Source organism: Strigops habroptila, assembly GCF_004027225.2.
Source record: "Strigops habroptila isolate Jane chromosome 13 unlocalized genomic scaffold, bStrHab1.2.pri S16, whole genome shotgun sequence".
NCBI lineage: Eukaryota > Metazoa > Chordata > Aves > Psittaciformes > Psittacidae > Strigops > Strigops habroptila.
Window position 1 is genome coordinate 7,148,978 of NW_022651054.1, and position 144,179 is coordinate 7,293,156.

At 45.4% G+C, this 144,179-nt stretch overlaps 1 protein-coding gene across 4 annotated transcripts; it reads right to left on the reverse strand.

Moving 5' to 3' along the window:
• Window positions 1–336: 336 nt before the first annotated feature.
• CALN1 (calneuron 1) lies at window positions 337–118,591 on the reverse strand. Of its 4 annotated transcripts, XR_003989564.1 has the most exons (7): window positions 116,586–117,663; window positions 103,915–104,039; window positions 66,299–66,442; window positions 52,938–53,050; window positions 13,504–13,657; window positions 5,600–7,328; window positions 581–3,316 (listed from the first exon to the last, which is right to left on the reverse strand). XR_003989564.1 is itself a non-coding variant. In XM_030472715.1 (6 exons), the coding sequence occupies exons 2-6, from the start codon at window positions 104,030–104,032 to the stop codon at window positions 7,201–7,203; spliced, it is 657 nt and encodes a 218-aa protein (XP_030328575.1). In that variant the 5' UTR covers window positions 104,033–104,039; window positions 116,586–117,663; the 3' UTR covers window positions 337–7,200. The 4 variants fall into 4 exon arrangements, 3 of the variants coding, with proteins under 3 accessions (XP_030328575.1, XP_030328576.1, XP_030328577.1); XM_030472715.1 differs by having other exon boundaries at window positions 337–7,328; XM_030472716.1 differs by lacking the exon at window positions 116,586–117,663 and adding an exon at window positions 118,233–118,591 and having other exon boundaries at window positions 339–7,328.
• Window positions 118,592–144,179: the final 25,588 nt, after the last annotated feature.

The window sequence follows — 144,179 nt, forward strand, 5'->3', positions numbered from 1 at the left end:
TTTGACTTCCCCTTCCAGAGAGTAAGTTCAATTCCTCTCTTTGGCATGCTAACAAGTCCTGTATATCCATGTTGCTCTCACAGTGCTGATCCTAGCTCTGAACAGCCAAAGCAACTATTCAGCTGGGAGCTCTTCCTGTAGTAATACACTTTAAAATATGTAAATCTATTTTCAAAAGAAAATAACCCCCCAAATGTTCATATATCCCTCAGAAGGAAGAAAGAAAGCGTTTCTGTCCTAATATTCTATGCAAATCTAACTTTTGCTCTTGTACTTGGGCATGAATAAATATCAATGACTTCTTCAAAATGAGGAAAAAAGAGACTTCATCCCTCATCAAAAGAAAAAAAAACTTTATTTCTATTGCATAAATAATGGTAAAATTAAAATATTTTTATACAGATTATATATTTACAGTAGTGTTTGGTTAGAGGAAACAGCCGATACATATGGCATTCGGTTTTCCTTTATACACATCTTTATACACTTAGGTAACTTGCAGTAACAGGATTTAGTTAAGTTGCATGCCAAGTTAATTTATATTAATATTTACAGTATTTTGTACAAAGTTTTTTGTTTCTTTTTTTTTTTTTACCATTATGCTGCTGACTTTGTGAATTGTCTTTAATTAAAATGCCATGTCTTTTTTTAACAAGCGAAAAATGGTCATTTTAGTAATGAACAGTAAATGGCTTGAAAACAGCGAGGGATGAAATTATAACAAAAAGGAGATGCATGTATTAGTGAATAACTTTCCAGAATCAGGAGGCATCGATTACTTCGATCCTAGTATGGATTAAATGGCAACAGGCTGGATTTTGGGTTTATTCCAGTTTAAGCCAAATAATAACTCTAATGAGTTACTTCTGATTTAACCTGGAGTCCACAAGGAACTTCATCTCTCTTCTATCCCCCAACCCAGTTAAAATCTAAGACAACAATAGCTGCTGCATGAAGCTGAAATAACTTTGGCTCCTCTGAAAGAGATGGTAGTCAATGTAATGCTGTTCGTAGGCTGGTGCAATGTGAATATAGAAGCACATATTTGAAGACTGATGTCAAATGGCAATGCCAGGGGCCCGATGCTGCAAACACATTGGTTTGGGTTTAGCAGGACAGCTCACAAAAGAGGTAAGACATGCCTGACTGCTGGCAAGACCAGAGGGGTAGCTACTAGAGCAAGCTCAACAGCTTCAAATGGGATGGTCAAATGTCTACTTGTGGCTGATGAAGACAGAAGACCAGCTGTTAAAGGAAAGTTGTAATATGGATCTCATATCAAGCTTTGTACAAATAGCAGTGTTTGAACCTGCTTATTCATGATACTGGCAAAGACTGGCCATAAACAGCTGTAGAAAATAATTGATTGGAAAATGGCAATTTCATTTAGTGCTCCTCAAGGCTACAAAAAAAAATTCGTGTCTGTCTTGACAGAAAATAAAAAACTACATTATTTTCATCAACAAACTGTCAAGTGCCGATCTTTAGATCCAGAGGATTTCCTTTTTCTGCTTTCTCCCTCCTTTCCTTGCATCTGGGGCTGAATTTCTTTCCTAGTGAAGATGCCAAATTGAGGCAGTTTTCCAGACTTTTGCCTCTGGAGAGGTAGGAGCAAAGTACTCTTCCAATTAAAATGTTTTTGTCAGATTTCCTGTCCATCTTGCTCTTGGTGATGCTTCTACTGTTCCCAGAGCTACCTTAAACATCGTACTTGAACTGGAGAAAAGCAAGATCCAGTCCTGATAACAACTGACAACATATAGAGATGAAAATGTTGTAAGCCTTTTCTGTATTAAATTCCTGGAGAAGTAATAGGTTTTAAGTCATGCCAGGGAAATGTAATTGCACTGTGAGATCACAGTACAGTAAAATAATAGATTGAAACCCAGCAAGTTCTGTACATCTTCATCTGTGGAATGTAAGCATGATTCAGAGCCAAGGAAAAAAGATACTTCATCAGATCCTCATTTTAAAGAGTTGGTTTTTCTTCTTTCAAATAGTCATCCATAAAACAGAAACTAAATAATTTATTACACGGGTGGATAAAATAGGGAACTTCATTCTTAGTGATCTTAATGTATTCCTCCTACTGCTTCTCTCCTCGCAGATATAAGTCTGACTTGGGACTGTGCACCTTTTGTGCGATGGCAGCTCTTTGCAGCACTGCTTGCTCCGTGCACGTGTGCGCGATGGAGGGAGGGAGTCTTCTTGTACCAAGCACCCTGCAAAGCGGTGTGTCATCTTGGGCAGAGCCAGCACTGGACATCAGATGGCCATTGCAGTCCTCTGGGCATCCCAGGAGATGTTTTGGTCTTCTGCAGCAGGCAGAAAGATGCAGCGTGGGGTTGTTTTTGTGTAAGAATATCCCTACGCTTTCCATGGTTTGTCAGTAGGTACTTTGCTCATACAAGTCTGTCAGACTTCAGCCATCCAGAGTAGCATCCTTGGGAATGCTTTCTGTCTTGTCTTGATTTGCTTGCTTGCTATCCTATTTCTTACAGGCAAAGGACTAAAAATACCCCATTGGCATGGCCCCAGCTTAAAAAGGTGGTATGTATCTTTTCTTCTACAAAATTGCTGGAAGTCTTCCATGTAAAGCAAGCAACATCCGTCCCTACCGGTGCCATATCCAGCATGTGAGCTCCCAGTAACCACTGAATAGTATGTATGAAATATCTTCAGATCACTAGATGATACCCAGATATGCAGCAGCTGGGAGCAGGTGCAGGTAGCTGGGTCTTCTACCACCTTCCATGCTTCTGCTCACAGGAGATCCTTGTCCTGTGCCTGCTAACAGTAACTGGCATATTTGTGGGTATCTATCAAACATGAAAATAATTATTTTCTCTTTGTCAAGGTTCTTTTATCCTACATGACCTCCAACAGCACAAGGACCAAATTCTCCCTAACAAAGCCAGTTTTTCCCAGTTGCCCATCCTGTTTAATTCTCTAAATTACTGGTGATGCTGCTTCCGATGATTATTAGAAACTACTTCTCAGTGGTGGACTCGTTGAGAGGGTCAGATCCTAATGAAGTCCTTGGGTTGCACAGCCTGTCATGGGCAGGAGCCTGCTCCCCAGGGCCACTGCCACCAACATGATGCACTTGTCCTGCCTGGGAACTCTGCAGGAAAATCACCTGTGATTTTCTTCATGGCTGACCTTATGGTATGGCTTTGGACCTGACAGGTAAGCAATGTTCCTTCTGCAGCTCTTGCTGAAATTTCTTTCTCCGTGGCCTCCAAAGAATTTCAGTATGCCACATGCCTGCAGTTCCCTCTGTCATCTTCTCCAGCAGCAGAATATCAGAATATGCCTTCAAAGTTAAAGCCAATGGTTATCAATGGTTAAAGCCAACAGCTATCAGCAATGCGGCCCTGTTCTTTACAGGAGCCATAACCCAAATCCTTCCCATCAGAGATCAATCCCTACATGAAGGACCTGCTAAAAGTGTCCTCAACAAGCACAGCACAGCACAGTGCTTACGCTGCATTGATTTCACTTGCTCCCAAACAAAACTAAAGCCTCCCTCAAGCTACAATCGTCACGTCCATCTCTAAGCCCTCCCCAAACATCAATCTGTTTAATTGCACACTTTTTTTGTGGCTAAGACAACAGAGTTGTCTTTGGGGTGCTCACAATTTGCTAACCCATGAGCTGAAACACTGTCCTGAGCTGCTGTTTGTCCGTCCTCGGAATTGCTGCGTGTTGCTACGACACAGTGGCACGCATGTCACGAACAGCCAGGGTTGCCATAGCAATATCCTTTTCATACCGAATTGCAGTGCTGAAAAGACACTTAAATTCTCATGTAACTGGCAAGAGCATAAGTTTAGTGCTTTTTCTGACAGCTCTACCTAGCACTGCTGCAGTCTGGGTATTTTTTAAAGTATGTTAATTAGCACTTAAATAGTTTTGGGATTTTTTTAAAGGATGGATGTGGGGTTTTTTATTTTCATTTCTTTGATTCTTCTACCTTCTTCCCCCTAAGCTTCAGGTTCCAATCAAAATTTTACTGCTCTATTTTTACCTACTGTCTGTAAAAGCCACAAAAAGCCCTTTTTTTGCCTTCTTGTGTAGAGAAGAAAAAGAAGAAAGTAAATGGATGTTACATAAATGGAGCTAGGGAGGTAGGTTAGAGACGCAGGTCCAGTGCTGCTGGCTAGGAAGGATGGGAAGGTGTTGGTAGAAATGTTGTAGGGAGAGGAAAGGATGAAATGGCTTGGCCTGATCCATCCTGCATTGCCACCAGCTACCAGGAGAGCCTGACTGATTAAAGAAGGGATCTCTTCAAGATGCCTTTAGATGGAGAAAGGCTGCTCTAGGAAGAAAAAGCAGACCTCTGGCAAGACATGACACTGATTCATAATGGATAAATCAGGTTCCCTACAGAAAAAGCAAACCCCAAAACCCCCCAAATCCTGTACCCAGTAAAATCAGTTGGGAGTTTTGCAATGAACTCTACTGACACCAGGCTATGGCTTTTACCAATATATTAATTATAGATTTGGTTTTACAAATGATGCTTCAAGGTGAAGAATTATACTGAAAAATGACTGTATTTACAAAGGTTTTGATGGAGCATGCATGTAGAAATTATGGAATCATCCAGAAAGCTCAAAGAAATGCAAACCCTCATCTCCTCCATAAGGTAGCTCTTATAATTGGGAGTCTGATTGGAATGAGCCGTCAGATGAATGACAAGAATGTGGAGAAATGCCTGGCCTATATGTTTTAGCCTGTGTTTCTGGGCTCTGTGAAGAGGTACCACTCTGTCCCGTGTTCCTGCTGCCACTGCGTGGGGCTGTGGTTGGTGCCCACCTCTCTGCTCCATCTGCAGCCTGTGATCACTCCAGCACGGTCCCAAGGAAAAAATAAGTATTACTCAGCGGCAAGTAACATTTAGGCTTTTTCCACTGTGCCACCTTTTCACATGCCCCTGGAACCTAAAAATGTTCTCAAAGCTCATTATCTGCAATGTCCAGCGCAGTGAGCGCTGGGATTGTGCCTTGAATCCCCAGCAATGAACATCCCACCCTCAGAGCTTACCTATGATTTTTCCACTGTTTGTTTCGGAGTCTGCTGGTGCCCTATAGCAAACATAAGTACCATCTCCATCTTTTGGGAGACATAACTAATTTTTGCTGAATATTTTGTAGTTGACCTGCCTTAGTCACAGCAGAAAAGAAATACAGAAGTGTGTGTTTGTGAAAGGCAGGAAAAAATAACTCAACTGCTTTGGAAAAGACAGATGTCATCTTTGGTGGCGGAGGGGAGGCACCAGGAAAATGGCAACCATGTGAAGGTGGGCAACTGAAACACACACCTAAAGGCAAAATCCAAAGCGGTGACATGAGTTTAAAGGGGTGATGGGAGACAGAACGATGAGAAGCAGATTTTTAAATTAGACTAGTAAAAAGTACAGGTTAAATGTTATCAATTGAACTTGCAATCAAAGACATGACATGAGTCTTTGGGATGGATCCAGGCTTAAGCCAATGGCTGCTGTGTAGTATGAGGGAAGCTGGTGGTTTGCAATCCCTTGGGGAGCCATCCTGCCCCCTCTCGTGACAGGAAAGAGTAGGAAAGAGCCACCTACATTTACAGGAGCAAGATCTTGCTGTTCCTTGGGGTTTCTGGAGCTCACCCAGCCAGCGCCATGAAGACATCACAACTCCAATGTCCAGGTGCCTCCATGGACTGCCCTGGGAGCACTTCCCATTCCAGCTCCATAAGCACCGGCTGGGAAACCCTTCCCATGAGAACAAGGCAACCAGATCTTTCCTGGGGTGACACACAGGTGCACAGTTCATCCAAAGGTAAACGCAAGGATTTGTGTCAAGTTTAAAAGGAAAAATGCTTTCTGATGTAATCCTGGCTCCAGGCTCACCCAGTCCTTGCACTTTCCATGGGACGTGTTATCTCTAGTCTTCATGACTCCATCTTCTCCTTGCTGCTCCCTATAATCTCATCCAGGAAAAATAACTAACGCAGGATCTGAAAGTCAGTCACACTACATAACATATGGTGGTAGACTCTAGTTTGATTCCTTCTCCTCTTGCTGCAGTCTGCTTTTCAGCTTTGGAACTTGCCCATGGGATGGTGGTGGTGGGATGGCTCCTGGGAGGGACTGGAGGAGCGAGCTGGTCAAAATCACACAATAGGTAGGTGCAAATATAAACTCTCCACAAGAAGGTGTCTGACATGGAGGTTTCACTGCAGATTGCAACCAGGACATAGGAAATAAGAGAAATTGCACAGGTGAGGAAAAGGGAGGACATCTCTTTCTGAGCTTTCCTCGTGATTCTAATCTCAGGTAAGGTTATTGAAGACCAATATAGAAGAAGGGCAAAACTGCTGGAAAGCAAATGTTGGATGTGTAGACAGGACCAAATAGAGGGAATTTTAACTGGTGCTGGTTGTTGCAGAGTCGGTTGGAAGACTGTGCACAAATCTCAGAAATGCCCATGTGTGAAAATGGGTGGTGCTTCTCAAGCCCTGATTCACGATTGGAAAAAAAATGGCAAAGGGACTCGTGCTACCCCATAGTCTTGTGTCAAAGGCAGCGTTTATGAAGCAAAAATAGAGATTTTGTATGATGCTGGCAAATTCTCCTCTTTTTTTACTCTGAAAATACTGTACAAGGATGCTCTAGCTCCCCTCTAATGCCGTGAACTCAAAGGCATGGTCATAAGGGAAAAACAAGGTGAAGCTGGAGTACATAAAACAAAACAAACAGAACTTGCTTGTGGCAATGCTACGATCAACTTCCTGGGAATGTGGGCCCAGCGGAGAGCTACGTGGAATAGTCAGTCGGCCCCTAGGTTAAAAGACAGCCCTGCTGCAGTAAGTCATGAGGCTGTGCCTCCTTAAAACTGCCAAACAGGCTGCTGGATGTAAGTCTCTTCCAAGTTACCATTGCTGTTTTGAAGCAATAAGTTGGGACTCCTGTATATTATTTTTTTTTATTGCATTAGGAAACAAAACCTTTAAAGCATTAAGACAGCCCTTTTATGTCCCTGCCAAAAGGATGTAGTTGATTCACAAGACACATTACGCTGCTGGCCTCAGGCTCCTTGTCGAATGGTGCTTTATCTGCCTGCCTCTGTCTCTTTGCCGTGTGAGAGTCGGTTCGGGGGAAGCTCACCCGGTGGCATGCGCATGCATGGTCAGTTTGGTTCACAGTGTCATGGCGAGAGGCTACTCCATGCCGCTCCGCAGGATCTGGTTGGCCGCGATCAGCATCACGCTTATAATAAAGGCCATGGCAAATGCGCAGATAAGGCTCTTCCGTACACAGGTCTGTCTGTTCTGCTTCTGGGCGTGCACTGCAAGGGAAGACATGGGAAAGATGAGATGTTGCGCCAAGGTTTTGCTTTCCACCAGGATCAGCTGAGCACAGAAATCCGCCTTTGCCTCTGATTATTATTACCTTGGCGTAATCCTCTAGTCCACACCCCAGAGGTCCCCTACACCAGCCAAGTCTTACCTCTCCCTCCTGGGGCATTTCCAAATAATCCACCTTACCTTTCATTACTTCCAAACCAACTTTCCTAATAGATCACTCTCTCGTACTGCAGGAAGTCCTTTCTCTCTCATCTTAGCTTTTAAACCCTCCAAATGTTTGTAGGTGTGTTTTGATTTCTCTGTGTATTTCTTTTAAAGCTCTTTATGAAGTTCTCTCTAAAGTTCTTTAATAGGAAATACTGGTCTTCCATGAATCCCTTAGTCTCATCCAGGCCAACTGGGAATGAGCAGAGATTCAAGATTTGCTCCCCAACAACACTTAAAAAAGACAGTATGAGTATGCACAGTATGTTAGTCATTTTTCCAAACTGTCTTTAGGTTTTCTGTGCCTAAGCAAATTCAGATTCATTAACAACCCTTTCAAATGAATGTTTCCAGAATAATTGCCAAAAAAGGTGAGCATAATTCGTAGCAGTTAAAATGAGACAGAGTTGGGATTTTTAGCATTTGAAGGATTCATGCTGTGACTTGCTAAAGCCAGTTCTCAGCTGTGTTAGCCTCCCTACCTATGCATATCAGAACAATATGTGGTATGGGAGTAATGTGAATATTAATCTGTTTGAAAAGGCCTTGAAGGTCCTGGAGATAATCACAGAGGATCCCCACACATGGGATGGATAGCGATGCCCTGTCACTATGGGCAATAACATACGGTCTTGTTTGGGCCTGAGAAGGGATGTACCCATTGTGTTCTTCTTATGTATGAACTTGTGATGGTGGGAGGCTTTCAGGTGGCTGGCAACAAGCTCAGAATTACAACATACCTCCAGGCCCCATGTTTACAAAAGTCTAGACTATTTTTAGAATATATGAGGAAAAAAACTTTTTTCTGATCCAGGCTTAAACCTCATTGCGCAGAGAACAGAGAGCACTGGATGCTGCAGTTTGAACACTTGCTTCATCCCCCATCACCTCCTCTGGCCAGGATTTAGCAGTGCCTATGTCCTAATCCCAGCTCCCATGCGATCCCCCAGCATCACTCAGCGCCGGAGGCACAAGAAGCCCTCGTTAGGGAGCACTTTGAGTCAGGCTGCCCAGGGCACTACCAGCGCTCCATGGGACTTGCTGTATTCTGTGCAGACAATGAAATCCCCCTTACAGCAGCTCTTTTAAATTACTTGCTTTCTGCTTGCACTGCTCTACTTCTTGATTCCTTTGCTTGCTTTCATAATACGCTCAGAATCCATACTGTGGTTCCTTGGTTTTGTGCAGGATGCTCCGGCACATTGGAAAGCTTGTTAAATCACAGCTTTAGTTATTTCTTTCTTTACTTTTCTATTCTTTCTGTACCTTGAAAATACTCCCAGCCAGCAGAAAGAAACAGTGACACAAGCCATCACAGTCAGCATTGACATTCAGTGTGGGGCTCCGGTGCTGATTATGGTGACTGGGAGCAGCAGTTAAAGAGGGGCCAAGGCTTTTTGTGGTGGCAACTTTCCTATTCAAAGGGAAAGAGTAAAGCATGTTCAGTGTTTCTTGCAGAAGTGTTCCCGACTTGAACAATTTCTTCAGGCTGTTGTTATAGCATCAAGTAAAAATAGAGCTTTAAGGCAGCAGGATCCAGGTAAATCATCATTATTGTTCTTTACTGACTGAAGGTACACCGAATAGCCAAATAACCTACCAAATAACTCCAGAAGAAAGGGGAAAGGTCTGTGCTGAAATTTAGAGGTGTTGCAAACCCAGAGAGACCCTCTTGTTGCTGGCTGGGGCTCAGCAGGAGTTATTCCAGCAAGATGATGAGTATTACAGTTCCTCTGTCCTCTAGCAATCCACAGGGAGACAAAGAGGCTGAAATTACCGACTTTCTTTGCTGTGAACACAAGTACATGCTGCCCTGTGAATTGCCCTATGAAGAACCACTTGCCCTCCCTGCTAACTGGTGAGTTTTTGTCCTCACTTTTCTCCTTTCTCCAAATTCATAGATCCTTTGTGTTTTTTCCAGCTCATTTCCATTGCTGTCATTGCTGGATGCTCAATCTCTTTTGCATTTGTTTGCCAGCAGGATTTTTAATGACCATGGGACGTGCTGGGGTTTGGACTTGAGCTGCTTCCTTAAAAATGGTCAGAGCCTGAAGCTCCTCTGGAGATGTCCTGGCCCCTTCTTAGCAGGGAAAGCAACTCACAGGCTCTCATGTAAATGAGATCTCAAGAAGCAAAGGCAAATTGAGGCTGGGTCATCCTTCATCTTCTCAAAATGCAAAGGACAGGCTGGCGAGGAGAACTCACCATGATGTCACTGGTGGCAGAGGCAAAGCTACCATCACTATAACTTCTTCACCAGGACATGAGGTTAAAGGGTCCATCCCATTTCAGGGTGCACCAGTCCACTGGCTGCGGCTGCTGGGCTGCTCACAATGCCCATGGTGGGTTTGAAATGGTCAAGGATAAGCGCTAACAGCCTTCTTACCCGCAGAAAAAGGCTTGCTAACATGAACAGCTACAGTGTATTTATAGTGGCTTCTGTCATAACCCTGCCAAAGGTGAGTGATGTTTGCTTTCTCTGGCTGCCTGGAGTTGTTTTCATTTTAAGAGGGCAGTTTTTCATTCCCAAGCCCTTAGCTGAGGAGCAGATGCTGCTAGTGCGTGTCTGGGAGAGCAGGGTGGGGAGCTGTGGCAGCAGCTCTTGTACATCCAGTTAATCTGAGTGTCAGGGCTGAGGATGAAATACCCATAGCAGACAGCGTGGGTCACTGTAACCAGCCGGCACTCCTGATTGCCACCGGCTTAATGTCATGAGTGTTTGGATAAAGGGAACTGCCAGACAAATTATTTTTGTACTAGGAATTTTTGGTTGTAAATGTCGCTGCAAACCCTTGTCCTTTTCTTATGCCTCTTCTCTTAAAAACATACACTCTTCTTGGCTCTCAACTTCATTCTCCTGCCCTAAAAACTAGATGATCTTAAGGTCCTTTCCAACCCAAACCATCCTATGATTCTATGATCTATAGCAGGCGAAGTTGTAATGTAAGCCTAGACTCTATGTCTTGAAAATTAATGTTTAGAGTGAACTGAACAAAATCCTGCCCTTGTCCCTGGCCATAATATAAATGTTGTATTTTGGTTAAAGCGTGTGTGTGGCTGTGCGTATATATGAGAGTGGGAGAGAGATATAAGGTGTTATCATCCAATTTGATATAGGAAGGACATTATGTATTGTAAAGACCTTATGACAAGAAGCCAAAATGGCAAATTTGTGAGAATGACAGAAATCTGCTCATGCAGGGCTCAACCAGCTAACCCCAGGTGTGGAGAAGGGGGGATATCTTTGTCCCCAGGATAGAGAAGGGTTTGGCGGCTTCTCTTTGATGGCAAGAACATGCCCAGAGCTGACAGTGAGTGGAGATCCCCCATTTCAGCACAGTACTACTGAATATATCATCTGCTCAGTCTCTTCCCTTAGGAGTCATTCCCAAATCTCAGTGAAAAACATCGGGGCTCATCCTGGTTTCATTCCTACCCATAGTTAAAGGTGCTTCGGTGGGATGTGTGAAATGTACATTAAGTATAGATGTGAGCCTTTAAACTGGTCCCTTTAGGCTACATTTAGAATTGAAAGAAATAGGTGCTTTTTAAGGTGCAATTCATCTTATCCCAAGGTAGCACCTAAAATAAGCTCAAGGAATTATACCCAAAAAGCATCTTTTTCACTCCACTAATTAAGCAGTGAGTAAAGAGTGACTGACTTACAGGGAGACAGTTCTATACAGCCATTTAAAGCGAGACTGAGATGCTGTCCAACCTTCATGACAGCTCTCCCTTGGTGCCATTGATCTATGCCATGAGGTGCTATAATTTCTGCTTTTGAGCCCTATAGGGATCTTAGTCTTTGCGAAATGGGAAGGCTCAAGGCACAAGTGTGTCATTCTGGTAATGGCATGTCCAGCCTGGAGAGCTGCAGGGAGAGAACCTGGTCTCAGCCTGCCTTGCCTGGGAGAAATGCTCATGTCAGAGCTGCCATGGACCAGAACTGTCCCCTTCTTCTGGGACCTGAAGCAAAACTTTGCATCTTTGTTGGCAGTGTTCAGTTGATCTTTATTCTCTGGTGGATTTGTGTGTGTGCGTGTGTGTGTATTTCTAACATCTAAAAAAAGGGTCTGTTTTGCTTCTAGGTTCTGCCTAGCACCAGCAATGCCAACATCCCACGAGAAAAGCTGTTCTTGCTGTACTTTTGGAAGCTGGGACTTCCAGAATGAGATTCTGAGCATTTAGGTTTTCGGACCCATTTTTTCTTTTGCGACTGGAATAATAGTTCACCCAAGTAGTGAAGCTGAAAGAAGCCTGCTTGCCTGTTGCTGTGGTGACAGCTGCCTCATGCCTTCACTGAATCAGGGGGTCAGTGGGGACTAACAACTCCATTCATGTAAGTAAAGCCTCTCTTCCTCCCTGCTGCTCTCCAGGAGGAACAAAAACCCAGTGCTGCTTGGCTGGATTCAGAAAGCGATGCTGCTTGCCTCCCTCCTGCAGGCTTTTTAACATTCAGCTCTGCTCTTCTACCTCTTCTCTGCAGTATTTAGCAGAGGGTGAGTGTGCTGGATAGAGCTGCTGAATCCCATTGATTAGCCAAGCTAAGAATTGCACTGTTTATCCTTTGTTTTAACAACACTTCAGTGTCTCTGCCTGGTGCCCTTTCAGAGGCTAGTTGATCCCTCAGAGTATCAGAATTTCCCCTGAAACGGCCTATACAAAGTGGCATTGCTGTGGGGGGGAAAGCACAGAAGCTGTCCCAAGGCAATGTGCAGAAACCCTGAAGTTCCGTGTTACATATCTCCTTGGACTTTTCACAGAATCCCAGACTGGTTTGGGTTAGAAGAGACCTTAAAGCTCATCCAGTTCCAACCCCCTGCCATGGACAGGACACCTTCCACTAGACCAGGTTGCTCCAAGCCCCATCCAACCTGGCCTTGACCACTGCCAGGGATGGGACATGCATCCCTGATTCTCCTGAGCCTTCCCTCCTTGAGGCTAAATAAAGCCAAATCCTTCATATTTTTTTCCACACCAACTCTCCGACCTTCTAATCATAGAATGGTTTGGATTGGAAGGGACGACTTGAGAGGATTTGTATGTTTAGTTGATCAAACCAGCAATGATTTGGAGCAGCACAAATTCCTCTGGCCAAGAAAATGCTTCTTCTGAAGCGGCTGAAAATGGGGAATGTTCTTGCCAGTGTTAACTCCATTCAGAGTGCAAAATCCACTGTAAAAGTTGAGGCTGTGTCTGATCACAGTTGCTGATTACTTAGTGGGTCTTGTTGCACTGCTGAGAGGATGCTGTGTAAAGCAGTCAAAGCAAACGTTTTCCTTTCTCTAGCTACTTCTGAGGGTTGCTTAGACCTTGATCTTGCAGACACTCTCAGACGCATTGAGATGAGCTGTCCTGGGGTGTACCTGTGTAGCATATTGCAGCTCCACACCAGTGGCCTCAACAGTGCCAAACAAGAGGTGCCAGGGCAGCAGGGTGCAGATGCACTATCTCTGCTCACGGCTGGTGTTACAGTGCAGAGAGGACTCTCCCCAGCTATTCCCTGGGACCCAAGAGCAGAAAATCTTTTCTGTTCATGGGAAGACAACGCAAAATGGGTGGAGCCTAACACAGCTTGCTAGGGCAGGACCCAGTGCCAATAAAATCTTTCCACGATGGGCTGAGATATGTGTATTTCTGTAGTGAAATTCAGTCTGTTTCAGATACTCACGTCAGCGTGGGCTGCACATCCCTCTGCCTGAATCCCATCAGAGGAAGGAGAGCCATAAGGCACCCAATAGTTCATCCTCCTGCCTGAAACAGGATCAGCTTTACTCAGACCACATGGAAGAAGGCTAAGGGCAGCTCTTGAGCTGTCTAAGTGTGTCATTGCTACTTACTCTAAATGATAACTCCATGAATCCCTGCCCATTGCTGGTCACAAATCAGAGTGAGGTTTACAGGTGAAGCAGAAAGAGAATTGAACAGAAACACAGAAACTTTCCCTCTCACCTTCAAACTCTGTTTGGCAGTTGCCAGAGTTTTCATTTAAACTCTCCTCCTCATTGATAATGATGTTCTCGATGTCCTTCATTGTTAAGTGGTCCCGGAAGGCGTGGTAGAGAATATGTTTCAGCTCTTCCAGTGTTATCCTCTGCATGTCAAACTGTGGGAAGAACAGAGTTAGACTCAGCCACCGCAGGGATGGTACTTGGAGGAAGAGACATGTGGGCTTGTTGCAGCTCCCTGCTCATGGGTTTTTTTCAAACTCATTTCAACACCTCAATATAACTTTGCAAATTTTGCTCTTTTGGGTTCATTTAACACTAACAGTGTGACTGCTGGAAATGGATGTTGCTAGAGCTCTTGCCAGCTTACTTAATGCTGGTAGAGCAGTAGAGAAACAGAGCCCTATGCCAGGACTGGTTTTCCAGGCTGGAGGTGCAGCAATCTGGTACCAGTCCTGGCCATCCCAACACAGATAAAACCCTGAGACATTCCCCTGATAGCTCTTACACCTTGCCTTGAGCCACAACCTTGTCTCTGCCCCTTTTTTTACCTTCTAACTCTCCAATTGGGCCTGGGTGGTGAGCACAAGCAGAAAACATTTCCCTCTTAGCTGACTTCTGCTGCAGATCATATAGGTAAATGTTATTCTTACACACACCAGATATTAAAACCAGATGGTTCCTGCAGAATATTTAGAAATGAGCATTTTGCAGCAGAGGAACTTTACACATGTGCAAAGGTTGTGGTATTAATATCTGCTCAAAGGTACAGAAGAGAGGGCATTCACTGGTGAACTTGCAGCACCAGGTGAGGAGATGAGTCTCCCTGAGCCTCCGGTGCAGTAAGTAAAGAAGGATGGTAACGCTCCAAGTCACCTCGAGTCTCCCGCTGTGCTGCAGATGATCCTCCTCTAACAGCACCTTAAACTCTCAGCCCTTACAGCCCAAACCACAGGCTTGCCTACAGCAAACAGTGAGCACCAGGACCTGTATGCTCTCTTCTTAAACAACCCACTTTCAAGAAACCCCAAAAGGCCAAACACCCCTGGCTTAATACTGCAGTGAAGGAAAGGTGATGCAAGCTTGTGCCCACTTCTACAACCAAGAGCATGAGGTCAGATTGCACAGCCAGCATTTTGGAAATAATGCAGCAAGAAATTCCCACTCTTTTCCCCCCAGCCTCATGACAACAGGACAAACCTTATCAGTTCTGAGCTGCTTGGTGTGTAATCTAAGGTTGTCTTCCCTCACCACTGCTGCGCATTGCATAGATGCAAAATCATTAATCCTCAAAATGGTTAACTAGGAAAATTAAGTGCACTTCGATTAAATCTGGACCCTGAAATATTTATGCGTATGTGTGTGCACAGGCAGATTTGCACACATTCATATATATTTATCCATTTATAGCACTGATTTCTACAGTTCTATGTGTTTATCTCCTGCAGCAAGCAAAAACCCAGTGCAGAAAACGTGTAGGAAAGTGGATGGCAGGGGCAAAAGACAGAATTCCTGTCTTTGCCCCAAATGAGTTCTTTGAAAAGCAAGCCTGGTGGGTTTGGTGGTTTTGCTGCTGTCCCTGTTCCTCAGGGATTCAGTGTTCACACTGCCCAGCTAAAAATAGTGAGTGCACAATTGTCACCAGTGGCTCCTTCTTGCACAGTTCACAGCTGGATTGCAAATCCCCGGTATTTAGTCACAGATTTCCAGCCTGCTTTGTTGTGCATGAGGAAATCTCACCACCCATATTCTGCTTGCTTTAATGCTAAAAGAGCAAATAAAAACCGAGCAGCTGTGTACTTCACAACCTGCATCATTATGAAAAGTGTTTCTCTTGGCAACTAGAGGTGTGGAAATGGGGGTTAATGCATATAGTTGCTTCACAGCAGTGTTGGAAGGTGTTGTTAGTGGAAGTTTACAGACTGCCTTGAGGCTGCCCAGGGTTTGCATCCTTACAAGTCTGCTTCCTGCAGTACTGATCGCACACCGGCACCATGGAGGTAAAAGCAACGATGTCTCACCTACCACCCAATCCTGCACTCCATTGGTGTCTTTGTCTTGGAGAAACTCAAACCTGAACTTGAGACCCAGCATCTTCCTGAGTCCGTCCATATGCCAAACCCATAATTTCATCCTAGAGGTTACATTGTAGTAACAGGAGCAGCCTGTCTGCATGTAGTTACCCCATACTAATCTCATCAGGATGTGATGTTCAACCTGTGTTGGAGTTTACTTCCTGTTCTTGGCTCAGGGACAGTTCTCTGAGGCCAATACAGACTTTTTTTGCTGTAGTTTATGAGTTAGCTTTCTCCCCCTTCAGGGAACAGTCTTTCTAGAAGCTGTTCAAAACCTGTGTTCACCCATCACCAGCTGGATGTTCACCCTTGTGAGTGGTTCACAGCCCAGAGCATTGTCCCCAAGACCTGCTCTTTACTTGCATCCTTTTTAGAGGATACCTGCAGGTATGTGTGAGCCTCCTTAAGACTTAATTAGTAGAAGTGCTCACAGACTTTATGTGGGCAGTGATCTGAGGACAAGGGACCTCTGATATGGTGCATGTGTCCTGTCGTTACGGAGAGTAAAAGACAGTTGACTTCTTCAGTATCTGCCTCCCTATGTCCCAAGATGACTGTGTTGGAAGAACAACATCTCCAGATCAGCTTCCTCCTCCTTCGTGCCAGCCTCCAGAGCTACAGGTGTGAAAGCTCACCTCGGTACATACCATTGCCAGTGCTGACATATGCTGCTTCTTTGCTCTCCCTCTCAGAAGTCTTTCCTAGTCTTCCTCTATACCAGTATTGACACTAACAAGCTTTTTCAGAGTCTTCTGTGATGCTACTTGTTGCTTTGCTTCAAGCTATCTGGATTACAAACACAACCATGCTTATCGTCTGATTTTAACAATGTGGAAACAGTAATGACTTGTGGGGGTTTGGGTCTTCCTGCACCAGTTAATCTACCTAGTTGGAAATAATTGTTCCCTTGACAAATATGCATCTGCTGCTGCATCTCCAACTCTTGCTTTTAACCTTTATGCTAATATAGGGAGAAATTATTGATTTATAGTTCCACTGTAATTTTGCCTTTTAGGAAGAGGAACCGTCTCAGATGGGGTTCAAAATCACCTTTGCTGGCTCATCCACTGAGTGCTTGACCCGTTGGCAAGCATATGCTCATTGCTCCTGCTTTGCTCTATGCTCTGGTATTTTCACACAGGAGATGTGTCCTCTGTTAGATATGTACCAGCACAGGAGTGTGTTCAGAATGGGCTCCAGCTCTGTGCAGTCAGTGACAAGACTTTGCATTGGGCTTGGGCTCTCACGTAGTTTCTTCTATTATCATTGCTCCTCAGTCTGACAGTTTCCCTGATTCACTTTTCAATTACATTGGCTTTTTATTCCTGTGATGACAGTAACCTGGGAGCAACTCTTCACATTTATTGGCTCCACTGAGAGCAAAACTGGGACTGTTGCAAGCTTAAAACTTTCTATAGGATTTATAATTAGAAGAAATCAATGATGCTACTTCTGAACCAGTGCTCTTGCAATACGCTAGATATAGAAACATAGTGTGATATAGAAACAAAGTGTGATATAGAAACAAAGTGTGCCTAATGCTGATGCTCAAATGCTCGAAGTGATACAGTGAGCGTCCTGAATGAAAACCTGTACTGGTACAGGTATGTTTTGTTTCTATGGAGAGCACCAGGAATTGTCCACTGCAGTTTCTGTGGACCTCAGTAACTGCCTCCAGCAGAAATATCTCCTGGAGTTGGAGGATGTTGTCCCAGGAGATATCTGGAAGGGAAAGTGGACCTGATCTGATCCAGCCTGTAGCTTCCTGACTTCTCCTTGATTTAAATTTCCTCCTTGGAATGAAAGCAGAGTCACAGAATCACAGAATCATTAGGTTTGGAAGGGACCTCTGGAGATCATCCAGTCCAAACCCATGCCAATGCAGGGACACGTTGAGCAGGTCACACAGGAACATATCCAGGCAGTTTGAATGTCTTCAGAGAGGGAGACCCCACAGCCCCCCTGCGCAGCCTGTTTCAGGGCTCTGCCACCCTCAACGTAGAGAAGTTCTTCCTCATGTTGAGGTGAAATTCCTCCTGTTTTAGTTTATGGCCATTGCTCCTCATCCTGTCACCACTGAAAAGAGTCTGGCACCATCCTCCTGGCACGCGCCTTTGAGATATTGATCTGTATTGATGAGATCCCCTCTCAGTCTGCTCTTCTATAGACTAACCAGGCCCAGCTCCTGCAATCTCTCCTCTTAAGAGATGCTCCAGACCCCTGACCATCCTTGTGGCCCTCCTTCAGTCTCCCTACCCCCAATTTCCAAAATTTGCAGCGTATTGACAGCTGCCATGCCTGAAGAGCACTAGTTTCACTGCTAGCAGCTTCTTCAGATACTTCTGTGTCCTACCCAGCATGCTCTCCTTCTGCTCTATGCAGGGAAATGACCTTATGGGAAGAGCTTGCTTCTTCAAAGAGTTAAATGCTGAAATATTATGTATGATAATTTCCTTTAATATCAGCTCTGTTTTTAAAAACAGAGTGGGAGGCTTCTCTCTTGAATCCTAAGTTGGCCTCGCTACTGTGCAGATGGGGTGATGCCAGGTTGGGACCCTGCAGCAATGTGAGTGGGGTGACTGTGACCTGCAAGATCTTTGAAGCCACACAGTAAAAATAGTCTCCTCAACAAGAGGCAGGACTGGCTCCTCTGGCAGTGGTGGTTTTAGCCAGGAGAGCACTTGTATATTTATTTTTTCTCAGTCTATTTGGCACAGTTTCCCAGGTAAGCCATCTGAAAAGGTCATCTTGGGCTGTTGAAGGCTCCAAGTGGAGACTGAGACAGCAGCGTGAGAGTAGGCTTGTGCCAGGTGCTTTTGAAAATCGGGTCTGCAAAAACTAAAGCTTCTAGAATCACTGAATCATTTAGGTTGGAAAAATCATAGAGCCCAACCATTGGCATAACACTGCCAATTCCACCACTAAACCCTGAGCACCACGTCTACATTTCATAGATTTCTAGCATGGGGCAGCCCTTGATAATCTCTGAATGACGAGATACACCTTTGTTTTGCTCTCAGACTGTCAGCCCTGTGTCTGGAATGCCTGCGAGGCAATTGCAGCCTGGCTCTGCCACAACAGGAGACATGACATGGCCCAAAAAATACTGGGACTAACTCTTTGCAGAGCAGCTGGGCTTTGTGCTGTGCTAACCACAGGCACGTCATTCCTGAACACAGGCTCTAAGCACAGGCAGCTCTGTGAGTGCTCACAGCAGAATGTACAGCTGTTCTTTGAGCCAGACAGGCTTTGAGCTCATAAACTACTGATATGGGACTCTTCCAGAGGACCAATGCTTCATGTTCTCTATATATTAAAGAGCACAAGCCCACTGTGCTCCATGCGGATCGAACGCATTCTCGTCTCTGCCTGGGGGCTGGATGAATGGCCATTTTGTACTGACTGTACGTCCCAGATAAGCTCAGCCATGGAAATATTATGAGAGGAAAACAGCATATGCTGGAGGAGCCAAGAGCCTGGAGGGGCGGAGAGACCATGCAGAAAGGCAGTGAGCTCCCACAGGCGAAGCTGTGTTTGCAGATGGGATCTGCTGTGCTCTGAAGGCTGAAGGACTCACTACACATGCCTAAGAGGCAGTGAGTGCTGTTTCAACCCACAGCACTGTGGCAGGCCCCCTGTAAAAGCTCCTGAATGAGCTTTTATATGTATTTATATACATATATAAAAAATATTATCTAATTGCATAATATTATAAAATGTAAAGTATAAAATATGTGTGTGTATACACATTATATATATATATATATATACACACACATAAAAAAATGTGGGAACATCTGAAATATTTTCCAAACGTCCAGACATACACCCCCTCCAAATCTGAGGGTTTCTCATTAGATCTAACATGCCACTAAAGGGAGAACATTTTCATTATATCTAACATGCCACTAAGGGAGAACATTTGCCAGCCTAAGACCTGGAGCAACTCTTATGATCCCCCTGGGACAGAGGGACAAAGCCATTTTGCAGCCTATAACGTGCTGCTGGTTTTAAAGCAGCAACATTTTGTGTTCCCCCAAATCATGTCTACATTATAGCAAAGCTGATTTCCTCTACCCACCTCTCCTTGCTGGCCCACACATCCACTGCAGGAGGGGTGGGAGTCCCACAGCGCTTGCAATGAAAGCACAGAAGATATATTTTGCTCTGCTCCATGCATGTGTCCTTGTGTATGCTGGCTGACTATGTGCCAAAAGTTGAGGATGGAGGGGTCCCTTTTTGTTTTCCCCATCACTACCTCTTTTTGCCCTTATACCACTTGCTCCAGGCCAGTGCTCTTGCATTTATGGCACAGGGTGAAGCACGCAGAAGTGCCTCAGGGCTGCACTGTAGCTGTGGCAGGGCCTGGGGCTGTTCCCATGAGTGCACAAGCACTTTCTCTCTCTGGGAACCATGTCAGAAGCATCTGTGGAGGTCTCACTTCACCCTGCTGACAGCAGCCTTTTCCTAGCTTGCTGCCCTTCTACAGGGAGCAGGAAGGAAAAGATGGGGCAGTGCAAGGGAGAGCATGTGCTTCTCCCTGCACCCAGTGCAATTCTCAGCCCCCACCTCCTCCCAGTTTAGCTGCTGGGAAGAGCCTCCAATGAGAGGGCTGAAGTACGATAATCATCAGCAAAGACCAGAGAGAACCACCAGCCCCTCCGTGCTGTCAGCTCCCCTGCAGGGAACATCATTTGGGGTAAGGGAAGTAAACAAGTGTCCTCACCTTAAACTGGGGTGGTTGTGGGAATAGAGCAAACAGCACCTTTCCCTTGGGATGCTCGTTGCAGGCAGACAGCCTGGCAGGGTAGTCAAAGCATGCTGTCACCCTGCCAAGACAAGCTCAAGGCCCTGGGTGTCCTCTCTGCTGAATACCACCAGTGAAGGGGCTTTTTGCAGGACAGCAGATATAAATTTGGCCTTGGCAGCTCACAGCGGCCTCCAACAATCCCCCCTTTAACCTGTAAGAGGGAGCAGAGCTCCATCCATCGATATATCATCTCCTCCTCCCAGGAGACGATGTTACGTAGGTCTGCTGCTGCGGAAGGACATGGTCCCATCCTGCCAGGGCTGAGCACCCTGCTTGCCCTGGGTGCCAGCAGCCAGCACACCCATGAGATATTTCTCCATCCTGCTCTTCCATCACTCACAGGAACCATGAGGAAGTGCTTGGCCCCATCTGTACATACACACACCCAGAGCCAGTGCCAGGAACCAGTACCCCTACAGAACTAAGCTGACTTGCTTATCCACATGGTGCTGGGGCTGTGTGACACCACAAGTGCCTGTCTGCTCGCTCGAGCTATCTCCATGCTGTGGGATGTGCCCTGGGCCACCCTGCCCTGCAGCTATCTCAGCATGCAGCTGCTTGCCACAGCTTCTCCATCCCACCCAGGGTGCTGTCATCCAGAACCCCTTTGTCACACAGCCTTCAGGAACAGCCAGCTTCCCCTAGTGCTGCACCAGCACACCTTGCCTGCCGGGAAGGGGTAACAAGCTCATTTCCATAGTAACAGGCTCATTACTGTGCTGGGTAACGGCAGGTTGCTTCGTGCTTCCCGGCAGCAGTGTCAGCAGGGAATCGTACACACATTGATAAATTAAAATCAGATTGAAATGCATGTTCACAGCACCTTTAACCCCAAGCTCCTGGCCTGAGTCTGCACTATGAAATGATGAGGGGTGGAACTAGGTGATCTTAAGGTCCTTTCCAACCCAAACCATTCTGTGATTCTATGTGGCACTAAAGGCTAACCTGGTGATGGGTATCCCCCTGTATGTCCCTCCAGCCACCCTATAGCTCATGTGGGTCTGCTGAGGAGCCCTCCAGGATGCCAGTAGCTCTGCAAGAGGCACTGATGTTTGTAGATTACAAACCATTGTGTGTATGAATCAAAACAACCTCCTTTTACCAGCTTATCTGAGTGGAACAGGTTGCCCAGAGAAGCTGTGGCTGCCTCATTCCTGGCAGTGCTCAAGGCCAGGCTGGATGGGGCTTGGAGCAACCTGGTCTAGTGGAAGGTGTCCCTGCCCGTGGCAAGGGGTTGGGACTAGATGAGCTTTGATGTCCCTTCCAACCCAAACCTGTACCTAGTGTCGGTTTAGAGCATCCCTTAAACCTTCTGGCTGCATGACACAGGATTCCTGGGACACAAGTCAGTTTCAGCATGTTTCTAAAATGAACCTGTGAAGACACTGCTGTTTGGGTCTGTTGATGGAAAATGCTGCTGACAGCTGGTCTGCAAAGAAATCCTCTGTACGGTCCTGGCTGTACAAGAACAAACCAGGAGACATAATTCCCTCTGCTAGATCTCACCAGCTGGTGAGCTTGGTGCTGTCCTTTACTTAAACACAGACTTTAGCTCTCTGAAGTGATGTTTTAAGCAGGGGAGCAGGTTATCAGCTTTGCCTCTGCACTGATCTCCTCACTTCACAGCTGGGATATGATTGTTATTAAACTGGGCTAAGAGAAATAGGCCCCTCATAGGTAAATCACAGTAACACCACATAAAACACAGTAGGAACATCAATCCTGGCCCATTCAATTAAATTTAAATAGTTTAACCAAAACACAGAGAAGTAGTGGTTTGGTTATTTTTTAATTAGAGAATGCTCTCAGGCAGAAGTACAATTAACAGTCTCCAATGATTTCTTTTGCTTAGTTTTAAAGCTCCCAGGCCTCAGCAACAGGCCCCTAGACTGATCCTAATGAAAGTGCATACATAAATAGGTCTGCAACATCTTGACCTTCAATGTGGGGCCTGTGGGAGCCTCTTGGAGGAGCAAACTCACAAGATTCAATTAGGGCTAGAGCTGGGAATTCTCATTTGGGAGCAAGTGCCTCCAGCCTACCCCACAGATTTTCTAATTGATTCATCTCCCCAGTGGGATGAGATGAAATGTGCTCTGGGCTGGTGATGCTTGTGTCCCCCACTGTGGGCAGTGAATATTCTGTTCCTCCCTGTTCAATCTATGAGAGCACAAGGGGGTTTTGCGCAAGTCATTATGTGGGATGTGCCAAACCCCCATGTTTTGCAAGAAAAAAATGGCCTTCATTCTTTGCCTCACAGGGCACTCCTCCATGAAGGGGTAGAAGAGTCTGTAACCCAGAGGGACATATGGGACCTTTGTGGGACAGTGGCTCCTGTGTCTGGCTGCACTGGGTAAGAAGTATTCGTGTCTTGATCCAGGCATGCACTGAGCAAGTATTTGAGGGCACTTTGGGCTGCATTAGCTATTCCAGAGCTAAAGCTCATGCCATGCAGTGCCAGCAAAGCATCCTCACAAACCTGGAGTGTGGACTGTTGCTTTTCCACAGTAATGATAAACCTGACACCCAGCAAGCACAGAAGGATTATGAAGTGACAAGAGCCAATGTCTAGCAAAAATAACCTGTCCTGTCTGCTTCACCAAACAGGTTGAATTCAACCCACTGCTCTTCTCCCCACTTTTTTGTACACAGCCATGGGCAGCATCACTGCCTGGAAAAACAACCTTTAAGCTGCTTCTGAATTAGATCAGGTTGCAGAAACTCGAGCAAAGTAAATGAACTCGCCGTGCAGCCCTGTTGCTGAATGGCTCCTGAAAGCCTTTAGCCAAAGGAAACCAATTTTTTGCTTAACAGTTACAAATGTTTTGAGAACATGGAAGAAGTGGATTAGAAGGTGAGACATGTTTCTGCAATGCATGAAGGGCACTAATAATTAATAAAAGCTTTACCAGGGAGACTGAGAGCTACTGTGGGGAACTTGAGGCATCTTTGACACTGCAGATGATGGTTAAGAAAAACTAATAGTAGCAAGGCAGCAAACAGACCCTCTAACACTGCTGTCTAGTGTCAGGCAAAGCTAAGACAGATGGAGAGCAGCTCCTCAGGCTGCTGTATTAAACCAAACTACATTTGTGTTTTAGGTTGGTCTATTTGTTTCATGGCTCACAATGGTCTGGGTTTTGCTGTTTTCACAACTTCCCCCACAACTTGTAGAAACTGGAGTTCTAAAGTCCATCACATCTGCCCTCCGACCCCCATGGCTCACATTATTACACATTAGACATGAGCTGATGACAAAGCTCCCCACTTGGCTTGTGCCTGTCATGGATCTTACCTGACAAGTCTAAAGCCCTAAAGAAAGCTGGTGAACATCAAATTCAGCTAGAGAGAGAAACACAGCAAAAGCCTCTCCACTGTTGCACTTTAGTAATTCAGAGCAGAGCATATGAAAAATCAGTGTTTGTGCACCAAGGCTCAAAAGATCTGAAGAAAGGATGCAAGTGATTTTAATACTTTCTGATTTGTTTCTCTCTGTCACACTGTGCTAGGATGTGGATTTGTCTTTTTATTTGATTTGCATTTTGTAATTATTTTTATATAACTTCTTGCTCTCCGCGTAATGACCATTGTTTGAAAACAAGATTAACTCAACCGAAAACTGCGCGATAGAAAGTTCAGTAAAGCCTGGAGTAACTGCTAAGTTACTCTGTTGCTAGGAGTACATGATTTTTTCCTTGCCATGGTAAAAACAAGGTGATCAATTCTGAAGTCCCCTCCAGCAATTCACTTAGCATTTGCTAGCTCCTGCCAGCTACCAATACACCAGAGCCAAGAAGGAAGAAAATACAAATCAGCTGTCACTGCAAAAAAATACAATTCAGGAAACTAATTTTAATGCATGACTCAGAGCAGCAGGTCTGAAACAAGGAGGGAGGCACAGAGCGCTCACACGTTGAACCTGGGAAAAACGAGCATCTTGGCTGGGACCTGCTGCCGGGCTTTGCTGGTACCAGGCTGCAGAAAAGCTCAGGAGGCCACAGGGAACAGCAGCAGGTGAATAGCTCTGGGCTCTAGTGCCCACAAAACACAGCCTAGCTCAGGACACAGAGCAGAGTGTAGGTGAAATGGAACAAAAGCAGCACATCTGGTGATAAAGTCAGGTTCAGGACAAGAAGGAATGATGCATGGCTGGGTGGCAGCAGGTTGGAACTGGATGAGCTTTAAGGTCCCTTCAATCCAGACCTTTCTCTAATTCTATGATTTTGGTGATAGCGTTAAGAGCTCTGCATCAGACACCCTGTTTGTTTGGAGCCCACTGGGAGAGCAGTGGAAACCCTCCCTGCAACTGACCTCTTCATCTCATGACCATGACACCAGGTCCCTGGGATGGGTCTGTACTTAGGTGGTACAGAGGACACATTCCTCGAAACAGAGGACATACTGGATGTAGCTGGTTCAGCACATATTCTCTCATTAGCTTGTCCAAACAGCTTAACTGTTGCATATTTCTGTGCTATATCACAGTACATACATGCCTTTGGATGCTTCAGGCTATCTTTTGCAGCAGATCTGACCATGAGTCTCTCAGCAGACAGTGAGGCAAATGGGAATTGAACCAGAGGGTTGGATGGCTAATGCAGTCCTTTTCCAAAACCTGGGCTTGCTCCAGTAGCTGTGAACCCACTGGGGTATTCATTTTGTGCCTGCACCATGGTGTATGGCTATTTGAAGCAGAAATTGGTGTCAGGGATGTCTCCCCACTACCAGCAGCAAGTGCTGACGGGGATTTGAGAACTGTTGCTGGTGGTCCAGTAAGTTCAGCCAAATCCCAGCCCTGAACTGCCCATCTCGCAACGAGCAGTCACGTTACAGGAGAAAGGTCTGATGTACGTCTGTGAGATGGGGCTGCTAATTGTGCTTACGTTATGCATAAATTAGAGAAATATTTAGCTCAGCGATGCTTAAGGGCTCTTCTCACACTAAAATAAACTGTCACATGATAACTCTGCTCCCTGATCCTGCATTGCTGGCGTGGCCCCTGGAGCTGTGCTCAATGCACCCCATGACTCAGCCCAGAGACATGGCAAATCATGGCCATGATTCCAATCAAAGCCTACCATGAATCTATCAGTCACCAGACCCCAAACCCTGTACCCAAAAGTCCTTGTCAGCAGCTGGCCATGATGCCCTAGTCTTCCAATGCTTCCCCAGGCATGGAGGAACAAGGCTATTCATGAAGATAGTGAAGCTTTGCTGCTGCATTTAAGTTCCTCTTCACAGGTAGCCCTGTGAAGAATACAGCGTATGACTGGATGCAGTCGTTGTGTGTATGTTAGTCTGCGGGGATAAAGCAAGACCACGTGCTCCTGGTGACGTTCAGCTCCAGCTCTGCCATCTCGTGCTAAATGTTCTTCTCCTATGTGTACTGAAACAAGGCAGTTTTCCCAAGTGCCCACTCTTCCCCTCAAGCCATTGCTTTTATCGGTAGTGAGAAATGCGTGGCAATCAAAGAGCAGCTGATTATTTTGATGATACAGTGCAACGAAAACACAATCCTTTTCCACTGTGTTGACAGTTACGCAGGAATATTTGTGTGATTTGTTTTGGTTCAGAAACTATCTCTGATAGGATTAGGCAATTCACTAACAAAGGGATGTTTCCTACCTAGAAAAGGCGACATCAATTTTTAGGTATAACATAAATGGTCTAAACCAAGGCAATCCACAAAAAAGATGCAGGAAAGAAACACAGCCAGAAAAGCAGCAACCCTGTGCACCACACCAAACGGCTGTGAGACACTGTCCTGCCCCAAGACACTTTCTGTAAGGCCAATACATGTCTCACCCCTGAACAGATCATCTTCACACTGTAAGACACTTTCCTCTTGGAAAATCACTGTGCCTTTGAACAAGCCACATGAGAGGATGCGCAAACTTGCTGCACATGGGGAAAATAACCCTGAATATTGCCTGAAAATCTCTGATTGCCACATGTCACCTTACACCAGGGACCACAGGGAAAACTGTTGAGCAGATAAAACCAACACTGAAAGAAGATGCTCTCTTGGGAAGAAAAAAAAAAAAAAAAAGGAAGAAATAAGTTTTCTGGGCTTTTTGCATGCAGCTTTCCAGCGCTGCTCAATCACAGCAGTCTTTGTCTGAAGCAAAGTTCCTGCTGGCTGATGCATCTCACCCAGAGGCTGACTAGGAATAACAGGAAAATGTGGAAAATTCATCCAACTCCCCATCCACAACTCCTGATTTCTCAGGGACAGAGGCCCAGCCTGTTCCCTGCACATACCCTTCCCTAAGATACTTAATTCCCAAGAGAAATAGCCTTAGGAGTTAAAATTCATAATTCTTCCAAATATGGAAAATAAACTTCATGACACATTAAAATTTTTCCTCCCTCACTGCCTTCTCCTGACACTAGAGCATTCCCCTGGCAATCATTCCCCAATTCTCTCCATCTTACTGCACCAAGGACATCACTCGTAGCCTCACTGAAGCCTCCTTTGCTCCACAGGGGCCAATCCCCATTTACTCACCAAATTACTAAATGTATTAATACGATCAAACTGTTTCCAGCGTTGGAGTCATCAGCTTCTGTTTTGGCTCTGAGGAAGGGCATGCATCTTCAACAGCTTAATCAGGGTTTTTTCCTAATAGAAAATGTCACTGATCCATGAAAACTCTTGTCTCCTTTCTAAACCCTGATTTCATTAAAACTTCATCAATTGGAGGCCTAACAGTGAGAGGGAAAGATGCAGCTTGTCTTTGCTTCCAAGGTAGGCCTGGCAGGCTGACTCCTGAGTGAACTTAACACACTCACCCTGGGCAGGGAGAGTGAAAAAGAGCATCTACTTATTTGACTGATTTAACCCCTGGAAGAAAGGGTCTGTTGTGAGGGACACCACTAACACCACAAGCTTTGGAGTGGCCTTTTGTCTAGAAGGGATCTTGGTTTTATTACCCTCAAATAGCTTCTTTGCGCTTGTTGCTTAATGTTTATTACTTGCCCCAGGAGCCTTGGCTCCACAGCAACATCACCAACCCATCCTGTCTGCTAGAGAAGTGCCTTCTTTAGCAAAAGAAGGTAATAGACTTTGCCAATGAAGAGGATAATAGAATAGAGAGACTGAAATCAATATTGTAACTCACAGTGTCAGGAGGGACCAGGCTGTGGCTTGTAAAGCAAGGATGCCCTTCTGCCTTTCATTCAGTCCTGGTCTGTGGACATATTTACAGGCCAAAATGTCTGATCATATACATTAGTCAAATGGGATTGCTGATTTCTCCTGGGGTATTCAGGATCTTAACACACGCATGATACAAACATAGCACACAGGAGAAATGGCTCCCCCAGCACAGCTCCTCACAGACCTCAGAGAGCTACTGGAAGGAAAACAGTCCTTAAGTGCTGTCACTAATGACAAGATGCAGGGACAAGGACACTAATAACCTGAGCAGGGCAAGGCAGAAATGCATATAGAGGTTGAATATATAGCCACCAACAAGCGTGGGCACTGCTAGCTCTGCCAGTAAAGATAAAAAGCTCTCTGCACCCTTTAAAAGGTGGATGCTTACACGAATTTAAAGCTTCCTCCATGCCCTGGGAGCTCCTTTGCAGGGACCAAATCTTGCTCACAACATCCAAGTGTATTGCAAAATGTTTTGTAAGAACAGAAAACCTACCTCCCTCCAAAATCCCTGTTTTCCTGGTGGGAAAGGGATGCCCGAGGTTCCGCATCCAAGGAACTATGGGAAGGAACGAATCAGTGTCTTGGGGCTGGCTGACTATCCATGCAGAGGTTTCCCTCAGCAGTTGTGCTGCCCGGAATGGTCGCCCTGGCACCAATGTCACCCACAGGTTGCTCCACAGCAGGTTTGTGCAGGGCATGACTCGTGGCAATGCCAGGGCCAGCATTTGCAGAAGATCTTCTTTGTGTCACATTTCAAGTTTTTTCTTTTCCCTTCTCATGAAAAGATGCTTCAAAAAGCTGGATTTCCCTGCAGGAACACTGTGGTCCCAGGCCAGCTGTTCCAGCTGATTTACTCCTGTCAGCCTGTCATCTCCGATGCTTTTCTTGGAGCGCTTGATTCATGTGATATTGCTTTGAAATACCTCAGAAGAGAGAAATCCATATCTGGCAGGATTTTTGCCTACTTCATTTTCTTCCCCTTTTCTGTCTTGTTTGGCACAGTCATAGTGAGGGGCAGGAGAAGCCACGGCTTGTGCCCTTGGGGTGCCCCTGCGCTATGGGCTTTGTGGTCCTCCTTGGGCTATCTCATTCTCTGCTGCCCTGAAGCATTCATTTCACAGCATCTGATTGCACAAAAAGTGTATAAAGAAAAGCAAAAGGAAGTGAACAACTGAAAATGTACCGAGTGCTGCTGCTCCTCTTTGGTAACTTGGTCCTTTACAGCCGTGCAGTCACCACTGGTGCCTGTTTGCTATCGATTAATCTTGCTGTCACTCGTGTAGCCAGGCTGAAATATTTGCTTTCTACTGAAGTATGTCAAGTGCACCTGGATTTTATCAGAGAGGTGAGATGAGAAGACTGTCACATCTATCTGTAGCTTAGGCATCAAAATGGCTCAGGTTTTTTTCCAGTAAAAGGAAACGTGGGTTCTGCAGAAAAGGTGCCCAAATTTTGCATGTCACTGATGACGCTCAGGTTTTATGAATGAGCCCCTTATGCATTAGACTAAGGACAAAATGAAGAAAAGGCCAGCCCTTCGTGGATCAAGGACTATGATTCTGTTATAGATGCACTTGGTGGTAGAGATGCTCTTTTTGTAAGGCTTTTATGCAAAGGGACCCTTCACCCTACGGAGACAGGCTGCAGGCAGCAGCACTTGCCCTGGCCAGGGAAAACAGAGTTAATATTTATTTGAAAGAAAACAATTGCACTTTGTCTTCTTGACTACACAGCTGCTTTGAAAGAGATTTAGCTAATGGAGACAATTTCAACAATAAAGTTACATTTTGGGCTGCATATTTGTCAGCACCATCCATCCTCTTTATCCTTTTTTTTTCCATGTGTGTTTTCTGTTTTTCTCTCTTTCTCTTTTTTTTTTTTTTTTGCTGTGAGGGTTGATTGAATAGAATTTACATAGAAGTAGCGTAAGTTCATAACAGCCTCCACCACCTTCCATATTAAACATTTTCTTTCCCCCTGCACGCTCTGTTTGGAGAAGTTTGATGATGTTGTTGTTAATTCTCCAAAGGAAAAGCTGATAAGAGCTGCAGGGAAGTGAGTTCAGCTGAAGCTGTCTCCCTGTGAGCTTGCTGTTGCCAAGTCACTGAGCTCAGAGACAAGCTGAGCTGTATATACATATACATCATAATGGAATATAATTAAAAGGAAGGCATTGTAAAATATAATTTTAAATAGTTTGCAGTATTCATGCATAATTTTCAAATGATGTCGGGAAAAGTTATTAGTGTTGACAAGTCAGCAAAATACACAGTAAGAAGGAATAAACCCCAATTTCTAATTTATACATGAAGTCAATCAATGAAGGAATGGGTATAAATGGGTATAAATGCTCAGGATCTAGGAGAGCAAAGACAAACTGCTTCTCTCAGAGTACAGAAACAGCCAAAGCAAAGTACTCTGGAAAAGACAAGAAACAGCATCCCCAGGAAGCAGGGTTACTGTTAGCTGGTCTTTATGAGCGCTAATGAAGACTTCCTAAAATTAACAGGGGCATGGGGAGACTTAAGGATTTTATCAAAATTCCAGGACTGGGCCCTGTCAGACTATGTAAATTTGACATGCCTCTCTCAAGAAAACTCCTTAGATCAGCCCTGCAAACAGCTTAGATAAATTTCCTTGAGCTAATTGCTTTTTAATAGTTTGCTATGTAAGTGCTACTTATTAGAAGTCACATGGCTTTGTGAAAACGTATCTGAAATAAGGCTACAGGTGATAAATGGGTTTTAGGAATAAAGGAGTTTTTAGCAGAGTGTGGTTTTCTTAGTCTTCTGGTGATCTCTAAAATCCTACTTCAAGCAACATCAAAGAGGCAAATCATTATGTTGGCATTAGACATAAAGAAATAATCCATCATGCGTTAGTTATCCACATAGCTTTGGCCTTTCTGTCAGTGGCTGCATTCTGATTTATAAGTAATCCAACTGTTTATGCTGCTGGTTGATTTCCTTTGTTTCTTAATTCTTGCAATCTACTCTCCCATTACAGGTGTCAGTGGAATTGGTCATGGTCCCAGACTGGAGTATTCCCACAGAGGTGGAGAACAAGAGGAACTGCAAAATGGGACTGTAAGTGGTGAAACAGAGATGCCTAAAGCTGTTTTCCAAAAACACAACAGTCAGACCAGCTTCAGGTCATGTTAAATGAAGCAACAGCTCCTTCCCATGCTCACCAGAACAGGGACATACGAGAGGCAAACCTAAATGAATAGAAGTTCTCTTTCAAACCCTCCATGCAGCCCTTTGCTCTGTCAGGGTCATGCCAAAACCAAATTGTCTGGAATTTTTCTTTGCTTCCCTTCCCCTTACACCAGGAGTACATTCTGGTACATCCTGATGAATCACAGCCCACCAGGAGCTCTGCAGAAACCAAAGCCCTGTGATCCAGGACCCATTGACTTCACTTCCAGAAGACTCCAGGCAGCTCTTGGTGGCCTGATAACATGAGTGCTCCCAGATCTGGCTCCAACTTGTGCAGCCCTTCACCGCCCCCTCTCTTCCCAAGCCCTGGCATCTACTACAGATGCATTGAATGCAAACTGCTTCTCCCTGGACGCAACATGAGTCAAACAGGTGACATGTGGCACATGTTTTCAATAGAACTTTAAGCAACTCCCACTTTTATGGTTTTTTAAATCATATTCACGCTGCTAAGCTGCTGGTGACTCAGAACATAGCAAGGCCATTGAAAGCTTTTCATATGAGACAGGTAATGGTCTTTCTTGTTCCACTTTACACAGATAGATGCTTACATGGTGTTATATACATCACAGCTTCACTCCTGAAGAGCTGCTGGAAGAAAGGGCACTTTCTCATGGGCACAAAACTGGCCTGTAACACATTCCCGTTCCCTTCTACGAGTCGCCAGTTCAGAAAAATGAAAAGAGGGAGAGAAAAGAAAGGAGTCTTGGCAATACAAAATTCAATCTTACTGAGTTTAATTAGAAGTGTTTCAGGCTCTTCAGATGGCTTGACCTGCAGTAACAAAGCAATCAGTATTGAGGAAGCAACTGCCAAGTTACAACTGGTTGTCAACTGGTTGAGCAGTGCCGCCTCTGCATCAAGGAGCCAAGTCTACTGTCATCTGAAGCTTTTTGGCTGAAGGGTTCTCATTATGCCTGCTATCCCTTAGCTCAAATCAATAAATACAGAGAGAAGTATTAAGTAACTAGCTAGACTAGACTGAAAGATTTTCTTATTTGGAAAGGCAGAGCTTTCCAAGGAAACCTTCATAGACTCTATGTTCAGGGGAGCAAGAAGATGTGAAGTCATTGTGGTCATCTCCAAATGAGGCTGGTCCCTGTTTTCTTATTAGTCCTCTCACAGCTTGGTAGCTTCAGTTTAAGCAAACACAGTCCTCAGTGCAGGCTTCAGAAAGAAAAATAAACCCTAGATTTGAGTACTTCAGGGTCATCTAGAGATCTGGGAGCTGAACTGTAGCCCCAGTTCTACAAACAACATCTCTTGGCACAAGCTTTTCATGTTGACTTTATTGCCAGTAGTAGGAGCCATCACCAATCTGTTCAGCTGTAAGAATGGCTGTTGGCTGTGAAATGTGTGATTTGCCGTCTGCAGATGAAATTCAGCTTTCAGCCCTTCCTTTTACTTACTGGGCAGAGTTACTTACAGAGCTACACATTACTGAAGAAGACAGCACAGAAGGAATCAAGCCTGTTCCTGTCTGTGTTGCTAGAGGTATGAGCTCCCAGGGTTGATGGTGATCCCAGTGGGGAACCGAGGGCCTGTTACCAAAGCTTCCCAGGCTCCTGAGCACCATGGGCTTGCCATGCACTGGGAAATACCAACAAAACAAAGGAGAGTATCCAACAGGTTAATGCAGAGCCATGTCCAGGAGCTGTTGGCTGGCTCAGTGCATGGAAGTGGTCCACGTGTAGCAGTGCTGGGGCTGGTGTTGCAGTTCCTTAGGAGACCATCACCACCAGCAGTCACAGCAACCACAGTGGGCAGTAAATTCCTCCCTCCCACTCCTAATGATACCCCATATTTTCATTTTGCTTCAGCCTTGGCAGAGACTTGTTCCAGATTGGTGGTCTGTGGCAATTAGCCAGGAAGAGGCAGACTTTGCTAAACTACAGCACAAAAGGAAAGGCATAAGGAATCCCTGGACATCACTAGACTCATTTGTAATTTATGGAATACAAATAAAAAGTGACAACTTAAATTGGAGTTTTCTGTTGACTCTGGGAGGATTAATTATTTCTTTTTTACCCCTTATTTAGATGCTCATGGTGCAATCCATCGCTCCAGTGCCATTCCAGGTCAATAGTGAGGTTTAGAGGTCTATGAGAAGTAAAATACTGAAAGATGAAGTAGGTGAAGTGTTTGCTTTCAGAGAACATAAGTGCTCACTTTCTCTGCTGATGATGGTGGGAACTATGGGGCCTGGGCTGCTGAAATTCAGGTTAATGCTATATTACAGCTGTTATTTGTTTATCTCATAGCTCTTTGCAAAAGGAAAGAAGAGGTATTAAAGGCTTTGGTTAAAGATACACAGAGCAGAAATGTCAGTCTGGAGCCCTAACACCAGTCCAGGAGCATTGCTTTTTGGTTTATGGTTAAAAAATGCTATCCAGAGGTGCCCTCCAATGCTAGAGGTAAGGATGATACTGTCCAAGAACATAATGCTTGTTTTTATTATTCCCTAAACTGACATCTCTTTCTTTGGGCAGAAGTTCTCCTCAGTGTGGATGTGGCATCCCTGCCGATGTCCTGCTCGCCTTCTCAATGCAGTGTCTAGACATGCAGGTAGTTCCCTTCCTCCAACACTTGCTCTTATGATTGGAATTTTAATTCTCCAGGCTTTCTAAGCTGTAAAAACATTGATGTCCTCTACCCTCTTCTGCCTAACACAGACGACTCTTTATTAATACTCAGCAGAGTGTCAGTGTGATTCATCACTTAAGGAAAAGCTGATGTACTAAATGTATCTAAAGCATCTGTATAGCAGCCAAAGGGAAATAGGTACAGTGCAAGGAAGCAATTTTAACTGTGATCTCACATATGTAATGAATTAGGAGTCAGGACTCCCATCTTCTCGGGTGCATCTATGCAAGGGATGTGTGCTTCCACGGTGAGTTGGGAATAAGTTTTACTCTGAGATTGCTGCTGGTTTTGAGACGACCAGAACTGGCTCTAACTTCAGCTTCTTGCAAGACTGACTGATCTCTCAGCTTGCCTTGTTTAATACCTGCTCTACTTGACGTTGCCAAGTGCCCTAAACATTGTATTTGAATATCAACTTGCCTGTTGGGACTTCAGGAAGGAATTTCATGCTAGCAATAGAGAAGGTTAGCCTGGTCCTGAAGAAGCCCATCTAAGTTTGTAGCCACTCCATATAGGCATGTGGCACCCCTGCTCCATCAGCTGGGCACCTGCCATGGGAACACTACTGAGTCCCTGCTCTGCAGAGAAGGATTTAGGGCCAAAGCAGCACAGACATGGGTATGCTTCTGCAGAAATAACAACCACCACACTGTATCACTAGTCATGCAAACTCCTGCATCATTTTGGACAGCCATTTTCCCATGAAGAAGACTTTGACCGCAACAGATGTTAGCCAAGAGTAGCCTTTCGTGTAAATGTGCTATTTAAAAAATGTGCTTAAATGTACTATTTTGACAGGCCAAGAACCCAAGCCTTGACTTTGAAAGCACATGTGGATTTCATTGAGATCTTTTCAGTACTCTAAGCTACATTTTAGATTTTACTTGAATCCAGGAATTGCTGAGCCAAGTGTACATTTGGAGAACTGCGCCCTTTTCCTGCTGAGTGAAAAACATCTTAATGGTTAGTAGAAATTACTCATGTTGTTTACAACTAACAGGAAAACCTGACACCACCTGCTCCTTTTTGTCTAATTATTAATAGAAATTTGGATCATTTGCCTCCCATGAATGGATAATACAGAACTCATTAGCTTGTCACATTGCATTATTTTGAACAAGAACCCAGCCCGAGCCATCACAATTTGGTCAAAAAGCCTCAACGTTTATGGGATTTCATAACAATTCCACTTTGAAAATGTGTTTATTTAATACTTTTGACTAAATGTGAAATTTCCCTCTGAAAAATTAAAGGAAGAAACCAACTTGTTTGTCAAAGTTTCATTTTGGCAGTGTCTATCTTTGGTCAGCCAGGGGCAACATCTCAACACAAGCTTTAGTTACCACCTCAAATTCAGTGCGGTAGGTCTGAAATTCCCTAAATGTAGCACATCAGGCTGTGATCACACTTGCATCTGAGCTGCCAGATGTTTTGCTGCTGTGTTTAACTGGACTGGAAGTAGGCAAAAACAAAATAGAAGTGGATTGTGAACTGATTTCTTTGTTGGGTGTTATTAAAGTGAAAAAGTGATATTTTTTATATATGTGTGTGTGTGTATATATATATATCTCAAAAAGCCAAACATAAAATCATGAAATCCAGGCTGAATGCTCAGCTAATCAATTGATCTTGCATTTTCAGCATATCTGCAAGAAAATAATGGCTGGGGTTTGGAAGGGAGGTTGTTTTTATGACTTTTATTATTCTGAGACTCCTTCCCGCTTGGCAGTCCTTCTGAGAACTACTTCATGCACAAGTCCACGTGCACACAAAAATAAACCAAAGATAGAGGAAGCCTCAGCCAAAGCAGTAGGAAAAAGCACTCAAACAGCAAAGTGAAGCAGTTAAATGCTTTTCAGTGAGGACTTGGAAGGGGATGGAGCAGGGCTTCCCATGCGGGAGGCTATGGCCAAGGCTAAGATGGGCATTAGAGTAGAAAGAAAACCATGTTCTGCATTTTGTTGTTTGTCTGAAGCTGTTTTACACACATTACAGCAATGTATTGATATCCATAGGGCTGGCTTTAAGCAAAATCCAAGACACAATACTTACTTACCCTCAAGAGCAAGAGAGGGAAAAAAAATCAAATCTGCAGACATGAAACATTTATTTTTCCCCAGAAACCAATGTTTTCTGGTAAAATGACAGATTGGAAAAAGGAATAAATGCTCCCTGGGTGTTTCACTGGGAACAAGGCAGTGTAGCAAACCCCTTCTCTGTCTCCTAGAAAATGGGCAAATGCTGGTGTTGTGCCTTCTGGCCATAGCAAAGTTTTGGCACAGAACTCTGTGCCGTGCCAGAGCACGGAATGGCAGAAGTTGCTAGTTTTGGTGTGTGCAGTGTCAGCACTAACAGTTGTTCCTTTTTACATTATCACTTCTGATGACTTCAAAATGATGGCTTTTAACACCCTGTGCTGTACACGGTGCTGATGAGTTGTACAGCCAAAGAGCTTAGGCTGAGGACAATTTGCTTTTGAACAGGCAACACCACAACATTCACAGTGTAAGTCATCTGTGATGCTCTGTAACACTGCTAGAAGAGGTTATGAATAAACTAAATGTATAAACACACACATACTTACTATAATTTCTAATTATCCACTTCACGGGCAATTTGGTACAATACATGGAGAGCAGGTGCCCCATTCTTCTATGTTCCTAGGGACTATCGTGCCTAATTTTATTAGGATGAGATTTTTGCTCTGAAGTATTTCAGATGCAACTAAAAAACAGATGGGAAGGAAGATGCACATAGCCAGCAGTAAAACCACACTGTCTGTGCTGAAAGCTTTTGATGCAAGGAAAACAGATAAGCATAAGAACACTTTGGGACAGCAGTGGCTCAGTGGAATGCAGACAGGCTAGCAAATGCAGGCAGGGGTGATGGACTGGGGAAATAACAGAGTTTCCTGGGCTTAACTCAACACACTGAGTTTTGAGTTAAACTCTGGGGTCCAGAGCATTAGGAAATGGCCATCTCTGCAAGAAGGAGTTTGCTTGTGATGCTACCAAAGTGATCACTGCTTGGGTTATGTGCCAGAGACTCACCAGCTACACTGCTGAGATCCTCCTCAGGGCTAAACCTGCCCTACCTCCAGGAGTTTGCGAGGTGATGAACTGGTGTAAGTAGATTTGCCCATGCGAATGTTCCCATCAATGCACCCCAAACACTCAGTCTTGGAGCTGATGAGCAAGGGCTTCGGGAGTCTTTAGCAGGAGGCATTCCAGTGAGGTTGCAACAGGAGTTTTTTGGTGATTACCAAGCAGATAAACCTCTTTCCTTAGCCATTTTCTATCGCAAGGCCATCACATTTCCACCTCCTGCTGAGCCCGCAGCCTGTCCCTCCTCTGCAATCCTGGCTGCCTGAGGAAGTTGAGGGCAATAACCACTGTATCCCTCAGCATCACCAACCCTCTCAGATCTTATGTGGTCTGTTTTCAGGAGCTATGAAAACTGAAGCATCTATCACATCCAAAATTAATTAAAAATTTTTCTTGTTGATCTGATCATATCCTAAAAACAAGTTCTGCCTATGTGATAAGATTAGACACAGGGATTTCAGAAGTCACGCTCCCTTGATACCTTATTATACATTGAGACAGTGCTCCAGGAGATGTTAAGTTCCTGCTTTCTGCATAGACTTTAAGAAATAAAATGTGCAGCACTTGGAGTTATTCCCCGAGGAGCCAGAGGAGTGGAATGAGGGAAATAAGAGAAATTAATGCAATTACAAGAATTGTGCCCACGTATGACTCTGTCACAGAGATCCTATGGGCCAGACAGGAGAGGGTGCTTAAAATGGATCCCCAAGTCCATTTTGCCTGAAGAAAAAGGGGTGATTCTGTCCATTGTATGGTGCATCAAAGAGAGCATAAGGGGGTTTGAATCCCACTGCCATGGCCTGCTGCAAAACTCAGCGTGGTCAAGTGCTGCATGCCTTCACAATCAGTGCAGAGGGAAGAGCACCATCTCTGCAGAGTTCCTCATGGACAGTGAGGGCGAGACATGAAAAGATTGCTAATTAAAACCATTTACTGATTTGCTTTTCCCCTGAGCTGCATGGAAATAACTTTCCAAAGCAATAGCCCAGGCTGCTGCTTTTGCACTGCTCTAGTTTAGCAATTACAGCACAGAAGCAAGCAATCTTAGCACGATTCAGCACGGGCCTTTCATCTAGCAGCAGAGCTAATTACTTAGACAGCATGTGCTTGTGGGTGATGTTACATGTTGAGTGTCTCACAGACTGATTTCTGATGGAGGGGTGTGCACCCTGATGAATGTCAGCTTACAGGTGCCCACTGAGATGCTCTGGCTTTCCAAATGTGGCCCTATCACATCTTCAAACTATGCCTTATACTCTTAAGCAAGGTTCCTTACCCATTGCTACATAGTGAAAACCAGATTTTCTAGGTCAGAACACTGGAAATACTTTCAGCTGAGGTACCTTACCCCATTCTAAAAAGAAGAGAGACTTATGAATCACTGAGTTTATTATATTGAAAGAATGTGACTTTTTTATTGTCAGTGATATTTTAAGTCAGATCTGAAAGTCTGTAAATGTCTTGTTCGCACTGAAAGCGAGACTTCATCATCCAGCCACCCACAATGACCTGCAGATTGAGATGTAATATTACTGCCTCTTCAAATTCAATTGAATTGTCATTATGCCCAAAAGATCCTCCAATTTAGTAAATATAATGCAATTGGCTTAAAAAACCTTGACAGCAAATGCTCTCATTTTTCCAATTGTGGAGCATTTTCGATCAACATCTAAATTAACATTTCTTTTACCATTACGATACAGCAAGTCAAGAGATCCTGAAATCCTATTCCAGACATTAAGGCTTGAGCCCATCTCCAATATTAAAGCTTTCCACTTCTGACTTCTATTTTAGTAATAGTCTGCTTCATATTTACAGATCTATTTGTGTTTGCTCCTGTTTCCTATTTGCTGTATCTTCTTTCTGCTCTTTACTTTGGCATTATTAATAAGAAATGTTTTCATCCATACAGCAAGTAGAGGCTTTGACCTCTAGCTGCAGGTTTTCAGATGCAAACATCAAGAACCCAAGTTCTCATAATCAAGTATTTTATTTATTCTCAGTTACAGGAAAGTCCTCTCAAATGACTTCCATATCTCATTTTCTTTCCAATTCATGATCTCGGATATGACTACTACACTTGCTTGGGGTTTATATTTACACAGAGCATCAAGTTATTTTAAATGAGCTCTCTGCACATCCAGTGTGACAACAGGACGACCTGCTGACAGAGAGGGACTCTCTGGAACTGTGTCCTGCTTCTTCCAGGTGTCTTATCAAATAGCACCATTTTACACCCCACTGCTCAGGTGCTTATAGATCATGTCACTCCATAAGGCAGCCCTTGGAGTTAAAGGGTGCACCTCCTGCCTATGACTAACTCAGAGGGAATACAGATGAAGTGACAGCGCTGGATGAAGCCAGGAGACACCAAAGAGGCTCTTGTGCATCCAGTACCCTGCAAAACTTGAGGAAATGTTTGCACGCATCATCCAACAAATAAAATCACCCCCAGTGTTTTCCAGATTATTGTCAGAAACCTGTATCTTGATTTCAAACAGATAATATAACCCCTAGACCATGAGGTGAGCATCTTCACAGCGCTCCTTCACGAGGGCTGAGTGGTTTCTACCTGCCTGCATTGCAGCGTGGGACCTGCCAACCAGGCTCACTTTAGCGTCTGCAAACAAAAAATCAATTGCTGCATCCCAGCTGAGGGGAATTGGCCAAGTGCAAAATGAGAACAAAACAAGAAGCCTGAAAAGCTGAAGGCTGCTGAGTGCTGTGTACCAGCTGCATTTACTGAGCTGTTACAGCCAGACCCGACTCCTGGTCAGATTTGCCACAAATCACCACTTTATATTTTCTGTAACCATAGAGTCAAGAAACATCTGAGAGAGCCTCAGTGAAGCTGTGAAAGAACACAGGGATGTTAGCCTTTGTGGCTCTGGGTATGCCAAGCGTCACAGGGGTTTCACCATGGATAGATGACACCGATGCAAAGAGCAGCTACTCCAGATTATTCCAGATTGCTCCAGTGCCTGTGCAGCACTAAAAAGCTTTGCAGAAACACAGGAGCCTGAAAAGTCCTCTGCAAATCTGTGCCAAAACCTGGCCTTGGACAGCACCTCCCACCCCTTGCATTCCAGCAGGACCCCTACCATTGCATCTCCCACCTCCTGCTTAAAGCCTGAGCAGGTTGTCCAGGGCTCTGTCCACTTGGGCTTTGAATATCCTCAAGGACAGAGACTCCAACAATGCAATAATTTCTGAAAATCACTTTAAAGCAAGGAGCAGAAAGAGCGTTTACCCAAGGCAGAAATGCCGTACAAATTAGCCATGCTTTGTTCAGTCTGGAGAAGAGAAGGCTCCCAGTGCTAAAGGGGCTGCAAGAAACCTGGAGAGGAGCTTTGGACAGGGGCCTGTAGGGACAGGACAAGGGGGCTTTAATGTGCTGGAGGAGAAATTGAGATGAGATCTTAGGCAGAAGTTCTTCCCTGTGAGGGTGGTGAGGCGCTGGCACAGGTTGCCCAGAGAAGCTGTGGCTGCCCCATCCCTGGCAGTGTTCAAGACCAGGCTGTGCGGTGCTTGGAGCAACCTGGTCTAGTGGAAGGTGTCCCTGCCTGTGGCTGGGGATTGGAACTGGATGAGCTTTAAGGTCCCTTCCAACCTAAACCATTATATGACTCTTAGATACGTTTTCTATGACTGACCCCTGGGCACTAACCTTTATATTAATCATCTACAGATCAGTAACAGAGAAAAATGAAAAGCAATTACACACTCAGAGGTTGATCAGAGAAGCCAGTATTCATTGGCCACACTGTGCAAAAGCCTCCTGCAACCACATGCTTTAAGAGTAAATCATGCTATTAGCACACAAGGATGCTGAATTATTGTCTCTGTGGGACTGAACTACACTAATTCCCTTTTCTCCTCTCTTTGAGGTGAGCAGCTTTTCAAGATTAATACAACCATGTGACACAGAGCTTCTCTACTCAAATATATACTGCCATACAGCTGTCTGTGATGAGTTGTGCAGGGGTATTTGTATATCTCCGTTTACCCCTTTCTATTGAAGGAATTAAGATAAGTAAGTGTCCAAGACTTGACCTGATGAAAACCATACCCATATCTGATCCAAAATCATCATCAACATGACTGTACTGTACCAGCACAGAAAAAACACAAACCACTGTCCTGATAGGATAAAGGTAAAGGGCATATTAGGCAAGGGCTATGTTGCACACTGTCATGGAGAGAGGTGATCAGTGGGCACAGGAGCATCACAAACCTGCTGCATGACTGGAGGTACCCATGCTATGGCAGGGACAGAACAATGAACCATGGAGGGGAAACCACGCACAGCAATGTCAGAGCCACAAAAGGCAAACTGCTGACGTAAGGGGGAATGACAAAAGGTAACATAAAGGCTTAACTGGGACTCTATTAACCATTCAGTTCTCTAGCAAGTACCCAGGGGTGCATTGAAACCAGTCAAGAGTTGGAAAAGCATCTGCTGCCAGTCATGTTGTGGCAGGCAAGGCAGCAATGTTCCCTGCCTTGGGCTGACTCAGGACCCCTGCGGTGGTGGCACCTCTGAGACATCAGAGCCCGAGTGTCTACTTGAAGGCAGCACCCAACAATTGTGATCCAAATTCATACAGAGACTCTACGCCCAGGCTTTAATTTTGCAGGTGCTAAACTAACTGGATGGAGATTTAATTCCAGGAGCAATTTAGATGTCTATTAAATGGCATATGCAAGACAGGAGCGGAGGTTTTGAAAACAGCCAGAGCCAGGCAATGATAATGCAAACAATCCTATGGAGGTTTAGATGTGGGCACCATCTCTTAATGAGGTCCATAATGACCTTGTATGAGTAAGAACTGGGATGTTTCTGCATGTCATGGAAGAGAAACATTCAGAAAAGGAAAGTTTGAAGCAGTGTCCTCAGCAAAGACTATACTTGCTTCACATTCAGAAATGGAGTGTATATATATATATATATATGTATATATAATATCAAGATACCATATTCACTAGAAATTTCTGAGATGCAATAAACCACACACCACGGGATTCCTGGAATCACAAATTCCTGTTGCAATTAGAATTTTAACATCGTCTGCATTTCTCCTATGTCCCTGGATGCACCAGTGTGATGGACCACTTTCAGCACGTTTCTTCCCACAGATTCCATGCCTTGTCTGCTGTAAATCAAATTATTCCTACCTTTGCTTCCCATCTGCTTCTATGTGCACGTACAGCACATACTCAGGCTTTCGTGATGCCAGCAGCAACATATCTGATGCTGGGGCACTTAGTTGGGAATGGTAAGTGAAGTCAGCAGCGATTATCAAACAGAGCCAGGGTGGAAGTGCAGAGAGGATTAGAGTTTTTTCTAGTGAATTTTAATGGACTTCAATCAGCCATTCCACGTTGATTACCATAAACCTTTTGAGTCTACGTTCCACGTGCAAGTATGCATGACGGTGATTGATACGGGGTTTAACTCACCTAATTTAATTCCTGTACAGTAATCAACAGTCAGCTGTCTCTAAAGCAATCAGACTGGCCTGTGCAGGGAGATGAGAAGAGCTCGGCAGGGCTTGAGGCTCTCCCAACCCTTCCTCTGCCCCTGGTTCTTCACCAGACCCTGCTTACCCTTGGCCACGACCAGAAACAACACTAGCGCAACTAGTCACGGAGAGGGGCTGTCACAAAAGCAAGATGCAGGCTGCCAAAGGAGTGATTGTTCTTTGGTGTATGGATCGTGATCATCTTTACCCCGTGGGAACCCAGGAAGATCAGTAGGAAGTTTGTAGAGAGAACAATCCACCAATGCAACATACAAAATACACTCAAAAAATACTGGTACAGTAATATTGGAAGGATCTGTCATCTGTCACCAATTGTAAAGATACCTGCCCTAAATCAGGTGCATTTCTCCTCACTTGGTAGCCAGCCAGGCTATGTGTAGCAACCAGAATGCTGTACCCGACAGTTACACATGACAAATTACTATGAGTTTTAAAAATAGAAAAAAACACATCAAATATGCTAAAGTCATTTTCATTTTGCCAGCTCCTAAATGGATTCATTTTCTGTTACAAATGATATAATAGAAAACCCGTTTTTTATTTGTTTGCTGGAAAACATGCTCCAGATAAATAAGAATGCTGTTACTTATGAGTAAAAAAAACATTTAAAAATGTGTTGATAAAAAATAGGCACATATTCAGTAAAAACAATGCAGAAATTCTGGGAATAATGGCAATTTCAAAGAGTCTTTGAGGTAAGTTTCACTTGGGAAAAAACAAAGTGTAATTTTTTCAATAAAATTGGATCCACAAAACCACGTTGATTACCTCAAATCATCAGCATAACTATTCTCTAAGGTATTCTCCAGCTATCCTAAATGAAAACTCCATTTCAATAAGAGAGGAAGGAGCACAGCGCAAATAGGCAAGATTCAGATCTTCCCTTGGTTTCTAGGATCCCGATCTTGAAAGATTTATGCCCCCATTTCTCTGCCTGTGCAGTTACGTCCAGCATGAATCAAGAAGGCTGCTTTGGGCTGATATTTTGGACCGGTCCAGCCCTGTCCCACATGAGTTTGCTTGTTCTCCCTTCACCTCTATTCTGAGGCATGTGCAGCACTGAATTGGTGCCTTTTTTCCCCTAAATTAAGTGCTTAAATGGGACTAAACTTGGGGACTAAACTGAGGCCTGTCCTACATAGGAGGAAACGTGAAGATAAGCAAAAGAGGCAGAAGTTGGCTCCAGACACACCACGACCAGAGTGGACATCCCTCATAGTGGCTTCTTCTTGTTTTCTTAAACAATTTACAAAGTTAACAACAAAACTCCTGGGGAAGATGTATTCTCTTTCTGCGGCACTCCAGTGCACACCTTTCCTGAGCCAAACCAGCAGTTCCTGGGGAAGGGTTATCATCATCTGATTCTGTGGTTATAATATATTCCACTTTTGCTCTGAAACTGCCCTTAGGATTCAAGCACTTAAGAATGTCAGTAGGAAAAAGAGATACAGTCTACTGAAGGCTATTTGAATAACTACAGGAGCATTTCTGAGCTGGAGGTTCAGCAGAGTTTTCATGCCAGTTTCTAATAAAGAAAGAAGCTAGCATTGGAGAACGGATGTATTTTAATCGAACATACTGACCAATTTTGTGGAAACATGTGCCTGCATACCAACTAGCCACCAAATAAATATTAATATTACCTCAGTTGTCTCTTAACACAAAGGACACAAGTGCTGGAAGCTGAGGTTCATGGGTTTATCTTCACAGGGAGTCGCAGTTCCTGAAAGCCCTGAAATCTGGCACCTACGTACAGCCTGTCTGCCTTTCTGACAGCTCTTTTCAGATTCTGCTCCCCTAAAAAGCACCAATTTATTTCATTTTTCTTTTCATTGCTCTGTCACTTCCAAAACTTCGAAGGAATTGGAGCTCTGTGCATGTGGGGGGAGCTGATGGATTGACAGCGACGTCTTGTACTAATAATCCCCTGAGCAAGCCAGCCTCCGGGGGAAAAACATCTAAACTAACACACTTGGCAAGATTAGAAAGAGATTAAAAACATGCAAATCATTTCCATATGATTACTCCCCCCCCCTCCCCCTCCCATCTTTCCTCCAGGGGAAGGTAACTCCTACGCTCTGCTCCAAAAATAGGGCACTTCCATGAACTCCACTGTGGACTTTGCTGGGTTACTTCTTGATGCTTGTGTCTCTGCTCAGAGTAGGAAAGTTGGACGAGTACATCTCTGGAGGGCACTCCAGCATTATCCTGGCTCAAACTGAACGGAGACCTTTCCCTTACACACCTTACCTGCTTATCAAAATCCGTTTTGAAGGCTTCCCACCAAGCTCACACATACATTGACTACTTTCACAGCTTCCTCAGGTTTCTCTGGACTGCTGCCATAAGCATCTGCACCCCGATCCACTTTCTTAACTGTGAGTAAATGTACTGGATTGCACAATTATTTATTTTAATTATCAATTCATAGAGTTGAGTGTTACTCAACAGTAAGAATAAAAATAAAAAGAATTTCTCTGTGGCACTACAGACTACATCAGGACTCCCAGCTCTGGAGACTGCATGAATCTCAGAGTGCAAGATTGCTTTCTTCAGCACAGAAATATAACCAAACCTTCACAGGTAGTCAAATGACTGTGCAGAAAACACACAGACAAAGAAACAGTTTCTCAATGAAGTAGTAAACTTGTTTGAAGACAGACCTATAAGGAATTTCTCCTGAAGATCAGCACCTTTCCACCCACTTGGTAAAACTACATTATGCCTCTCATCGCGAATTGTACTAATAAAGTCAGACCTTGGGCAAGGGGCTACCAGATCCTGTGAGGCTCAGCCAGTGTGGTGGCACTGTTTGCAGGGAGAGGTGATGTCCACACGTTCTCAGTACCTGCACATCACCCATCAGTCCATGAAATTCTTGCCGAACAGTAAAAAAACCTAAACCAAAGTGCAGCAGGTCTGTTGGCAGCACTCATAGCACAAGTTCTTGGAGAAACCAAGGCAAAGGCCTGTGCAGAACCCAGGGGAAGGGGCAGGAAGTGTGTGGCCCAAATCCTGTCTCTGCTCCTGCCATCAGATATGTCAGCAGAGGAGCATGAATGGAAATGGGGTCTCAGGGCCACAAGTGACTGTTAGACAGCCATGCCCCCATCTTCCCCCATCCTCAAGTGGAGGGCAGGGGCAGGATGGAGCTGGCTGTGCCTGCAGTATGGCCAGGGCATCTCCACCCTGATGGCCAGGGAAACATGTCCACTGTGATGATCAGGGAAAAACCTCTGTATGGATGGCTGGTGTTTCTTCGCAGCTCTTCATGTGCATTTTTTCAGAGGTCTATCTTTCTTTCTGTTTTTTTTTTTTTTTTTTTTTTACCCAAAGGAGTATTTTCTATTTTTAGCTTTTCTTTCACACAAAAAGATACTTTTCTTTCTAAACACATTTGTTGCAAACAGTTGCCAACACTTTAGCTTTTTCCCTATGTGTTTATGAGTGATGAAGTGTCTTTTCTCCTGTTTTTTCCTCTTATTCTTCTCTTTAAAACCTTAGTGATACTTTCACAATGTTTTTACTTCACTGAAGCCCAGGGCTTGGAGGCAGGGCAATCGCTAATTTCCATCTCAAAGTGGCAATTATTTAGGAAAAAAAAAGAAATTATAAAAGGCCACCACCATCAAATCTGTTTTAAACAATTCCAAAACTCTGATCTCTGTGAAAATCAGACTTTCCTTACAGTCAATTAAGATTTCCCTCAACAAAATTACATCAGTGCAGTGAAAGAGATGATTTTCTTACAAGGACATGAAATATCCAGGCAAGCCAAAGGTAGTGTCCTCTGTTGACACATGAATTGTGGATCCTCACATGCCCTTTTCTCTGTGCAGAGAGGAAGGATGGATCCTGAGATCTGGTGCTGGTTTAGGGTTTAAGGACTGGTGGAGCCTTGGCTCTGGAAGAAACTCCTTCCCAATGTTGGCAGAGCAAGTGATACGGGATTTGAAGCCAGAACTGTTGCCCTTGAAACACCCCTGCATGAAACATGCCACCTCCGCTCCATCACCTGATGGTGCCTTTCAAAAGCATAATGTGCATTCAAAGAAAAAAGACACCCACCCCAATGAAACCAGCACCAGAGATACTCTGCTACTCGGAAGTGCTGGGGAGACTGACCCCTCTCAGCAAGGAGCCCACAAAAAGCAAGAAACTCTCTTCCACACCATGTTTCAAGTACCCATGCACACATCAGGTGATGATCAGACACTTTTACCTTTCCTATGCAGTGCTCCTTACATCTCTAAGCAAATCACTGAGAAAACCACAGAGCAGTTCCTATTTCACTCATCAGGTAGGGGCAAAAAGCCCCCCAGTGACACACAGGGCTGCTGACTGAGTTTATATATAAGCTGATAAAGAAAAAAATAACCTCTGTACCATAAGAGCTAGATGAAGCATATGTACATGAGTGCTCTGAGTGTGCACAAAGCCAAATCACCACCTGCCAGGACAGCCATACACTGTCGCCCAGCAGGCAGGATGCTTCTTGATATAAACTGCCTGCTTTAAATAGGCTTTGAACAAAAGCTCTAGTGCATTTCTGAAGGCTAAATGTATAAGTAAGCTGGTTGAAGCTAAAAAACACAGTTGGACAATGAAGTCTTGCTTTTCTCCTGCTCTTGGTACCAGCCGTGCTTTGGTTCACAACTGCTTTCAAAACTTTGCCATTTCTAGTGTCTCCGGGTTTGAGTGATAAAGTTGTTCCTGGTGTCTCGAGAGAACTGATTTTGTTACAGGGAAAAATGTGTACTGGTGGAAATGAGGTTCCTTCATAGAAATAGATAAAAGTAAGAGCACCCAAACGGTATTGCTCACTCCTGCCTGCCGGCAAGTTCATATGCTTGAATAGGGATTACAGGGATGCCTCACTGCCCAAGGACAGCCTTACAACCATGATCTAGGCCATGAACCTCACCAATGTCCACATCTATACTAGCAGCTATGGCAGCACTTCTGTGCTGGATACACAGACTACAAACAAAGAGAAGTCTCTTGTTGATGGATTCATCACCTGCAAGCATTCAGCTTTCACTGTGTTGCGACAACCACCATTGAGTGCAGCACGAAAATGTCTTTGTCAACAAAAGAAGATTTAATAAGGCAACCAGAACTGTTCTCCTTCCACTGATAACAGCATCAGCACCGTCAGAGCTGGCTTCTAGCACATAAATCAGAAAGGCGCTTGAAACCCTTGTTGGGACTCATCAGATGGCATTCAGCTGTCCTTAGTGCACATGCTTCCATCTGAGCCACTTTTACAGACTTCTTTTATACCAAATGAAGAAATATTGGCACTTTTGAAGCATGATGGATCTCTTCCTGACAATGTTTAAAGCAGATCCCTTGAATTTCAACCTAGAAGTGGTGGCCTGGCCAGCCCTTCCGTGAGAGGCAAGCTGTTATGTCAGCAATGCCATGGTCTGCAGTGGTGGAGGGCAGCTGGCTCTGTTACAATGTGAAATTGCACACAGAGACCCAAACACTTTCTTTGCAACTCCAGCAAAGCTAATTTGCCATTATCATATTAGCTCCTCTGCAGGGATAAGAGGAGAAAACTCACATACTGGGAGAAATTGCATTAGGTTTATCTACCAGACTTCATAAAGAAAAATCCCTCTCTAAGCAAAATCATCTTAGCAGCAAGCCAGGCACTGCTGGAGGCAGCGCAGCTTTGACACGGCCCCTTGTCCCCTGCCTTCCCTCCCACACCATCACCCAATGCAGCTTCTCCATACTCTGCCCTGCACCACTGAGGTTCCCACACATTTTCTCCTTCATTTCACTCTATTAAACCACTAATTGATTGACCAGATCAGGAAAGCCCAGATCTCTCCCCCGGGATGCTGTTGCATTTGCAGTGGCAACTGATTACGGATGGGCAGTTTTGCACAGTAAATCATTAAAGCATCAGTAGCCGTGCTGGGAGAATGAAGCCCTGTGTCCCATCCCAGCCATGTCCCTTTGCTCTCCTGTGCTCACACCCAGCTCTGAGCCCCCTTCACCTCCCCGCGCCCCCTGCCCAGCCAGTGCTAGATGCAATACTATGCATACGGATGTGGCCCTAGCTCTAGATTTCCTGCATCCAGGGAGCAAAATGCCCTTTGGTGCATGCTGCTGAGCCTGCTGGATGAGGAGCACTGGGGATTCTGCTGTCTCTGGCCTCTCCTTGGCTATCCCTCCTTCCTTGCACAGGGGTGTGGCAGGATCTAGCTTTGGCTATACCGACTCATCCACCAAAGATCATAAACCCTTCCCCTAGCTAAAGGTATATAGGAGACTGGAGAGGCGAAAAGGTTCTTCCAAGCACAGAACACACAAGCAGCTGCTGATCTGCTCTGTTTGCAGGACCTGCCTCCCCAGTCCTCTGTCTTTCCCCGAAAAAATGCAGAGACATCTCTATGGTGAAAAATGAGCTCCATGAGCAGCATCTCCCCAGCCCGAAGCACTGCATTGGTATTCTAGTCTTCCCACTCCTGCAAAGCAGCCTTATTTATCCCAAACCAACCAGCCTGCTGCTGAACACCAATGAATTATACCGAACAATACCTAATGTGATGAATCAGCACCGTGTCTGAGTAGATGACACAATGCCACTCCCTTGTGCAAGTCAAAGCTTCCAGATACCCTTGCACAGGCAACACATAGGCTCAAATGATGTCCTGTGCAGCTTCCATGTGCAGACAGTAAAGAGAGAAGGAAAACCAATAAAAATAGGCAACGTTTTGCTTCTCAAATGATCATCACACAAAGTATCGACTTTTCAAAATAATCTCATCAGTGCTGGTGGGCACAGAATTTATTCTGCAGCCAATGCAGATGTTGTTGTTTCACCATTCAAACTTGTTCTGACTTCAAAAAGCATTTTAGCCAAGACAGAGTGGTTTATTTTAATTAAAAGCCTGTAAGCCAAGATTATTATTTCTTCTGTTGCTTACCCCCAGGGTCTGGAGATCCTCTACAATGCATCCTGTGCCAACAATGTTACACTTGTGCCTGAAGGTCTTTGCAGTTAGAAACAATCTGGGCAAAAACTGTAAATTAGTATAAAATCCCAGTTTCTCCTCTCTTTTCATCGCTCTTTCTGGCTCAGAATGGCAGGACACAGTGGACAGATTTGGAGTCTGTTTGCCAGAAAAAGGAGCTAATATTTACCAGTAGCAATGTTTGTCTTTTCTGTAATGCTCTTGATCTAAATTGCTCTCCAGTCCTGAATGCCATGTGTTGGAAATGCCTCAAAACTCACTTACACATGGCACAGCCCTTGTTGCGTAACTGGAACCAGACTCCTATTCCCTATAGCTCCCACAGGAGCTCTGGAAAAATAAATTCTCATACCTGAAAATTGATCAAGTAGCATCTCCGTGACCATGAAACAGCTACTGCATCACTGCAAAACCACTGGTGGACGCACTGGAGAAGACCAGCTTCAGGACAATGCGTGCGAGCACCAGCAGGAGCAGCTCAGAGAAGGTGGGAAGAGGAAGACGAGTGATGGGTGGCCACTCTTTAAAAAGCACAGAGGGAAAATAGTGGAGAGCGATGTGGGCAGAAACCCTGTGAGAGATCTGGGAGGTCCAGCACTCCTGCACAGGTCCAGGCCTCTTCCCACTGGCTTCCAAAACAGGGTTCAACAGGTACTCCCAAAATCTCACCTATATAATAAAGGCAGACACTTCGGAAGCAGACAAAGGGGGTGTTTGAATCATTGTTGCAAGCATACCATGGTGGGTCTGCCACAAATCAGAGACAATGAGGGTTCACTGGGTGCTTCCAGCCTTCAAACTCCTCCTGACCATGCTCCTGTATGCTGAGGACTGGCTAATGCTTACCAGGCAGCTGTGATTTAAGAAAAAATATTTAAGGCAGTTTAAGACTGCCTTAAATATTTAAGACATTTAAAGATGTCTGTGCATGGGTACATGTGACTTCCATTTGCACGCAGTTGGCAGGAGGATGATAAAACCATTTGGAAATAGAGCAAGAGGCATCCAGGGATGTTCTCCACAAAACAGTGCTTGGTGTGTGCTGAATCTCACTTGGGAAAGAGACTTTGTGAGATGGAACAGAGTCCCTGTTTCCTCAGCTCTCCTGATATCAATGGTCTATATTGACTTGGCCTAAAATAGTATTTGCAGGATGATTTTTCCCTCCTAAATACTTCCCAACCCGGCTGAGAGACCGCAGAGAGCCATTCTAACTGGAGCAGAACTGATCACTGCTGCTACCTGAGAAAGAAACACACACACATATGACTCAATTTAAAGGCCACATGGGAAATCAAGGAGGAAAAATACATCTGAGTGACCCTCCACGTCTCCACTACCTACCAATGCTCAGGTCTCGGTTGAATCCTGCTTCTCCCAGGCTGACCATTGCTCTTTAGGCCATGCATGTGGTAGGAGGGATGTACCCTTTCCCTATTATTTCAAGCCTGCCTCTTCCATGCATGATCCCTCTCTCTCCTCTCTATTCTTCCACTGCTTCTACCCGCTCCCCATCTCCTGCAGCCCCACTGCTGTTGTAAGATCCTTCCCTTCTGCAGCTTTTGCCATCTGGAACTGCCTTCCTGTACCCCACCAACTCACTCACAGCTTCATCTGCAAATGCATCTCCAGGCCCTCGCCTGTTCCTTTGAATTCCACCCTCCCTCTGCTGCTCCTTGCTATTTAACTCTGTCACTGCATTATTTAAAGTGTTATTAGGGCACACTTGGAAAAGAATCTGCACAGAAGTGCCACAGTATAGAAAGCTGGACCCTCCACACAAGTACCCTGAGAGCCAAAACTGTGACATTTGGAGGGAAGCTGGATGGAAGAGGGAACTTTCTGGATGCCAACATGGATTTTCTCTCCCCTTGGCACTGATATAAGAGCCTCTTCAAGATACTTTTTGCTGCCTGTACGTTTGGGGTGAGGTTTCATGGCAGCACTGCCCAGCCAGCTGACACCAGAGTTGTCCCTTCTAGTTCCACCCTCAATGCCCTTGTCACCTAGCACCAGTCGCATCCACAGGCTTGTGGCACTGTTTCCTCCTTAAAAATCATTCCTTGGGGATGGCTGCTGGGGTGAAGTGCTCTTTCAGCAACCTAAACTCACCCCCTCTTCCTGCCAATCCCTTCCAACAAATGTGAAAATTGCATGTCAAAGGATATGAGAAACACAGCCAAGCCCCGATTCCAAAAAGAGCTTTGTTTCAATGCAGGCATAATCCCACAGGAGATAATGCAGATGCATAAATGCTTTGCTTAAAGACAAGGTGACTTATGGCCCTGCAGATGGCTTTGGTAAAGCCAGGTAAGAATGGGAAAAAGGGAACCTGTTTTCTGAATGACACTTCCATATGCGGGGTTTTTTCTTGCTTTTCCTTTGGGAATAAGCAGTAAAATTATCGTATTCTTCATGAGCTCTCCCACCCCAGGAGAACTGAAATCTGAGATGAAACCTTCTCTTCAAGGGCTTTGAAATCCAGGAAAGTGCTATGTAAAGAGATGTATTTTGACCCTTACAAGTAAAAGACCATAAACATTTTTTCTGAGGCCCTGGAGCACTTGTGCAATTCAGTCAAAGCTTTGCTACCTGCAGATAATCCCCAGGGCTGCCTCTTCCCAACATGGGGCTGCTTTCCCGAAGCCTCTGCCCTCTTTTCACTCATCCCACTGCAGACTGAGGGGCACAAGGGCCATGGTTCCCTCTGTGTGGGAAAGAGCGTGATGAAAGCTCCTGCTGCATCCAGCTGCAGCATCCTGCTGCTCTAAAACCAGAGCACACATCCTTCCTGTCTTGCTTCCTCTGAGCAAAGCCAGTGCAGGCATTTACATGGGCTGAAGGGTCACTAAATGGTGGTGGGTTAATCTGTGAGCTGAATCTTAGGGAGGGTTCCAGACTTCTCTGCTTACCCATCAAAGAGCTCAGCCCATGAATTTGATTTTCCCACTGGATATTTTTGCTTCTTGAATGGCTCCAGTGACGTCAGTCTCACTGGGGAGATCTGGAAGGCACCAATGGCTCAGTGGGACTGGATGGTGCTTCCTCCTCTCCCCATTGTTCATGTGCTGGGATGAGGCTTGCAAGGTGCAATGGAAGCAATGAAACATTCAGGACTACCACAGTCCTGCCCCTCAAGGTGTGTGTTTAGCTCCCACGTCCCCCCAGATATGTTACAACCACTGCGGCTTCACCAACACCAAACGCTTGCTTTGACAACCTAATGCTAGAATTCAGACCAAGATTTCCATTTCTATCACGTCAGGAGGCCAGGAACAAGCTTTTAAAAGGCTTTTACAAAGCTCCACCTAGTTCAGTCTGGACAGTGTTGGAGGGTAGTAAAAGAAGACAGAAATGCTTATATCCAGGTTTGACTCTTCTGATTTACATAACTTGCTAACAGCTAAAGTTTATTAGCAAGCAGAGGCTGTTGGATGATCAATGAAATGAGCAGTAATCTCACAGGAAGCCACACATCTAATCCATTGGCAAGAAATGCACAGCACTGTGTTTTGGGAGGTTTTTAATCCCTACCATAAGAGCCTGGACTGTCCCTGCTTTTCCAGGAAGGTTTAATGCTGTTTAAAATCACACTGCACAACAGACATAAGGCAGCTCCCACTGCCAGACCTGCCCCCCCTCTGATGCCTGAAACCAGCAGGACCAAACCACCCCAGGACAACACCATGGGTAAAACTTGCAGTGGCACAACATGGTTATCCTCAGTCCCTGCGGCAACACAGGGTGGTCTTACACAGCATACTGTGAGACAGACCCCAGTAGCCTTTACGCAACCATTCACGCTTACCAAATCATCTTGTGCTCCTCAACAGATCAATTCTGGAAGCTATTGATAGTTGGCTGAAGCTGCATTTAAAAATGATCACTCACCTGCCAGAATATGCTGTCTATCGTATTTCCCAGAAAGCCATCTCTGCCTTCCGATGACACCAGCTTAGGTCCCAGAATAGTCATAAATTCATCAAAATCAACCTGGCCATCCCCTGGAATGAAAGAAAAAGATCAGTGTTTTCACTGAAGTACCACTTAGTGCCATTGCCCAACATGCTGCTCTGGATCTGCTGCACGTAATGGACCCACACACCATTTCGTGATGCCTACAGACCCAAATTCGTTGATATCCCAATGAATGGCCTCTGTTGTGGCACACCCACGCCTTAAGACAGGACCCAAATAGAGATGAACAACAGATCGTTCCCCAGCCGTGGAGAGTTTGTAGGCAAGTCACTTCTCAAAAAACCCATTCTTGGCAGAAGAACAGCAGCCATTAGCATGGCCAAGGCTCTTCCTCTCTACAGAGCTGCCAGACAGCCAGGTCCCTGCAAAGCTTTTACAGGGCCAATCCCATCCTCCAGAGGAAGGGAGCACATGCAGAGGGAAGAGCCAGACTAATCCAGAAGGCATTTCATTTCAGCTTTCCATCAGCATCTGTCTCTTAGAAGCCTTGTGTGCTCAGCATGTAGAGCAGGCGGTGTAGGCACAGCTTCAGCGCCATTAGCAGGAAGAGGAGACTGCTCCTGCTGTTAATGAACTGAGCCTATGCAGTCCCAAGCCCCTGCAGTATATTGTATATTTTGTAAATGAGGCACGTGGTTGTTTGAAGTATATCTGAGCCTTGTATCAAATGTTACTTTCCCCTCAGAGAACTTCTGTGGTGCTTAATGAAAATGGCAAAAAAAACCCCAGGAAAATCATGCCTGTTGAAGGACCTTAAAAGTACCTGCTTCTCTGAGCAGGGTAGTTCAATGTCTGCATGCTTCTCTGTCTATCAGTCCATAGACGTATCCTCCTACATATTATTAGGCCAATTGATATTGGTGGTTATATTAGCTCTTCTTCAAGTCTGGAAACAGAATCAGTATCTATAAGACTTTCAGATTGTCTTTTATTTAGATTCAGCTGGAACTGACTGCATCCACCTCTCCACGTAGTTTCTGTTGCTAAATTATTAGAGGTAAAAGAAGTGTCTAAAACCATCAGGCTAAAGCAGATCAATGCAAGGGCTACTATTAAAATGTCACTATTGACTGCAGTACCTGCAGCAGCCCTGCATGACAGCTTCACCACGTGCACTGCATGCTGCTGCTATCTGTCCTTCTTATTATATTTCATATGCTTGGTCTGAGCATATGCACTGATTAAAATCTCTGCATGTACTTATCTTTGCAGAAACACAATGTGAAAATAAGCAGAGTCAAAACACTCGTTTGCCAGAATACTGATCTCTATTTACTAGGCTCTGCCTGTAATTTCTTGAAGACAAGAGTGAATATCCTGGGGGTGAGCCCGTGGCGGGGGCTTTGAAAGGAAACCCAGCAGGGATTCATAATAGCTTTGATCCTGTAATGTGCAGGAAGAGCCCATCCACCTGCTAAAGTTGCTCACATCTTCAGGGCTCAGCCCACAATGAAGACTTCTGCGGGGCTGGAGTGGGCTGAGCTCTTGCAGGATGGAGCTGATTTCTTTAAACAGAAAAGGAAAGGGGTGGGCATCCCACCACTTGGACAGCCATTCTTTAAAACATTTATGGGCTATAAGAAAACGTGTTCCTTCTGCTTCCCCACGGGAGGCATCAGTTTATGGCATCAAGTCGATTGTATCGGTCACAGCAGGTTGGATCATGTTGGGGAAGGTAATACAAGGTGACAGTGGATTTGAGGTGATTTACATTGCAATACATCGAGGGAAAGGCAACAACAAACCCATACACTATCATGCAAATCAGGTTAAAGAAATTAGCCAGATTAGCAAGAAAACAATTTGCATTTTGAAGAATTCTATTACTTGTCCCTGCATTTATTTTGTCTATCCATATGTGACCCCAAAACACTGAGTTATTCAATTCGCATTTTCTGCAATGTCATTTCATCCACAGTGGAGAGGCAGGACTTAGTCTTACACATGACTCATGAGAAAGTGGGTGCCAGGACTCCTGGGCTCTCTGTCTGACTCAGAACAAGACTTTGGGCAAACCCTTGCTCATGACTTCCCTGTGCCTTTGCCAGGGATCATAACTAACTTCACAGGGTTTAATTATCAGCTCAATCATAGCATTTTCCACAACCTCAGAAGAAAGATGCCATTACAAAACGCATTATCCCCTTATTGACTGCTTTTTCAATTAAAACTGTTAACTAGCAAGGAAACTAGACCCCAAACCATTTTGCCCGGTAGAAATATCCCTTTAACATTCGTTTTCAGCTGCAGAAAATAAAGCTTCCTGCCATCAGGATCTCGGGAGACTGCAGCATTCTAATACCAAGAAAGAGAACTCACAATTTTGGCTGAAAATTCTTTTTACAGTATTCAAAAGCCAGGAAAGAAATATTATTAAAAACAACATGTAGGCTCCAAGACGCACCCAGTGCAACTCTGCATGGTCGCAAAGTGAAAATGCAGGGGGTTGCTCTCCACAGCCATGGCATAACCAGCTAATGTCCAATACCCACATTGCCTGCAGGATCTATAAGCATTCAGGCTACCCACCGGATCCTGGGACCACTCAGCTTGAAATTTGTGTGGGGTACAGTCAAAAGATGCCTTCCTCCTCCTCTGAGCCATAGTCACGTACACGGTGTGCTACAAGGTGAGGTGTGATGCACACACCAAGCATCTGCTTTAGAATCTGCATTAGAGGCAAATCAAACTCTGCACAGAACCCCACGTCTGGCTTTGCTGTGGCTACAGATGTGCTCCTTGCCTGAATGTAGTTGATATTCAGAGCAAGTGATGTGCAGCTGATTCAGAAACGAACTTTGAGTTGGGTTAAGGGGTGGGAAAAAGGGAGAGAAAAGGCCAGGCTGGAGCATGAGTACTGTCCACACTGCTCTCTCCTTCCCTTGTTCCTTTCCATGAGCGACCCCGCAAGCCCTGAAAAACACTGCTCTCAGCAGTGACCATAAAGCCCCAGTCCCTCGCTGTCCACCCAGGGCAATTTATAATGTGTGCGGTGTTCACGTCCTTCCACCACCATCTGCCTCCAACTACTTCAGCATGAACTCATCACACTAAAGGAAAACAACCTTGTAAGAATGGATGGGGCACCAGCAGGAGAAAGGCTATGGCCAGGATGTGAGGGCTGTGCTCCCTGTCCAGTGATAGTTGCAGCTATTCTCTTCTCCCTGCTCCCATTAGTTACAAATACAGACAAGGTTTATAAACCCGAGCCATGCTTTAGTCCCTGCCTGATGAAGGTACTCACACATTGCAATAACTTATTTACAAACTCAGAGGGCAGGGAAACCTCAAGGCATGGCAATGCTGATGAGCTGGGGCAGGGGAAGACTGTTAGGGTACAAGGTGGGCAAGGACCAGAGGGGTTCTGGGCAGGATGTGGTCCAGATGCCACCCCTTCACTGAGTAACAACCCATCAGCCAAGGGACAGTTACTGTTTGTGTGAGTGATCTTAGAAAAACAGTAGAGCTGAGCTATACCACTAACCCCTAAACCTCTTAGTTCCCTTAACCACCTAAAACATCTATTTATTTACTTACAGTTATGCCCTAACATTTTTCTCCACCATAATGCTTCCTCTTAATCTCAGCATTAATGTCAAAGAGTCAGAAGGGGGTTAGCAATCATATGGCTGAACCTTGAGTGACTAAAACTATGACTCAGAACATCGCTGGCCACATCATCAAAGACAAATCAGATCTGCGTATCATTACTAGCCCGTTAGCATCCGCTGGGCACTAAGTGCTTCCAGAGACCCACAAAGGTTTGCTCCCTGCAAGACACTGTCTCAGTTATGACAAAAAACAGGCAAATGTGATAATAAAAAGGAATAGCAACTAGAGGCACTGTCAATAGCCCCAGGAGTGATTGTGTGAGCCTGACTAATTGCTCCATCATAGAAAGAGGGTGCTGAATCATAGAATCATAGGATCACAGAATCACAGAACGGTATAGGTTGGGAGGGACCTTAAAGCTCATCCAGTTCCAATCCCCTGCCACAGGCAGGGACACCTTCCACTAGAGCAGGTTGCTCCAAGCCCCTGTGTCCAACCTGGCCTTGAACACTGCCAGGGATGGGGCAGCCACAGCTTCCCTGGGCACCGTGTGCCAGTGCCTCACTGCCCTCACAGGGAAGGATCAGCACCCTTATAAGGAAGAACACAACTGTCCTGATCCCACAGGATTTACCATCAGCAGTGGCTTGCCCATGTTGATGTGTCAGGCAGGAAGAGTGCAGCAGACCACCCCCAAACCACATCAGACCTGGAAGAGGAGAGAGGGATTAAGCAGAGGTGGGAAGGCAAATCCCCATGTCCCAGGTAGCAGCAGCCTGTGCGTGGGCTCTTGCAAGCCTCCTGCCAGAGCTCTTCTGCTTTGAAAGAATAATTAAATGCTCAGAGGAGCAGCAGTGTGAACCCATCTCACCCTTCATCCCCTGAGAGAGCCCCGACCCTCAGCCTTCAGTCGACTGCTGTCTGTCCAAACGTCTCCCACTGGAGTGGCTCCCTTGGAGGGCAAATTAAATATTCATTGGGCTGCAGAAAGGAAGATCAGGAGAGGAAAAGAAAGAGGGGGAAAACATGCATGGATTGCATCACCTATACCCAAAGGTAGACCAGAGACACCTGTGTTAAGCCTCGTGCCTTAAACTGGGAGCCTGGATAATCTGGCCTGACTGCTTCATAAACAAGCCTTTTCCGTGGCCAGTCTCAGGACAATCGGGTTCTTCCTCCTCCTTAAAAGTTTCTTGACATTGAAATGAGGCACACATTTAAACAGAGATGAGGATTTGCCGCATGTAGACTGATAAGTATTCACCCTTTTTTTCCCCTCGAGTTTGACCTCCAGAGTGCAGCTAGGTGATATATTTAAAGTTAATGAGCTAGTCTTTGGCAGCTTGGGTCCCAGGCGCACACAACACTCCTGTTTATTTTTATTCTCTTAATAGCTAGCTGCAGTGATTCTCTGTCCCAGCCTGTGTCATTGTGCCCATAAAGTAACCTGTGCAGTAATAATACAGTCTGGTGAAGATTGTTGCTGCTGCTGTGCCTTGAAATGATGCAGAGGATATGCACAGAAAAGCTCCAGCCACAGGATATTTCCCAGACAAGTATCTCAGCTTCAGAGATTTTAAGGTTAAAGGAGAACAGCCCCATCACCAGCCTGACCCTTTCCCCAGCACAACCCAGAGAATTTCTGCCTAATTACAGCCCCAATCCTTAACTTCAACGAGAACTAGGGAAAGTCTTTCATAAAACTTTCCGCTTTGAAAACAGTTTTAGTTATAGACATCCATGAAACTGGCTGAAATGAAGAAATACATTTCCATACAATGATGACGCAGATGGTTTGCAATGGGGAAACTGAGGCACAGAGCATCACTTCCCAAATGTTACCAGACAGGAGGTTGCCAGCAGAGCTGGGTGCTAGACTTCCCCTGCCTGCCTACATGGTGATCCATAGGCATGGGACATGCAACCGGTCCCCAGGATGGAGAAAGATGACAACAACCATCTCCTATTTCCAAAGAGTCCTGTTTGCATTCCCTTGGGAGTTTCTGCCCCAGAGCCATCTGTAGAGGGGCTCTGATATTCCCTAGCAAGGCATACATGTAAAATATACAATATGTTGTTTCTCTCGCTCCTTAGGAACAGTGGTGGCACAGCTATCAGCTGCTCTTACTGTTCACCAGCTCTGCCACACATCCCACAGCTTTAGTGATGGTTTAGAGGAAAAACTTGACTGGAGCTGAAGGAAAGTGTGGAATGTCTCCATAGGAGCTCACTCTGTCCCTTAGGGATACCTCCACATCCTGTGGTTTTAGGAGCAGCTGTGCAGAGCTGGGTTCAGTGACAACCACAGGTAAAAGATCAGCAAATTGGTCAGACACATGTTCTTGGAGGAGGAAAATCCATGGGATGTGAAAGGCTCAAACAGAGCCCAGAAAAGAGAGAACAGGGGGTGCATCCACCCGAGATGCACTGAGAAAAGGATCTTGAGAGCTGCTCATTTTGACAGCCTGTTGTCTCATCTTGCAAGGGAGAGGAAACAGCTGCAAAGGACTTGTTAGCTTCCCCATTAAAAAAAAAGATCTATTAACTCCCATGTTTGCCCAAAGGGAGCCTGTTCAGGAGCTGACCTGCAAGACAGTGATTGAAGAGGACTGGGGGCTCTGCCTCTGCGGCTGTGACATGTCCCCTGCTCCACCACAAGCACTAAAACAAGCAGGATGCTGTTAGTGCTTGGCTGGAAGAAAAGTCCAACAGAAACGGTGACTGCAGTAAAAATCTACAATAAAATCCATCAGACACCTGTCAAGCATCGTGCCAGCTTCACGCCAGTGCTGGGAAGCCACAGGATGCCCCAATTACCATCCCTATGACCAGCCATCCTGAAGGGAAAGGAACTGTGGAGCCTGCTGAGCATGGAGTACCTCCAGCACAGCCGCAGCAAGCCCCTGCTGTCCCCTCCAACCCGCGTCCCCCAAGACCCTCTGCCCTTTGCAAAGGCACCTGGTTGTAAAACTAAGTGTTCAAGGCCAGGTTGGACGGGGCTTGGAGCAATCCTGTGGCAAGGGGTTGGAACTGGATGAGCTTTAAGGTCCCTTCCAAACCCAGACCGTTTCACGATTCTATGATTTTGCAGGTCTTTGCAGAACTCTTGTATGTTATAAGTTGTAACCAGTTAAACCCTTTGTCATGGGAATCAAAAGGAGTAAAATCATGTCCTGACTACCCAGGACTTTAATTATTTCTGTTCTCCTGGCCCTGGGAATAGCAGGATTGCTCTGTGTGCGTCACAGCAGCTATCAGACAGCTTGGCACAATTTTGAGTGAAGCGGCAAGTCACAGGCTCATTATAACGGAGGAATATATGTGTTACCTGCGGCATATGCATTCTGTGAAACCAAAATTGTAACCAGGTATACTACAATTTGAGTAAAGTTAAACAAGGATGCAAACAAATTACAAGGTGTGCCTGCTTGAGACAGATCACATGATGTGTTTTGCAATGGACTCTGCCCCATTGAAACACATGCTGGACAGGTTTCAGGAAGGGAATCGCAGTTCAGTGTTTCCTCTTGTCCTGTCTATTCAACACTGCTGCCCTCAGCACTGGATTGAAGACAGAATTTGCTATTACTTATGAATCTTTCCCTGGTACTGAGCTGCAAATCTGACTAGCTTTACCAGCAGCAATAATTACTCTTCATTCTTTGCAGCAAGAACACATAATATGATAATCCCCATTTTACAAATAAGAGCAGACACAGAGAGTGGCCTCTGTAAATAAAGTCCCATCAAAACCATCTCGCCAACCAAGTTTCTCAGCTCTGCAACACATTTTAAAGGACAATCACACTGAAATGTTGCTAGATCATTTCTCACATGCAAAAATCAGAGGTCCTTGAGTACCAATGACAAAGCCAAAGTCTGCAATAACCTGTCCATGCTTTTCCTGTTAACTCTGCATTTTAAACACAGAAACAGTTTCTGGTCTACCTCCAGCAGTCTCGGCTGTTTCACATAGTTTCATGTTGAAATGTTGAAACACAAGGAGTTGTCCATGGCAATGAAATGGAAAAAAACCAAACCAAACCAAACAAAACCAAACACAAAACCAAGCAAAACACAAAAACCCAACAGAAAAAAAAAACCCAAACAAAAAAACAAAAACACCCACAAAACAAACACACAAACAAACACAAAAAAAAAAAAAAAGGAAGACGAGAGGGAGAGACAAAGGAAAAGAGAACATGTTTTCAGCCTGTGGTGTTACCGTTGTCCCACACAGAGCAGCACAAGCTAATCTTGTGGACAGAAGCAAATACCAGGCAATGCAACATCTAAGAGGAAGGAACTCGCCTTCTGCGAGCCTCAGGAGGAAGCTTGGCACTTCTGTTTGCCATCTCCATGGCCTCCTCTGGACTTGCTCCAGCAGCTCCACGTCCCTCTTGCGCTGTTGCCCCAGAGCTGGATCAGGACTGCAGGGTGGGTCTCCCCAGAGCACAGCAGAGGGGCAGGATCCCCTCCCTGACCTGCTGCTCACGCTCTGGGGGTGCAGCCCAGCACACGGGGGGGTTCTGGGCTCAAGTGCACACTGAAGCCGGGTCATGGGGAGCTTCTCCTCACCCAGCACGCCAAGTCCTTCTCCTCAAGCTGCTCTCAATCCGTTCTCCACCCAGACTGTGTTTGTACTTGGGGTTTTTTTACTGTTTGTGGTTTTGGGGTGGGGTTTTTTGGTTTATTTTTTTCCCATCTTCACCCCCCTGCTCTACAAAGAGCCATTGCAAGCAATTTGGGAATATGCACCATTTTAAATTGGGATTTCTTTCCCCTGTTTTCTATTACTCACAAGGATGTCATCTGGATTTATTCACTACTGCTGACACATCACATAATGCGATAAAAGGTAACAGGTAGCTCACTTGTACGCTGATGAAACCAGCTCGTCTTTTGCTTGATCAAAGTATTTCCTATTTATACTATAATAAACAATTTGACACACTGGAGGTTTTTTCCTTCTCGTGTTAGCCTGAAGTTATTTTTCCAGGATACTGAAAACCAGCTGCTCCTCTAATTAGTACACTGAGTGCTTATTTTATTCCTCAGATAAAAGTGTCTTATGTTGTAACGAAACAGTTTGACACTCAAGTCACACATTCATCTATTTTATTGCAAAAGTCTGCTTAAAGAGTAGGCATCCCAGATAAGGCAACACATTTAATGTGCCATTTCTCTGCATTTTTATTAGCATTACTGCCAATTGGAAGAATTTACAAATAATTTTTTTTCCAGCACATAAATATATAAAATATTTTACTTTCCACATACTGGCAGAACATTTCAGGTCACTCTCCAGATTGCAGACAGAACTGTAGGCATCTCTCGTAGTCTGCGATATTTACATTCACAAAATACCTAATTATGTCTAAGAATAAAGCAAATCAAGGGTATAAATTAAGGTGAGGTCTGACCTCTATTTCCAGGCCAAAAGCAAACAAGAAGTCCTTATAAGGACAGCACACTGGAGAGATGCCCAGCTATACTGAACGTCCTTCTGCTGCCATACAATTGTGCACCATTTCTGTCTAAGATGTAAACAAAGCTTTGGCCTCATGTGAATCTCATGCTCTGACATATGATGGAACCACCTTTCCTCACCTCCCTTCCCCAAAAGAGGCATTTTTGCACAGAAAATCAAATCCCTTTTCCTTCTGTTTGGGTACTTTCATCTCTCCCGTCACAGCAATGCCGTAACACCTTCCGGTAGTTCATAAAATGATGGTTTTGATGATTTATAAGACTCATCTTGAGACTTTGAAATATTCCAAGTAGATTCTCATTTTTCTCCCTAATACATTTTTTTATGCCAACTATAATATATCCCCTGCAGCTGCTGCTTTCCTCTTCACCTGGGTGAAGCACATCTTGCAGAACAGCAAAGACCCTTAGAAGAAAAGGTGGAGAAGGCATTTGTAGGAAGTGAAGTGGATACTCCAGCCTCTGATGCTCTCCTTCCTTCAGTGAGGACTGGTGAGAGTTAGATATTCACTGGAAATGAGTGCATTCAGAGAAGTTGAACGGGGCAGAATGTACCTTGGATTGTGGTCCTTTGCAGGGCTGTGGAGCATCCTCAGGACAACATATGGCTAAGGCTGAGGGCTTCCCACGCGCCACCACTAATTCCCACTACTCACCCCCTGCCCCAGCATAGGAACCAAATATCTCCTGTCCCAGTGGCCCAAACTTGCCTTAGCTGTTGGGGTAAAAAAAGCTAAGTCAATGGGAAACCTTGTGGTCAGCCTCTTGGTAGTATTGGACAGCTGTCCCTGGGTAAGAGAAGCTGGGTTTTGATGCTTCTCAATACAGGATTTGCTGTGAGTGTGCATCTGCCTGTATGCAGGAAAATATAGCTTGCTCTGTTTGTCAGCCCCAAGACATCCTGGGGTCCCACTTTACTCTTTCTTAGCTAAACTTCTATCTCTTCCCCAGCCCTGCAGCAGCTTTGCTGTGCCACAGCACCAAAGCCCAGCAGAGTGGTAACCCACAACTCTCTGTGTACCACGGGCTTCACAGCACAGGACAACCTGCCTCCTAGCAATCCTGACAGGCAAGAATCCCCTCCTGCCATTCTGAGCCCTAGAGGACATTTGGAAGTTCTTGAACATCCTCAGCATCACTCCATTACATTCTGTGTGGGCAAACCCCGTCACTGCACCCATTTCCACCCTGTCAATGCCAGGGCTGCTGGCATGTCATCTGTAAAGGAAGGCTGATGGTAGCACATGGAAGCATTAAAAGCGATAAGACACCCATGAAGAGTTCCTGGGCAAAATCCAAGATGTGCAACTGCCATTTTCACTTAAGTTCAAGCAGCATTTTCTAACCAAGTACATTTTGGCTTCAAATGCAATGAATTATGAAATGCGCCTTCATTTCTGCTCTGATTTGGAGGCTCACTGTGTGTTACTGAACAGACACACGCTACAGCCCCAGAAGCAACTGTCCTTGGGCATCTCTGGAGTTGATCCCTGCGTTATTCACTGAGCTCGGTGAGATCCTCTGTGGCAGAAGGTGACATACAGGTGTGAAATGCTCTTGTCACATCAGTTTATGCTCAGCCACAAACCCACTCCAGCATACATTGTATATGCTCCTCTTAAAACATGTTTTGTCCAACCTAGCAATCCTGCTCACACAGCACAAGTGACCTAATCCTGACCTAGACGCAGCTGAGCCTCCCTCTGTATCCCTACGGAAAATGGAGTTTGCAATGAAAAAAATATTCAGACGAGCTCTAGTTACTCATTATTTGAAGCCCATCTGTTAAATAAGCCATGGCAGATACAGAGACTTTGCCATCCTGCAATGCGAATGTACTCCCAAGGTAATTTCTGATGAAAACTGTATGTTTGCACTAGGTCTGCTCATGCTGGTTCGGATTAAATAGAAACCTCTGCCAATTGTATTACCTCATTATTAGCAGACACTGGCAGCAGCCTTGTGTCGAGGGACAGACGTCTGGCTGCACTACCTGCCACCACATCATAATTCATGTCAGGTGCCGGGAGACGCGCAGGATTACTGCCTCCCTCCTGGCTTTCCTGACCACAGAGGACTCCTCCTTGAATGTGACCTTTCAACCAGCCAAGCTTCCCATCCACCTGATGCTGAGCCAAAGCCTTGGAAAATTTTGGCAACCCTCAGCAAGGATATGTGGGAAAGAGGGTGAGGCTGTTCCTGGGGGTGCAGTGCATGACTGACATCCCCAGGAGCACACTGGGTTCAAGCCCTGCTACTGAATGATGCTCATGCACAGTGGGAAAAGAAGGAAGAAGCTATTGTTGGTTATCACTACATATTTCAAGTTAAATCCCAGGAAAAAAAAAAAAAGATGACAATCCATCACAGAAAAGCAGCCATAAGCCATATAATATTAATTCAAGCCATAGAGCATTAATTCAATTTGCGGTCAAGGTAAATCTTTCACATAATATTCCCCTATTTGCTCAGTGCCTAAGGAATTTCCCATTACCCAGTCTTTTCTTGATGTATGGCCCATTTGACCTTCACATAGCACAGACTTGTGTCATGCCCCAAACCCTCTGCTCAAAATACTGCAACAACAGGCAGCTGAGACATAAGAACAATAAAAACACCCAGTGCAACTAGACTGTATCTTTGGAGCTGTTGGAACTGCTGAGCTGGAAGAGATGGAGGATCACCTCCCGTCTCTGCAGAAAACACATCAAGCTTGCTGAAAAGTCTCAAACAGGAATTTAACACCTTCCATCTGCAGCCCATTACTCTACATTTTAACCCCATCTCTCCGATTACAGGTCCCTGCACACTAGGAGTGTATACGAAACAGTGCCAAAGTCTCAAGTCTGTGAGACTGAGAGTCAGGGAATAACTGGAGATGAATCAAAACTGGAAGCCAATTCCACAGCACTCTTTTTCCAAAAAAGCACAGTGTTTCAGTAAAAGACCCCATGAATTGGCATCATGCTGAGTCTGGCCTTTGCAAACCTAAAGCAAAATCACCTGGTCTGCTCAGAAAGGCAGAATGTAACAAGGTGCAAACAATAACTTTTGGAGAAAATGCTTTTTCAAGTGATGGATTTCCCCCCCTGGCCTTTTCTTTTAGGAGTGAGATCATTTCAACAACTGATCTTCTCCATCCGCCAGGTTTTGCTTTACTTCGTTTCCCTGTCTAGGGAAGATGCTGAACACCCTCGAGCAGGGTGACAGCCTCTGCTCTGCTCCCCCTGGGCTGATGAATATAGTTGTACTGTGCATCTTATGGGGGCATTTGACTCGGATATCCCCAGGGAGGAAGGAGAGATTCACTGCCGCTGCCACCATCTCCCGTGATCTCTGCTCTCAGCGGTCTCCCCAAGGATGCTGGCATTACATGGACTTGCCAAGCATCCCCCTTCAGACCAGGGCTGCATCCAGCACCCCGGTGTGATTTCATCTAACTTTGCACAGTGTTTCCACCCTGCTGTGGCTGCAGAGGGGTGGGAGAAGGTTGCATCTGCACCCCAGCTTTCCTGCAGACTTCAGGCATCAGAAAGTCTCCCTTCCTGCTCTGACCAAGGACATTTTAAAGACAGCCCATTCACTGTGATCAGCTTTGATTGTAGCTTTGCGGCAGTTAACAAGACCTCCCTGGCTCCAGCATCCTGATGCTGCATTTCTCTCTTCCCGTTAATGGTGGGTTCTGTTTCTTTTATTACCTCTTAGCAATCGTTTGACAAGTTCTCACAGCAGGACTTTGCTCAAAATTATTCCACCCTTCTAAACTTCTCCTTCAAAAGCCATCAACACTTCATTACAACACAGCACAGCCTCCCATCCACAGCATCTTTTACATGCAAAAAGTGGTGAGGCCACAGGATAAAGCAGCTCTGCTCTGTTGGGTGCTCAGATCATCTCAGAGAAAGCATCACTGGGCCAGATGCTGCCCAGGAGTGCAAAGAGAAAAGCTACAACAGCCTTGCAAAAGCTGCTCTGTCTTCACCCAGCTGTATCAGCTGGTCAAATAGAAGATGCTCCATCTCCCTCGCATGAGTTGCCTGAGATTTATCTACAGGAGGTTGATGGCTCACAGTCATCTGCCCTTTCCCTGCTGTAGTGAAAGGCAAAGTTTCACAGCTTCCTGTTCAGACCTTTCTTGGTGACAATAAATGATCTGAGCCCAAACCACAGGCTGCAATGCACTGCGAAAGCTGCCCTCCAGCAGTAACAGAGAATCAACAGTGAGGACTCACCATCCATGTCAAGGCGTTGCATGATAATCGCCAGCTCCACCTCACTGGGCATGTATCCCAAGGAACGCATTGCCATGCCCAGCTCCTGCTTGGATATAAAGCCGTTCCCATCCCTGTCCAGCACCCGGAAAGCTTCACGGATTTCTGTAAAGGCGAACAAAGAATAGACAAGTTGTTAAGGTGGAGGGTTCCCTGGTCAGTGCATCCGGACACATGGGACACAGAAGCAGCGTATATTGCCTTTTGTAATGTTTATGATGCATATTTGATCATTTCAAGTCAGCATCATCATGATACACACAAATACACTTGTGTGTATGCAGTCATGCATGCACACCCCTTGTATGCAGATAGATACAACAGCATCCGCGCTTACAATGCCTATTTTCTGTGCTAAATACAATTGCAAAATTATTTATTCATTACATATTGAATTCCATTTCTCTCTGCAGCAGCTGGCCTGGACTGTGACCCATCCTCATCCACAGTAAAGTCTCCCTGCATATGGCTGCACAGCAAACCCAGCCCCATGCCTTCCTCCAGCAGCTCTCCTCCCAGCCCCTCAGCATGTCTGCAGGGCAGATTTACTTTATGTCACGTGGGCAGACCAAGCTCTAACTTTCTCCAACAAAACTATGCGCACAGGGATAGCTGTGTGCTGACTGCCTCCTCCGCAGGGTTGGAATCCTGCAGCCAAAGCCTGGATGCACACGTTCTCCCTTGTCCAATAAGTGTGAATGTGTATCTTTAAAACAATACCCAGGCAATTGCCATCTCTCACTTCTTTTCACAGCCTTTCTTTAGTTTTGCAGCAATAAACAGCCTCAGATCAATAAAAATGCTGATGGCATCAAAGGAATCGCTCCCATCATTCTTCCTCAGCCTGGCTCAGCTTCCAGCATCTGACTTGGCTTGCCCCCTCCAGACTGTAATAGCCACATTTCCTGCTCCTCACAGACCTCTCAACTTGAAGCCCCACCACCAAACCTCCCAGACCCAACTGTTGCAAATGCCAAACTGAGAAACTTAACATTTCAGCTAGCTTGTTACAACCCTGTTTACTTGAAAGGATTCAGTTGGAGGTGGGGAGAAAGAGGTGCTGATTTCTTAGATTTGGTTTAACAGCCTTTGCCCCATGCTGCGGAGAGGATAACACGGGATGCTTTATTGTATCTCTTTTGGGAATGAGGATATATGAAAACCCAGCATCCTGGGACTCACTGCAGCTTTGCTCAGAGGAGTTTAATCTTCATGTGAAAGCATTTCATTAGAAAAGTAGAAGGGAAAACACAGGGGTTTTTTATTTCGGGGGGGGGGGGGGGAATTAAAACCCAAAAACTCTATTCTCTATAAGGAAACAGACTGGATGGAAAAAGTTTGGCCAGTCCTAGGTACTTCAGTCATTATGCCTCAGACAAAAAAATATTCCCGATCTTGCCATGGACTGGAAGCATGCCATCTCTCTCTGCTCCCCACATGCAATGGAGGCACCAGCCCCCTGGAGTGGGGCTACAGGAAAAAGCTGGGAGCTTCATAATGCACCAAGAAATGGCTTCAGTGACGTCTTTCTAACAGGTTATTTAGAGCTTTACAATTCAAAAGCTGCTTCTAAACCACCTCACATCAAAGTTCACCACCTCCCTTGACAACACCAGTGCGTTAGCAAATTCTGCTCCAATTTCCACATGCTGCTTTCTGCTGTGTGTAATACCCTGGTGATGTGCCAGGGCCAGGGCACCTCCGCAACCTACTGCTTAATCTTCACCACAGATGTGGTTATCATAATGAGATATGATCAACTTTTAATTCAGCCAAAGAGCCCACTGATGCAAAAGGGGAAGATCCTATTAATTTCAATGAATATCAGACCAGATCTATAATATTAACACTTTGGGTTTAGGGATGCATCAACTGTGGCTTCTTTAAGCTTAAACACTTCACCTTGTCTCCCTGCCAGCCCAAGCTGGTGTAAGCTTGGTGGTATGGGAAGACTGTTGAAAGTAAGCTCGGCTGGAAGTATGGGTACATAATGCAAAGAGCTTTTGGAGTAGAAACGAATCCCATTAGACACTGCCAGCTGTAGTGAAATCTATTTTCATATGCTGTGCTGAAAGCTAAAGTGCAGTAAATATTACATCAAAATCAATTAATCTTAAAATAAACTTTTGACAGCTGAAGATGAAAGAACCAAATATATTGCAGGGAGCTGAGGAGGTATTTTAGAAAATAAAATATGAGTCTACCTTCAGAAAAGTTTGTGTGTTAGACTGATCCAAATTACATGAATAAATTACTTCTGTAGAGGTGCTCTGCTGTAGGATATCTGAATGCCAGTGAATATCTTCTCCGGATCCACTGATCTCAGAAAGTGCATTTAACAGCATTGCAGCCTTTAAGCCTCAATCAGAGGGGAAAACCCCACACATTTGGGGTCCAGCTCTGTACCATAATTCTCAGAAACCTGAACTTTTGACCAAGCCTGAGACATCTTTCACAAATTGACTCCTGGCATCAAATGGAGCTGGTTTTCACTCATCACTCTATAAATACCACTTGTGCAGAGGTATATTTGAAGAGCTATTTATAGGTTGAACACACTGTACATGAAGCAGCTATGACCTCAGTCAGTGCCTCCTCTTTATCTTTACATGTAACACCACCTCCTTATCAGCTTTTCTTTATAGTGACTCTTTTTCCTCTCACATACTCACAGGTGCTGTCCTGCACAGCACCCAGATTGTGAGCCACAGGTCTGAGCATCCTTCCCAAGCACAGCACCACCAACTCTCTCTGCCAGCGCTGCCAAAGAGCCGGCCCCAAATAGAGGTCCATGAACCTGTAGCACCCTGGCTGGCCCTCACCTTTATTTCCAGCTGTTAAATTTCATTACCCAAAGCTAAAAATACATCAGCACTTTCCCCATGTGACTTTCCCAAAGAAGTCACCATGGCAACTGATGCTTCTGGCTGAGAACTGGGAGCAGATGTGGCCCATGGAGGAAATCTGTCAACAAAGACATTGACAGGGCTTGGGAAAAACCTTAAGACCTCTTCCATTTCGGCTGGAAGCTGCTCTGCATACGGATGCTTTACATTGATCAAGAAAAGCAGTGCCCTGTTTTGTCTTTAGGAGGAACAGTAAAGATAACAGAGTAGCAGGTCTTAAAGTGATGCTGTCCCAGCAGCTACCTTGCCACTTGCCCAGCCTGGATGGCAGCAGAACCTCTACACCCAACCAAGCACCTATACTCAGATTACACCTCCCCTGGGGTGTTAGTAAATACTGATATTTATTTCCCTTTCCACTATTTAATATCTTCTTTTAGTCCCAAATTTAGGCAGTTGAAACAAACTGTATTGGAGGATAAAGAAGAAAAAGGAAGAAAAAACATAGAAAGATTTAGAGAACCAAAAGTAGCCCATTTTGCTGGTGGTGGCACTGGCCTGAGCCTCAGAAAACATCACTTTTTCTCAAGGAGCCCAGGCTAGGACCCGAGTGCTCTTCTCCATGTCTTAGTTTCCCCAGGTCCTGGGAACAGCGATACTGCTCATCTGTGCAAGGTGATTTCAACATCAAAGTGCTCACTCAACAGCCAGTGACTATTGGCATCACTAAACCATCTCACTCCCAGAATTAATTCAAACAGTATCAGCAAGCAATGTTAGCAATGTTGCTGCAAAGGAAGAAACTTTGTCAGATGGACCATACACGATGCTTAAAGCAGAACATCATTCAAGTGAGCAAGGGGAGAGAAGGGATCAGCATCTGGCCCCATCCTAATTAACAACTTTGATCTCAAAGGGAGAGTGGCCACAAAACTAATTATATTCCCAAATGATATAAGGCTGGAAAGAATTACTGGAACAAAAAGTCCAGTGAAAAGGAAGGAGTGCTGTGTGAATCAGCCAAGATTCCAGAGTAGAAGGCCCTCACCTGAGAGTCAGCTGTGCCGAGGCAGCTATGGTGAGCTGGGTGAGAAGGCACATCTCTCAGGCAAGTTTAGCCCAATGGTTTTCCCGAGGTGAGGATTTATATTGCGTGGGAGCCGAGAGCACAACAATCACTTCTCAGAGTTATCTGAGCATTCAAAAGTTGTGTGTGTGTTGCTTTTAATTCATTCTCCCTCTTTCCTCACATTTAACAGCTGCACCTTCCAGCTTCCCTTTTACAGAGCACACGGCTATCCAATGACACCCCACACACACTCCTCTGGGAAGACAGAAAGGAAGAATTATGGAAAAGGATGATTTTTTTTTTTATATTACCTTTCTGAAGGGCACAAACAAGACTCTTGTCAGAGACCTGACACCCAGCCTAGCAAGTCGTTAACTCTCTCCATCTGCATCCAGAAACACATCCTCAGCCATCCGCTCACATCTCACCCGCTCCAGCCCTTCCCTACAAAACACCTCTCCATGCTTCAGGCAAGCAGGACCCTGACCTTGTGCTCCCTTCCCCGGCTCATCCCTTTTCCATGATGAGTAGCAGGTTTATTTACAGATGATTTCCCTCTGACCGGTAACTAGAGGCAACGATCATGATTTTTGTTTTGCTTCCTGAATGAGAATGAATCATGGTGCTCCAGGAAATCAATTGAGCCTGAGCCATCGGTGTCCATAAGCTCCCCTCAGGCACTACAGATGGTTTCAGGTTATTTCGTGGGTATAAATATCACCACAATAAATTTTGTAATTACACTGTAACTACCACACCCAAAGTGTACAGTAATTACAATCAGAGTCCTCTGTAATATAGAGGACTCTGTAATATACAGTCCTTACTGTAATATAGAGTCCTATATGGTTATTTTCATTAGTATGATAAGAGAAGAAATACCACCACCCGAAATCTTGCAAGTCATCTCATTCACTTAATTGCAGGTTTGGGCACCAAAGTACAAACTGAATGATCTAAAAGCTGCAAATAGCACGTCCTCGAGTGAACTGTTCAGTGAGTCTCTAACTACTATGTCTGTTTAAAAGAAAAAAAAATGGAAATTTCCATCTCTCCATCTGCTATTCTTACACTTGTTTTTTTCGCTGCAAATTGCAACAAAGTGTCAAAATAAGTACATTTTTCATCTAATGGAAACGCCCCCCCTCCCCCCCCCAGCATATTCCAATTGAAAGTGTCAAAATATTTCACTTGGTTATTCTCAATCACAGCAAAACAGTTCAGCATGCCCAGATCAAACTCCTTCACCGCAACCTGGAGCTGCATCTACCTGAAGGGCTGCAGCATCTTGCTGAGGTGCAGGCACCAAGTCCTGTCAGCACCACCAAAAACATATGAGGACCAAGGCTGCAGCTGGAAATGGGGAATAAACACCTGGGATTAATAGTGGCCTTAGTGATACCGCAGGTCTGATACATACAGTTATGTTGAGCAGGCAAAACAAACTGGTGCTAGTCAACTTGACAAAGTATCTCAGCTCAGAAAGGTCTGCCTCAAAACAAAAAGTGTTTCGTCTGGTTTTTCCTTAGAGGGGCTTTTTCATACATAATTTGGCAGATTTTTATTTTTTTTTTCCTTCCCCAGGAAAAAGTGATTTGTGGAAATGACTTTTCCTGTGGTTTTGTTCCCAAACACATTTGACACTTGCCGAGTAACCTGCGGGAACACCCCATTACCATATAAATGCACAACATAAAGGCTATCTGCTGCTATTAGATGCTCTCTTCAATGGAAACCTTCAGTGCAAGCAGCAGGGGCTGGACTGGGAATACTTGTGGATATTTACTCCAAGGGCAAGCTAGTGTGGACAGCAGCACTCAAACTCCCTTGCACCAGGCTGTGGGGAGTAAATGTGGCTGCATCCTTCTGTGGGTGGTGTGAGCTGAGCAGCGTGGGACTCCATGAGCCATGCAGCTTTGCACGGGGCCAGCAGGGAAGCGCCGTGCTGCAAGCCAGCTGTCAAAAGAGTCTGGCAAAACAGCAACTTCCACTCTTCCCTGTAACTTCCCCTACTCTGGCCAGAATTTAAACCAGGAAAAAAGCAGGGCTCCCCTTCAACTCCTCCTGATGCCAAAAGAAGGGTTCATAACGTTGGAGATGCTGTGCTGTGGCCCTCACCATTAAAAAATGGAGAATAATCAAGTTTCCAGTGCCTGAGAAAGGTACAAGCTGGTTCTTAATGGTGAGGGATGAACTCAGAATAGAAGAAGTGAGGAGGAGGTTGGAGAGGATGTAAATGGCTAGGCTGCCAGGCGAGAAGAGAGCAGGGCTCAGCTTCTGGAGGTGCTTAGATTTCCATCTGTGATGCAACAAGGAGGGCAGGAAGATGGAGGAGACAGCCCAGGGACAAAGGAAAGCTATTTCAGGTGAAGAGCGATATTGATCTAAGAACAAATGATATGAGCAAATTTAGCCTGACGATTAGACAAAGTTTCAGAGGTGAACGACTGCAGCATTTCAAAATGTGCCATTCTGGGCACTTTCAGTTTCTGTGACCAAGTCACTTCTAGCAGTGGGAACTAGCTTCAGGGACCACTTTCAGCCCATGTTCCTGCTCCTCAGCATGCTAAGGAAATCTTTATTCCAAGTGTATCAGTTCACAGTGCAGCAGTCAGCATGAAACCAAGGTGATTTTGTGTTAATTCTTACATGAGGGATCGTGTAAGGTTACCATTTAACAGCATTAGGATGGGTGTTGGCTGCATAAGCAAATGTCGCATTTCTATTCATTGGATAGAAAGCATCCTTTTAAAAGGTCTCAGCACCTTATGCAAGACTCCACTGCCTATCACTGTCATTCTGCAGCAGGTGATTGTGGAGCCAGCACTGCACCACATGCCATTGCCAGAGGGGCTTTTTGGTCCCCTGGCACAACCCATGGGACCCCATGCCCCATGTGCCTGCAGGCATATTGGGTGGGGTGTTCAATGCAACTATCAGGAGACACCCTTCTTTTGACTTGTTCCACACACAGAACTCTGCAGCTAAGAGAAAGGAGAGGGCTATGTACCTCCAAACACACAGATTGAGTAAAACACAGCTCAGCCCCTGCACACTGCTGGTGAAAGCCACTCCTGCCCTTGCTTGGATGGTGCACTGGTTGGGCTTCTGGTCCTCTTCAGCTCTGGTCTCTGTGATGGGGCTGTTACTAAGGTGGGCAGTCAGTGATTTTATGAGGCTTTCTGGAAGTGTTGTAACCCAGAATTTTCAAGGTACGATAAAAATTCATTACTCCTTCTTGAAGGAAAAAGAAAAAAGGAACTCCTAACAATGAAAGAAGAGCACTATGAAAGTAGATAAATTTAAGATGCATGCTACAACTTTTGTATACCGCTTAAGAACCTGCTACAAAAAAGGTGAACAAGGAGAGAATAGATTTCCACTGCTTTCCAAAGAAAGCTCCATCTCCTTTTTCACTAGTTCTTTTTATAGGAAACAATCTTTACTCTCCCCTAATCCTTTAAATACAGGAAGCACAAAACATCTTCCCCCCCATGACACTACACCACTTCACAGCACCTCATGCACAGTCCTTATTCTCCTGGGAAGAGGTGAGCCACATAGAGAATTGTTCAACTTCACAAATATTTTTTGTAAGCTGCCTAGACAGAAGCCTATAATGTCTGGGAGGTGCTGATTTGGTTTATTGACATCAATACTCAATTCATCAACAGAAGTGAAACATTTGCTGGACATAAATAGGTAATGAGCTTAGGATGCTACCCTGGAGCATCTCGGAGAATGAGAGTGATTTGATTCAAGATTGCTTAAGGGATGACTCACATAATGGTGAAGAGATAATGGCTGCCCATCTTTTTTTTCTTTTTTTTTTAATAATATATATCATATTCATCCTGTACTGATTTACTGCTAGAACAGTCTTAATACATTTCTTACCAAAATGAGAGTTTCAGTCTGCAGTCTTGCCTGGCAATAACTGCCTAGGAAATATAACCTCTCCTGTCATTTGTAGCTCTTTCTCTAGACTTCGCAAAGGTGTCTTAATTAGACTTTGAGTACTCTCTGTTGGAAATTTACTGCCCAATATTCAAACACAGGTACCTGCCATTTAGAATAATGTCCTCGAAACAGCTTTGCAGAGACCCATTTGTTACGAGTGTCTCAAACACCCAGAGAGTTGGCTCTGGCAAAGATGATAAGTTGGCATCCTTCTTCCCATCGCAGAATGACCCTCGAGTCAGGACAGGCAGTACCTGCAGCAAGTTCTACTGGAGTTCGGCTACTTTCCCAGTCCCTCTGCCTTTAATTAGCTTCCACATGGCTACCCAGTGGCACATTAAACCCAACTTAATATGTTCTTACTACAGTTATACTAAGGACCACAGAAGCACCTTGGTCCCTGGCGCTGGCTGCTCAGGACGTACAAGACGAGCCCATATGCCTCCAAGTCCAAAGTGAGATATTACTCATTGCTCTTCCACTGACTCCTCCAGGTGGGATGGGAGCAGCACCTTCAGCATCCCCCTAAATTCCTTTCCACTCAACAGATTTTTCACCCAGCCCTTGGATTTATTTCCACTACTTGTTTCTATGGTATCACCACCCAAGGTGAGAGATTGCCCTTTGGAAGGACCACACTGTTCCTTATGATTTAATGCTTTTCAGTTCTAAGTTGCCTGTACCTGTGCATTTTCTGCTCCCCAAGTTCCAGAATCTGCTCTATGCCAGAAAAAGACAGTTTTTCTCCTTAAAAGCTAAAGCCATTATAACACATAAATTGCTTCACTGAGAGCATATCTTGTGAACAAGAGTTCAGCAAATCAAATCTGACTTCAATGCACCCTCTCCACTTCACCCTCTTCACTGTTTACAGGAATATGAGCTTCATCCTACAAACAACAATCCTCACTCAAAAGGAGGAACAATGCAGAGCTAGCTCCATTTTGAAATTGAACTTTCTGGGAAGTACTCAATAATGCCAGAAATACTGTCTTGGTCTGAGTGCCAGAGACAAACTGCAATTTCTGCTATTTATGCAAGAAACTCGAACTCTAATGCAATGAATTAAATTCTTATTTTTTCCCTTGTTTTGAACCATTTAATTCCCCCTTATTTTCACTTCCAGTTGCACAGTGAAAATGGATACATCTCTGGCTGATAATCACTGTAGTCTCCAAACTCCACTGAGTACTTTCATCTCAAAGTGAGCTTCACACGTCCACAAATCCCTGATAAACCACTAACAGCCTGGCAGTAGAGCCGCTCTCCTCATTACCTGAACTCTGCAGCACCAATGCTCCACCACCTCCACTGACACCTGTTAATTACACTAGAAATTCCCTTAGTTACCCAAACAGACTCAGGATTGCCATCAGAGAGAGAAGACTGCTTTGAAGACCACAAAAAAGCAAAGGTTGCAAGCTCTTGGTAATGCAGACAGATGCAAAAAGATCATTGCAGGAGAAAGGAAAAGACGGTTGATGGAGCAATCCTGGCAGTAGGCAGGAGGGATGCGATGGAGGCACTGCCCAAAACCTGAGCTCTGCAGGGTGGTAAATTACAACCCTGTGCTTGGTTGGGTTTTGGGCAGCTCAGTTGTGCACTGCCTCTTCCTCTGCCTTACAGCAGCTGTGATCAGGCCATGATGGATCAAAAGGGTTAATATCAAATATTCCAACAGAAAGAAAGGTGAGGAAAATACTGAAATAATCTGCCCTTCAATTTGCTTTTCTTTCAGCAGCTTTGCAGTGTAGCAAAACCAAGGCTCATCTATCATTGCTGGTCAGGAATGGTTTCCAGAACAGGCTTCACTGCAATGAAGTCCCAATATTTCATGGCCGTGTTACTTAGTATTTTTAAAAGTGAAATTGTAAATTCAAAATGAAATATTGCAGAATTACTGAAATGAAGCTCTTCTATTATTTTCAGATGAAATGGCCATTTTCAACAGGGAATGTAATCAAATCTGCATTTTTTCCTGATGGAAAATGTTTCCACTGGAAGAATTACAATCAGTTTGAGCTCCCCAGCTCCATCCATGTTTTTGGTCCAAGCTTATTGCTTTACAAAGTAAAGTATAAAGCAATTTGAGACAGTTTTTCCCACCCTGACTGCAAAGCATCATTGGAACATACTCATTTAGGGACAGGAAGCACGAAAATGTACCACAGCAAAACTGATACAGCTTCAGCATTTATTTGGGTTTTTTTTAGCAATCCCAAAGTACTTCCATATTCAGATAACAGAAAACCCATTGCAAATCACTAAAAAAAAATCTGAATTTTGCCCAGAGCTACATTATCTGAGATTTTCATTCTCTGTGGCTGAAGATACATCTGTAACACCTAAAGTTAATATGATACTGCATTAAGATCTGTTGGAGGGGAATGGAATTGCTGTCTTTATCTCTGGGCAGCATACAGCCACATGTCCTGGCATATGGGACAAGTGCTATTATTCTGCATTTGGTAAGCCCAACCTGTTGTCTTGCTGATCTGATATCGTCCTAGACCTGGGCTATACACAAACCATAAGGGGAGCTCTGCCTACTCAGGCTGACTTTCATCAAAGAGCTAAAAATTTGCTCCCGAGCAGGTTTGCAACCCTGTGCAAAGTCAGAGGAGTGAGACTCAAACAAATTTCCTCCCTAAACCCTGTCCAAAACCCCAGAGATGCTCCTTCAGCTTCTGCTCTGCTGGGATGGGTTATGGCCCAAGAGGTTGCAACTGGGAAGAAAATGAAAGGGATTTTCAGAATGTTTATTGCCAAGTTAACCTTAAAAAGTCTGGTGTGCACCCACACAAGTCACCGCAGGATATGCTGGTTAAAGACAAGTCACCACCTTGATCCCAGGGTTTTCCTGAAACAAGCCATGCCCAGCCTGAGAAATCAGGCAGAGATGCTGTAAAGCCAAGTTAAAACGTCCACCACTAGAAATGTAAGTGGATAATTGAAAGCTGCTCTTTGATCTGAACAAATTTAGCCTAGTGATCTAGAGACTTACTTACATTTCTGAAGGAGATTAAGTGAAGCGTATCAGGTCACTGAGATATGAAGAGACCTGCTCAGGAGCCTCACGATGTGAAAGGTTTCACCTGCAGCTCCAGACAGAGCTTTTACTTATAAAGTGCTTAATAGTAGGTGTAGGAAAAACTTTTCTGGTTTTCTTTTTACTATGTTTATCTTTTGCAGAAAACAGGAAAAATGCTGTTTTAAAAACTTTGCATCTTTCAAACATTCCAAGAGAGTGATTGAAATATTTGTGTTTCTTTCTTGTTTGGTTTCTACATATCAAAGGCATATAAAAATAAAACATTCTTAAGAATACATCTCTGTCCTTTCTCTGTGCTGTGTACCTGAAAGCAATCCTTGACAATTCAACTGGAAAATACATGTTGGAGGCAGGCACAGCCAATCCATCTCAAAAGGGATTTCTTTACTCACAAGCTCTAAATGTATTTTAAATAATGTTGAAGAATGTATTTATTTGCATTTTATACCTTTCAGTAACATATTTTCTGGTTTTTCCTGTCCCAAAAGTAGGAATGAGTTCTGTAACTTCTCAATAAAATGAAGGGAAATGAGATTCAGGCTCTTTGCTAGTACTGACTGCTTGGACTGGGACACCGAAAAAGACAACCTAATCATTGCAGATCATCAGATCTGTTTGGGTGAGGACAGCAGTTGGCAGACTAACCTTGCTTTCGCTCTCCAAGGTTTAAGACTTCCTGAAGCCATTCACAGTGGGGTAGATGAATGTTAAATCCTCCCCAAGTCCTGTTTCTTTACTAAGCAAATCCTGGGAGCAGCCTGAGAATTCCCTCTATAGTACATAAAATGTAAGACAAGGGGAACCTGATGCTTTCTGGTTCAAGATGAAGCTGGTTCTTCCCTCCCAGGGGTGAGAATTGGTGAAAGCACACTGAAGTCCTGTATGAAAGAGGGTAGATTGAGATGACATCTTAGGCAGAAGTTCTTCCCTGTGAGGGTGCTGAGGCAATGGCACAGGGTGCCCAGAGAAGCTGTGGCTGCCCCATCCCTGGCAGTGTTCAAGGCCAGGTTGGACAGCGCTTGGAGCATCCTGGTCTAGTGGAAGGTGTCCCTGCCAATGGCAGGGGGTTGGAGCTGGATGAGCTGTAAGATCTCTTCCAGCCTAAACCATTCTATGACGCTTCGATGATGAATTTCACACATCAGAACCAATGGTGATGCTCCCAGGTAATACCCAGGTCTACCCACCTTCTCACCCCACCTCCGACAGTTTGCTCCCTCTGTAAAGCCTGCTCAAAACTTTGAGGTACTTACACTTTCAAGAAGCCAATGTCAACATGCAATAAAGCCCCAGTGTGTTTGCCCCAGGAGTCTTTGCCTCCTCTGGCTGATGCAGTGAAACACACTAAAAAAAACCCAAAACAAAACAAAAAATAAAACAAAAACATCTTTTTGGACTAAAACATCCACTTTACACTGCAGAGCAGGTTTGATGCAGGAGGATGGACTGTCTGCCAGGGATTTAAACTTTGCCAGCCACTTTGATTATTCAACTGGGACAGTCTCTCCTGCCCACAGAAAAGGCTACAAGGACTCCCACTGGACACCTTCTACCTCCCTGAATCCATGAAAACATACCATGTTTTTTCCAGCCAGTGCTCACTGGAGAGCAGGTTGTGTAGTCAGCCTCCTCCTCCTGGCACTTTGGTACCCATGACCAAAAATCCAGCTCTTCTTACAGCTGTCAGGTTGTACCCACTGTACACACCATGGGGGCATCCTATGTTTGGATGAGGACACTAGAATTTCCAGAAAAGGCTGGATTAGTTGTGAAACAGCCTTTATTTTCAAACCTTAGGAGTAAACTCTGTGAGTAAATTCACATCATTTCTTGCTTATGCCACTCTTCTTTAGGGCAGTCAATCTGTACACTGAACACTAGAACTGCACACCTCAGAAAGAAAACCCTAGAGGCTTGGAGACATCTTTATTTCCTCTTGGCCACAGCTTTTCCACCAGTGGCCTTCAGCCAGCCTACGGGACACCATCCATTAGGCCACAAGTGGTGTAGGGGGCACAGCTTCTCGTTTCTCATTTAGTGACACAGTTTAGTGGTGGACTTGGCAGTCCTGGGGTAAAGGTTGGACTTCAGGATCTTAAGGGTCTTTTGCAGCCTAGTTGATTCTATGATTCTGGCTTTTACTAATACATTGCTTTGCCATGAATTAAATATTTCAGGCATTTCATAGGATACAGGCAGAATATCATCAAATGGAGGAATGAGATGTTGGTAACAAAGAAGAGATCTTCCTTCCGTTGTCTGCAAGAGCTGTTCTCTTACCTGCCAGAGTAAGCTCACTGCCAAGATGCAGGTCCTTCAAGCCATGATGTGGCTTCTCATCACTAACTAGCAGATTGCACTGCCTCCTTCTTGCACTGCTCACCTTCACCAAAGGTGACATATGTGGAAGGAACATAATGATAAGATGCCAAATGAGATTACTCAGGACAAACAAAAACTCTGGCAGGATTCATGTGTCATGGATCACAGAAAATGTGAATGGAGATAAACCACCAAAAATGAGTGACAGCAGATGCACACAGTACACAGGACAGCATATGACCTTTCTCTTCCTTCCACCACCTTTGGTAGAAATGAACCTGGTTTACATTAGTCAAACAAGACAAAGATTTGATCATAGCTCCCATTTCCCATGTGTTGGTTTCCATCCAAATTAATGCCAACGTGAGCGCTGAACACGAGAGCTGCCTTCAGAGTTCTTTGTTCTTGAAAACGAAACAGCAAAAACAGAAAGTACAGTAAGTCTCTTCAGAAAGGATGGTTTAATTAGCTGGCATGATATCAAACCTGAATGACTTCTGACATAAAATTACAGTGCATTGTCTACGCTTGAAAAAAACCATGTAACCTGCCTTTATCATCATTGCACTCCATGTTCACTTGACACTTTAAAAATATATCGCGTGTTTGCATTTCAGTGGTCCTTTCTGAATCTCCTGGTCCTTAGCACAAATGAACATTTCCAAAAATAACATAAAATCTCATAACTTGAACATATAAGAGAGGCTGCAATTGCATCTCAGAGTTGATAGTAAAATTCAAATGTGTTCCTTTCAACTATGGAGAAGTCCAGCTTAAGCTCTACTTGGGAGGAAATAATTTACACCAGGCCATCTATCTTTGTTTGGGAAGCAGAAGAACACCTGAAGTGGGGAAACAGCCTTCCCCAGCACTGCGAGCTAGATTGCAAAAATGACAAAGGCAGCTATGCCTCATCTATGCAACTTCGGATGCTGGCACCCTAGGAATGATGCTACCAGAATACTGGCTATGGCTGGAAAATCCTCCAGCAGATGTTTGAACCTCTTCTTGCTCCTCATCCCTAGATGGCTTTCCTCACGTGCACCCTGACTGCTCGCCCGGAGCACCCTTCCTTCACCAAGCTGCATCTCTCCTCTCCTCTCCTGCCCTTTGCACCCACTATGCAAGTGTAATCCTTCTCCCCCAACGACCTGGTGCCATCTCCTCCCATAATCCATCTTTGAGTCATTTCTAATTTATTCCCTTCCTCTCACGTCAGCCTCATGCTGCCCATTTCAGAGCTTTCTCCAGTTCCCTCATTTCTTCTCTACTGCCTCTTATGTACAGCATGAGAGAGTCCCTAACTGATTTCCAGCTGTCATTCAAAGCCTCCTTGCCATTCAGAAGCACTGGCACTTCTAGAGACCAAAATCCATTAGGGATGATAAGGCATGATTAAGCTCAGGCACACCTCCCCCCTTTCTCTGCACCCACCAATTCAGGGTGGGAATTAGGATGAGAGAGGCCCATTAGCAAGGTAATAGTAAAGTCTGCAGCCACACAGCTCTGAGTATTCACCACCAGGGTCTGAACGTGGATGAGGGAGCAAATTTACTAAGGTAAATAAGTGACTGTCCTCTCTGAGTCACCACGGAGCCTGGTGGGTGTTTCTGGGCACTACGAGATCCTGCTTTGCACAGAAGCACGAAGCTGAGGTTCTCCAAGGTACACAAGGCAGACAGGTAACATATGTGGTAAACAAAGCCAATTTAATTAAAATATACCTGGCTAAACATCTGAAACATAAAGGGAATTTATTAATAAATCAAATGCAGGCATAAGAAGAACCTCACACTGGGGGCAGAGTGATTTATACACATAAGCAAAATAGATCAGTCTCACATTTCTAGAAAAGGACACCAGATGTCTTTGACGTCATCTAAATTATCTCTATTTTTAAAAGTTACTCTTTTCCATTTGCTGCCAACTCAGAAAGTCCAATTTGCCAAGATAATATACCTAGTGTGGATGAAGATTTCCAAACTTGAAGTATCAGTCTCTTAGCAACCGTAGTACTCTTTGTATTAAAACTGAGCACAGTGAAACTGTCGTCTTCTGTAGCCTTTTATGCACCTAATCAGTGAATTTCCATTAAAGACACAATATTGGGAAAATGGTATTTAGGATTCTAGATGCATACAGAATATATATACACACGTATACTCCATATTCTCTTTCCACAGAAGGATAGAGTATTTATAGTCCGTAGACATGTCAGGGAAATATGTGGCATATCTTATTCATGCAAGGAACTAGATAAGAAATGAGAAGCTGAATGTAAAAAAAGGTGCAGCAAGAGACGATAAGGAGAAAAGAAATAAAATCATGGAAAGAACTTTTCCTTCCATCTGGGTCTGATTCAAGTGGTGGCCTTTAGGCAGTGGGCAGGGATGAGAGAAAAGAAAGCCTCCCTTTCCTTGTCTGCTATGCTTTCAGCCCAGCGCTGGAAGAGCCATTTGATGCCTTCCTTTCTCCAAACCTACAAGAGTTCTGGAAAGGGCTTTTGACTCCCACGTTCACATCTGCTTCTTCCAGCCCCGCACAGAAGCTCATGCTCCTGGTAAGCTTTCCTTGGGTAAATAACACTCCAAGGTCCTCTGCAGAAAGATAAGGTGTTGCAGGAGTATGTGAAACCATTTTGAATGTAGAAAGGATAACACAAAGCAACTTCTTTCCCTGGGTCTCCCATCCTTGTACTGTTATCCAGCAATTCGGGGCATTTTCTTTCATAACAATAGAGAAAACTTCAGAAAACAAAATGGAAACCTGTCTCCTCCCACAGTAATTCCACATAGATAGTCTAATCTTCCTGCATCCCTGCAGGGCTCCAATACCATCCGAAGATCAAGCTATACTTTCTCTCTCTGTCCCTCAGGACTAAGCCTGAAGGTAGCTTGACTGTGTGAAATCCCCATACTCCCTGTCCACAGTGTGAGCAGGACTAGAGCCATGGGGTCTGCATGTGTGAGGACCAGGAGACAGGACCAGTTTGGGAGTTTAGGCACTGAGCCCATTCCTCTGCTGCAGGCAGATGAGGATCCTGGTGGCTAAATCCACAAGCTGATCCACCAGTCTTTGCCATGGACTAGACTCATCTTGATGGCTGGTGGTGGCCAGCAAAGAGTGAGGGTAAGGAGCACATTTCCTCATCCAGAAATTAAACTGAATTGAAACTCTGCAATTAAAGGAGAAGGAGCTGCGCTCTGAGCTGTGCCATGCTCCTTCCCACTGCTTTGCAGCCACATGGAGCGAGTCCAGAGAAGACCATGGAGATGCTGCAAGGGCTGGGCAGCTCTGCTCTGGAGCAACCTGGTCTAGTGGAAGGTGTCCCTGCCTGTGGCAGAGTGTTGGAATTGGGTGAGATTTAAGGTCCCTTCCAACCCAAACCAGTCTGTGATTGTATGATTCCATGATCTCACACCACTGTTCCATCAGCACAGACAACTCCTTGAAGCTTTTACAAACATACTGGGACATGTTTATCCTGACAGATAAAAAGAAAAGGAAATCAATTCAACCTGTACTCTATTTCACTGACCTTATTTCTACAGAATTCACAATAGCAGCCCTTGTATAATTCCATTATCACTGCAGTTGTTATTTATGCCACGAGGATTGCATTGCATTCCAGGGCAGAGGGAAGAGACAGTAAGGTCCGTTTAGATTTACAAGATGGAGTAGATTCCCTATTTTCAACCAGCTGTATTATTCACCATGGTTTTACTTACTGGCACATGAAGAATGATTGTGAGATGATCTAGAGCTGACTGTACAGCACTTGATTTCAAATGCACTTTAAGTAATCAATCTGACAGCAGGCTTCGAGGACTGCCGTGCAGGTCCGCTACATGCATACTTCATTTGCTCTCTGAGGTTGCTGAGTGAGGAGCAACTCACTGCTAAAATAAACACTGAAGTTTGTTTCATACAGGAGGGGCTGACATAGCTGCAGCTCTCCTGTAGCTCATCCACGTCGGCTGCTGTCATTAGGTCGCTCACCTCCATGTGCTGCCTGTCTTACTTTCAGTAGTGTAACACAGCAAAGAGGGGATTTTATTCATTATGATCAACTCTTAACCTAAATAACTGCAAACACAAGACATCAGCACAGGCACTTGGGTAGCATGTGCAGAGTCACAGCAGTAGGCTCAGTAGACCATCACAATTGACATACACAACACATGTCAGGGACACGATACTCACACAGTGCCTACCTCTAAAACTCATTGTCTAGCTAGACTGCAAAGTGCAACTGGTCCCAGATTAAAATTGCATTGAATTTCCCGTGGCAATAATGAAGTTGTTCGATAAAATTACTCTGGAAGTATTTCTTGCAAATATTAATCTATTTAGATTCATAAGAAATATAATAAAGAAAAAAACAAAAACCAAAACCACCTGACAGCTCTTGGCAGCTTTGCCATTAAACACATAATTAAATTCAAAGTAAATCTAGCCCCCAGTCTAGATTCCCAGCACGAAGAAACCAGCTGCAGGAAGAAAAAGGCCCCGGCACTAATCCCTTTCCTAACACAACCACCACACAACTCCCTAACAGAGCAAGCAGCAGGCCCAGGGCCATGCCCCACTGGTTACCTGCCCTGGGCTCTTCTTTCCCCCAAGAGGGGACATCTCAGGGACCCTGTTCCAACACCTGCACAGCCCAATTCAGAGGTTTGCTATGAAAAAACCTTGGGAGAGAGAGACGACCAGGGCAGCATCTTGCTAAGAAAGCAGTGACAAGGGAACAATGTATTTAAGTCAGTTCAGAGACAATGAGGGTTTCAAAAAAAAAATTGTTATATTCCCTCCCCTCTCCCATGAAAGTGGCTTCTCACTCAAAACAGAAAACATGCAGCATGCTGGTTTGTGTCCCAAGCTGTGATGCAGCTTCTGTTTGCAGAGACTCCCTGCATCCGTCTCCAGCTGATCCCGCTGTGCTGGACAAAATCTGCCTGTTATCTTGGAGACGTTACTACACTAAAACATCACCAGAGCTATTAGGAAAGCTGCTGCAAGTTATGCAGGTTGCCAATAGCTCCAGGGGATTTCACAGTGGCCAAGGATAACAAGGAGAAGAGAAATCCCAGCTGTGCTCCTTCCATAGGCTGTATCCCGTGTGCCAGCTGCCTGTGAATGGGGGACTGTGCTCAAGCACGAGCACACTGAAGGATCTTGGGCACAGAGGCTGCTGCTTCACAACCATGCAGTGTGACCCAGGAGGTGGGGAAGGATAAAGACAGCTACTTGTTCTTCATCTCCATCTCAGATTCTCTCCTAGTGTATTTAAACAACAGTGCAGAAGAGCAAAAAGGGAGGGAAAATCCCCAGCAGGTCAGCTAGTTTATTGCTGTAGCATATCAGCTGCTTTTCCTCTATCTATCAGGAGCCATTCCCTCTTATCTCATTCATCACATATAGAGCGCTACACAAATCCCAGCAAGGGGCTGTAAGGGCTCTCAAGAGGTCATGTATCCCCTGTGCTCACTCAAAACCTGGATGAAGCTCACCTAGGGCAGTGTTTGTCAAGCTGAATTCGTATCTTCCTAAGGAAGGGTACTAAGGAAGACTAGAGATGCTCAAACTGGCTGAGGGACAACCACATATCTCCAACTACCAGCAGCAGTAGTGTGTCCATGCTTAGGAATGGTGATAACAGGCCTATATTCAGTTTCAAGACTTCCACAAATTTTTCCAGTTCCTTCTATGATCACATTTACTTCTGTTTGTCCTGTAGCAAGGAGTTCCATGGTTTAACCGTGCAGTATGTGATGATCCACTTTCTCTTCAGTTGAAACACCTCCTCCAACTTCCAGCTGACATTTTCTAGCTCTTGATTTGGAACAGACATCAAACAACTGTTCCCTGTTCTCATTCTCCACACCATTCACCCACTTTACACACTTAGATTTACCACATCCTCAGCTGCGTGCAGGCTTTGTCTAGCTATCGCACAACCAGCAACATCTAATCTGTCCTTCCAACTTGGCCTATTCAAACATTGCTAAACACTCAGTGGTCATCAGATACACTGGGCTTCCACAAAAGCCTACAGAAGATCATCAGTCTGTTGCTGAGCTCTTTTCAGCAGAAGGAAATAAAGAAACCTCCAGGCTCCCAAACCAACACCCTAAACATTCAAGGTGGAAGTCCCACACTACCTCACTGTGATCATCAGCAGTACTGGAAGCAACTCCCATGGGAACAGGAGCTTCCCCAAGATCACCATGAGCAGGTCACCAGGGCTAGGAGCTCAGTCACATCCGAATATCCAACACCCATGAGAGGGACAGGCCAGTAAGGTGTACTGGGAGGGACTGGATCTCATATACACAGAACTCCATATCAATCTTCAATGTATTCATATGCCCTATTATCTAAGCATCTGAATACCATCCCACTACCTGTGTTTATGCATCCAAGATGTGATGGGGAATGGCTGTTATCTCTACAGCATGGTCAGCCAAGGCCCAGGGTGTGACAGTGAGCAATACCTGGACTCCTAAACTAGACACAATGGGCCAGCAGCAGCAGTCATCCATCTTCGCCACCTCCAGTGAGAACCAGACTGTTTCCTCTAACCTCCTGCAGAGGCAGAAGCAGCAGCTTGGCCAGTATGCCTCTGATGCTGCTCAAATCAGCTGATAATGGCCAGAGTCGCCATTTGCAGAATGGCCCCATTACAGAAACCAGGAGATTACGGAAAGTAGCTGGTAATTGGCAGGATCTGCCTTTTTCTTGCCTCCCTCTCCCTGTTTTAATGGAAAAGCTGCAGAAACATTCACACCTAATTATAGCAGAATGTTGTGTATGGGCCCAGCTGCAGGGCCAAGCCAATGTATATCACTTTGGAAAGACATCATTGCGTAATTTCTGTCAAGAAATTAGCGTGCTCTGCAGCACACCAAGCCCAGAGTTTTACTAGCACTAAACAAGGTTAGCAGATTTGTAAACAGCTTGCTATGGAGTAATATTTTTCTGCTCATATCATCTAAAAATATCTTGGGAGAATTTGCTCCAGCACAAATGGCTCTGCTTGAAAGGGTTTAAAACATCAAAAAAAAGCTTATGATAATTCAGAGCAGGTTTTCGCTTTGTTTGCCTGCCTGTCGCTTGCTTTTTGGTTCCTAACTTCAAACAGTTACACAGCCCACAGCTTGGCTTTACTCAAACACCCAGTTTCACCAGAAATGAAATAAGTATGCTAACACCTAGCTCTATCCCTTCCCCCCTTCCTACATGACCTTATGCATGGTCAAATTATAGTTTCTTGTTTGTTCTACTGCAGGTCCAAGAGGGCAGGGGTACCACGGGGTAGCTGCTGTACCACTGGATGGGAAGGCAGAGTCTCTGCCCCTGAGGAGCTGTGGGAGAAGACACTTAGGACCATTCTACAGCTCACAGAGAGCTCCATGGCTTCCTAAGCCCTGCATTACAAATTTAACTCTTCCTAAGACTTTACAGCATGTGGCATCCATACCCCAGCGAAGGGCATCCTTCTGCTGAAGGCAGGACAATGCCCAGTTGACTCTCCATCGCTATTTTGCAGCAGCTTGTAGATGACCTACACTCAGTTTAGAAGCAAAAAGACATTTTACTTCATCTGTTAATCTTGGGTTCCCCATGGGAGTCCTCAGGTTCTTTCTTCTCGCCCTCTGGTGATGAGAAAAAGCTTGGTTTATGCACTCTCATTCTCACCACCATCTGCAGCACGGACTGAAGGTGCTAGCTGGTATTCAAGTGATCAATGCAAAGTTCCCAGGAGAAGATCCTGACTCCTTGGGCGGGCTGGATCTGTAGCTTCCAACAAGGGTTGTAAAGGACACATGTTCCCAGAATCAGCAGCTAAATTATCAAATACTGCAAGTGGGCAAAGCTGCTGAAGACAGTGCAGAGAAACAAACTGCACCATGCCTCTGCCTGTCTTGTTTAATCAGGATGATAACACTGAACCAGGTCTTAAATAGGTTCATATTTGTGACAAGTGACCATGCTCTACCCTGGGGCCTCCCGGAGCATCTCAGAGCAGTCATGATCTGGTGGGACAGTGCTTTCCACAGAGGGACCCCAGAGTTCACTGGACCACAGTCAAATGACCAAAACACATGTAATTTGAACACTGGTAAGAGTTTCTATCTTCTCCTTTGCTTGTGCCAGGTTGGGCCATTTTAGCACTTAACTCTGTTGGTTTATTTGGGAAAAACCAGACCATTGGGAGGTTTGTTATTCCATCCATGCTTATCATTAGGAGGCTGCTAATGAAACTGCAGAGACCTCCTGATTCCCAGGAATGCCAGAAAGAGGAGTACAAAGTGGCACACTTTTTACACTTCATTGGGAAGCTTTATAAATTAATTGGAGTACAAAGTAAGGTCTAATTGATGTTTGTATTGATTGAACTGCTCCAAGTCTTAATTTTGGTTGTACAACTCACTTTAAAATAGAGCCATTTATAATTAAGACAGGATCCGTAATTAATGGAGTTTTATACTCATAAAACTGCCTCTCATCAGTCTAAATTAAACTCCACATGAAAGTTTGTGCAAATTAAATACAGTAGACACCAAAACTACTTTTTCTGAACTCTTTCTTATTAATGTCAAAACAAAACAAAACAAGATTTGGAGATATGAAAAAGTGATGAAAATTCATATTAGAAGAGGTGACAGCAGGGAAGGGTGCAGGGATCCCTGCAGAGGTGCAAGACACCCGTGCCCACTCCATGCAATGCAAGCACAGACAAAGCCATCACAGTCATGTTCAACATGGCAGCAAAGCCATGAGCCATTTCCCACATCTCAGTCAGGAAATTTATATATTGTCTCTCTTGGAAAATTGTGTCAAGCTGTAACACAAACCTGCTTTTAAAAGTCTTTTGTTCCAACAGAGTCACAAGAGGCCACCAAGCACAAGGGTCTTACTGGGGGAGGTCTCCCTTGCCTTCATTTGCCAGTGGTTTTTTAAAACAAGGGTGGCAATGTGCCTGGCCATGCCCCCAAAGCCTACCCAAGTGCTGAAGCTGTTAATGAAACTCCAATTCCGGTAAATGTGGTTGACCAGATGATGCTTTCCAACTTGATCTCATCGGAAATTTTTACAGCCATCAACCACAATATTTACAAAGCACCGACAATTTGGGCTTGTGGCAAGAAAATAAATCATCTTGGACATATGTACATAGATAAAAGTTCCCCAATAAATCTGTTTTCCATGTGTGAGTCTGCCTCATCCTTATCTAGCCTTCTTTAAAGGCTCCCATTTAATTGGGGTTGCTGTTCTTAGTGGAATATCACTTCCTTTTCCCAAAAGGGCTACTACTATTTTGGGGTTTGTTTTTTTTCTGGCTGCCACATTCTGGTTTTCCCACTAAAATTAAAAAGTCACTGCAGCACTCACCAAGTATTTATGTCTTGATTCCTACACATGTCCCTGAGCCGACATCCATAAAAGCTTGTCACAGCCATCCAGCATTTTCCCACATAACTTCAAACTGAAGTGGAAGCTCAGGGCCCCTCAAAAGCTACTGTACAGAGCTACACAGGCTGACTTGCTCTCTAGTAGCTCCCAAGGGTCATCCTCATGCTTTAGGAATGCCCATCTCTCCAGCAGGGGTTAAAGAAGTCTCAATCAGCTCTCCAGGTGAGGGAATGAATCATGGCCATTGCCTACAGCTGTGAACCACACCAGGATTTCTTCACCCGCTTTTGGATAAGGCCTGTGTTAGACTTCTGGATGGCCAGAGACAGTCCTGCTCCCACCAAGTTCATAAGGAGCTGAAATCATCATCAGCCCAAGCAGAGCTGAGGCCACAATGGAGGCGTAGAAAGTGGACGGAAAGAAAACGTCAAAGCTGGCATCAAACTAATTTGTTTAATCCCTTTTAGAGCTAAACCAGCCAGCCTCATAGCTCTCCTGCCTCAGAGTTTCTCTTTTTAGTCCATTCTTTTAATTTGTGTTGCTTCCATCCCATGAAAGCCTCAGAGGCCACATGAACAACTGCTGGAAGAGGTAAGTGGGAATGCAGAAAGTTGATTACTAATGAACCACATAAATTATCATACTGGTAATTACCCAGAGGACTAAGGTTCAAAAGAGCCTCTTTCTTTCCCATCATCAATTGTCAGTCAAAACATCCACACCAGCCTTGGGCCAGCCTGTTCACACAGGCTTGGGTACATTGCAATGGGATGGGATGGGTTTTGTGCCATCAAGAACTGACATATCCTTACCAGCTAAAAGATGTCAATATTACCTGTACTTACAGGCACAGATGGACACATGCAGCCAGGAGGAGGACACCAACCTTCTTCCTCCCAAGAAACACTTTATGGGTGGCTTCTGCCTGCAGACAGGCAATTAGGAAATTCAGGAATGTGCACTGTTTGGCTTTAAACACTGTTCTGATGGAGAAACACACACTGCCAAGGCCAAAAGTTAACAGAGGAGCTTTTTATTTGCCTTAATACTTTTAAGTGTTAAGTGTTTAAGTGTTTAACACTGAAGTGTTTAGGGCCCATTTGCCTTAATGGGTCTTATGCTGCAAAGCAGCCTGGGAAGCCTTAGGAGGCACGATAACTGCAAAAAATACCTGAAAACAGCAGCTTCAGGCTCTGTTATTGCAAATAAACACCACCAGAAACAACACCCAGTGCACTGTGGAGTCAGCAGTTTCCCCCAGCAAAACTTCTTTTGTGCCATAGCAACACACACAAGGTGTCCATCAGGCTCATGTAATCCAGCCAAGAGCCTTGACTTGCTGCACTGTTTTACAGAATACAATAAAATTAACCTGCAGAAAAATTCCTCCAATCACTTGCTCAAAAACAAATAAAATCTCTAAAAACCTGGAAAAGCTAATGATAAACAGCTTTTTAAGTGAAAGGCACTCATCTAATCCAATACAGTTCTGCATTTTTATTATAGAATCACAGCCTGGTTTGGATTGGAAAGGACTTTTAGATCATCCAGTTCCAACCCCCTGCCACGGGCAGGGACAACTCCCACTAGAGCAGGTTGCTCCAAGCCCCTGTGTCCAACCTGGACTTGAACACTGCCAGGGATGGGGCAGCCACAGCTTCTCTGGGCACCCTGTGCCAGTGCCTCAGCACCCTCACAGGGAAGAACTTCCCCTCCTTAAGTTTAAACCCATCACCCCTTGTCCTATCGTTACAGTCCCTGATGAAGAGTCCCTTTCCAGCATCCTTGTAGCCCCCATTCAGATACTAGAAACTGCTATGAGGTCTTGACACAGCTCCTCTTGTCTGGGCTGAACAGCCCCATCTTTCTCAGCCTGTCTCCATACGGGAGGTGTTCCATCCCCTGCTCATCCTCGTGGCCTCCTCCAGACTTGCTCCAATAGCTCCATGCCCTTCTTATGTTGAGGACACCAGGACTGCACACAGTGCTCCAAGTGTGGTCACATGAGAGCAGAGTAGAAGGGGAGGATCACCTCTTTCGAACTGCTGCTCACACTCCTTTTCATGCAACCCAGTATACAGTTGGTTTCTGGCCTCAAGCGCACACTGAAGCCGGCTCATGTTCAATTTCTCATTAACCAACACCCTCAAGTCCTTCTCCGCAGGGCTGCTCTGAATCTCTTCTCTGCCCAATCTGTAGCTGTGCCCGGGATTGCCCTGACCCAGGTACAGGACCTTGCACTTCACTTTGTTGAACTTCATGAGGTTGGCATTGGCTACCTCTCCAGCATGTCAAGGTCTCTCTGGGTGGCATCCCTTCTCTCCAGCGTATCAACCAAACCACCCAGCTTAGTATTGTCGCCAGACTTGCTGAGGGAGCACTCAATCCCACTGTCCACGTCACCAACAAAGATGTTGAACAGGACTGGTCCCAACACTGACCCCTGAGGGACACCACTCCTTACCGGTCTCTACTTGGACATTGAGCCGTTGACCATGACTCCCTGCATGTGGCCAATTCTTTATCCACCAGATGGTCCATCCATCAAATTTATGTCTCTCCAGTTTAAAGACAATTATGTGACCTTCTCCCCCCAAAGGGACACATAAGCTGTATCCTTATCGATAGGAGTTACAGAAACCAAAGCACATCTCCTGTTTGCTATTATTAGAACAAAAAAAAGGGCAGGCTGAAAAGAAACTGGTGGACCTCTGTGCAGGACAGCAGCAGAGCCCAAGGCCAGCCAGAACCTCCCTCCAGAGCCCTGTATTTAACCAGCCTCTTTATTTGCTTTGCTTCCATTTCCTCGGCTCATATATTGCAACCTTTATAGTGAAAAATGAAAGCGAGAAGCAAAAAAAACTCAGAAGATGGGGAATATAATGAAATAAAGCTATTGAGAAACAAGCCTGGAAGGCAATTGGAATGAACTCTGAAGAAGTCATTAGGTACCTAACCCCTTACACAGACCCAAAATGGGGTGGGCAGGGGGGTGCGGGTGTGGGGGAAATATCGTCTTTTTGCATCTCAATCCAAACCAAACCTTGTCTATTTTTACTGCTCAGAAGCACTGCTGGGCTGAACCACCCCTTCCCCATGGGCTCCCCAGCTGACCAGGCTCAGCTCATGGGAGCTCATCAGCAAAGCAATTGAGTGGTCTCACTTCTGAGACCACCTCTATGACAGTTGCATTGAAATGCAAGACCCCAAGGACACAAAGTCTCAAGATGACCCAGTCATGATGCCACCAATTTAGGGATCCTTTGCCAGTGACTGGGATGGATCACTGCAGGCCCTTGCCCAAACCTCCTTCTCATCCCACCACAAACAACGCCTTGCCTTTGCCATGGCTGGAGAAGAAACATAACAAGACGATTTGTCTCCTGAAGTGTTTTCACCTAAAACACAGATTCAGCCCCTCTGAAACACTTCATCAACTTGCAGCAGCTGCACGAGGTGCGTGTCCAGGCTATCACTGAAAGAGAATGTTTCGCTTTGACTATTTTAACGGAAGCATGTGACTTGGCGAGCCAAAACCTACAAGTTTGCCACACCTTCAGAGCAGGAAATAAAGCTCAAAAAGCTCAAACTCTAAATGAAACACTTTGGTTTGGATCAGATGAGATTGTTTTTTTTCCCAGCTTCCTATTCATGGAGGGAAAAAAAGTGCAAAAATAAAAATGTGCTGATTTGGCTCAAATGGAAATGGATCCCCCTTCTTGTTTCTTATTTTTGGTTTTAACTGCTGGTGAACTGAAAAATCCCATATTTGCACAGCTGAGTTTGGAAGGTAATACCTGTCCTAGGGCTTTGAATTCTCATGGTTAGACCCAGACTCAGTTCCTGCAGCTTGTGCAACCAGGGACAATGTTCCCTCTGGTGCTTTTAGAGGGAAACCTGAGCCCATTGTCCACCTCCCCGAGGGCCAAAGTGGTTTCCGCAATATCCTCCAACTCTCTCTCTATTTCTTCATTTTTCCTTTTGCAACACTGAAATCCAATTTACAAAGCAGTGACAAGCTGCATTTAAGTACTTGTGATGGACATTTCATCCATCAGACACATTGGCAAACACAGTTTCGCATTTCAAAGGCAGAAATTACTGTGTCCCTGCAAAGCACAATTTACTCCTTATGTGCAAACATGAAGAATTGCTGAGGAAAAAAAAATGCTTCAAATCTTCTTTACCTTCAGGAAGTAAGAGCAATTACAATCAGTTACACAGCCATGTTTCTTTCCTCCACCCCATCCAAACCTATTCACAAAATCTCATGCCCTGGATTAGATTTAGTTGAAAGAAAAGTAATGAGATTTGTGTTTCCTAGCAAATTAAATAGAAATTGCCCAAAAGAATAATCCTAAAATACAAGATACTGCCTCATCCCACATGTTGCTAATAGGCTTGTGTGCTAATGGCTTATTTAGAAAGAGGGACTTTTCTTAAATGACATGCTAACGATGTGCATTCAGGAACATCAGACATAAGTATCTTTTACTACCAAGACTTTGGGGTTTTTTCTTGGTTTGTTTGTTTCTTATGGAATTTTTATCAAAATAAAGGAACCATTTTAAGAGACTTTGTGTTGCTCTGCAATACTGAAGATGGAAAAATCCAAATGCTAAGGTTTCTGAAAGCCAGCTGCCTGCTACACCCCAGCTCCAGGCAGGACACAGGTGGGACTGAGCAATCCACCACTTGCCAAATCTATTCAAATTCCAGAGGGATGTTTGATCCTATCTACTTTTCCTTCCATTGAATGTGAAAGCCAGGACTTTGTGTACCGGCTCCTGGAGGACGCTGAAGTTTGTGATCTCATGTCACAACTCATAATGAGTGTTGCTTCACGTGATGCTTACATGGGTCCTGCCACTGATCCCAACAGCACCACACAATCCCTCTCTTTCTGTCCTCTCAGCCGGATCCAGGGCACAACGGTTGTTCAGTGTGGAGATAAACAGGAGACCAAGGCAGACAGCAAGGTCCTGACTCAGCTCATCCTCCACAAAAGCACATGGTGGAAGGAACATGGTGACCCAGACCGTCCTTGTCTGAGCCCTCTCTGCTGCACTGGTAGCACAGCCTTGAATGGAGCAACATCACCCAGCCACTTGGGAGGTGCAAGACCTTGGTCTGACCATTGTCTGAAAAAAACCCGGCATAGTTTTAACTCATTTCATTTGGAGAGTGAAAACTCTGAGCCAGATTGGCACCAGTCTTTGGAACTGCAGTGATTTGAGCCCTTGCACCCTCACTGCGGTGGCTGCCCTGGCACCGAAGGCTCCCAAAGCGTTTTATGAACTGCCACTCTCTGCCTGGCGCTGGTGAGCTTTGCTGCACCCCTTGGGCTCCTGGACACACCCCTGTCATCAAGCGTCAGAGCGGAAATCAAAGGGGTTGAACTCTGGCTGTGCCTCACCAGTGTGCTCAGGAGCATCACTGTACCTGCCTGGTCCTCGCTGCAGTCCTGTGCAGCACCCACCTCCTCAGAACATCATGGTCACCCTGGGAGATTTGCACTGCTTTGTTTTCACACAAGGCAGGAGCTAAGTCTGACTTCAAAGGGTCTGTACTGATCGTCTTTGATGTTGCCAAAGCCAGTCAAGCTGAAAAAGCAGTGCTCCCCCACTGGGCTCCTGCTCCGTCCCCCTGTACCCGTTTGGCTGTGGCCACAGGGTTCTGCAAAAGCTGACAACTGCTGCACATGGCTCTGGCTGCCAGCACGTTTAGCTCTGGGAACAGCAAATCCAACACTGGATGCTGCCCATCCTCTCACCTCCTCTCTGGCTCCAAATTCTGCCCTCTGCCCCTCCGCTCCTTCCCACCCAGCACCCATCCTGCCCCCTCCTGGTGCAGTACAGCCTCCCGTGCTGTTCTCTGTTCCTCTCCTCTTTCCTTTCCCTGCTCTGACTTTTTGGGAAACCATCCTGTGCAAATCCTGGGAGGGAGCATCCTTACACAGCTCATGCAATAAGCCTGGCTTTTGCACCTATTTTGCATCTCAAGTAGGGCTGAGATGGTCTCAGCAAGGAGATGGGCAAGGAAAACTGGGGAACAGAGATTTCCAGCCAGAGGGAGAAGATGGCCAGGCTGGTTTGTCTAGTTCCCTGCATTACTGTTGACTGCCTCCATCATTAGCACCCTGCAAAGAGGCTTCTTGCTCTGCCAAGCCGCTGGCCTCATCCTCAGAAAGATAAAGGCTTTTTTCTCACAAGCAGGGGCAAGAGGACAGGGACCACAAGCACCGTCAGCAGAACAGGGCAGAGAGGGTTCATGAAGAGCAGCTGGGGGTGATGGCTGCTGCCCAGGAGCACAGCAGGACCAGGATGCTGTTGGGTACCAGTGAGCAGATGCCCCGACAGCCAAACCAAGGCCAGGAGCACTGACCTTGACTTTGCATTGCTTTGAACGGCATTTGGAAAAAAATCCGTTCAAACAAGCCAGGTGAAACCCTCTCTGGATCACTGAGTTTTTCTCCTTGTCATTTCTGCAGCAGCATTGTGCCAAGACAGTATCCTCTGTGCCAGTTCCCCACCCATGTCACCAACAGGCTCATTTGTGACCAGAGGCACAGTGGCAGGGGACTGGGGAGTCAAAGCAAGGCCGTTGCTCATGGGGAGCAAGATCCACAGATGATGCTTGACCCAGAGGTCTGGCAGCACCCCAAGCAGTGGTGGACGTATCACTCTGCTCCCCCTTCAAAAGTATCGCTGCTGCTGGGTAAACTGAGGCACACAAAAATCAGTGATACCCAAACCACCCCAGTGAAGAGCTACAAATAGATACTTGGACTCCAGCTTCTGCTTATGTACATCTAACCCCTAAACCTCATTATTTAGGGTGCAAAACTGTTTCTGCATATTCCTCTATAGAAAGCCTCCAGATGCAGTGCAGAACAGAGGCCTTTTGCAGATGTCTGCACTTTGGTGAGGTGCCTGCTCCAGTGGAGACAAGGGAATTAATTCAGGTTTGCTGATGGTTTGCTATGACTTGATTAAAGCTGATGTGCTGAAAGACAGAATGAACTAACACAGCCTGGCTGAAATTTCAGTCTCCACAACTTGGAGGGACACCTGAGAGTCCACAGCACCACAACCATGAAAAGAGCCCATGTACAGCATGCAGAGCATCAAGATAACCTCAAAATCCTTAAGTATTAAAGTATTATCATGGTAATTAAAGAAGGGACTTGCAAAGCCTGATGCTGACTAACTGTAAGACACTGTCTGTGCAACCAGATAACTGGCAGTGCTCATGAGACCTTCAGGTCCATCCTGCTCCTGCACTTTGCAACCATCCAGGCCAGCACTTGAGTCCTCTCACTCAGGCCTGTGCTGCTGGGATTCACTGGCGTGCTGAGCCATTCATCTCCCAACTCACTCTAACAGCAGCTTGTCCAGGCCTTTTTCAAGCCACATATCAGCCCTGAGCCCAGCACCAATAAGGAGGTTGTAGGAAAGGAAACAAATAGTGACCTATTCAGTGCCATGGAGGAGATGCCTAAGGTCTCCCTTTGCCAGGGGAAGATGCTCTGGACAGACTGACTGCATCCCAAATGAGCTCACTGGGAGCTGGACCAGCATGCAAAGGTGTGCTGGGAAGTGGCCACTTTGCTGGCTCTGCAGACACTGTCCAACACACAACCACCCCGCTGTAACCACAGCTCTCCTGTGCCTTCATCTGGAAAATAGGGGAGACAGAGGCATTTAGCCTCCTTTGGTTTTGGTCCCTGGGTGTGTGCCACATCCTTATGGGTCTGGGCTGCAGTGACTCTATCCCGGCCCCTCTTCGCCCGTGCACAGCTAAAAGCCACTGCCTAGGAAGTACATTTCCAGAGCAGTAATGTAAAGATGAGACTCCTGAGTCCACAAAGAAACATTCACTAGAATCGGAGCCACTTGCTAAAGCCTGGCTTTTAAGGCAAGGGATTGAAGGGACTTGTAAAATAAATGATCCAGTCTAGAAGCTTGCATAAAAAATTAAAAATCCATATTAAAATTTGTATAAACGTGTCACAGCAAGATTTAAATGCCTTTTAAAGCATGTTTAGCTCTTGATCTGAATTTGCTCTGTTCCCATGGCCTGAGGCAATGCAGGCAGTGAGTTATCAGCTTGCTCCACCGAGAGCACAAACCCAGCTCCCAAGCGAATGGGCAGCATCCGAAAGGGCTGCGAGGAGCACCGGTCAGGCAGGATTCAGGGCATGTCAGGGAGCACCAGGGCCTCGGCAGCATCTCTGCAGTGAGAGACAAAATCAGCAGATTTGGAAGGAGCTGGATGAAGACACAGTCTGCACCCGTCTCCCCAAAACTATCTTCTTCCAGCTCATAGAGTCCCCTTCTCCACTACAAGCCAGAAACCCTCAAGCCTCAGACCAAGGGTATCTGAATATCCAGCACGAGTAACTCACTTGCTCATCAGCCAGTTCCTACAACTATGTCAGCATAGCTGGAGCTCAAACAATCTCTTTAATTGTTGTCCAGATGGCGTCCCTGTAACTCTAATTTGTTGGCAGCCAATCTCATTTTATTTATACTCTCTTGCTGTAAGGACTCTTTCCTCAGAGACAATGCTGATGCCTGTTTTCGTATTTGGGGGCATCGAGTCCAGGTGACACATCCCCCTTGGCAGAGGCGGGATGAACAGAGCTTCTGCAAGCCCTTCCCAAGGCTGCACCCAAAACCCCATTTGTCCTCCTGAGTAATTAACCTGCCAAAGTACTGGCGCAAAGTCCACAATGTAGGGCTTGGGCTGTAATGCATTAGAGGGTGGAAATATTTGATGTTCTGGAGGTTTTCCCCCAGTCGATAGCTTTCTGCCACCTTCCTGCTGAGGATCTCTAGTGCTGGAGAAAACCCACTGCTCGTCTTCAAGGCATACTGGTGCCTAAGGCAATGTAGCAGCTAAAACCCTCAAGACATGGCCTTACTCTCAGGTGAAGCCCAGAGGAGCCAGACCTCCTTGTGCTCAGCCGCTTTGGGTGTCCATGAGGTATTTTTGCCTGTTTGGAGTGGGAAGTGCTACTAATTTCAGCTTCTCAAAGCCAGGGCAGGGGAACTGAGACCATCCTAATGCACTGCAGTGGGGCAGGAGCCTCACGTCTGCTGGCTTCTCCAGTCAATGCTGACAATGGAGGCTACTGCTGAGGCTGGGGCAGACCACAGTGAATTACAACTGCACATTTCTGCCCCAGTGAATTCCCTTGAATGTCATCAGGGCTGAGCCAGCACACAGCCTGGGACAGGTACCCACAATTTCTCCATCAACAACTCTGCTCCTCCACTGGCCATGCACCGCCTGGAGTAAATGTGCACTTTTCAATAAAACAGTACTCTGCAGAATATTAATACTGCACCAGTTTTTAGGGTTTTTTTAAATGGAGACTGAAACTACCGAGTCCCAAGGAAACCCACACTGTAATTAAAATACATAACTGGAAAATGAGCAGGAGCTCAACAGAAGTGAAGATACAGCTGCTTTTGTCCACGGAAGATTTGTGATGCCACAGTTTTATATTCAGAGACATGAAACACTAATAAAGCCCAACATAAGACAGAAATTATTCCATTTCCAGCCATGATCACTCACAGCAGAGACACTGTGGATAAACCTCTCTTTAAAAAGAACCCTGCAAAAGAGAAAAAGAGCTTTATACAGTTTCATCCACTTAATCAACAGGCTGCTTGCATGGACTTGGAGACCCATGCACAAATCCAGAGCACCCCGGGGTGGCTCTACCCCAGCACACCAGACCAGATGGTAGGTCTCCTAAGAGAATATCCTTGCAACTCCTTCCTCACCAGCAGGATGCTCTTTCATCTTTGGTTGTCTTTCCCCTTTTCCAAATGTTTTTTTTTCCTTCCCATGGACAAAAAGCCGAGCGGAGCAGACTCAGCCTGTTGCTGTTACATGAGTCAGTGAAGTGACTAATGACTCTCCCCCCTGGGTTTCCCTTCTGGAGCACATTGCTTCTCCAAAACACCATTTGATCTCACCTGAGACACCAAAGATAATCAGCCTCAGCTGCCGACACGGTGCAGGCAGCTGGCTGTTGAGGCTGGACGGAATCTGCCTACCTCTCTGCCTCCTGTGCCCATCAGCAGGAGCAAAATCTCCGCTAGCAAACAAGCAGACCCGGAGAAAACTCAGCACCTGGAGGGAGATACGAGGAGCTGCACAGCAGCCCTGACTCTCCTGAAGCAAGGGACTGTGTATCAAGCCTCTCTGATAACACAAGAGAGAACTAGAATCTGGATCAGCCACAATCCTTGTGGCTCACGGGGTTTCTGCTGAATAACAAGTCCCAAACAAGACGGCATGGTGACAGCATCGTGGTCCCTCCCTTCCCAGGACTTACAACATCCAAGAATCATCATATCAGACATGCACAAGAGGGTAAACACCCCTGATTTGGGCCTTATTTTCAGAGGCAGGGCTAGGATGGCATAGCTGTGTTTGTAATGTGGGGCTATCTTTCCTGATGTCCCCTGCAGCAGGGACCCAGTAAGTCATCAGCCCTATGACAGACCACCTCACCGTGATGCTGGGATTCCAGAATCACCTGCAGCCCCAACACACCTTAAGCAACTTGGCATTGCCTGCATTATGGGCATTGCAGAGACAACTGTTGATTTAAAATCCATATGGGCATCATTTAACCATGACCTTTGAATTACTCCAGGAGCTGTTTCCCAGTATATGCTGAAGCTGCTCATGGTTGACTTTTACACAGGAGCCCAGGGAAGAGTGACCCAGTTAAGGGCTTCTGCAGGTGACAGAGGGGTGGTTGCTGGGAATAAGCAGAAAAGAGGTACACATCCTGCAATGGGTGTATAATCTATAACAACAGAAAAGTCCCTTGGTGAAGGAAGTCTCCAGATTCCTGCCTTGAAGTCCACTGCACGCCAAGCTCCCACAGCCAGCAGTTTTGCCCCCATTTCATGTGTTGCTCTGCTGACATCTCCAGTTTAGGCAGGCAAAACCATGGCATTTCCACTCTGGATCTCAACCTTAAGGACTGCATTAAGCAGGCTAGGTAGATGTCTACAACCACAAAAAACCCCATCTCCCAACCTAGAAAAAGCCTTGTAGATACCACAGATCCCACCTAGGGCAGGGGCTACATGGTGTAAGGCACCATATGCCAATAGCTGTCCTGCTGCCATGCAGCAACATTTCCTCCTGCATGGGCACTGCTGATTTCAAAGGAATCTGGGTCAGGTAAGGATTTATCAGGATGCCTTTCTGGACAAATAGCTGCCACTATGGTTCACATTTGGCTTTTCTTTGCAAGGTACTGACTAGCACACATTTCACGGGCACTTTTTGCAAAGCCTACTTAAAATGCATGTGCCTCCCTTCAGGTGATATTTGTCAGATTCCTACTATGGAAATGTTTTTACCTCCTGACAATACCCTTTAGATAGAGCCTATGGAGGTGGATGACTCAAGCTTGACATGATTATTTCCATCCACCATTTTTTATTAAAAATACGCCTAGCTGTTCAGAATGTGAAGACAGAAGCTGGTTTTAAAAGGGATGTGGAAACCACAGAGTATGCACAAACTGTGCCACAATTTTATGCCAACCAACAATAGCCAGAAAATCTATATGTAAAACAGTTCCAGCCTAAATTTATAATCCCATGCATAGAAACCACTAAGCATATGGCAATAACATCCATCTGAGACCCCACTATATACTTTATGGTCCCCAAGAGACAGGTTATGGATGGCCTGCCACTTTCTACTCCGTCATTTACTTTATGTTACAAAGCTAAGTATCACCTAATACAGCCTTCTGCAAGTTAATTCCCTCTGTGACAGTGACAGCTTCTAAAAAGCCTCACGCTACTACAGAACTGCAAATAGCAAACACCGCTGCTAGGAAGAGACAAGCCATCAGCAGAGTGACCTGCTATCTCTCCAGCCTCTTTCCTTGCTGCCAGCATAGTATTTAAAGCGGTGTTAAAGTCGACAGATGGCTGATGCAAGTCAGAAAAGTTTTCATAGCAGGGAAAAATAACCAGTTGGAGGAGAGGCAGATCAGCACCCTGAGCTCTCAACAGTGTGTGTACATCTGAAAACCTGCATTGCTTTCCCCAACAAAGAAGGCACTTGTTGGAGCCTTAAGTACAGAGGAACATTATAGAAAATTCCCACTGACTTCTCCAGCTTCAAACCTTTAATAATTTAATGTGTGTGACTGGCATTTCTCAATAAGCTGGAACTCCCTTGGGGCAAAAATCTCATAGAAATAGAAACCAAGGAGAATTTGGCATCTCTTTCCCAGCCTGTAAGATTAAATGCAAGTACATTATTGGCATTGAGCTATCACAGATTGATATAGCCACAAAGCTCCCATAGACTGACATTAACTTCTCAAGGAAGAACATTTTGTTACTCACTCTGAGATATTTTTTGCTTAAAGACATAAAGACCATTTCTGGTTTGGGTTTGGGCAGGAAACAGTGGTATAGTCACCAATTACCAGCACACCTAGGCACTGATCATGTATTAGTGACAGAACACAGTAAGTTGTGACTGCTGACCTCATATTACATACAATTTCCAGTGGCTAGGCTGTACGCTGGTAGCTGACAAACAGAAAAGCATCTCCAGCTTCTTAAGCTACTCTGGCTTTAGCAGACACGAATCAATTCAGTACCACTTCTGTGTTTAGAGGTGGAAAAAAATGGTCTGAGGTTGAGCTTTTCTCTGCTAGGATTAGAATTGGGGCATATCTTCATGGCAAAGACATAAAGCCCTTGAAAATAGGTGTTGCTAAAGCAAAAGCGTGTCAGGAAAAAAAATGTGACTAAATTCTAACAGGAAGCCTGTGCTTAACAGCCAGAGAATAAATGAATGATTAGTTAAAGAGCTCTAACCATGCTCCTGAAGAATGAGGGGGGTACTCTTTGTGAACAGAGATGAATGAACTGCTGCTCTCCAGTTCAGTAGCACAGTCATAATGGGGCACCAACCACATTAAATGGATGCGGCACTCAGGTTAACAGCAACTCGGCTGCTGCCTTCTCAAAAGGTAGCTCCTCTACACCACATTCCCTTCATTAGCCATTAATTAAAGGAAACGATGCACAGCCTCTGAAGTACTGGTTTCTCCTTGGGGAAGGTGGGCCTGGCCATGGGGCTGTGCTCTGCTCTCTCCCACAGCTCCCACCCTGGAGGTGTCAGTGGGAAGGCGATGCCGAGAGGGCTTGTAGAGCTTGCAGACTGCCCGATGTGGCTTGGGCTGACAGCAGGGAGACACAGGAAGGATGGAAATGAGACTGGGCTTCCTTCCCATGTCCAGCCACAGACCATTTCCATGCAAACAGCAGGAGAACAAATCAAAAACAAGTTTCCCTCATGCGCTGGGATGGCCCTGACAGTGTGTTGCAGCCCTGATGCCATTTGAATCGGCTCTTGACAGTTGCCTGCAAATCTCAAAGGCAATTGCAGCAGACATGCTCTAATCAGGGTAGGCACAGCAGAATACCTCTTGTTCTCATTTGAAATAAACTGCAAGACTTCATCAACATTCTCCTGTCTGCTGAGCCAACCCCTGTCATCCTGAATAGGAACAACTAATCTTTACCTTGCAATGTAGTTTGTCATCTATGGGATGCACAGAAGCTAAGCCAGTTCAGTTCTGCCCAACAACATAAAACTTCAAGCAAAGCACTTGTAACCCAGTAGAAGAACCCAGAAGATGCCTCTGCAGTCCTTGTGTTCCTGGGGTCTTAACTAAGCTGCACTGAAAGTGGTTTCTCACATTTCATCTCTCACTTGAGCTGCATGTCAGCATATACTCATTCGGAAGAAGACAAGCAGTTACAAATACTCAGAAAACACTGTTTGTACTATTAAAGATAAATTAATGTAACACTCACAAAAACAACTCCAAAAGCTCGGAGTTGAAAAGGCTTGAAAACTAAGGTCTGCTTTATCGAAGCACAAGTGAAAACAGGGAGGGTGAGCAGAAATGTTGGCCTTCTGTTTTGCCAGAACACCTCCAACTGTCCTGGAAGGCCTATTTCCCCCTCGCACTATTCCCTTGCTCATTTCCTCATCAAATTCTCAATAGATATGATTATGATCATGGCTTGTACCAAATGCCCACTGGGAAGCAAACCAAGAGCTTCAATTTGTTCCACAGCCCTCAAAGACCAGCTGTCAACAGTATTAACTTTTGCTTAGAAGTGCCCCTAGTGAGCCACAAATTGCCTATGAAAGAGACCTTCCCACCATGAACCAGACTGGGAGTCTACCCAGCCTCACATCCTGTCTGCTGGGCAGAAGGGATTAGCAGCAACAAGCTTCCATGGAGGAAATGATGGGATCCTACAGACAGCAGATGTGGACAACCTTCCTGATAGCCTTTGCCAGCCTGAGGTCTGCGCTCCCAATCACTGACCTTGAAAAGGGAGTTTTAAAGCTCTTGCCAGCTTCTTAAGCCAGAAGCCACCTCTGTGCATTTTGTTATATTGAAACACAGAGAGAAACCTTACTTTTGAAAGGCCACAAAGCAGATGAGAAGACCTGATAGGAAGACAGATTCAGCCCTGCAGGTTCCCAGGAAAGGCTAAAGACAGACATCTTTATAAAAAGATATTAACCTAACTTTTTCTCTTGCAAAGTTTTGCCCATCAAAAGCAGCCTTACTCTTTCAAAAAGCTGCCTTATTCCTAGGCAGAAGGACAAAATCTGAGGGTGTAGTCTACAGCTGTCAACATAACTTTGGTGAGAACCTTTTCTTTGTCCCTGACCTGCTGAGCCATCTCACTTCTGACCTGCCTTTTGCTCCTTGCTTCACAGGGACAATACCTCCGGTAATTGCATGACAACATTACAGAGAAGGTGAAAATGAGCCTTCCCCCATTCCCAGCTCCCTTTGGAAAACCACAAGGCTCACCATCTAGTTCCTCCACAGAGATATTTGCTAGCTGTTCACTGTCGCTGCCAGCGGAGAGTGAGCGATTCAGGTAGTTGCCTTTGTACAACAAGCCAGCTGTTACATGGTGGAATGGCATCTTCTCCCTGGGCACAAGAGAAATGGGAAGAGAAAGGCTTATTTTGATTATTTGTCTTTATTTTATTTGAACAGTACAATAGCCTGCCTTGAAAGAGTAGCTGGACCAAAGCATCCTATACTAGGGAATGCACACTGAAGTTGGGTGCATGACTGATGGATTGCAGATTTTATTTAGCGCCTAGAAGACAGGGGCTAAACAAACAAACAGAAAAGCAGCAGCTTCTTCTTTATGCCAAACAAGAATTTACAGAGACAGAACAGCAGTGCCTTAGGCCTATGAGGCTCCAGCACTCATACTGCAGCTTTCAGCCTCAAGATTTGCTACGTGCTAATAATTATGGAGTGCATAGGGGTCTACATTGACATGCAACTGAAAAGTCACAGGATCCAGCAGCAGGACTTTGAAAGAGTCTGGACACCAGCTCTCAGACCCTGCTTTGGAGCATCTAGACCCCTAAGACAGTTCAAATCCCCCACCTAGAGCATCCTGCTGATCAAGATGCTAGTTGCACCACCGCTCCAGATTTCAGTGGCCCTCACTGAAAGAAGAAAATTCACATTCAGGCTGGGCCCAACAAAGAACATTTTCATCTCACAAATATGACAGCTAAAGAAAAATACTGCTCAATGGGAGGCTGTAGCAGAAAAGTGTTTGCAAACTTAGCAGGTATAAACACCGCAGCCTGGTGAAGGGCAACCATCTGCAAGACAAAAGTGGAAATTACTGTCAGCAGCACTTACACATTGATTTAGGATACACAAGAAAGAGGCAAGTTTGCCAAAGTCAATTGAAATATTAACAGGAAGATTTGTCATCCCCTTGGCTGGTTTCAATCAGCGCAGCCCCATCATGGGTCTATTGCAATTTCTGCTGTACATTTCCAGCAGATATAAATCAGCAGAGTCAACAGAGCCACCCAGGCATCATCCGAGGATCTGGCCCAGGGTTTCTGCAGGGGCTGGAAGATGGCCAGGACACACTGGGCAGTACGGTTTGGAACAGACCATTAAGATAAATTTCTATGGCAACTTTGGCAGATCTCACTCGTACCAGTGGGGGACAAAGCCCCTTGGTAACAAACTCCAAGGGCGTTCTCACTACAGCCACATTTGCTTTGCCATAAAGAGATAAGTGCCACCTACTGAATCATTCTCCAGCCAACACTACAATTACAAGGATGATCTGGCTCTTACTCAGCCATATGTTCTTACCACAGTCAACAGAGAAAATATATACACACATATATATGCATTAATTTTGTAACAAATGCCTTCTTGCCTCACTGAGTTAGTAGAAGCTTTAATAGACTCACCAAGAGCAAACTAACCTCGAGACACAGGAAAGCAAAGAAGAAAAGCCATGAGGTTTCTCTTGCACTGCTTAGCACGTACCCAGAATTTCTCTTGCAGTAATTATGTAAATAAATCCTAATCGTAATTTTAAGTATTTTTATTTGGGAGCCAGTTTCTTCAGCAGCGCATTAGAAATCGTAAACAAGGTTTTCTTTTTCATTAAGCCTAGCTGTAATTTCCCAGCACTGCCAATTAATGTATTTCATTCTGATATACTGCTCACTGTGACAGTGCTCTGCACCAAGACAGGAACTTTACCTACCCATAGGGAGACCCATAGGCGATGCCAGCTTTGGTACCGCTCTAGGTCCCAACAAACAGGGGGCTGGAGAGGCACTTCCAGCCCGTTGCACCATCTTCCTTAGCTTCCAGTCCCACCTCAGAGTATTCAGGCAACAACCGTTCCATGTTTTCTCCCAATAATCACACGCCCAATGTAAAAGCAATTACGCTGATTTTCAAACCCTATTGCATAAAGAGATTTAAATATAACACCTGCAGCAGCCCAGACGGGGTAAGCTTGTACTGCAAATGCAGCGTGAGATGAGCCCATGGGGCTGAGGACTGCCCTGGGTGAAGGGAGCTTAACCCACCATGGGGTAGCTGCAAGCCATGGATTCAGGTGCACTAAAGCATTTCAGAAGCCACTTTCTCTGCCTTTGCTTCTATAGCCATTTAAAAAAAAAATGACAATGCATCTCCCCGGAGGGCTAAAGCGCTTCAAATCAGCTCCCACCTGAGATCCTGTAATACATTTTAGTAGGGGCGGGGGGATGACCCATGATATCTGACAGTGAGAAATTCTAAATTTTACCACCTAAGAGTATTATTTTTTTTAAATAGCAATATTGTTGAACAGAAACCCTGCAGAGCTTCGGGAATTCAGCAGCTCTAAGCTTGCCTCCAGTTTTAACAAGATATGCTCAAAAATGGACCAGCAGCAGCTCCAGCACCAGATGTTCAAACAGGGATGCACAGCTGCACTTCAGGAGCACTCAGCATCCTGTGGACAGGAGCCTGCTGTCAACACCAAGCTTGCATGGAGGGAAAAAATAGCCAAAAGGGGTAATGAAGGGTGTGGGATTTGGCAGTTCACAAGGAAAAGCACCATGTTTTGCAAATCACCCTATGTTGAAACATATAAAAAGCTTAACGGAAATACGTAGGTGCCCAATGCCTGTCTGGAAACAAGAGGTCTCCCCCAGCACAGCCAGACCAGTCCAGGCTCATTTTGAATTTAGCCAAAATGTCCATATTAGAAACACAGTAACCTTAAGCTTGCCTATGGCCGCTCCTTCCAGTGTCAGCTGAGACCCTGGGAAAACTCACACTGGTGCTGATGGGATCCATCCCACACCTAGTGCTCGGTCAGCAGCAAATGCTCATGCTGGAGCGCAGGGTGCGACAGCTTTCTGTCTCTTCATCACATTAAACTTGCAGCAGTGTGGACAGCCTTCCTCTGGATGGGAACGGGGAAGATGCCCCAGCTCTTGCTCCGTTTTACAGAGCTGCACAAAAAGCCCCCAAGCAGGCAGCTAAGCAGTAAGCTTTGCTCTCCATCTCCGAGCAGTCAAGACAGACGCATTTTCCTCTGAGCAACTTGCAAACTGAAAGCACTTTTCAAAGGCATAGTGGGATTTTGGATCACCGAAATCTCCTTGAATAATATGATGAAAACATTGACATTTAACCAAAAAGCCCTCAAAGAACCCATAAACATGTGTATGGAAATGTTACCATGGTATCTTGCCAAGGTTTCAGTCTCTGTGCCAAGCTCAGCAGCAGGTTACATCCCCCGTAACGCCCGGCGCAGCAGCACTGCCAGCTCTGCTCCTTCCTTTCAGCACAACCACATTTGTGAAATTTAGGAGGTTCGTAAGCAATGTCAGGGAAAAAAAAAGCAGTTATACGATGCTCACATGTCTACGCTTGCTCCGCTTTGCATTCCCCACCAGCTCCTGTGGTATGTTTTTTAAAAAGGCTTTCAGACCCAATTGAAAATCTACACAACTATTAAACTGAAAGGTTTAGCTTAAGTATCAGTCAATGAGATGGAATCAGGATCAATTTGTATCGATCCTGGATCTCCCTTGGTAGTTACCAATTTGGAAAAGATTTCTTGCTAATCTTTCTCCTGTGTGCAGCACAAAATGATGTCCAGGAGTTGATCCTGGTGTTGCAGCCTCAGGCATATAACACACAACAGCACTGGCACTGCCTGGGTGTTACACCCAGACAGTATCTTGTATTTTCTCTATACAGGTGTAATTGGTGGATCCTGGCTGCTGCCCAACAGGTTATTTGTAACCTGGTCTAACTGGTCTCCATCCTGGATGCTGACTGGCTGCACAGCTACTGCCCCATGGGCATCAAACAGTGCAAGCGGAAACAGTGCTGGTGGGGAAATACGTTAAGACAATTGAGATCTCCATCTTTCCATAAATCTGGCTGAAGTTGAGCAGAAGGTTCAAGCTGATGGTATGGAAAAACATGAAGAAAAACACATAATACATGGGTGGACAAGCGCACACGTGCAGTACAACAGCATAAGCTTTATTTTCTTAGGAAACTGGGCTAAAAAAAAATACAGGAATACACTGAAAATCCATGAAGCAACCAGATGGTAGGGAAACTGGAACAGTAGCTGTAAAGTCCCCCAGCTTGCTCTAAAATCCTTTAAAAATTCATCAAATGAAGTAATGGTGTTAAAGATGCTTCTCCCTGGGCAGAGAAACATTATAGCATCCAAAGAAAATAAGAGCAGTGGCTTCTAAAAAAATTGTCTCCTTTTCCCCAGAGCTGAAGGATTGCCATGATCTTTGCAGGTAGACTGTGTAATATCTAGCTGGATCCAAAGGGAAGAGCAAATAGCGCCCTGAATATCTGCCTGAATATCTGGCATACTCTGGGCATGACGCATCAGTCAGGGGACACAACCAACTTCCCAAAGAGTCTTCCCTGCTATTCTGGTTCATTTTCCTTTCATTGCTGTCCATGCACTAGTCCCTTCCCTCTCTCCCAAGGAGACAGTAACAGCTTGAGAGTCGTGGTTAGCCTGTGCTCTCTGGCATGGCAGCAACTGAACTGGACTAAATCCCCATGTCCATGTTTGTTGCCAATATAGTTAAGGGCAGACAAGTCAAAGGTTTTTTTACAGACACGAAGGTTTGGCAAAATCCTTCTGCTAAGAGAAACACTAAGTCACTTTGTCTCTTATCACCTGCCTTCACTGTTACTAACAATAGATTTAAAGCTTAAATTTTTTTTAATTTATTTTGTGCAAAAACTTGGCACCTCAAATGCATTATGAGCCCAACCTCCCAAAGGGAAGTCTGGATAGCCCGAAGAGTTTCATTTCGGCACTGGGAGGATGCAGAGAAGGGGAGCACATCGAGAGCTCTGTAGCGAGGTGTAAAGATTTAAGTTGCTGCAATAAAATGCAGAAGTCTTTGTTTAATCAGTCTCAATTCTGGTGTGTAAAGAGACACAGGAATGAAAGTGTGCTCAGGCAGATGGCTTTTGCTGTAGCTACAAAACCAATATAAGTGGGTCCTGGAAGGGTGCCTTGGGATTGAGAAAAATAAGGTCTGGTGTATAGGGAGCCTTAAAAAAAAGCCTTAAGATAGATCCTCCCAGAGAGGAAAATCTTTGAGGAAATTTGTATTTTCCAACTATTGATACCAATAAATCCAAATTCCCCAAAACACATGGAAAGGCACATTTGGGCTATATATAAACAGATCTATTGCAGGAAGAGAAAGACAAGAGCCTCCCTGCTCCCAGCCCGCCTCGGCAGCCTGCACAGAGCAGTAAACACACTGGACCATTTTTGGAAGCCAAATTTCCTCAGACTGTAATGCAAAGTCATTGGGCTGTGAGTGCAAGTGAGCCCTAAACCTTCCTCTGAAAGAGTTTTTCTTTTACTTCCGGAAAACAGGAGTGCTCTCACTTTCCAGAAGCGGAGCTGGTTATCAGAAGCGTTAACACACATGACATTTTCAGGACATTAATCCATCCAGATTAATACGTTTTACAAAGATGTATGGTCTGCAAACATGAGACCTTAATGCACAGTGCACACATACGCACGTGAGATTCACTATGTATTTGCCTGGTGGTGATACAGGTACAGATGAAAACTGGACGCTGGGACTACTTTCAGCCCTGACCCTCCATACTTATCACACTGTACATAGCATTCCTGCTGTATGTGATTATTTATTGGTATAAACCCAAGAAAATATCCCTTTTTTCAGACAATGACTAAGAAAAAGGAGATCTCCTTGCTGGTAAATACTGGGTTGGAATACTAGCTATCAAGTTCCCCATGGTGATCTATGGGGGAAAGGATTTTAAAAACCTTAGACCATTTTCAGCATTCAAGGATTCAATAAGGAAAAAAGTCCTCTGAAATACAGAAAACAAGATCTGAGTGACAAGTCTAATGGATATAGTGCCACAGAGGCACTTCATGAGCGACAGACTTCCTGGTTCGAGGACTACAAAGCGACAGGAGCTTCAGATGTTTTTGTGCTTTCTTTTTTCCCCACCTTCTCCAGAAAACTTGAAATTAAAAAGAAGAGGAAGGTCACTCGAAAAGACATCACATCGCTAAACAACTGATGCTTCATGGCTGCCTTTGAATTCTGCGTTGCAGAAAGGAAGAGCTGTGGATGCCAGGTCAAGTATAAAATATACACGTTTCTCTCTGAAAGCTGAACATGTGAGAACACAGTGGGACAGTTTTAAACCATAGTTGTTGTTTGTTATTTTTTAACTACGGCCTAGGCTGATCCTCAGCTTAAACTGCCTGGAGGAGACGACTGCAACGACTTGATAACTCTGTATCCCCAGGACAAGCACATCACACTCTGAGGGGATAAAGACCCCTTTCCATTCCCAAATGAGTTTAAACCTGTGTAACTAAAGACCAGCCATAACCGGCTCACCAGCATTTCATCCATTCACCCAAGCTCCTCTTAGTCCCCAAACTCATCTTTGTTTTTTGCAGCCAGCAACGCTTAGCTTTTTTGCTGCCCTCTCCCACTTTCTGCTACTGAGCCACTTTCTGCTATTGCTGCCCCTGGCTTCTGGCTGCAGGGGTTAAGTTTAGCCAGGGTTAGTAAAACATTCCCATCTTCACCTAAACCACGGCTGGTTTTGAAAGCTTCTGAGCTGATATTAAAAACTAAAAGAAAAGTCAGCAACACAACAAAAATCTCTGAATCTTCCTCTCTTCCCCCTTCAATAATTCATCTGGAAACATGAAAAGATCAGTTTGGAAATGGAGCTTTTATCCCTGGGGAAGCTGCAGCATGCATGCACCAGCCTCCTGTTCCCTCCTATGGGTTCAGCTCCTCCACAAGACAACAGGACCCACGGCGTGGCATGCGTCATCCAGGGTCTTCCAAGGAAAGACTGAGGACATGGCAAGAGTTCATGAGAGGAAAACAATGTAGGCTACTAAAAAGCTCTAAAATCTCCAGGCAAAGGGCTTCTATGGTGGAAAGCTGAAGGCTATAAACATGCAAATTAGAAATTAAGCAAGAATTTTTAATGGCAAATGCGATTAACCATTGGAACAAACTACCAAAATGATTGACACATTGCTGTCTCCTAGACAAGACCAGATGCCTTACTGGAAGACACGCTTTACCAAGTGCAAGCTACCAAGCTCGGTATTGGAGTTAACAGGGTGAAATCTAATGGGTTGTGTTATGTTGTTCTCCAGATTAGATGCTCTGACACTCCTCCAGGGCCCTAAAAACCGGGAGTCTGTGAAGGCACCTCGAGGGGCTGAGCAGCATCAGTGCTGAGATGATGCCACCTGCGGCTGGTAGACCTGCCAGCTCCTTGGCACTGTCTCAGGCACCTTCCACCTCACCTTTAGTTCATTTTTCCCTTCCAAAACTGCCTGGTTAATACTGCCAAGGGGAGTAATGACCATCCTATGCCTACCCCAGACACCTTGCCAGCATGCAGCAGGGGCTTCTCCTGCCCTTGCCCATGCAATCGGCTTCCCCATCACTCAGGAGATGGGGGTATGGACAAAGTCAACAGAGAGCACGTTTAGCTGAGCACACATGGCAGGTCACTGGTGCCAGAGAGGTTTTGTACCATCAGCTGCACCTGCACAGACCATTACACCAATAAAACCATCAGATTCCTTTTTTCTGGAACACCTAGCTGATTTTTTTCCAAGTAGAACACAAGAAGATAATAGAGATCTAACTGATAGAGCATAGAGTAACGAGGTCCTTGTTGGCAGTGAGAAAAAAGTATTGCAGGCACATTAGCTGAGATGAAGAGAATGTCAAAACAGTGAGGAAGTGTCCCTTGTGTCCCTGTAATCCATTTTTAAATCATTTCCCTGCTCTGTTCAACCATTTCCTTCTCCACTCACAACTGTTGAGGGCTTGCTTATTGAGAGTGTCTTGAGGACAGTTTTCTGAGCATGCTTCTGTTCATCTAGTCATGTCCAGTTGCCTTTGATTCACAGGCATAAATCAGACATGAAGATGTTATTAGCAGAGGTTCCTGGCACCCCCAGCACACTGAGCAAGCATCTTATTTAAGGAAACAATATACAATGGATTATTCATAACAGACTGAGCGCATCACAGATGAGAAATTATAAACATGAAACATATCAATAATGACAATTTTTACAGCAAAGTAACACACTGCAAATAGCCTGTTGGTTGATTATGTATTATTAATGAAATGCCAAAACATTTAAGTTTTTTAACAGGATAGTTAATTACTCCCAATAAATATGACTTATGCCAGGCCTCTTCTTTAAAGGAGGCTTTTGGACATCTGGTGAAGGTTATTTTTTAAAAGCAATAGCTGATGGTTCCTACAGAAAGTTCCCAGGAGCTATGAGGACTGGAGCCATCAACACACATAAATGAGCCAGAAGGAAATTAAAGAGGCGAGGGTAACCATAACACTGGAATAATATTCATATAAATTGAGGTGGATCATAGTGCAAGATTCAAACCAAGATACACTCCAAGCATTTGCCCACTGCAAAAATTCAGGGCTATTAGTTTCCTCAAGAAAGTGTCTTCAAAAACAAACTATTGCCCAGCTTTAAAAGAGGATCCAGATTTAAAAAGAGGTTCCCAGTTTACTTGCCTGGAGAGGGCCAACTCACCCAAATGAAGACCTGCCCCAACAAAAAGTTTCCAGAACCACCAGGCTGGTTATTGTTAGCTACTTTTAGGCCAGGAATGGGCTATGGTGAGACAGGATTCAGAGACTGTTGTGTTCATGGCACCACTTCATGCAGATAACTGGAAGCATCAGCTGCAAGGTGCACAGGACTTGTCGCACTACTGCCAAAGGTGGCCAGGGAATCCATCAAATGGTGCATTGCCCATTTAACTGTTTAACACTAACCACTACCCTATATTGATACTTATAGGAGCTACATAGGTAGATCCCAAACGTGCAATGACATCTATACATGCACAGCCATCAGCAGGAATGGAACTTCTTCAAAGGGTAAGCCCTCAAGCTCCGATGCTGCAAAACTGTGAAGCACACCCTGGGCTCAGCAGGATCTGAACACATCCTAGAGCACCTCATCATCCAAGACCTTCATTCACAAGAAACCAGATACTATCAGAGAGAGCTGAGCTGCCTTGAGAAAGTCTGCGCTTCTTTCTTTGTGAGCTACCGGTCTTTGGAATATTATAGTAAAGCTGTTCCAAGAAACCAAAATGATCATTTCCCGCTGGAGCGCAGTATTTAGCTCTTGGGGTGGCACAAATTACAGCATCCTTATTTTTATTTCAGTATTTATTTGAAGGAAATGTACAACAGAAATCTGATGCTGGCTGTATTTTAAACCCACGAGCACTCTGTAAACAAGTTAGACCCAGAGAGATTTGCATGTTTCTTCTTGAAATATAAGGAGAAGCAGCGAGACTGAATAATTGAAAACAGTTATGGAGACTTCATTTTCTTGTTTTTCCTGGGATTTGCTCTTGGACTGGCTACTCCCAACCTTAATACCTGGCAGGGATGATCAACTATTTGGAGTCTCATTTGCATTATAGTTGATATGCGACAGCTTTCCATGAGGAAATCACTGCCCTGGCAGAGGTCAACAATTTGCAGGAAAAAAAAGGGTAGAGAGGACATTTTTCTTAAACTGCAGCTTTTAAAAGGGGTTGGAGCAGAGTATTTAAGATCAAGGATGACTACATAAATATATTTCAAAGAACACATTACTGTGACATTCCTTGATAGCCTCTGGATATGTCCTCAAACCCTTTGAGAAGCCTTCCAATTAGCAGCACAAACATGTCTGGGTCTTCAAGCACATGCCCATGGGGCACACTTCCCTTGAGGGGCCACAGCAATCATGGGAGGCAATGGCAAAACTCCAGTTACCTTCACTGGGACAGGTTGCAAGCGTCAGCAGTGCTCATCCAAGCCAATGGGCTATTTACTTAGCTGTTTGCCTAAGGCTTTGCAGGATTGGGTAACCCTTTAAATTGATGGTCGTATCTATGCAAACAGCTATGGTCCTGCAAACAGGAGAAAATGAAGAAAACTTCGTTGAAGTGGATCAATCCTGTCGCAGGCACAAGTTCACTGCAACTCATTAACTTCAGTGAAGCTCTGCCCTACTGACCTCCTTGCAGAATCAGGCCCCTGGCAGGAATGAGTATAAAACGCAAAGAGAACTTAGGTTACGAAGCAATAAAGCCAAACTAGAATTCACACAGAATACCAGTGGATGAGTGGATGCTGTTCCCTCAACTGAACAAGCTTCCAGCTTCCCTGGTTGCTCACGTTACTGTTCAGCCTGCCAGCACCAAGGATAAAAAATCCTGAGGAAACTATTTGCACGCAGCCGCTCTCTGCATGCACACATGCCCACCACGCTGTCACCTGTGCCATCCCAGCCGCTTGGGATCCTCCAGGACATGAAGTGACTGCAGGCAAAACAGCCACATTTTGACGCTTGCTGCATTTATAAATAGCCAAAACCCTTCAGCAGACACCACTGGGAAGAACTTCAATAAACACACAGGATGATGATGGAACTACAGAAAGATGAGGAAAATGGACATAGCCCCAAAACAGCACCTCCAGCAAGGTCTCCCTGGTGTTGCTGGGCATCAGTGCAGTACTGGGGGTTCAGACACAAACACAGCAGCATCCATGCTTCAACACCCTACTTTGCAATGCCTGCACCCCAGGAGGTTGCCTGAGATGCCAACACAGCAGGGTATAGCCACAGGCAACAAACAGTGTGGATCCAAAACCTCCATCCAGGTTAAATGGCTCGATAATGCACGAAAAAAGGAGGTATATGCTGCCTGAAAGCTTCATCTATGAACAGACCTAATGACAGCATGCAGTGCAGATGTTTAAGGTTTCCTTTTATCATGCTGTAAAAATGTATATACGATTATACACAGTAAGCCTCCACAAGCAGATATTAAGTTCAAGGAATGAGAGGGCGTTTTTAGAACCACCCACTGAATTTCTATACATTTTCTGTGTCCTGCCCATGGACTTTAGGTTCAACAGACTAAATCCACACTGTGGCTTTAATTACCACTTGCTTAATGTCTTTATTCTGAGAAACATTTTCACATTTTCATGCTTTTATCAAAGTAGACTACATTTAATTAGAAGCAGACCTATAAAGCAGTTTGTTTCTATTGCCCTTTTCTCATGATAGCCCAAGTACTATTGCATAATACCCAGTATTTACTTTAGTTTCTTGCTTACACTTTTAACACTCATAGGTTAAAAATACAATTAAAGCCTACCCAGTCTTGCAAAGCTTCTCCATGCCTATCAGTTCCCCAGTTAACAGCTGAGCTAACTAATATATCTTTAGCTGTGGAGTGTATCAAACTGACTTGTTATTGGTTAGAGGACTCAAAAATCATTTCACTTTACCTTAGCAAGCCACCTGGCTAACATAAATGCTCCCAGATCCATTCAGTATTCCCAGCATATTGTGAAAAGGCTCTGCCAGTTTCATTTTACATTGCTTAATAGATTGCCTGCCATATTTCATGCTGAATCAATAAAGCTATATGTGCACAAATCGACTAAAATTATGTTTGCTGGTATTTCTAATACAAGTAGCTTCTCGATGGGTATTTTGTTCAGTTTACAATAACTCTGGAAGACAAGACATGCAGAGTACTATCACCTTGCTACTGGTCAAGGAACGATTTTTGCTTGGAAATTAGGCCATTTAAAGAGAAATAAAATGAGAAGATTTGCATTGCATTGTAACTTACAAAGGAAGGTTTCCTGGAGGCTGTAGGGGATGCATGGGACCAGCCATTTACAAGTACCAAGCCTGGGCTGGGATTTAGTCTGCTGAAGGAAAGCCTGGACAAGTGGCCACAAAAATGTTGTTTATATATCCACCTATATGTATATATACCCATATATCATGACACGATTGGAATAAGCTGCATCAGCATAATCCTCAAGCACATTATGACTGGATAAAAACTGCATGATAATGAAGTCAGGGAGAGTGTGAGTACGGAGAGAGTAGGTACGACCCTGCTCCCCACACAGCTGAGGCAGGAAAGGATGGGGATTTTGTTTAAATTAGCACCTGGGCAAAATATTTCACATTAAGTGTTATTCTTTCTCTCTGCAAGCCAAGTTTCTCCCTGGGATTCACTATCAGGGAGATGCTTGCACAGTGGGTTTGTTCACTGATGAAATCCACCAGTTTGCAGGATCGGGCCCTGGCCTGATCCTGCCCCATTGAAAAGCTAAGGGAAGGTGTTATGAGAACCAGGCAAGGTCTACACATCACTGAAGAGCACAGGACCAGAAGTCACCTCCTGCAGGACAAACCCTCCCATATATACTACAAGCCCTCCACCACCCTCACTGCCCAACGGGGATTCTGCCTGGAGATACACAAACTGTGTCTCCGGAGCCAGGGCAGAGCATTTATCTACAGGTACAGTGCAGAGGGGATTTATCTACAGGTACAGCGCAGACTCTGGGGAAATAGTTCAGCATGCACAAAGTCTCCGAAAATTGAAAAGATCAAGCTTCCCCTATCAAACTCTTCCCAGAAACAAACATGCATGTCAGTGGGGAAAGGACACGTGCAAAGACCCCTTCCCTTCCCAGAAGAAGCCAGCTGGAATATTCCTTGTTTAAAAAAAAATGGCATTGGGAGCTCTTACCTGGTAAAATTTGTATTCCCAGCTACCAGCACACCTACAGCACCAGGCTTTCATGGGGCATCACGCAAGGGTGCAACAGCAGATTGGTGCAGGTCATGGAAGTTTACAGCCAGAAGCAAAGAAAAACCAAAAACGAAACCCAAAACAAAACAAAAAGTCCCCCAAAAGCCACAACATGACCCAAATGATATCCCTGCAATGGTTGTCTTGTTACAAACAAGATGAGATGAAGGAGGGGTTTTTTACTTGCTCTGAGGCATCATATGGAGCTTAATCACAGGCAGTTACGTATATGGTTCTTTTGGCCTTCAATCAAGAGTGTCATTTCAGTGGCAGCTGCCTACGTGATGTAAGCCACCTGGGTGATCCAGTCCTTTGCCAATCACGGCCTTGTGCAGCTATTTTACAGCTGAACAATTGGGAAATTTGATTTCCCAGGTAATGAGGAGATCCTCTTGTAGTCCAGCAAGCACATCGAGCAAGGCAGGATCGCACACCTCTCCCTCGGTGGAGTTACAGGCAACCACAGCCCAGGCAGACCTCAGCAAGCTGCTCCCTCAGCTGATCTCGTCCCGCTATCATTTCCCGACGGAGCCCGTCTGTATCCTGATGACTTTCAACACACTCCAAAAGCCACCGAGAGCCGAGAACAAGCTTGCAAGGCACCCAATGAAACAGCGCGACACAGTGCGGCGTGGACTAAGGGGGATTCAGCTGCTACATGGAAAACAGTCAAACTTGGTGGGTGGAAAGGGTCTGAGCTACTGGTGAGTAACAGGAGAATCAGCTCACACTCAGGACACCAGCAAAGCATGGCAGCTCAGCCTTCCTTAATGCATTCCTTTTGCTGCTCAAGTGGGGAAATCAGGAAGCAATCACTGCAAATCGTGTATTAAATCTGGTGATTGAAATTATATCGGAAATAAAACAAGGCTGGGCTGAATACATTAAAGCTATTAGCAGGCATCTGGGTGACAGGCAGGAATCTCTTTGGGAGCCTTTTGGTTGCCGACAGCGGCATCAGGAGGTGTTTGTGGCCAGACTCCTCTGTCGCGTATGATTTTGACAGATTCATCAAGATCCATCTATTCAAACAGATGGTGGATGCTCCCTCTGCTCTGGGATCTTCACTCTTATCTAACTCCACAAGAGCAGGACACCGCATAGACACCGAGCGCTTATTACATCACCCACGGTACAGACGAGGCAAGAGGCCCAGAAACGAAGAAAAAGAGGGGGGTCTTGGCACTAAAAAGTGATGTTACGCTGCTCCATGGCAACTTGCATTCCTCTCTCCACAAACATGCTTGGGGACCAAGCACCGAAAAGGCGGGGGGGGGGGGGGGGGGGAGGAAACCACCCGTGAACAAACCATACACGCAGAGGGATGGGGTACCAAGGAATGGCTGGAGGGGATGAGCTTCCACACCCGCAGACCCCCCCTCACCCCAAACGCCATCCCCGGCCCGCGCTGCACCCCGCTGGGGACCGCCTCGTCTGACCCAGACGGTGGGGCTGGGGGAGCCCACGCTGTGGCCAACAGGTCAGTCACCCGTGGAGCACCAGTTGCCCCCCACCCGGGGACGGGGGGGAGCAACTGATGCTCCTCATCCTTCGCTGTGGGTTCTCCCCGCCTCCTCCACTCACCTCTCCACCAGCCGGCTCCTCCGCCACAGGTTTGCTCGGCTCCTCTTCCCCCCCCCAACCCCCCACCCCCCTTCCTCCAGATCGCTCCTGACCGAGTTATTCAAAGGAGGTTGGAGGGAGGAGGTAGAGAAAGAGAGAGATCCGACAGGGGGGTGGGGGGAATTAAATTAAATAAATACAATAAAATGAAATTAAAAATGGGATGGAAATAGGTAGTGCTGAAGGCTAATGCCGAGCGCGGGGCGGCGTGCTGCGGCTCAGCCCCCCCATGGCCCCGCCGAGCCCCTCCGCGCCGCCCCGCGCTCCCCCCCGGCAGCCCCGGCCAGGGCGGCGGCGCAGGGCCCGCCCGGGAAACACCCCCCTCCGCCGCGGCCCACCTTGCGGCAGGCCCCCGCTAACCCCTTCCTGGCCGGCACCTCCGTGCTTCGTTCATTTCCACTCCTCCCCGAAACCCCCGAGGGATGCTGAGTGCAGGAGAGAGGGACCAGCCGCCAGCTGCCCCATCCTTTCCTCCCATCCTCTACCACTTCCCACCACCCATCTTTCCTCCCTCCCAGAGGTGTCAGGAAAAGACCCCAACTCCTATTACTCCACAATCCCAAGTACTCCACAATCCTTATTACTTTACCAACCCCAATTAGCCCACAACCCCAATTACTCCACAGCCCCAAATACTCCACCAACCCCAAAAAGTCCACACTCACAGAATCCCCTATGTGGGGCTGAGCCCCTTAGAAAGCTGGCTACGTGAATGCTCTCCAGGTCTCTTTTTAGCACGTGTGTTTAAGCTGGTTTTGTCTGGGGTTTTTTAGAAATGGCACTGGAGGAGAAGAAACCATGTCTGCACGTCTCTCCTGTGCACACAGAGGTGTGTGTCTCTGAACCTGGTGTCCCAGCCCAGCCAGCCCGCCTGACCTGCTCTTTGATGCTGGGGAGGGCAGAGGAAGAGGGCAAGTAGCTACAAATCACGGATGCTGGCAGCTCTAGGGGGGTCCTGACTTCTCCAGAGTGAAAGAGCAAGTGCTTGGAGAAGTGCACTTCTCCCAGCTTGCTGAGCATCTCCTAAGGCTTCTCAGCTGAACTAAAACTACCACTGCAGAGCACTCAGGAGATACCTTTCCTGACCACAGTCATCTTCAGTGGGTTACCAGAGCTTGTTGGAGCTGGCTTGCACTTCTAGCTCCCTCTCTGAAGGCACGAGAAGCACAGCCCAGCATGGGCAAATCCACTGAAACAGCCATACCTGGGGAAAGCTTGACCAGGTGCTTCCAGCGGGCTGAAATTTGGATAAAGATAGCTTAGGCTAAATACATGAGGGATGCTCTCACAGTGAAAGCAGTTGACCATAGAAGAGTCTCTAATGGGAACCAAACACTTAACTAAAATTGTCTTGGTTGAATCTGGAAGACAGCCTGGAGAGCCACCCAGCATCTACAGCAACACTCCCACAATCATGTAAGGATTGAACAAAGCCTTCAGAGAAAGCACCAATTTTAAGGCTCAAAGGTGTTTAATTCACAACCTGCCTGTGTTGTACTTTTCTGATGCAAAATCCTTCCCCTTTCTTTCCTTCCAGCCTCATAGGGGTTGGAACTGGATGAGCTTTAAGGTCCCTTCCAACACAAACCAATCTTTGATTCTAGTTTCTTTCTAATTCCTAAACATATCAAGAATATCTCCAAGCTTATGTCTGCATAAATAAGACCAGCCAGTGGCCCTTTCCTCTTGTTCGTTGTCAAAATACAGAGCTGATCATGGCAAACCCCCTGTTTTAAGATGTCCCTGGTGGGTTGGCCAGGGGGGTGGTGATGGAGAGTGTGTTCTCCAGGAGAAGGCCACCTCAGAAATCAGCACCGGAACCATCGCATCAGGCTCCTGAAAATGATACGGAGAGAGACAAAATATAATACTAAAGTGACAAAGCAATGCACTGAGAAATTATGCCAGGCAGGGCAGGTTGTTGTCAGACACCTGCCTGGCTGCCTGTTGGGGACCGGTGCTAGTTGTCACTGTCGGCACTGAGATGTCACTCTAATAACAAGTGGTTTATCGCTTGATGAAATATGCTACCAAGCTGTTGCACACCAGTCACACTGATTACATTCAGGTACCACGCAGGTTGTAGGCAGATGCTCAGCAAACCCACAGCTGTGTGGGTCTCTGTTTCATCTCAGGTGCCTTTTTTGAGACTAAGGAAAGCAGTGGCCAAAGCATCGGGTGAGCACATGATAAATATAGCAGCAATAAATGCAGCATCCAAGGGGGGGCAGGGTGGCCCAGTGTGTGATTTAGAAGAGGCTACTGTCTTAAAAATATCCCTTATAATATCTAGATGTAAGGCCTTTAGGGTCAAACTTAGAGATAAAAAAGTCCTCTACTGATATTAAAGTTTTGCTTGGTTAGGGGTGACCCACTGAAATTAAAACTTAGCTGGATTTATAAGGCCACAGAAGTGAGGAGGTCTGCAATTATTCCCCACAGTGTCAGGGAGGGGGTTTCTGTCCAGTCTAATTTTAAATGTCCTGAGAAATACACATTCACCCACTCCCGGGGGAGGGTTCAGCAACACTTCACAGTCTAATAGGTCTCACGAGTGGGGTAAGTTTTTCAACTTTCAGCCTACATTTTTGTACTGCTTAATTTCCTCCCATTATTTCTGATGAAACACTTTGTGGAAGGCGTACAATTGCTCCCTAGCCTGGATTTTCATGTTTTAATGATGGTTAATTATTCCAGGAGAAACTTTTATTTTTACTTTTTTATTAATCTCGCTTTTGCACTGGATGCTTTATCCTGAAGTTTAATTAGCGCATTTCAGAACTAAATATCCAGATTAAATCATTGCTGAGCGAGTTCTGCTCCATGATTTATGATCATTGTGCACAGCCTTTAGTGTACCTGCCAATGCAGGCAACTGAGTTATCTATCGATCGATGAGTTATTTGGGAAAGGAGCTAGCCAGGCGGGTACCGCAGCCTGGCCTGGTGCTGCTGCCCTTCCTCTCCCTGCCACAGCAAGGAAGAGATGGATGAAGGTGATGATGATGATGAAAGGGGCAGCCTCCGTCTCTTTCAAACCGTGGTGTGGGTATTGCACACCCTGACAGCAGGTCTGAGATTCAACTGCACTGGCAGATTCACATCTCCAGTCCTACCATCTGCTTGAATCCAAGGTTTCATTTCAGCCTATTAGAGAGATTGGGGCTGGCTGCAAACATCAGATGTAGGCATAGGTTTGGCACCAGTCCATCCCCTTTCCTGCTGCCTCAAATGCCAAGATTTTGATTCCAGCTCATCTGCAAATGCTAAAAAAGATTCAGTTTTGCAACAGGGTCCACTCTAGTGGAACTCATTATGAAAGGAGACCTTCAAGGAGTTAAAAAAACCAAAACAAACTGAGAACTCTTTTTAATCACATTATCTCAAACAAATTAAAGCTATAGACAAATGCGATTACACCCACAAAAATCTGCTTGCTCCCAACCAAGAGTCCAAACACTTGTGGCTTAGCCAGGGCCAGAATATGCTGTTGAGATGAATGAGCACTTACGCTCTTCCCCACAAGACAGCTTGACATCCAGAGAGCTTGTGCAAGGGGGTTATCTCCCCAAAAAATCAACAGAAATGCCCACGTGTGAGAGAAAAGCGCCTCCTGTTTATGCCGCTGAGCAGACTGGCTTTACTGCTTTTATTTATACAGAGCAGCTCTGACACACTATGTAATAAAAATGGATAAGTTTTCAAGCCCTTCACTAGCCCACAAAAATAAGCTGACTCTCTGCACAGGCACTGTGGGGCAAACAGCCCCAAACCAAACCCAGAAAACTCACAATGAATTTCAGCAGGGAGGGTTGGGGAGCGGGAGGGGGGTGTTGTTTTGTTTTGCTCTTAGAAAGATAGCCCTGTAATTTAGTGACTCAGACGTTCTACATCCTTTGTTGCTTTTCATTTTCAACATCTTTAAGCTGTTTGTGGAGAACACGCTTATTTTTAGACTTTGCATCAGTGAGAGACATTTTAGCTGGTTCGGAGGGAAAAAGCTCCATTGAGACTTTTGTGTCTGGGGTGTTAATGGGCAAATATCCTGATGGGGAGATAATTTCTTCCCTTTTTCTTACTTTTACATCTTGCTTAGCATCTGGGCAGTGATTTTCAGGCAAGAAGGGCTGTGTTCTTTGCTGCAAGTGGAGTCACTCATATGCGCTGAGGTCTGACCTGGCGGAGGGAGGAGGAGGATGGCTGCAAGCACAAGCAGACACACGTTGGGGTATGAAGAGCAAATGGGGGCCCCAGGATTGCTGATCATCTTCCTCCGTCTTCATCAAATCTGCAAATCTCAAGCCATGCTCTAGAAAGCCTCTATAGCATGGAGCAGGCCTTCAGCAGGTAGGGTGAGGGGGGAGAGCATCCCACCGCCAAGCACCAACACTCATTTCTCCATGCTGGGGCAAAAAACTATGAGGGTTATTTTAGGTATCAAAGCGAATTCCGTTAAATTACAAAAACGGCAATGGGATTTTGGAAAATAAATCCCCCCCCCCCCCCGAAATTTGACTTTGCAAAACAGAAGATGCTTCTCGAGTGAGTTAAGAGATTTGGGGTTTGGTTTGGTTTACAAAGTCTAACACCTCGTCTCAGTTTACAGCTCAAAATTCTTTAAGGGAACTTTAAAAATAAAATTAAAGGAAATTTCAAAATGAAAATTGATTCAGCAGCCCCTCAAGGCCAGGCTTTACATAAAAAAAAAAAAAAAAAAAAAAGCCCAATCCTGCCTGCTCTCTTTTTTTTTTTTTAGTTTTAATTAAGTCAATCAACAACGGAAAGGCCTCCAAATAAAAACCACACAGGCACCAAATGTCTCCAAGCCTCCAGATGTGCATTCCTCCACCTTCCACTGGCGAGCTTGCAGCAGGCACTGCAGTGCACTGGCTACCCCATGTCACCTGGGCATGCTCCTGGTTCAGAACTGAGAGCAAGAGAGGCAGGGATGGGACATGTCCCACCCCTCCACATGCTAAGGACAGGAAGCGGACCCAAGCCGTAGCCAAAAACACATATGGGAGCATATAGACCTGATGCTGAGCAATCAGGGCATATCCTATGAACTCTTTGCTTTGCACTATGGAGATATCTGGGCTTTACCAGCACATGCCACCCTGAAGCAGGCAGCAGGACATGAGGAGCCACCGTCTCCATGTTGTCCCTCAGTGCCAGCTCCAGCTCGCTCCACAGTGGCACACACTGGGTTTGTCCGCAGCATGGCCTTGCACCGGCTGCCGAGTGCACAGAACCAGCTCCCACACCCAGAAACGGTAATAGCTCTTTGGCCAGCTCAAAGGACACATTTGTAATTTTGCTGAAAGCCTCAGTCATAATGGATGGTTGGAAACGCTCCATGGCTCGCTGGCTGTCACTTCACCCAGGTGTCACAGGCAGGTCAAAGACACTCAGTTTCTGTTCTGCAGTTTCCCACCATCACAAGACTCAAGGGTACGTTTGAGGTTCATGGCTCATGTTTTACATCCTGTCCACAACTCTTCCTTTCAGGGATGTATGACCCAAACCAGAACAACCATAAACTCAGCGCAGAGCTCTCTGCTCTGCCCATTACCAGGCCACAGCTTAATGTTTGCATGCAGCTGGGACTCAGCATCCTCTTTGAGGAGCTGCCACTATCTCCCCATTACATGTTACTATGCAAGATCATAGAATGGTTTGGGTTGCAAAGGACCTTAAAGCTCATCCAGTTCCAACCCTCTGCCATGGTCAGAGACACCTCACATTAGACCATATCACCCAAGTCTCTGCCCAGCCTGGCCTTGAACACTGCCAGAAATGGAGCATTTACCACTTCTGGTAGGGCCTCACCACCCTCACAGTAAAGAACTTCTTCCTTATATCTAACCTGAACTTCCCCTGTTTAAATTTAACTAAGATACTGCACGCTTTCTCATGCTGCCAACCTTTGCCATTTCTCAGCATCCCTTAAACTCAGGGGTTTTGCTGCATCAAAAACCTCCTATGAGCAACAAGGAAACCACCAGTGAGGCTTTTGGTCAAACCCCAGCATGATGTGCCATCACAAGCACCAGCTGAACAAACTAATGAAGCAGATGGGGACCAAACCCATGGTGGACACCTGCCCATCACACCAAGCCAAGGGCCTTGAAAAACCAGTGCTACAACTCTGCTCAAACATTGATGAGCCAAACCTGTTGGCTGGGGAGCAGCACCTCTGAGAGGAGCTGGCTTGGCGAATGGGGTGTCACACAGCAAGAGCAAGGCACAAGGATAAATGTGTGCAGGTTGGAGGGTAGACAGTGTCAATAGGATCAGTTTGTTCTATTATTTATCATGCCATATGCCCCGGCACTTGGTCCACAAACGTGAGCCATCAGCAGTGAAAACCTGTCAAGGATTTGAATAATTTTCCAGTTTCTGGGTAGAATAACTGGAGACAGTAAGGCTGATTTAACTAGTGCTTAGCTCCAGAAACAGAAGGCGGCTTAACAGAAAATCTCACTATATACATATATATATATAAATTTAATGAAAGCCCTTCTGCATTAGAGTTAACTGCAAAAAAACTCCAGAGTAGACATGTTGCAATGTAGTAGCAAGGCAGGTATTAGCCAAATGCATGGTGGAGAGGAGATAAACAACACGCTGTGCCCTCCTGCCTGTCCACAGGAAACCAATTCCCCATGTAGAAAGCCCAATAAAAATATAAGTCTTTTATAACAACTGCACCCAATGTATATTGTTTGTCTGGGAAAAAAAATAAAGTGTTGGAGGATTCATAACTTTGAAGTCCTCCAGTGCCATCAGAACATATTTTTCCCCAAAAAGCATTTCAAAAGTAGCAAAAAATATGAAAAAAATTAATGACTGCTAACAGCTGAAACAGATGGTCTGCTGTGAATCCCCACAGCCTCATGCAACTGTGAGTCAAGCCACTTTTCAAAGTGGTGAAGAAAAAAAATAATGAAAAAAATCCATTTCCAAGGCTACCAGGCTTCCAAAAATCCCTTCCCAGCCAAGAGCCAGTAAGAAGGGAGGGTTTGACTGGTTTAGATCCACAGTGGGCTCAAACCAAGTGTGACCCTTGCCCTCAAATTATGTGCATGTAGCTAGTCTGGATATGTTTGTGTTCAGCACAGTCCCACAAGATGCTTCACCAAGAGGAGGTTTGACTAAAAGATTTTAACTAAAGGGTCTTTTACACTATAAGATTCCCAATGCACGCACCCACTGCTGGTCCCCAGCACTATCCCCACTGCCCACCCTTGGCAGCATCCCTCCCACCACACCAACTGTCCTCAGCAAGCAGCTCCCCCCACCAGCTCTCAACTGGTTTAAGATGAGAAAGGCACTTGCCAGGAGGGGAAACTCTGGTTGCCTGCTCCTCTGCTGCGGCTCCTCCTTCTCCCCAGGAGACTCGTCCCCTTGGCCACCTTCATGCTTGGGCTGCCCCTCTCCATGCTCTTCGATCAGCCCCATCAGGCAGATGAGACGGCAGGTTCTGGGAGATGTGCGAGCTCATCATGGGGACATTAAAGCCAGGAGTGTGACTCTGTAAGGAGCAGACAGAAACTCAACTGCACGCACTGTACCAGTTTATCATTTATTTAAACTCAATCTTTCAATAATTCATGCCAGCCTTCCCCTGTGTAGCAGGACAACAATGGCAGGAGCACAGCGATGCAGGCAGTGAATAACCACATCTGGAACAGATGTTCAGTTCTAAATAAAAAGCTGGGTTTGCAGAGAATGTTAAATGCCATGGGAATAGCGTGCTCTGGGACACAGCCCTGCTCCTTCCAGGGGGCTACAGTGATTTGTTCATATGTTTTGCAGCACTGAGTTGGCACAAATCAAATGAACGAGCCAGGGCTGGCTTCAGCTGCAGCCCAGTAGTCGCAAGAGAGCAGACCTGCAGTGTCTGCAGGCATCTCCTTGGAAAAGCTGGACAGATGCTGGCGCAGTGCCTCTGAGCATGAATATGTGATGCAATGAGTCCTCCTGACAGCAAGATGGACTCTGTGAACACTCCGACCAGCACCAGCCTTGAGCACAATAGCACAGGGTCCTTGCCCACCTCCCTCCCACGGAGATATTGCTGCTGTACCAAGGAATAAGCTGGGTCCAGCTGGCGCTCCCGTGTTACAGGGATGTAGGTGCAAGCACCCTTGCACAAGAGAGGGAGCCAGGGCCACCCATGCATTTGCCAAAAGCAACGCAGGTATCTCCGCAGGCACCCACCACAGGTTTCACCCAATCTCCAAAGCCCAAAAACAGGAGTATATCCTTCACAAGCATCTTTTCTCCGATCCTGATACACAAGACTCTAAGTCTAACCAATATCTTCTGCACCATGCCACTAAGCTCCTATCTGTCACCAAATGCCACCTGCTGCACCACTGCCATTCAAGACACCTGAAAACATCATCCCCCACCATCACGGACATATTTTTCCACACTACCCCTTCTCTTCTGCATCCAAGACAAGCTAGGGTGTCCACTACCAGGACCCTTCATGGCTTGTACCTGGTTAACCCATCATCCGTAGTTGCGGGGGATTGGCCCATGCCTTCAACCATCCCACAATGTCAGCCACTATCAGGCTTTTGTTATACTTTGAACAAGCATTTTATTCCTTCCCTTATGCTGGTCGTCACACATAGCCAAATGCCCCTAATGATCCACACATGCACCTTGGTATCCTTCCTAAAACCACCAGCCACAAGCTGGTGCCCTGAGACATACCCTCCCCATGCCAACTGCCAAAATTTATCTCTCTCTTCTCCCCTGCCCATCTACCACTAGCTGTTTGGCCTTGCTCTCCTGCCACTTGACTTTGAAGTACTTTAAAGCAAGAACTTACCTGCCATTTCATCTGCAGTTGCTCAGCACCTGACCCAGGACCAGACCTCCAAGGTGTATCATAATTATTACTACTACCACTGTTATTACTGACTCTGTGAGGCTCCACTTCAGCTCTTGATAAAGTCCTTCAATTTTTTGGACTACCTACCCTGCTTATCTCTGTGTTTTGCAACCCCTCCTGACAGTTGGTCTCCACGTTTTGTCTGGAGATTGCAAATTTACAGATGACTTTCACTGCAAATTTTCTGGCTAACAGTGTCTTGCTCTTATTCATAAGTGTGACCCTTGTACCTTGCCCTGCTAAGCCAACCACTTAATGCCAATAAGAAATTGTCCTTTTTCCTTCCTAGATAATAGCTGATCTTCCAGATTGTTTGGATAATGAAATAAGTAATGACATTAGAAGCCCATTAATCAGTAGCGAGAAGTGAATAACACAGAATGCAGGACTGTCAACCGGTCCTGAAGGACAAGCTAAAGGGAACTGTGAGAAATGGTGAAACCACTCAAAATCTGATCTCCATATCTTTATCTTTTAATACGTTGAAGTGGCTGACAATCAGTTTTTTGCATAGGGGACTCAGACTTGTGCCAGTTAGCCTGCTGTCCAGATTATACCCTGGTACTTAGGAGATCCCCACTACATTCATAATCCTGCTGAATTTCATACGTAGCAGGAACTCACTTCCTGCAACTTCTTCCACTCCCTAGTAGCAGGACATGAAAAAGAGGGAGTCCAGGAGGGCCCCTCTCTACAATCCCATTAACCGTGGTGGTGGTAGAACACAGCTGACACCTCCAGCAGGACTTTCCCCTGTGAGCTTGTTCTGACCTGAGCTACGTTTTTGCAGAAGCATCCCCAAGAGGAAAGGGCTCATTGGTTGGAACAAGCACTGGAGGTTGTCATGCCAGCGGGTGTGTAACAGGAGATGCTAAAGCAGATCTCAAATAAATGCCTGAAAAAAGCCACCCTTCAGAGAGAGCAGCCAGCGGGGTCACAGTCAACAGCATGTGCATCCCTATTAGAACAGAGGCTGATTTATTAGTCTTGATGTGTATCTACACCCATAGAAAATGTGGTACCCTTGGGGTGTCTTCAATCCACATTTATAAACGTCTCTCCCAAGGGACTTCTCAGCTGTGTTACACACAGCTGCTGACAGCTTCCCTCCATCTTTATGCAAGGTACCAAGAGGCATAAAGCAGGGATACTAGGAAGAGAGGCATGCTGGTTAAATGCCATCCTGAGCTGCTGAGGACCCATCCCCACATGGAGCCACAAGTACTTACTCTGGGACAGAGGAGCATCAGGAAGACAACCACCTTAAAAAAATTGGTTGTCAAAAGGAAGACAGAGGCAAAATGCTTTTTAATCCCTTGCCTAGGACACCCTCTCTGTATCCACCTTCAGCCCGTCTCCCACTAAGCCAGTGATGCTGTGAACACATCTCTGCCTTGGTGGCAGCCGTGCCACTGAAATGGTTAAGTGGGAAAATGTTTGAAACCCAGCCCCCTCGGCTGGCCAAATGCTGCAGCGCTCCTGGCCTCAAATTTACTTTCCTCATTTGCTCCTCGCTCTCTCGTGCCAAACGTAAGGATCTGGCCTGCTCCACAGCCCACTTTGCCAGCATGAGCACAGTGACTCATTCAACAGCTCTTCATCGCAACACATTCTTTCAATGGGACTTTGCTTTGGATGGCACTTGTCTTCAAAACCTGATGCTGGGGAAAGGCAAGAAAATGCACAGACACGGAAGGCGAAGAAAAGAGAGGAGGGAACAGTGGGATTGGGTCAAAGTTGGTGGCATTATAGTAATTTTCTTTTTACCTCCACCAGCAGATAACCAATTTTGCTAATAAGAGGAGAAAGCCAGCCCAAAGGAAAAAGAAAGGTCCTCACATCACTTCTTCCATCAGGCTGACACCTCTTCATCTTGGGGAATTTAACATCTGTTACATAATTCAGAGAACATGTGGTTATTTTCCAGGCTTATTAATAGCTCAAACCCTAAGACTTCAAATGAAAATCAGCAGCTGCTCCAGACTTCACCTCTCAGAGATTTAGATGAGAGCAGGTACAATGGCTGGCTGCAGGTCAGGGCTTTCAGTCACTCCAGTGCTCCTCATTACAAGTCATAAAGGACATAGGTTGGACTGATGCTGAGACATCTGGATTTCCAGATTTTCCTGAATACTTTTTTTCCTTTCACATCTCATTTTTCTTTCCATCAGAGGCAGAGGAAAGGATCACAGACACAAAAGAGGGCTGAAAGGTGAGAAGGGAGGGACATAGCACATCATCATCCCCTTCATACACAAGGCACTTTCATTCATAGGGTGTTCAGTAACACCCAAGATGACTAACACAGCTTACAGGCACTTTGATGTAAGGGTTTTCTTCTTAATGCATATATTGCCTTTTAAGTTGGAGAACAGGCTCAAGATATGCATTTGCACCTGGAGTACTGAGAAGGTTGTTTGTAGCTTGGGCTGCTCTGTTCCTGGTGAGGATGGAAGTACACCACCACAGGCATACCCCTCCACTCAGTAACCATAGAATTATTTGGGTGGGAAAGAACTTAAGATCATCTAGTTCCAACTCCCTTGTCATGGGTGGGGACACCTCACACTAGACCCTGTCACCCAAGGCTCTGTCCAACCTGGCCTTGAACACTGCCACGGCTGGGGCATTTACCACTTCTTTGGGCAACTTTTTTCAGTGCCACACCACCTTAACTAAATGCCTTAAATTCTCTCTGACAATATTTTTAGTAGGATTCAGGCTGGACAATAGCTTTGGTAATGGTGAGGCTGTGGCTGAAGCAAACACGTGTGTACACGGCTGTTACCAAAATGCACAACCAGCAGCTCATAAGTCATATCGGGCAATGGTAAAGGCAAAGATCCCCAGCCTTTGTCATCTCCAGTCCATCTAAGCATCAATTGTCTTGTCATTCTCTTGATCTTTTCAAGCAGAACCTGAATTTCAGTTTGATTCAATCCCAAATTCATGCATGGCTTTAAGCCAATGAAGAAAAAGCAAACCTGACAAAAGATGGTGACTAATGCAAACCACTTCATTTTCAGGCACTTAATAAAGGCCAAGAACATTTGACAAGAAAGTCTAAGTTCACCAGACACCACTGGTTGCTGCAGGGCCAATGTGGCTGTGATGGAGCTCTGAGCCCCACTGGCTTCAGACATTCAAGTGAGAGGTGGGTGATCCATGCCCAGGAGCATGGATCTGTCAGTCAGACAGATTCGGAAGAGTGAAGTGCATGCCTAAACTTCAGGCTATCGAAAATCAGGAGCTGGTTTGGCTTCAATTAGAAGAAATGTTTAAATACTCGTATCTCATCCTACCAGGAAAAAAAGAGGCAGTAGATTGTTATTTCTTCATGTCCAGTGAATATCCAATTATTTATACAGAGCAAAGCAGAAGGAGAACATAAAGGAAATCCACCCAAAGACATGATACAATTCTGGAGGCAACTCAACTAAGAGGCAAGAGTCCTTGGCTGAAGATCTTTTTTCAAACTGAGAGATGCCTTCAGCCAGCACATCCCACCTTCTGACTCACTGTTGGATCAAAGACTGGTGTGCTTTCCTGACCCTAGAGACCGAAAATCACAGTCTTCGTGTGGTCAAGAACCACAAGACATCTACTATGCCCCAGGTGATCCAGGAGAAGAAGGTCAGACAGGACACGCCGCAGCCTGAAGCTGGATTTGGTTTGTATCCAATTTATCTATCTCCAGCAGACCTTTCTGGCTTGTTTGCTCCCAGGCCAGAGATGTGGGTTACTCAGCTCTCCACCCCCTGGAGAACTTGCCATACAAACCAGAATGATCTGCTGCAAAAATTAAGTAAACCATTATTCTATATCTGAAATCACCAATTTCAAATAACACTTCAAACCATGCTATAGGATCAAAACCAGAAGGTACCATTCTGGCAGAAGAAAAGAGCTGACAGCATCATAATATGACTGAGATTGTATTTTTGCCTCCCTGCAGCTGCCTTTTTCATCCCCACCCAGCTGAAAGTTCACTCGTTTGTACCTTCATAGGCAGCACTTCATATTTTCTCTGTCCACCAAGCCATGCTTATCTGACTACATGGATCTGCAAGAATAATTTCTTATTCCTTCCTTTGTACCTGGGCTGATCCTGTGAGCTTTTCTGGGAGAACTTTATCAGAAACAGTATTTCTTTATAAATCCAGACATCACTGGATTCTTGCAAGGGATCTTCCATTACAGCTGTTCCTTTTTTGCCTTCATATACTATTCTTTAAATCTGCAGGGCAGCAGTTCTGGGGTTCACTGGACATAACCCACTTTAGTAGCATAACTATGGAGCCGCAGGGTATTAGGGAAGGAGTGTGCCGAGTACTCAAGAGCTCCTGGAAATGTAGAAAACCTCTAATTATGACTGTTACCCAACAAGGACTCTGCACATTGTTCACTATCTTCAGAAAAAGCAACTGGCAGCATCAGAGAAATTATAAATGGAGGATTTGTAGTAAATGACCTCCTGTTCCCATTGTGAATTTGCCATGTAATGAAAGAAAAACAGGAAGGAGGCTTGCCAAGGTATGGGGAGAAAAAAACAACAACAAAAATGAAAAGGATTTTGTTGCCAGAACTTGCAAATTATTCCTGCTTCCTTTCACCCAACTTCCATAGCATAATTGCTGTGTGCTGCAGCTAAGTCACCAGAGATGCTTCTGCTGCAAAGGTGGAACCACCAGTTTGTCACCTTGTGCAGATCAAGAGGTTCGCATCCTCAAAGACCCAATCTGGAGCGGAGGCAGCAGGGAGGGGACCAAAGAGAAATAGGGTTTAGGTCAAAATCTGGCAGGTCTGTATCTAAGCTAAGCTTCAGCAGGTATTTATAAGGATGGCTAGTTGGAAGGCCAATGAAATAAATGTAGAACAGCAAATAGTTGTTCTGAGCTGCAGCTTCTGTCAACCAAGGGTTGTACAAATCATGACCCTGACATTTAAGAGATGCCCAGACTTAAGCGAATGGTGCTCGGTACTTCTTTGAGCACACAGATGTGCTCATCTATCCAGCTAAGGCAGCCTCTTTGACCACATTTTCACATCCTACTGCTGACCTGCATAGCACTAGCTCCCAGTAAAGCCAGCTACAAAGCCAAACCCACCCCTAATCCTCAACACTACTACCTATGCTGGCAGCAAGAGAGATCCAGAGATGAAATGTCTGGCCAAAGGTATTTGTCAGGGAGTAGCAGAGATGGATCTGCTCCATGATGGGAAAAACAGAACCAAGAGCCAAGGGTGGCCCTAGTGCCAGCAGTGCCCTCACCAACAGAGGTCCTGCAGGATGTGAACTTGGTGAGCAAAGCTGAGTGCTGAGGGCACCACAACAGCCCCAGAGAAGGTGAGAAATTAGGTCCAAGGTTCACCCAAGAAAAGTTCAGTTAGGAACAAATGGGGCTGAAAATAAAGCTACAATATAGGTCCATCCAGGAGACAGGATGGAAGAAAAATTACCTGCAATATAAAACTGAGAGCCTCCAGAAAGGAAAGGCCAGCTGAGCACCAGCACACCTAGAGAACAGCACAAACTGGGTCTAAAGGCCCAGGGCTGAGCTTAAATGGGCTCCTGGCAGGGGTGTGGGTGAACCCCAGGTGAGAATGCTTGGGACAATTACTGCCTTCAGGGCTCTGATATCATTAAGGCTCGATCCCAGCATCCAGAAGCATGGTGTTGAATACTAAAAACCTTGTCACCTGTTCTGGCATCTTAAATAGTGCTCTTCTGACAGCTCCTCTATGCCATTGCAAGAACAAGCTGATGCGTGTTACAGTACGAAGCAATAGGTGTTCCTGTTGCAATCAGTTACAAAGCAGAGAACTGTCCTGTTCTGCTAGATTCGTGTGTGCAGCTTTGCCCTGGCTCAGGAAAGCAAATGTGAGGGTGTATAAAAACACCAATGCCCTTGCTTAACCTCAGCATGTGCTCATGTGCCATTGATTTAAGTTACTGCGTTTGAAGTTACATGTTTTTCTGAAACAGTACTTTGCTAGCAGTTCTTGAGTTTGGTAAAACAACTTTTCCTATGCTTATGTTGTTTTTCAGCAGCGCTTTGAGGCATTATTTGTCAAAAGGTTCTTCATTTCCCCAATTTATATATGTTAAATAAATACTCCATAAAGCGTGGGATGTACATTATAGTCAAATGTGCTTTCAAACATTCTTGGAATTTTGGTAAACAAAACATGTTCTGGTTTTAAACTCCCAAGTTTTACCTCATGCAATATCACTGTGCACAAGTTTTCATTTGATTATACATATTATTAGCTGTGCTTTTGTGTGTCTCTCTCCTATTCTACTTATTTACTCTGAAATAAAAGCCAGTCATCTCTCACAGGGCACTGCGACTTTTATCTGAATTTTTCTGCAAGATGTTAGCAAAACATATTTAAGCCTGACCCTGACACCCATACTCATTTTCCTTCAAACATTTCAATTATTACTTAATTTAGCCCCTCTTGAATAGTCCTGCAGCAACGTCTTGAAAATGAAAGGGTTTTTAAATTGCCCATACAAGCACAGATGTTAATACCATGACTTCACTCAGTATGGAGGATTCTACCTCTAAATAGTTCTATTGCTTTCTGGAGATGTGGCTTAGACAGGAAAATAATAGGGCTTGCCTTGGGTCAAAATGGGATACAGGGGTGGTGCAAAGGGCTGGAACACAAGTCCTCCTCCATGGCACCATGTTCTGTAGGCCAGTGGCTGAAGAGGGACTATAAGCAACCTCCAGCTGGCATTGCTGCATTCTGAGAAGTGTCAACCAGCTATACTTGTTGCTGATTGATCAGTACCATCCAAAGCAGGCAGGAGTGCAGAGCACAGTTCGTAGCAGATTTCACCACTGCTGAAAGCCAAAGCATGGGGCTACTCATTTGGGTGGGGATACCAATAAAATCATCAAATTTTGTTGGAAAGAGGCTGACTGGTGGGGCTGTGAGATGCCAGGGCACACACTGGATAGACTACATCTAGCATGCCTCACTTGAGGCATGTCCTCTAAAGTATACACACACTATGCTATATATATAGTATGTATCGTAGAATCGTGGAATCACAGACTGGTTTGGGTTGGAAGGGACCTTAAAGCTCATCCAGTCCCAACCCCCTGACACGGGCAGGGACACCTTCCACTAGACCAGGTTGCTCCAAGCCCCTGTGTCCAACCTGGCCTTGAACACTGCCAGGAATGGGGCAGCCACAGCTTCTCTGGGCACCTTGTGCCAGCACCTCACCACCCTCACAGGGAAGAACTTCTGCCTAAGATCTCATCTCAATCTACCCTCTTTCAGCGATATATATACACATACATAGGTACATATATATACACTATAAAGTATATTAAAAATTAAGAAGGTGCTTGAAATAAAGAAATTAAGAGTAAAATGTTTTATATCTCTGTAGTGCAAGCCTGCCAGAAACAACCAGAGTTCAAAGGAAAAAATTTTGTGCAGCTCCACAGCAAAGTCAAAGAGTTAAAATGCATTTCTCAAAAAGCACAAATCTCATTAAAGGATGTAATAGATCCATATTGAACATGACAAACTGCATGGAGAAGAACAACACAGCAGGCCAAAAGGCTTTTGAACAACGACTCTCTAAAAAAGTAAGAGGTAATAATAAAACATCTTCAGAAACATTAGGGGAAGGACACTTGCCACGGAGATGGTGTGGCTGATAGATGATGACCGATCAAAAAGGATGCTTGAGAGAGACAGGTCGTAGCAGAAGGGCTAAGTGAATTGTGTTGTTTTCCATTATGAAGGAGATGAGAAAAGAAGGCAGGAAACAAAGATAAACAATCTGTTTTCATAATGAAAGCAACTTCCTATTGCAATCCCAGAGTGACCTGTTAAATACATCTACTCATATACTAAGAAATCATCTGGGGACTGGAGGTGCGTGAGGAGTGATACAACAACATTTATTAATGACACAATATTAATCATTATAACCAAAATCTGAATTGGTTTCAAAAAAATCTTGCAAAATCCAATGTCTGAAGAATAAAAAAAGAGCTGAATTTCAGTGCCAATCAGTGCAAGATAATGCACCTGAGAGAAATAGCCTGTGGTGTCCCTACTGAATGGTGAGCTCTGAACTAGCCGTTACCATTCTGGGATGAGTTACTGGGAGGAATATGGATGCTGCTTTGAAAACATCTGCTCCAAGTTCAGCATAGCCATGGGTAAACGGAATGTGAGAGATTTCTGGCAAAGAAATACAGAACAAAACTGAAATTATTCTGTTATCTGAATCCATTGTGCACCTTCATGAGGAATAAATTTCTGCTCAATGCCTTCAAGAAAGGAGGTAACAGAACTAGGAAGGGTGAGAGGAAGGAAGTGAGCTTGGACAGAGACAGAGCGGCTTCTGCAGGAAAATAGGCTAACACATCAGGACCCTTCAGTCTGGCAAAGAGGTGGTTGAAAGGGATATAGAAAACACCTATTAAAGCAGAGTGAATAGAGAACAAGCACTTGCTGTTTTTTGCAGCACCAGACCTATGAGGTATCCAATAAAATCACCAAGAGAATTCTTAAAAACAAAGCCAGAGGAAGTATTTTTGCAAATAGCGCACAATTACGTTGCTGATTTTTTTCCTGCAAGACATGATGGTGCTCTAAAGCGCTATGATTTTTATCAATTATGGTTATAAATAAGGGGTGAAATCACCAAAAGCAGAGTTCAAGGAAGAATTGAAAGAGAGACAGACACAGCCTTAAGCTCAGGAAGTTTCTTTCCATGAGTGATTAAGTTGGCAAGTTGTAAGAGAGCATATGTGCTGCTCTTGCCCTCCTCCAGGATATTAAGTCAGAGGGGAATAGTCCTCACTGTTTATAGAGGTTATGTCAAGGCACAGGACTCCCATACCATTGCCCTGAGCCTATGTGGCTTTTTTCTGCTGACAGAGAAGAAAACATTTCCTCCTGTAGGTGCTGGATACCGGGAGCTGGAAGACATTCTCCATCAGACTGCAGCAATTTTATGTGGATCACATTTTTGACATATTCAACTAATGGTCAAGAAAAAGCCTAGTGAGTCATCAAATGTGACCCTGTGCTCTGCACAGAGCAGGTTCTTTTCATAATTCACACTATTAAACTCAGTTAATCTGTTCTTTAAAATCCTCTCTGGTGAATCTGACTTCAGCACATTATCACAATAAAATAAATACATTTTTTCAGGGACTTTCATAGGCTTGTCTTGAAGAAACTGCACAGGAAGGCTGGATATTCTGCCTTGTCACATACTTTGACAGCATTGGTCTTATTAATTCCTGTTCCAAATATAACCAGGTGCCCCTGGCAGGCCCCAGAAATAGCAGAGGGCCTCAAGGACATGAACAATGACTTCATCCCACCAGTTGTTCTCACCAAGACCTGGTTGCTCCTGAGTCCCTCCTGTCTCTGACCTGCTGCTGACACATTGATAGTGGCTGGAGGAGGTGGCAGGGAGGGGAAGAGGGGAGCCACCATGGCAGGCTCTGATCTTTTCAGGTCCCAGAAGACCTGGTGTCCTGCTGTTAGATCAAGAGCCTGCTGTGCTGTACAAACACTGGTGCAAAGGATGCTTGCTGTGGTTGGCTCTGTTGTCCACCTCTGTTTGGGGACATATCTCAGGATCAGGGGGAATATCAGCATGTGCATCCAGCTTTAGACTTCCTTCGCAGCTTTCTCTCACACACCCTGCCGTCATCTTTATAAAGAAACCCTGCACTGTACAATTTTGTTTCTTTGATCAGCAAAATTGCACCTCCAGTCCATGGTCCAATCTGATGAACAAAAGAATCCATCTACTCTTTCAGCTTGTTTTTCATGGCTGACGATTATCTAAAATGCCTGAACCTTCTTTCTCACTCTATACAGTCTAGTACAGGGGCATGAGGCTGGGCTCCATTGTGTGGGAGCAGTGGGTCTCCTGGCTGTGTCTGACACCCCAGCTGCCCCCTCATGGCCCAGGGTGCTGTGCTGAGGGTGGAGCATGTGTCCCCCAGAGCTGTACTAGGTCCTGCCCCATCAGGTTTTGCTCTGGACTTTTCTCTGAGGCCAGTATCAGTTAGGGTTAATCCTACTGGTGTTATTAGCATTACAATAGATCTTGGATCTACAGTTTCTGTTCCAAACCACGGGGTTTTGCAGGAAAGCTTATTGAAAGGAACTATATAAAAATAACACAGCTTGGCATGGACTGCGTGCGTAGTGCCAAGGGGCAATGCCACCCTAATAGAAGCTGCTTGGCACTGTCACAGCTCACATGTGACAGCACGTTAACATGTATATCACTCGCATGTCATATCATCTCCATCACCAGCCCATTGACCACAGCAGAACTTCTGCCGTTCCCAGGAGCCACCAGCCGCCAACTGATCCCTCCACGTGCCTGCATGCTCCTGCTTTCTCCTCCTGGGCACAGCTGAAGATCTGGAGTCATTCAGTGGAGTTGTTAGTGGTGTTGAACATCTTATGAACAGCAAACATCCATGGGGCAGCCAGGCTCAGTATCTCCTCCATGACAGCACCTGTCACCTTTCTTGTTCTTAAAGCCTGTGAGAACTTTACTCTTCTCAAGTTATTCCTTTCCCAGCTCCATAGGCTGCTTTGCCACAGTATATTTATGAAGGAGTAAAAACACATTTTAAATAGATTCCTGTTTCACTTACAGGTCTGTCTGTGCCGAACTGTTCCTGTCTTTACTCTTGCAGTAGAGCTACCAAAAGAAACCTTTGCAAAATCACCTGGGGGCGTCCCACCAGCTTCCAGTAAAGCATTTGCAGCTCCTAAGGACTTATTAATCCATTTTGAAACAATGCCTTAGACTCCCAAAGCACTTGGGCAGTTAAACTGGAGTCAATGCTTTGGCTAGAGCCAGAAGTAATTCAGAATAATTCAGTTCCTGAGCACACCAGGTCACCGCACAAAAGGATTTGAAGGGTGAAGGCTACATCAATCTGGGCAATATCTGTACATGACTTTCTTGAAAACCTACTTTCAAGGATCCCCATGGCTTTTGGTACAATTTGGCTTAACTTTTTTTAAAGATCAGCCTCTAGCAGATAATTGATTTTTGGCAGTCTCTGGGTGGCCATGGAAAACAAGGTTTACATTGTGCAGCATCTCACCTCCTTCCATTAAAAGGTAGGATTTAAATAATACAGTGAAAGTTGCTGATGTTCAAAGGGGAAAAAAGTATCATGAGGGAATTAAAAAAAGAGAGAAAATCAAAGAGGAAAAGACCACATCAGATAGAGGATTAGCCTGCTCTGAAAAGTGACCTGAACCCAGCTAAACCATCCAGATGATCAGCAAAGATGATCAGATGATCAGCACAAGCCACATCTGGATCATTCCAAGCCCCCTGGATGTGACTGCTCCCATCCTGCTACACTGACACCCAAAGCTAATGTTTATATCTCAAACATTTTGCTTAATAACTGTACAAGTTCATTCACATGATACATTTTTATGATTTAAGACTTCTAGAATTTTATGACCATTTTTAATTTATCATACTAATTCAAGCTGTAATACCCTGTCAGAGATGTAGAACGAGGCTGACATACATCCCTTGCTCTGAATAGAAGAATATATTAAACTCCAGCAGCTAGAAGAGGAAATTTAGGTTTTATCTCAGTCAGATCCGTTTTGGTCCCTTCCTGCTCCAGATACACTGCTATTTTTCTTTTGTTTAAAGGTGGCTAGCAAAGAAGCAGCAAAAATGAGAGCTATGCTTTTTGTATTTGTGCTCTTTCCAGTGTATGGGGTGAAGGAAGCAGGAAAGGTTATTACCTACAATAATTTCTGCTTGTTCCTCAGAAATTCAGGTCTTGTTTGTACTAGGAAGAACTCAGACGGTTGGAGACTGACAGGCAGGGCAAGATGGAGCAAATTGCCTTGTGGGACTTTTATGAAGCTCTGATCTTTGAGGCCACTTGGGGACTGGTCTCTCATGGCGTTATCAAGTAGCCTGAGGAAAGAGCTCTGGGACTGCAGAAAACTCGTTGCACAGTTAATTTGTGCAGGATGCTGTTGACTGACTGTGAAACTTGCTGAAGGCTTGCGAGGTTCAAATTCACCCTTTCCACACGCAACAACCTCAGTGGTCATCTCAGCCCTCCAGCACATCTGCCCAGATGGGGAGAGACAAGCTTGATATGACTAATCCTTCATTGTGAAGAAAAGGAAGGGAGAAAAAAAAAAAAAGGATAAAAGAGGCCTTTCATCACCACAAAGCTGCAATGAGGAGTCCGAACTCAATTTTCTCAATTTAGAAGAGAAAATCTTATGCAGGTCACCTTTAATTTGAGTGATGCCAGGTGAGCGATTCTCTGCCTGCCAATCCCTCTAATTCGTTTTCTCATCATGGGTCAAGAGTGGTTCTGAAATGCAGAGCTTAATTACGAAGGACAAAGCACTGAACTACACTAACTGCTGATCTTGAAAATAAGTCCCCCTCCCCTCCCCCCGATTTAATCTTAGTGTTCATAGAATCAGAATGAAAAAGCCAAACCTGGCCACCCAGCCCTTCCCTGCTGCAGAGCGCCACTCCGCTCAAAGTTCAGGTATCTACCAGGAGACAAATCCAGGCTCGGGCAGCAGAGGTGGCTCAGGGTGGAAGTTGTAGGTGACTTCTAAACTCCATCCTCCAGGCGGGTTCAGGTCCTTATAGCTGCCCATTGTGCCCAGTGGGGTCCTACCCCAGCAAGGCTTTGCAGGGTCTCCAGGCTGCACACTTGGAGATGCAAATGGCTGGGCCCAGGAAATATCAATCCGTGCCAGGACGCATTCCCTAACAGTCAGCAAACTTTTCAGCCCTTCATTTCATTCTAAAATTTCTGCTGATGGCACTACAAATAATTGCTCCCCACCCTCCGGATGCTTGAGAGGCTTGAGTCACTTTGCTGAACTGAGATGTACATTTTGTTCATCTTTTCTCACTCCACTTGTATCTGTCGATGGTTTTCAAATCCAACTCTGGGTTTTCCAGCTCCTCAAGGTGAAGAAAACAGGCTTCAGGGGCTTCACCCAAGAAGTTTGTCTGCAGCCCCACTCAGACCACAGGAACAGGTTTTTTTACTTTCAGGCACTTTCAGGTTTCCTTGCCAGGTCATTTGCTCTCCCACTGCAACTGGGAACAAGGGAGCTATTATTCCACGTCTCGGTCGCAAGGGGCAAGCTCCTTCCTCTTGTCACCAAAAGTCACAAATGGTTAAATTGCTACCAAAGAGATGGGAGCCACTGGCAGAAGCAATCTCAAACATGGAAACTGATCATTGCAAAACCCCAGGGTACAAGATGTTTCTTTTCCCCTGCAGCCCTGCACCCCTATAAGTTAATGGCTGTGTCGCAGGTTCCACCCTGTCCTGTTATCTCTGCTGTGCCTCCTCCTCTCTAAGTTTCATTCCTTTGACTGCTCAAGTCAAAACATCCTGCTGCCCACCAACCACCTCATCCCTCCAGGTGCTCCTGCTCAGCAGCTCATACACTGATACACAGCTCCACTTCCCTTGCTCACTTGCAAGTTCCCCATCCCATTGCTCTCTCATTTACACCAAATACCATCAGTAAGAAAAAAGCCCCTTTCACTGACCCTGCCCCCCAACAGGCCCCAAAACCCTGTGTGCTTTCGGCTATGCTGAGTTCATGATATCCCCCACACAAGCCTGTGAAATGACAGCAAGGCAGAGTTTTTGCTGGTGGATTAGCAGAAGGATTTTTTTCTCCTGTGCTAAGACCTCAACATGCCGTACATAAACAGCTCATCTCCTGATTTACTGAGAGTGGTGGCCACCATCTAGCAGCTCTCGAGGAGATTAGTGGGTGCTTTTTCAACCCTATTTCAAACCTCGAGGAGATCTGCTGTTTGTCAAAAGTGTTATTAAACTCAGATAGGCACCAGGATAAATGTTTTCCTGGCACAGCATCTGTTCCCCTCCAGGAATCCATGTAGGAGAGAGGCTCCTTGGGACCCACACTCACCTGGGACCTGGCTGCAAAGAGGAAAACAGGAAAGGGCACCCTCATGGTGCACCAACTCGAGATAGTGACGAAGGAACAGCAATACATAATTTAAAGAGATAGCTGTTTTCCGTGGAAATACAAATTAAAAAATCACTCAGGAGGAGGGGGAGAGAAAAATTGATCAGTGATTGGGATAGTTAGCAGTTAAATGTGTCTGTGCACAATGTTCCTGCTGAAGGGCAATTTATAAGGCCAGCTAAAGCTGCTATGGGTTATACTGCTGAAGAGCGGAGACTCCAGAGTGAATATAACACTGTCTTTCCTAATAACCCCAGTATTCGGTCCATGAAGCTCTTAAGAAATGCTCTGCATTGAGAGTGCAATGCGCATGAAAGGATATGGGAAAACTCTCTTAACCTGGTGCACTTACAAGGGGGAAGCAGAGGGGAGAGGAGCCGGGAGCAGAGCCAGTGGGGGCAATCGGCACTGAAAGCATGACAGGGACCAACTTCTGCAGTGATTTATGAAACAGGCATCCCAACTTATCTTCTGCTGAATAGCAGCTCTTTGATTTAAGGAGCAAGGGGGGAAAAAAAACAACCCAACTCTAGGTCATGCACTTAATTATTTAAAAGGGAGGTAGAAGGGAGGGAGGAGAGCAGTGGTGGACAGGGAGCCCCTTGTCCCAAGGTGTGCTGCAGGAGGATGCCTCCTTCCTCCGTCCCCGTGAGCCAGAAGCAACGCATGAGACTTTCTCTCCGGCAAAGGAAAAGACATGGGAAAAAAAAAAGGGAGATGCTTCCAGCTGACAGCGAGGAGAGGGGGAGAAGCCATGCAAGCAGCCCGTGCGTACCTACTGCCACTGGTCCCAGGTGAGCGACTCCCCCCATCCATGCCGCGGTGCAGGCGAGCCCTGAGATGTCCTGAAGAAGTGACTGCTGTGACTTGGGAAGATGGAATATCGTACAAGCTTTAATTAAAAGAGTCTGAAGGCTCTCTCCTGCTGCTCACTCGTTTTTTTGCAGTACCAGATTGGATTTAAAGGGCTAGAACCCCAATTCGGTTTTGCTGCTCCCCCAGGAGCGATGCTCTCCTGCCTTGGCCTGACAGTTCCAGCAGCAGCTTGCAGCCCATCAGGGGCATCCTGGCAGCCAAGCAAGTCCGTAGAAAGCAGCAACAGTAGTTACTCAGTGGCAGCAGCAACAAATTGTAGTTCAATGCTCCGGAGAGCAGGCACAGCAGGTGGCAAGCAGGGATGCTCTTGGCAGTGAGGTGGGCGAGGGGAGCCCGAGTGCTCCTACAGATGCAGGGAGGAAAGTTTGTGCTCTACCAATGCTCCGGTGAGTTAGGAGTCATGTCTCCTCCATCCTGGTGCTGCAACTGCTCTGCGACAGTGCCCAAAGGCATTGCCACTCCATCACCAGCCCAGAATCTGAGTAGAGGGGGGCTGTGGGGAAGGGTTGCGTCACCCCAGCTCAGCTCTGCAAGACGGGGTCCTCAGCCTTCTCCTGTCTGCAGCCAGCAAGCAGGGAAGCATTTCCATTTGGATTAGATGGATGACTGCTTGTGCCAAGGCAGCATGCAGAGGACCTCGTGCTGGCGGGCATGCTGGTGGCATTGATCCCTCCTTCAGCTCCAGGTTCCTTCAGCCGTTTTCCAGATCTCCATCAAAATGCCCATCTGCAACAGTCCGGGACCTCAGAGCATCCTGCTCTGCTCAGCATGGCAGAGATGGTCAAAACACTGTCAAGCCTTACTGAACTACTTCCCCATTCCTTTCCCAGTAAAGAGGGGCTGAAGATTGAGTGCAGGGTTTTCACTGAGCACTACTTGGGCCAGATTATGAGTTAAAATGAGAAAAAACAAGGGGAACCACCAGGACAGAAAGCCTAGTCTTCCCCTTTTTCCCGGTTTGGGCCCAAAACACAACCTGCCCTTGCTGAGGCTGGCTTCAGAGCATCCCGACCGCGAGCTCTGGCATTGGCCATGTCCTGTCAATCCCGTCCTTGCACACAGGACTGACCCACATGTTCTGGCTTTCTCTTGTCTTCTTAATTACACGAGGTAGTGGATGCCAAAACAAAAAGCTGGTTTTAATTCCACACTGCAACCCAGTTCCAGGCTGCTGAGATAATTAGCAGGTTTTTAATGAATGAGAAGACTACCAACATGGAGGAAGGAAGGATGGGGAGGGACGGGAAACACAATTCGGGCCTGGTTATGCGAAACCACATTCAAGTTGGAGACTCCCTTCTTCAAGACAACGTTCTGAACCGCCGTCAGCACCCGGCGAGATGCTGCTGGCCATGGGGCTGCCGCTGGCTCTGCAGAGCAGCGTGACAAGGCGTCTGCTTGGCTGGGGGCCACACCGGGGAGCGAAGCGGCTCCGTCTCATCGCCATAGCCTGTTGACATCCATCTGGCTCCTGGAAGCGGAGAGGAAGCAGTTTTGAAGCCTGCTTTTTCCCAAGTCTGGGGCAAGCGTAGCTGTGAGTCGCATTGACCTGTGGCTGTTGGGTTTGCTGGAGCACCACTACTGCTCTGCCAGGGCTTCTGCTGGTGGCTGGAGGGTTTCACCCCAAAACACATCTATTCAAATCACTTATAATCTATGTGAACACCTCTGCATCTTCCTTAAAAATCAACCTGATAACAAGCACAGATACAATTTCCCAGGCTAATGCTGATGTTAGCTATCAGCTGTAAATTGCTAGGTAAGACATTCCTTGCCAGAGGCTGGTTGGAAAATGCTTTTCTAAATAATGAGGTGTACCAGGCAGAGGTGAAATGCCAGCAAAAACAATGTGTCCCCAGAGACTCCAGCCTCCGGCCTGAGCTGTTTCTTTCCTGTGTGTATCTCAGAGACATGTGGTTGTTGTTCCTTTAATTATTAATCCTTGCATTGACGTATTCAATGTTCATGGGCTCCTAAAGGATGCTCCAATGTAAAAAAATGAAGAATAAATTTCCTTCTCTCCCTCCAAACTTGTCTCAATGCCATGACCAATTTTACTGCCGTTCTGCTCTAATTTTA

What these genes read in the sequence shown, in the direction of transcription:
- CALN1 (XM_030472715.1), bottom strand. Translation starts at nt 104,032, where the DNA reads ATGCCATTCCACCATGTAACAGCTGGCTTGTTGTACAAAGGCAACTAC. An exon ending in CTCTGTGGAGGAACTAGATG is followed by an intron (nt 66,443 to 103,914) that starts GTGAGCCTTGTG and finishes TCGCCTTTACAG; the next exon opens with AAATCCGTGAAGCTTTCCGG. An exon ending in CTGCCAAACAGAGTTTGAAG is followed by an intron (nt 7,329 to 13,503) that starts GTGAGAGGGAAA and finishes CTTCCCTTGCAG; the next exon opens with TGCACGCCCAGAAGCAGAAC.